The 144179-nt window shown below is 35.6% G+C and overlaps 1 pseudogene; it reads left to right on the forward strand.

The window, feature by feature from the left end:
- The first annotated feature begins 42455 nt into the window (after positions 1 to 42455).
- Positions 42456 to 121279, forward strand: LOC143669636 (isopentenyl-diphosphate Delta-isomerase 1 pseudogene; annotated as a pseudogene).
- The last annotated feature ends 22900 nt before the right edge of the window (positions 121280 to 144179 follow it).

Below are 144179 nucleotides of genomic sequence, written 5' to 3' on the forward strand. Positions count from 1 at the left end.
CACTCATGCACAGTATTTGAGAACAGAATAAAAAACAGATCCATGGCTATAAAATCTATTCTCAACATCATTGCTCAGCTAGGTAGTCAAAAAAATTTATATAATACTGAGATATATATTGAATACAAGACAAATCCATTGCCTTTAAAAAATTTCTAATGGAAGGCTTCTGGGTCACCTTCAGTGGAATTACAAAGAACATGAACCCCTTTTTTATGTTTTGCTTTACTGCAAGCTTATTTTGTGTTTCTATCCTCTCTGAATTTTTTGACACATAATCCTGGTTCATACTTGAGCACCTTGCTCCTTTTGGAATTTCCAGTTTTCATTTTTCAATGCTGTTTTTATTACGTTGTTGATATTTATATTTTCTTTCTTAACAATTCGTATGAATTTGACTTTTTTATTTGCCTTTATACCATTTTTCACTTAAAGAGTCCTTACTTTGTTAACTTGATGGGATCAGAAATTATTTAACATATGTCTATGGGGATTTGTTGGTTGCAATTTCAAATCCCACCATCAGATGTTTCAAATAAGAAAAGATCATTTTGGCAAGTGGTGATTATTGAAAGAATAGAGCTGTAAAAGAGCATTATATATCACAATCTAGACATGTTTAAATACAAGGCAGGAGTACAATTTCTATTAATGCATTTATTATAAAATATCACAGCACACATTCTAAAAATAACATGTATCATAATATTTAACATTTATTGAGCCAGGAAACTTTGTAAGAGCTGTATCTGTATCAAGGCATATAATTCCCAAAATAACCATATATCAGGTACTTTTATTAATCCCCAATTTACAAATGAGAAGACTGAGACAGTAGTTACACAACTAGGGAATGGCTGAGTCAGGGGTCCCCACCTTGTGTATGTGTGTGTGTGTGTGTGTGTGTGTGTGTGTGTGTATGCATGTGCATGCACACAGGTGGTTAAGGACATACTTAATAAATCCATTGGCAAACTTTAATGGAAGATTTTTTATTACTCAGATGACAAAAGCAAGGTTTATTCATCATTAAAGATATTGGTTCATTTTTCTTGTCTCCAGATAAAGTTTCCTCAATCTTTCATGGATGAGTAAAGATAAAGGCCCTTCTACCTTGCTCACTCTCTTTGGATAATGGTGATGACAAGGAGAATGGGCTGACTAGGCTCACTTTCCATGACCGAGATTTTCAGCTCCACCAGAAATTCATTCAGCTTTCCTTTGGCATGAAGTCATAAAAGACTTTCTTGAGACTAAAACTGATTCCAATTCTTTGGGCAGCATAGGTTCATAGTTAACTAAAATAGCAGTAAACATTATTGAAAGTGTGTGGTTTGGAGTTGGTGAATCTAGGATGGAAATTATAGCTCCACCAACAACTGGCAGACAGGCTTTGGACAAATCTATTCCTCTCTCTGATGTTCAGTTTCTTTGACTGTCGAGTTGGTATGTTTCAACATTTCGGAAAAGTTTTGAAATAGGACATGTAAACTGCCATGTACTTAATAGATTCTCAAAAAGTTTTACCTATAACGATATCCAAGATAAAACTATTCCCACAATATGAGATGGCATTGATTGTTATTTTATTCTAAGCAACACTTCTTCCCAACAGCAATAAAATACATGGAATACTTTTTTTTCCTGAGCTGACAGAACAATTGATATTTGGTGACTGATAATTTAATTGAATAGGATGGTCCAACTAATTTTGGGTGACAAAACCATTGTATTGGAACTCACCCATCATGATTGGTGTTAAAGAATAAAAAACCCAAAGCATATTCAAAGGCCTTGCTGTGATGAAGTGATTCCCACCCTGGAATTCCTCAACCCTAAGGGTCCAAGAAGGATAGTGTTCTAGTTTGCAACCTACAGGAAGGTGATATACCAGAACTGAAATGGGTTTTAAAAGGGGAATGTAATAAGTTACAAGTTTACAGTTCTAAGGAAGTAAAAGTGTCCAACTTAAGGCATCATCAGGAGGTTACCTTCCCTCAAAAAAGGCCAATGGACCAGGACAACCCTGTCAACTGGGAAGTCACATGCTGGCATCTGCTGGTCCCTTGCTCCTGGGCTCCATTGCCTTCAGCCTCTGTTTCTGTGATGTTTCCTCATTTTGCTTCTCCAGGGCTGGCTTTCATCTCTTGGCTTCCCTTGGCTCTCTCCAGGTTCTGGCTTGCTTAACATCTCATGGTGATGTCTGCTGGGCTCCAAGCATCTCCAAACATCTATCTCTGTTCTCTGAAGTTTCTGTTCTTCAAACATCTACATCTGCTCTCTCTGCTGGCTCTGAAGCTTCTGTTGTTTCTCTCTCCAAAATGTTTCTTCTTTTAAAGGATTCCAGCAAACTAATCAAGACCTACCTGGAAGGACTGGAGTTATAGCTCCATCTAATCAAAAGATCACATCCACAATTGGGTATGTCATATCTCTGGGAGATAATTTAATAAAAAAATTCTAACCTACAGTATTGAATCATGATTAAATGAAACAGCTCCCCACAAGATTGGCTCAGGATTAAAACATAGCTTTTCTGGGGTACATAATACTTTCAAACCAGCACAGATAGCAATGGGATTGAATGAACTCTTTTAAACATTCCCAAACAGGGAAATGGAATTCATAAATATAGCCTTTAAAAACCATCTCAGGCTAATAAAAACCACAAATTATTTGATTCTGGCTGCCATTTCATTGACTCTGTGCAGTAATTGGTAAATGTCTTACACTGATCATGCATTTTGATTGATATATCTGACTAATAAAACAAAAATACTACTTGACAAAATGCAGTTTAATAAACTATTTCAAAAATTGGTGTCATTGCTCCTGGAAGGAAATAATTTTGGTTCTATTTGATAAAAGAAATGGTAATGCTGATATAAAGGAAGGAAACCATGACATGTTTTATACATAGGGGCTGCTTGATATCCTGGCGGTATACCTTACTGGCAATACTTAAACAAATAATTTTTTTCCACCAAAAGATAAGGAATTTCTTACAGGCCCAACACATGACCTGTAGTTAATGGTTTAGGTGATCAGATAGTCATTGCATGACACTCCAAAATGTAGTTAACGTAAATAAATTTTTAGAGAATGGGTAGTTTCAAAACATCCAGCTGTAGTTTAGCTGTGGAGCTAGGCAATATAGAGAGAAGGGAAAATGTATACAGGGAATTAAAGTGTGACAAGACAGGAGCTGAGAGCAGCTAGGAGGCATGGTGGGCACAAAGTCAATAATCAGTAAATATTTTTGAACAAATGAGCAAGGACATGCAGAAGGAAGCAACAGTGATGACAGTATAGCAAGGTATACCAGCGGAGAACAATGAACAAAGTGGACATTTGCAAGGGAAAAGAGTTGAAAAAGAAAAAGTTCAGGAGAAAGGACAACTGACTGTCCGTATAATGTTTTGAAACCAGATAATCAAAGCCCCCATAATATAATATCTTACTGTCAAATAGATGCAAAGTCTCTAAATTCCCTGCTTTGTATGCAAGTTGAATAATATCCTCTCATGACAAGGCATTACAGAGGGTTGATTTAGTATTTCTCTTTCCTTTTGGAAAAGATCGAACTACCCATGAGAGAGGAGACTGTAACTTACTTCCAAAGATTTTTAGAAAAAAGATTTCTGCCACCATTCCCACACTCAATAACAGCTTTATTTGTTTATCCCTTACAGTTTACAAAGCGCTTTTCATACATTTTCTCATTTGGATCTTCACAACAACTGGGGAGGTAGGAAACACACACAGTTTATTACTGTTACAGATAAAGAAGGGAAGGCTAATCTGAACTTGAGACCAAGATCAAATTGCTAATGAGGGACAGAGTTGGCTCATTAACACAGGTCTTCCAATCCCTAGTTCTTTCTGCTAGATTTTGGTGAATCTAGGTAATGTTGTCAAAAGTATACTTTATCCATGAACTAGGTTCTTCATACAATAATCAAAACTCTATTTCCCTCCACCTGCAAAGTATGAAGATAGAGAATATTTCCAGCAGTCACCTAAAGGAATTATTAAGTCAACACATTCTTTTTAAAAAGATCAAAATTATCCAATGTTATTGGGTCAACGTTTCCACTTAGGTAATATTTACCAACTCCTTAGATTTTAGAAACCCATCTTAGATGGATCTCATTTTACCATCTGTGTCTGTTTCCTAATGCTGCTGGAATGCAATATACCAGAAACAGATTGGCTTTTACAAAGGGGATTTATTAGGTTTCAAATTTACAGTTCTAAGGCTATGAAAATGTCCAAATTTAGGCATGAACAAGAGGATACCTTCACTCAAGAAAGGCCAGTCACACCTGGGGTTTCTCTGTCACATGGAAATTGTCACATGTCACAAGGGAACATGCTATGACAATGTCTGCTGGTCCTTTGCTCCTGGGTTGCTTTCAAAATGGCCCTCTCAGTCTCTATGAATCATTCTGACTTCTCCTGGGGCATTGTCTCTCTGTAAGCATCTGTCAGTCCTCTTTTTAACTTCTCTGGGAGAAACTCTGGCTTTCATCTCTTAATTTTGCTTCCCCAGGGTATTTTCTGACTCAAAGCGTCTATCCTTTCTCTAAAATATTTCCCACTTAAAGGACTCCTGTAAGCAAATTAAGCCTCACCATGAATGGACGCCGGGTCATATCTCCATGAAACAACCTAATCAAATAACAAGTCTGCCCCCAAAAGACTGGATTAAAGGAACATGGCTTTTCTGAGGTACATGACAGTCTCAAACCAGCACACCATCTTTTGTTAAAGCTTGTGGTAAACATGAGACAGTCACTTCATAGTTCCTTGCAAAATGTCATCTTTCACAATGATAATTATAAGTGTTGAAAAAGTGAACAGTTAAGAACATAACAGCACCTATATTCTACAAATGAATGAATAAAAGAACTGCTGACAGTCAGAAAGATTATTTAAAATGTTATTTTGCAATACAGTGCTGTGAATTAGAAGACAGTAAAAATGAGTTTAAATATAACTTTGGCATGAGCATTTTTACAGTGTTATTGTTCCTATAATACTGTCGTTTAAATTGTAGTTCTTGTTTTCAAATGCTAAAATTGGAAAATTTACATCCTTGGACTTCACATATTTTATAATATTGTATGGTCAAATTAAGTTATATATATATTTAAGCATTTTAAAAATATAAAACACTGTGGAAATGAGAGGTGAGAACAATAATTGTAGAGTGAATGCTTTACATTTTACACAAAAGCCTTGCTTATATATTATTTGTTTTCTAATCCTATGAAGTAGGTACTATTTTCTATAATTCATATCCAGTAAACTGAAATTCTAAGAAGTTAGCAGACTTCTCCAAATGCCATACAGCTCTTTTGCTGAACTCAAGGAACAGACTCAATCTTCTCATTTCAAATTTGGAACTTGTTCCATTTTTTTCCACTTTACCCTTCCATTTATTGCATATGATTTATGCAGCAATTTTCTACCATCCATCTAGGCCCAAAATTTTAAAAGTCTTAGTCCCTTTTGTCTCCTCTGCACTGACAAAATGTATAGAATGTCTTTAATGAGAAGAAATTACATTTTCTACACATTTGGAATAGTAACACTTATAAGCCCTTCCTACATTTTCCCATCATCATCATCTTTTCTTCATCCCAAAAGAAATGTCGTTACTATCTATATCCAGCTCTGCAGGCATTTTGCCCAGGACATTGAATTCTTTTTGATAATACGTGCAGAAAGAAAGCTTCCTATGTCTGAAATTCAGATGGGATTCAAGTGAGCAATTCGCATCCCAGTTCGAGGAGCTACAGGAGTTTACAGGGCCACTTACTGTGTCCCGAAGGTCTTACCAGCTTTGTAAACTCTGAGCTACAGTAAATTATTTCATGAAGGCAGCAAGGGATGTTAGATGTAGCTTGGATTTTGAGATTAGTCAGGGACAGGTTTGATTCCCAGCTCTTCTCTTCCACTTGTTGTGCATAGATTGCTTAACACTTCAAAACTCAATATTCCTAGTTATAATATGGGGCTAATAATTGTTGAACAGAACTTGTGTGAAAATTAGAAAAAAAATATGGGAGCTATGTAGCACCATGCCTGGCACACGGTATAGATTTAATAAATGGTAGCTACTATTACTATTATTAATCTTTTAAGAATTTTATGCTAAGTTTCAGGTGGTAGAACATTTACTTCTTTGGGGAGCAGAACACATGCAATGTACATACATTAAAGAGCTCAAATGCATTTCTACCTTGTCTGAGTCTGCCAGGGCTGCTGCAACAAAGCACCACAGACTAGTTGACTTTAAACAAAAGCAATTTATTGTTTCACACTTTAGAAGTCCAGAAGTCCAAATTAAGGTGTTGGCAAGACCATGATTTCTCTAAAGTCTGTAGCATTCAGGAGACAATCCACAGTTCAATTGTTTCCATCAAGATGTGTCTCTCTCCTTGACTGTATCCTCCTGTTTCCTAGCACTGTGTCCAAATTTCCTCTGCTAGTAAGGACTCTGGTCATGTTGGGTTAAGGCTCATCCTGAGGCAGTTTGCCTCATCTTAATAGGATTTTTGAAAGTTCTATTTACAAATGAGTTGGTATCTACTGGATTGGAGATTAGAACTTGAACATGTCTTATGGAGGATATGGTTCAATCCATAACTTACCTCGATATGTAATCCACATCTCCAAACTGATAATGAGTCTACTTTCACATTTGTTTAGCTCTTTTAACAATTCAGACCATTTGAACTGATTCAGAGCCTGGACTTCTTAGATTAAAATCCTGGCTTAGATTAGATTTCTTGGCTCTGTGACTTTGGGTTAGTGACTTAACCTCACTGTGTTTCAGTTTCATCATCTTTATTTGAGGTACTTTTAGTTCCTACGTCACAGGGTTGTTGCAATAATTACATTAATTAGACATGTAAATTGTGTAGAACAGTGCCTAATATATAGCAAGTACTACACAATGGTCACTTTTTAATGTGACTAACATAAAGTGCTCTCCTAATTCTTCCTATTCTTTCCTTACAAGATCATCCTCATTTAATTCTCTACTGCTCTTCTTTACTCCACCCTACCCATCTTTTGTGTATTTACTGCATAGATCTTTTCTATGTAGAAAATAGCTCTTTTCCTTCTCAGCTGCTGACAATGGTCTAGTTGGTATATAAAGCTCACCATCTGTGTCTCCTCAAAAGTGTCACTCAAATGTAACTCCTCACTCTTGTTCCTGTCTTTGAATAATCCAGTACCTGTTTGTCAGCTGAGGCTTTGATCATCTGAAACTTTTACATTTCCAGGCTTTTTCAACAACTTAACTGAATGAATTAAAAAAAAAAAGAAAAAAGAAAGAAGCAAAACAAAACTAATTATTGCCTTCAAAGCAAGAATTTTATTTAAAGTTCCTATTTATTATAATTTTTCACTAGTAAAAGTTACACAAAGTTAACTAGGCTCTAAAACATGTAATTTTGCAATTTTAAAGTATTTTCCAAGTAAAATAATCTCAAATTAGTTTTAAATATCTTAATTCTAAAGAAATTTGTCTGAGTGCAAATAAATTGAGTCTTTCAGTAAAAAAAACAAAAAAATCAACATTATAGTTTGATAGGAAGTTAGCATGAATGGTTCTCCAGGAAAAAAAGAGCCAGAAACCCTGTGTTTTCTTCAACTCAGAGAGAATGGAGAGATGAGAAACGTTTGCCTTCAAGGAGCTTCAGGAACAAGGAGGTATACCCTAATAGCTCAATCCCCCCAGTCCTAGACCATATGCTGATATATTTGAGAAAAGATAGGTGTACATTTCTTTCTGCAAATATTCAATTGCAAATGAAACAGAGTTAAAAATCAGCTTTTCCTTTAGAGTGCTTGGTGTGACATGAGCTCCGTCTTCTCAGGCAATAAGGGAACACACCACTCTGTGCTGGATCAGCTTTACAGGGACTGATTAGGAGTCAGATATCATCATAGCCAGAGAAAAGAAGATGACACCAGTGTGCCTTCATTTACCCTTACTGCTCCAGAGGGTCCTGTTTTCTGTTTCAGGGCACAAGTAATGAAGACAACTTTCAAAATAGAAATATTTGGGTGGGCCGCGGTGGCTCAGCGGGCAAAGTGCTTGCCTGCTATGCCGGAGGACCTCGGTTCGATTCCCGGCCCCAGCCCATGTAACAAAAAAACGGAAAAACAAAATACAATAAAGCAAGAAAATGTTTGGAAATGTTTCCCTTTCTTCCTTCCTTCCTTCCTTCTATCCTTCCTTCCTTCTCTCTGTCTTTCCTTTAAAAAAAAAAAAAAAAAAAAAAATAGAAATATTAGCCAAGTATTCATAAAAGGCTTATTGGATCTTGTACATACAAAGAAATACAAGACACCCAGGGTCCCCCTCATAAAGGAGGACACCCCATAAGATTGTATATCAATTCATTATGCTGATGGAATGCAATATGCCAGAAATGGAACGGCTTTTAGAAGGGATATTTGATAAGTTGCAAGTTTACAGTTCTAAGCCTATAAAAATGTCCAAAGTAACTCATCCAGGGAAAGATACCTTAATTCAGGAAAGGCTGATGGGTCTGGAACACATCTGTCAGCTAGGAAGACACAGGGCTGGAATATGCTGGGGTCTTTGGCTTCTGGTTTCAAACAGCTTCTCCAGGGGCATTTTCTTTCTTCATCTCCAAAGGACCCTGGTTGTGTGGGCTTTGTCGCTTCTGCACTCCAAGCATCTGCACTGGCTCTGTTCTGAGTGCTCTCCAAAATGTCTCCTCTTTTAAAAGGCTCTAATAAATTAATCAAGACCTACCTGGAATGGGTACAGTCACATCTACACCTAATTGAAAGGTCACATCCACAACTGACACGCCACATCTCCATGGAACTAATCTAACCGAAAATTTCCATCTTACAACATTGGATCAAAATTAAAAGAAACAGCTGCCCCCCACAAGACTGGATCAGGATTAAAACATGGTTATTCTGGGGTACATAACAGATTCATACTGGCACAGATTGTAATTAACGATATGCTCACTCAGTTCCCCCAGTCTCACCAAATGGCACCATTGTGGATCCGTTTTCAATTCACAAAACAATTATCCATGAGTTCCCTCTCTTAAACCTCTGGGACTCTAATTGTTCATAAAGGGCTATTGATCCTCCTCCTAAATGTTTCTCAAATCTATCCACTTCTCTCCATCACAACTGTCACTGCTCAATTTGAACCACTATAAGTTTATACCTGGGTTTTGGGAACAGGTTCCTAATTTTTCTCAGTAAGCTCAGTCTTACCCTAGTCTAACCATTTCTGGTCCCAGAAACCGGAGTTCCACTTCTGAGATACAAACTTGACTGCTCTTTCTGCACCTAAACAAAGTTTCTATTTCAGCAAGTGCAGAGCTGCGGTGGAGTAACCACAACCCAGCCGCGTTGGGTCCATGGTTACACGGACAGTAGGCTCAGGGGAAGGCACAGCCCTTAAACAAGGAGCAGTCTGCACATTTCCATGAGGAAGCTGAAACAGTGGAATGTGAGTTGATCTCTCTCTGACCTTCATTGAGATTTTCTTAAAGGCCCCCAGACAAAACGGAAGGGATAGCCTTTGAGGTGGGGGTTGGCCAAGGCTCTACAGCTTGTTTGGTAAGGGAAAGGACAGTTGTTTGGGTACTGGTGTTAATATGTTTTTATTTGCACTGAATACATTCACACACATATATACAAGTATACAAACTACATTTATAACTATATCATACACAAATATATAATGTGCCATTCAGTACTTCTCCATGATTATTTCTTCTGCATGGAATACTCTGCTTTATCTTCCCCTTATCAAATTCCATAAAAGGTCACTTTCCCTGAGAAATCTTTCCTTATCCACCAGGTGGATGTAGGGACTCTTCTGTTCTCCCACAGTGCTCAGCTTCTATTGTTGTGGCAGGGTTATATTACAAATCTTTTTTTTTATTAATTGTTTCATTTTTTTTTTAAATACCAAAAAACACCAAACACAAACATTCGTAACTTTTGACCATTTCGTTCAACATATATAATCAGTAATTCACAATATCATCACATAGTTGCATATTCATCATCATAATCATTTCTTGGAACATTTGCATCTATTCAGAAAAAGAAATAAAAAGAAAACAGAAAAAAATTCATACATACCATTACCCCCACTCCTCCCCCTCACCGATCACCACCATTTCACTCTAAATTTATTTTAACATTTGTTCCCCCTATTATTCATCTTTATTCCAAATGTTTTACTTGTCTGTTGATAAGGTAGATAAAGGGAGCATCAGACACAAGGTTTTCACAATCACACAGTCACATTGTAAAAGCTATATCATACAATCATCTTCAAAAAACATGGCTACTGGAACACAGCTCTACATTTTCAGGCAGTTCTCTCCAGCCTCTCCGTTACATCTTGACTAGCAAGGTGATATCTATTTAATGCATCAGAATAACCTCCAGGATAACCTCTCGACTGTTTGGAATCTCTCAGCCATTGACACTTTATTTGTCTCATTTCACTCTTCCCCCTTTTGGTTAAGAAGGTTTTCTCAATCCCTTGATGCTGAGTCTCAGCTCATTCCAGGATTTCTGTCCCATGTTGCCAGGAACTTCCACATCCCTGGGAGTCATGTCCCATGTAGTCAGTAGGAAGGTGGTGAGTTTGCTTGTTGTGTTGGCTGGAGAGAGAGGCCACATCTGAGCAACAAAAGAGGTTCTCTTGGGGGTGACTCATAGGCCTAATTTTAAGTAGGCTTGACCTATCCTTTGTAAGTTTCATATGAGCAAACCATATGTAAGGGTTCATATGTAAGGGTTAAGTTTCATATGAGCAAACCCCAATATTGGTGGCTCAGCCTATAGTTTTGATTGTCCGCACTTCTTGTGAGATATATTACAAATCTTAAGGTTCTCTGTAGGTTTCCTACAACTGCTCCCTCACTGATACCCCAAGGCCACATTCCCACATGTAGCAGACACTTCCAAGCTAAAACAAAAACAAAGAGAGAGACAGGCCTAAGTGAGAAGGAGAAGGATTTGTGGGAAAACTTGCAGAATAAGCATTACCATGCCTCAAAACTTAAGTGCATGTTTATGGCAAAGGGTGCAAAGGAGGTAGACTTGGAGAGGAAGGAATTGGCTTCCCCAAGGGCTGGAAAGCAGAGGATGCTGCTCTCCACCAAGCCCTGCCCAGGCAGAACCTGACTAGGTTAAATTGTTTCACTGAACACACTTTACATATATGGTAATAGCTAAGCAATCATTTGCTAGCCCATTATTTCCAATATATTATGCTAGATGCTTTACAACTGCTGTTTCATTTAACTTAATTTTCACTAAAACTTTCATTTTATAGATAAAGATAAAGTCATTGAAGCCTGTGGAGGTTAAATAACTTACCCAAGTCATATAAATAAAAAAGTAGAAGATCTGGAGTTCAAAGAGCCCATCAAGTTCATACTCCATCATAATGGTCCTCTATCCCCTTGCTTTACCCTTTTCTATTGACGTATAATTTTAATTTTACCTATGCATCTGTATTTGGGATATTCCTGTGAGAAGCCATCATGACTGATTCACCTATATCCTGGAGATTAGCAAAGTGCATGGCATTTTGCTGGGGATAAATCATATGTGATGAATAAATGAATGGATGAAAGAACAATTTGGGAGAATAGGAGACCGATACGTCTCTGAGAGGTACTGATAGGGAATGAAGATGGAGATTTGCCTGGGCTTAGCCCAGCCCCTGGGATTCCAAGTAAGTGATATTATCTTAAATCAAATGGTTCTGGTTTTGTCCTATTTTAATTGCTCTATGTTTAATTACACCAAATACACATGAGCAAACATGGGTGTGTACCCCACCTGCCCCTCTCACCCTTAGGGCTGAACTGCATGCCCACTCAATGTCCTTCCCTGTTCATTAAATTTGGAATTTGGCTAAAATTCTGATGTTCAAAGGGCCATTTGTTCACTCTGTAGATTTTCTGTGAACATTAGTTGAATGCTATGACCTAGTTACAGGGATGATATACAACGCAAAGAGAAAGATGAATTGTTATCTCAACTCTCCGCTTGATGACAACTTTGCCGTAATTTTTTTTATCCTAGAGAGAAGATGGTGTCTATGGCCCACCTCCCATCCTTTCCGCTTATAACCCATTTCACTACTTGAAAAATTTTAAAACAGTAGCTTTTAGGTCAATCCTTCTACTTAAGTCAGGCCCTGGCGACTGCTACGGCTGCTACTGCTTTGCTCACTCCTACCAGGAACAGCCAAGTGGGCCATTCTCCCTCCTTGCTGATCTTCTCTGTCTTTGACTTTGGTTGATTCTTGTGAAAAGCAATTTTTCTTTTCTTTTCTGCAAAATTTTTAAAAATAAGGAAGATTCCTCAATTCATAACTCATTAGCATTGCTGGTCCTCACAGGCCTTTTCTTTTTTTCAGTTCCTTAGCTATTTCCTTCCCCAGTCTAGCCTTGAAAGAAGTTTAGCTTTAAAAGGAAGATTTTTCAAATTTAATGTACATATATAAACACATATTTGTATTCATCTATTTGTGAAAACTTAGAAATTCAAATAAGTAAAAAGGAAGCAAATGGAAAATATTTGCTATCCCTTTAATCTGAAATAAACATTCTTAACCTTTTGATGAACATACCTACTTATCATTTATGTATTTGCATGTATTTACTAGATGGGATTACACATAGAGGTTTTGTTTTTGTTTTGCATGGGCAGGCACTGGGAATCGAACCTGGGTCTCTACCATGGCAGGTAAGAACTCTGCCTGCTGAGCCACTGTGGCCCACCCCACACATAGAGTTTTAAAACCTATTTCTTCCAAGTAGCCTTTAATATATCATTCATTTTAAACATCATATAAAATGATTGGTTCACATTCTACTTTACAGATGTTCCATAATTTAACTAATCCCCTGCTGCTGGAGGTGTTTCCCAGTTTTTTTTTTCTTCTGCTATTATAATAAGCAACACTTGATGACCAACCTTATAACTAAATCTTTGCCTCCTCCCATGATAATTTTCTTTGCATTTGTTGAGTAGTCCTGTATTAAGACTTTTAAGGCTTTCAATTAGATTGTTCAAGAGTCGCCAAAAGGCTTCACCCATGTATATTATTATCAGCAGTGAATGAGGATGTGTATATACCCTCTCTACCTCTGATCCTACAGGTTGCAATTCTCAGGTTTGGATAAAATCAGGATTATTTCCTAGGAAAAGCTATGTGTGCCTTATGATCAATCACTAAATACGTATAAATCATGCATCCAATAAATTAATTTTTCTCCAGTATTTAGCAGTAGTCCTGTTCTCTGACGAACTTCATTCTTTTTTTTTAAATTTAAAGTATTTTTTCTCCATCTCCCATTTATCTTTTTTTCCCATTTATCTTTTTTATCTTAAAATTTTCTTGAAAAGGGACACAGGATCAAAGAAGACAACCACACCAGCCTTTGTTCTTATCTCATTTGGGAACTAAGTGAGAAATATGTATATATATATATATATATATTCTAAGACTGTAAAAAGCTCTGATGAATTGAAATTCTACATGGAAAAACATAATAATGAGCCAAGCATTATAAACAGAGTCCCTGGAAATGAATCAGGTAACTTGCATAGAGGGTGGATAATGACATATACAGATTCCAACTTCTGATGTTATTTTTAAGAGCCACTCAGAAAGGAACTGGATTCTAGATTCTGAATTAATTTACAGCATGGTAATGCACAAAAACCATAGAGACAATGTAAGGAACTAAAGAAAAATAACGTGATGTCCTGTATGTTTGTGCGTTAAGGGAAAGGGGAAATACAAAAGAATGCGAAATAATGATTGCTGAATCATTGGACTGATATTTCTTTTCAGTATCTTAGAGCAGCTAGAAGTAAAAACCTAAAATTATGAAATTGTAACCCATACCAAACTCTGAAATCTGTTCTACAACTAATTGTGCTGTGCTTTGAAATGTATTGCTTTTTGGGTATATACGTTATTTTTTACTAAAAAGAAATAAAAAGTTGATTGTGATGATAAAAAATATATATATTTCTTCCAGCATCCTATATTCTGGAGCAGTTAGAAGGAAAAATCTGAGAGGATGGTATGGTAGCCCACGACAAACTCTAGGATCTGTCCTGTAACTACTTGTTGGAGAGTGCTCTGAAAATTATTGCTTTTTTCTTTCTTTGCTTTGTATATATGCCATATTATACAATAAAAAAGTTTAAAGAAAGATAGTGAAACAACTTGAGCATTTATTTATTTAAAAACTGCATTTAGGGTGGACTACGGTGACTCAGCAGGCGGAGTTCTTGCTTGCCATGCCAGAGACCTGGGTTCGATTCCCAGTGCTTGCCCATGTAAAAAAAGAAATGTATTTAAAAAATTTCAGAATTCCGTCCTTTTTCTGAAAGGATCAGAACAATGAAAAGAAGTTCAAAAATATAAGTGATTCAGATAATTAAAGAATTGCTAGAACTCAGGTGAAGGATTCTGTTATAAACTGTACCTAATAGAAAAATGATGGTGAGGAGGACAGATGCATCACCATCCTTTGGCGGGAAGTAATCCCCTTGGGCTGTTCTCAGTAGAACTGACTAATATCTTCCACATAATGTAATCATATTTTAAATATCATAAATCCTTGAACTACAGTTTTTGTGACTACTAAGTGGTTTTCGTGTACAACTAGGCAATAGCAAAAATGGGTTCCCTGCAAAAGGTGCTTTCTACAAACTCCTGTGATTTTTTGTATTTATTTTGGTTTCCCCCTCTTAAATAGAGAAATGGTTGCAGAACAACCTATTATATAACTCCAGCATAGAATGACCATGCAGTTGATGACAAATAAGTGTGAATCCTCCTTCCCACAAGCATGTGAAGATATGCGAGAGGGGAATTGGGGCTACCACATGAATCAGGTGGGTTGCTAGTGGGAATAGGAGGATTATAGGACAGAAATGCTCAATATCCTGCCACTTGAAGGACAGATTGCAAAATAGAGTGGACTCCACCAAAATATCAAGAAGCATTCCGGGGATGAAAATTTGGAAAGAGAGGTCATTGACTCTGAAATTTAGACCTTGTGTAGATTTGAATTCTGGCCTCTATCATGCTGAATTATTCATGTCTAAGCTGTCAAAACATATAATGTCTTACTGTGTCTCTTTCTAGCTGTCTGAACCAACTTCGTCGCATTGTTTGTAGCAGGCTAAATTCTCCCTCTCACAAATTCAAGGCAGAAAAGCACCTTTACTTTATGAACTGAACCTGCCAATAATGAGCCTCCTTGCCCTTTTTTGGGTATATGCTTATTCTTTTCAAAATTCTAAAACCTAAATCCCCTTCCATCGCGATATCCCCTTTTCTCCATACTCCTCATGCCTTGGGTTGTCCTATCCGGAGTTGAAAATTAGAAGTTACTGGTGGTTTCAGTATCACACATCTTTAAACTTGAGACTCAAAAATAACTTCATTAAAATTCTGAAACTGTTCTTAGGAAGAATTTATATCTCATCTCAGAACATTTTAAATGTGATTAAAATGTGAAATTTAAGGAGAGAATTAAACTGACTCATGGAATGCCCCAAGAACTAGTACTACCCTCACAGATAGAAATGAGAAATTTATACAGCATGGTTAGTAAAATTCCAGAAGTAATCCACGTTTCTCATGAGGTTAAAGAAATGTCTTCTATAGCCTTGGAAGTATCATGCCTAAAATAAAAGGATCACTTTTATTATGGTTTATATGAAGTAAACATATCTTGAATGGATAAAATATGGTATTGTAGTGATAAGTGAACACAGAAAAGTTCCAGTTTTCATGCAGTCTTAGCAAAGAGAAGTTGATCAAATTCTAGACTAGAGAATTGCTTTGATTGGCCAATATGAACATTTGAGGTTATTGGTAAGTATACCATGATAAGTTGATGCTAATAAAGAAGTAACAGCTTATGGCTAGTAGACTTTATAAAAAGTATTATAACCTAATAATTAAAACGCAAGCAATATTTTAGACTATCAAATTGGCAAACAAAATGATTAATACCAAGTGTTGACCAACTTGAGGAAAGAACACTCTCATGTCTTAGGAGTATAAACTGATATATACTTTGACTCATAATTCTCCTTCCAGGAATTTTTCATACAGAAGGAACTAAGATTACAGGTTAACAAACTTGTGCAAAGATGTTCATTTCTGCAGAATGTTATTGTGAAAACACTGAAAATAGCATATGTCCAAAAATCAGGGATCAAACAATAGAGGCAACAATAAAAATAGCATTTATTAAACATTCAAAAAGAGCCAGGGACTGAGCTACATATTTTACAAAGACAATTTTATTTCTTAGAATAGCTACAAGTAGTAGATACTAAATTTACTCTAATTTTCTGGGAGGAAAACTGAGGTTTGGAGAAATTATTCAGTTTTACTAAGATCATATAAGAGTAAGTGAAGGCACTGAGCTTTACTTGGATACCCTAATTTGAATCCCATGGTTTTAACTTTAATTGAATTCTTCAATAAATTAGAGATGCTTATTAAATGGAATTTTCTTAACAAGGTTATTAGAAAGATATTCATAAATTGATAAGTGGAAAACTGTATGTCTTAGTTTCCAACTGTTAATACAGATACATACATTGAATTGCTTAAACAATGGAAATTTATTGGCCTATGGTTTTGAGGCTAGGAGAAGTAAAAACATTGAGGTATAGCAAGGCTATGCTTTCTTCCTGAAGATTTTGTGGTTTCCTGGAGCTGCCTGCTGGAGATTCTTGGACTCCCTTGGCTTTTCCATCAAGTGGCAATGTCCTATCTTTTTTCTTTCAGGCTCCTTTGTCTTCTGGTTTATAGTTTTTCCATGTGGCTTTCTTTTACTGGTACGGAAGGCCTCCAGTAATGCAGATTAAGACCCATCCTGTTTCAGTTGGTCATACCTTAACTACAATAACATCTTCCAAAACGTCCTGTTTAAAATGGGTTCACACCGACAGGAATGGATTAAGATTAATAACATCTCTCTCTGGAGTACATAATATAACAATTTATTACAAAGCAAAATGCCCCGTATGATTTAATTTTTCATTGAAATGCACGAATCCATATACAAGCTCATACACACGCACACACATTTATAAAAGAGCTTGGAGAAATATACAACAAAGTGTATACTGTACAGTTTCTGTGTTATGAGATTGGGTTTTGTGTCAGTGAAGAGTGCATTCAGCTGAAAATAAGAGGGAACCTCACTATATGGACTCACTGACAACATAAAACAAGTGGGAGTTCTAGGTAATTCAGTAGCTCAAGTGTGATTATGAACCCAGGCTCGTTTCTGCTCCACTGTATTTAGTATCTTTTATCCTTTTGTTCCTGACTTCATGTCTCAAAATGGATACTGAAATTCCTATTTCATATCCACATTCCAAGAAGAAATAAAGGGAAAGTGTAAGGAGCAAAGAGCTGTAAAGTCTTTATCCTAATAAAACTTTTTTTTTTTTTTTTGTAATTTTAATACTTTTTTTCTTCATCAGAGAAATTGGGGGTTTATAGAACAGTCATGCATAAAATATAGGACTCCCATACAACACCCCACTATCAACACCTTGCATTGGTGTGGAACATTTGTTACACTTGATGATAGCACATTTTTATAATTGTACTATCAGCTAAAATCCATGGTTTAACTTAGGGTCCACTGTTTGTGTAGTGCACTTCCATGGATTTTTTAAAACATTTTATTCTGTTACCATATATACAATCAAGCATTTCCCCTTTTAATCATATTCTGATATATAGTTCTAGGCTGTAAACTGCATTCACAATGTTGTGCTTCCATCACCTCCATCCATTGCCAGAACTTTGCATTTTTATTCAGAAAAGAATTTTCACCTCTATATTTTTAAACTGCACATATTGCTGCCTCAACCAAAATTGCATTCTCTTACTGATAAAGAAGAATGGAAATTGGTAGGGAAATAGCAATTTATACTATAACGTTTTGAACTTTGTTTTTTTTTTTTTCTGACATATATTTTCTAATTTTTCAGCAGTAAATGTATGTATTGTAAAATATCTTTTAAAATAACAAAATGAGTTATTGTCACATCTTATTTGGAAATGTCAGTTGACTGGGCATCAGGAGTCTATGGTTACAAACCAGACTCTGCTACTAACTTCTGTAACTGGATTAAATTAAATTGACTTGTCTTCTCCTACAGAGAACAAATAGCTAGTTGCTCAGAGAGTGTCTCAAAATTCTGGTGTCTTTGAAGTGGTCACTATAACACTAACTTTGAACATGTCCAAATTCAAAGTTTTCTGTGCATACTGAATTTATTATTTCTTCTGAGTACACTTGTGCAATCTAACACTGAACGGAGATTCATAAATCACAATGCAAGTTCATTGACTTACAATAAGAAATAAATCTTGCATGAACTGGAGTGGGTGAACTCATTCTCTTCCAATGTAAATTGTACATAGAAGGCTAAAATGTACAGGAAAAGATTGTTTGATAAGTATGAATCATGGAAAAAAATGTGCTTGCTTAATATTAATAGTGACTATTATAGCTCTACTAGCCTATGTGTCTGTTTCCACAAGGAAGATTTAATTGCTAAAGGAATTGATGAACAACATTTCCTTGTGCAGAACCAATATTATTCTAACACATCCTTCCCTTAAGCTGCCCATTTCTGCATTTTCAGCCAAATTTTATTGAATTTATTGAGCTCCTCACCATGCTAGATCCTACCCCAGTTTCAGGGCATCAATTATTTAACAAAGTATTTTTCCTGAAATCATATATTAAATCCTTTGGAGTCAGGATAGAGGGTATGGAGGAGGTACAGATAATTAACAGGCAATTCTAATACTTAATTATATCCCAAAATGTGTTCCATAAAGCATTAATCCTGATGGCTGCCTCTAACATAAGAGTCCTTGTTTAGAAATGTATCCAAAACATATTCCTCTCCATGAAATAAACAAAATATGGGAAGCTAGTGTCAGTCTTAAGAGTCTCTTCAAAACATGAGTCCCCAAAGTTTTCTTCTTCCTTATTGTTCAAATTTTCAACTGGCCCTAAAGGAGTACTTCTCTTTCTCTTTACATCTTAGGGGCTTCTATTTGTTTCACCTTATTGATATTGCCTGGGGACTTAGGAAATCTAGACACTATACTTCCCGTTGCCTAATAATCATTGCCATTTCTCATTAAGATGGAAGGACACGGGAGAGGTCATTCCAAAATGTGGAGCACTAGGGATCTCTGAAGTTTTGAGAAGGTCTCTATGTCTTTCTCTATGTGTGTGTGTTATACAGACAACATTTTTGAGCATCAGGATGAATTTTCCCCTGGAAGCCAGCCCTTCCTACAGATTCAACTTCTTGGTATTTTAGTATTTTTTTTAATTCAAGACATAAAGACTTTTGTTATAAAATACAGTGTGAGCTAAACCAGCTTTGTAGAGATATTTGATGAACATGGAATGGCAGTTAGAAAAGTTGAAGTTAAACAATTTCTAAGATCTTTTCTAATAGTAAACTGAGATTCTGACTTCAGTTGTAAATAGTTTGGAGTTTTGCAATCTGGTATCTTACCTCAGTTTTCCCTGCTCTACATCATCAGCAACAGCTTTGGAAAGAAAAGACTGTGTGAAATGTGAAATGTTGAAAAGTCTATATTCTGGTCTGATAAGCAGTTATGTGTACCCAATTGTTATTCAGGTTTCTGAAAATCTTAAATTCGATATCAGGAAACTTTTTCACCAGGGCCTATCTACTCTTAAGATTATTTTCAGATTCAAGTAAATTGTCTTAAAAAGCCAAGAGCCAATCCCAGGAGTAGGAAAATCCTACCAAGTCTACATAAGACAGCACTCTAGGATGCTCAGTGTGCTGGTTTGAATCTGTGGTGGATCCCAGAAAAGTCATGTCCTTTAATCCTCATTCAATATTGCTGGGTGGGAGCATTTTGATTGTTCCCATGGAGATGTGTCTCCACCCATTGAAGGTGGAGTTGCTTACTGGAATCCTTTAAAAGAGGAAACATTTGGAGAGCGTCCATTTTGGTAGAGCCACGAGAAAGCCAGCAGATGCCGCCATGTTCACCACGTGCCCTTCCAGCCGAGAGAGAAACATTGAAAGTCATTGGCCTTCTTGAACAAGGTATCTTTCCCCAGATGCCTTAAATTGGACATGTCTATAGACTTGTTTTAATTGGGACATTTTCTCGGCCTTAGAACTGTAAACTAGCAACTTATTAAATTCCCCTTTTTAAAAGCCATTCTGTTTCTGGTATATTGAATTCCAGCAGCTAGCAAACTAGAACACTCAGCTTGAGACATCCATGGGTCATGTCTACTGCATGTCTTAGATGCTCACCTCTGCCTATGGGGGCAGTTGCTTTTATTAAAAGTTTTGATTTTTCTTTTTTGGCACAAACACTCTTTATTTTAAACATATTTACATTCTCAAGAGAGAAATTTAAACTTTATTTATCATAATAAAATGAAGGTTTAATATACTTTCCTTGTCATTATCCTAGAATAGTACCAAAATTTAAAGCATTTGTCCACTAGAAGGAAAATACTAGATAATATTCTATGACCACCACCAAAAGTTTATCTCACAAAGATTGTTTCAGGATAAAGTGAAATTGAGAAATAAATAAGGCATTCTTCGTGGCCTTGTTTCCACTTAAAATAATTTAGCTTTAACACTCATCTACTAATGCTGAATTTTCCTGAACACCTCTGAGTGTTTGGCCAGAGATTCACTGAATGACACTGAGTTTCTCAATATCCCTATTTCAATGAATTCTAATATTTTTATATGATTAAATCTAGTTAATGTCATAAAAATATCAATGATTAAATCTAGTTAATGTCATAAAAATATCAGTAACCGGATCCTTTAAAAGAGCATCTGAGCTGTTCCATTGCCTTGGGGTTTTTCACCCTTTTCAGAATATCTTAAGAAATACATGGGGGTGTCAAATAATTCAAATGTGATATTAATCATGTTGAATACCTGTGCCATGGCCAAACATTCAGAGATGTTCAGGAAGATTCAGCATTAGTAGATGAGTATTAAAGCTAAATTATTATTTTTATTTTTTATTTTTTTAACTTTTTTTATTAATTAAAAAAAATTAACAAACAAAACATTTAGATATCATTCCATTCTACATATACAATCAGTAATTCTTAATATCACATAGTTGCATATTCATCATTTCTTAGTACATTTGCATCGAATTAGAAAAAGAAATAAAAAGACAACAGAAAAAGAAATAAAACAATAATAGAGAAAAAAAAACTATACGTAACATACCCCTTGCCCCTCGCTTTCATTTACCACTATTTCAAACTGAATTTATTTTAACATTTGTTCCCCCTATTATTTATTTTTATTCCATATGTTCTACTCTTCTGTTGATATAGTAGCTAAAAGGAGCATCAGACATAAGGTTTTCACATTCACAGAGTTTCATTGTGAAAGTTATATCATTGTTCAATCATCATCAAGAAACATGGCTACTGGAACACAGCTCTACATTTTCAGGCAATTCCCTCCAGCCTCTCCACTTCATCTTAAACAACAAGGTGATATCTACTTAATGTGTAAGAATAACCTCCAGGATAACCTCTCGACTCTGTTTGGAATCTCTCAGCCATTGACACTTGGTCTCATTTTACTCTTCCCCCTTTTGGTCGAGAAGGTTCTCTCAATTCCTTGATGTTAATTCTCAGCTCATTCTAGGGTTTTTCTCAGTCCTTTGATGCTGAGTCTCAGCTCATTCCAGGATCTGTGTCCCACGTTGCCAGGAAGGTCCACACCCCCGGGAGTCATGTCCCATGCAGAGAGGGGGAGGACAGTGAGACCGCTCATCATATTGGCTGGAGAGAGAGGCCACATCTGAGCAACAAAAGAGGCTCTCAGAGGATGCGGAGAAAGAGGCACACTTATCTACTGTTGGTGGGAATGTCAAATGGTGCAACCACTGTGGAAGGCAGTTTGGCGGTTCCTCAAAAAGCTGAATATAGAATTGCCATACGACCCAGCAATACCATTGCTAGGTATCTACTCAAAGGACTTAAGGGCAAAGACACAAATGGACATTTGCACACCAATGTTTATAGCAGCATTATTTACAATTGCAAAGAGATGGAAACAGCCAAAATGTCCATCAACAGAAGAATGGCTAAACAAACTGTGGTATATACATACGATGGAATATTATGCAGCTTTAAGACAAGATAAACTTATGAAGCATGTAATAACATGGATGGACCTAGAGAATATTATGCTGAGTCCAGCCAAAAACTAAAGGACAAATACTGTATGGTCCCACTGATGTGAACGGACATTCGAGAATAAACTTGAAATATGTCATTGGTAACAGAGTCCAGCAGGAGTTAGAAACAGGGTAAGATAATGGGTAATTGGAGCGGAGGGGATACAGACTGTGCAACAGGACTAGATACAAAAACTCAAAAATGGACAGCACAATAATACCTAATTGTAAAGTAATCATGTTAAAACACTGAATGAAGCTGCATCTGAGCTATAGGGTTTTTTTGTTTGTTTGTTTTTTTACTATTATTACTACTTTTATTTCTTTTCTCTATATTAACATTTTATATCTTTTTCTGTTGTGTTGCTAGTTCCTCTAAACCGATGCAAATGTACTAAGAAACGATGATCATGCATCTATGTGATGATGTTAAGAATTACTGAGTGCATATGTAGAATGGTATGATTTCTAAATGTTGTATTAATTTCTTCTTTTTTTTTTTCTTTCTTTCCGTTAATAAAAAAAAAAAGAGGCTCTCTTGGGGGTGACTCTTAGGCCTAAATTTTAAGTAGACTTGACCTATCCTTTGTGGGGTTGTTTCATATGAACAAACCCCAAAACTGGGGGCTCAGCCTATAGCTTTGGTTGTTCACACTGCTTGTGAGAATATCAAGAATTCAACTTGGGGAAGTTGAATTTCTCCCCACTCTCACCATTTCCCTAAGGGGGCTTGCAAATACTTTTCCAGTCACTGATCAAATCATTCTGGGATTCACTGGGGGGTCACTCTGGACAAACCAACAAAATCTCATGTGCTACCTGAGATTCCAAATACTTATGACAGTCAATCAAACTATCTACATGAGTTATATTAGGAAATGCTCTAGTCAAAATCTAAATTTTGTAACTAAAGCTAAATTATTTTAAGTGGAAACAAGGATACATAAATTCCTGATACCAAATTTGAGACTTTCAAAGACCAATATAACAATTTGGCACATATACCCGTTTATCAGATCAGAATGTAGTGTATATGCTAGAGACACTTAAACTGACATGAATTTATCATTTATCCATATTATCCTGTGTACATAGACTAAAACACCAAACCTATATTCCCTGGAAAGTTAAACGATTTTCCTAGCATGTCTGTGACTACGTCTTAGGGGCCTACATTCACTCACGGTAACTACTGGACTCAAATTCCTGCAGCTTGTTTGTTTTAGTTTATGAAGTATCAAATGCTGCCTCCTCAGACTTTCTCAACCATCTTGTATAAATTAGCCCTCCATCTTCCCATAACTCTCTCATTCCTTTTAGTTTTCATTACAGCATCCATCACTACCTGCTACTAAATTATATATGTTTTATTTACTTTCTTCCCCTTAGGATATAACCATGAAACAAGATTTTTTTTTCCCTTTTCACCAATGTATCCCAACCATAGAATATCTCAAATGTGCTAGCCCTCTTACACCCTGCGCCTAACCAGATGTGCAATGTAGTAGGTTTCAGTTTTCGTAGCTGGAGGAAGCAAAGGGTGTGGAGGAGAGTACGGCAAGGCTGTGTTCCTTTTTGGCAGAGAAGGTTTGAGAAATGAACCTAGGAACTTCCAGCGGCTGTGATTTTATGCCTTGTGGAGGAGGTTGGTGTGAACAAGTGCAGCCTGTCCTGGGATGAATAGATACATGTGATGTTGCCTGAATTAGTTAGGGTTCTCTAGGGAAACAGAATCAACAGGGAACACTTGCAAATATAAAATTTATAAAAGTGTCTCATGTGACCGCAAGAACGCAGAGTCCAAAATCCACAGGGCAGGCTGTGAAGCCGACGACTCCGATGGAGGGTCGGGATGAACTCCACAGGAGAGGTTCACCAGCCGAAGCAGGAATGGAACCTGTCTCCTCTGAGTCCTCTTTAAAAGGCTTCCCGTGATTAGATTAAGCATCACTCATTGTAAAAGACACTCCCCTTTGGCTGATTACAAATGGAATCAGCTGTGGATGCAGCTGATGTGATCATGATCTAATCCTATGAAATGTCCTCATTGCAACAGACAGGCCAGCACTTGCCCAATCAGATAAACCGGTACCACAACTTGGCCAAGTTGACACATTTCACTAACCATGACAGTGCCCTTTGAGCTCCTTCTACCAGCTGTCCCCGAGGCCGTGCCATGCTCCTGCCTTTCCAGCTCTTAGCTGCCTTATCCCAAAATGCCCCCCTTTTCACCTAAGCTAGTTAGAATTGCATCTCTGGTCAATGACACACACACACACACACACACAAACTGTATAATACAAAGGTACATCAACTTCATTCATTTCAGCCTCCTTATTTCTTCCAGTAGTCCCAAGTTTGTGAGGGAAAATAAATGATATTTTTGAAACATAAACATTTTTTGGGCTATAACTCTACCTTTCTGTATTAGCTTTCTTTTGTGGCATAACAAATGACCAGAAACTTAGCAGCTTAAAACAGCAAAAATTTATTATAATCTCACACTTACCATAGGTCAGAAGTGCAGGCAGGGTCAGCTGTGTCCTCTGCTCAGGTGTTCACAAAGCTAAGGTCAGGTTATCAGGGGATGCATATCTCACCTGAGACTCAGGGTCCTCTTCCAAGCTCACTGGTTATTGGCAGAACTCATTTTCTTGTGATTGCAGACTGAGATCCCAGTTTACCTACAAACTGTTGACCGGGATTAATCTCAATAAGTAGAGGACATTCATGTACCTTGCCATATGTCTACAATGTAGTTCACAGAGTGATGATTTGCTTTCTTCCAGTTCAGCAGAAGCTAAAGTCTTGCCTCTTCTTTTAAAGTCTCATATGATTACATTAGGCCCACCAAATAGTCATACTCTTGTTTAACTGAAGGTCAACTGTATGAAAACCTAATCATGTGAGTGATATTGCATCATATTCATAGGTTCTGTTGAAATAATGGCCTTAGTATGGGCACTCTCAAATACTCCTTCTATTTTCTAGAATTCACTCTACAACCTTCTTTTTTCTAGGTGGAAGAAAAATCAGTACACAATTCAAATTAGAGAAAAAATGAATATAATGCAATACATGTGTAAAATATCCAAAAAGAATAATAACCTTAATCCTTATATATATGAATATGCTGAAGGTAGAATTCATCCACAGAAGATAAAAGTGAACTTAGCCATTCCCCAAACTACTTTCAAAGAAGACACTGAAGGCGATACAATGGTGGCTCAGTGGCAGAATTCTCACCTGCCATGCTGAGAGCCGGGTTCAATTATCAGTGCCTGTCCATATGAAAAAATAAAGGAAGACACTAAGCAAAACTTCCCTTATGGTTAAAATCTAATATTTGGGAAGGATTGTGGGAAGTTGACAAGATAGGGAGCTCGAGGACACAGTCCTTCCATCAAAATAATTATTCAACATGCAGGAAGTGTCTGAAACAACTATTTTGGAACTCGAGCCAGCAGAACACTGTACAACAGCCAGGGAAGAGAAGGAGAGAAGAGGCTGGCACATCACTGTAAAGAATAATAAATTTCTCTATCTGCAGCAGCTACCAGTGTCAATCCCCAACTCTCACAGCTGGCCATCGCATGGCCCAGCCCTGACTAGTTGCTAGTGACAAAAAGAGATATAAAAATCTTTTCCCCCAAAATTAGGAGTAGGCAAAGCTGATCACTGGTCTGGCTTTTAATTAGTGAATTCAGATTGCTAGGAGCTGGCTCTAAGGGCAGCTATTGTTTCAACCCACCTGTGTTGTTTTGAAAGGATTATGCACCCTAGAAAAGACATGTATTAATCCTGATTCCATCATTTGAAGGCAACCTTTTCTTTTAATTCCTATCCAGGACTTTAGGTTGGAGGCTTAATTAGATTATCTCCATAGAGATGTGACTCACCCAATTGTGGGTATTAATTAGAAGGAGATGTGACTTCACCCATTCCAGGTGGGGCTTGATTGCTGGAATAGCTTAAAAGAGGAAGCATTTTAGAGAAAGCTTTAGGATGATGAGAGCCACGAGGAAAGTCCACGAGGTCAGAGACCTTTGGAGATGAAGAAGGAAAACACCCATGGGGGCGTTTCATGAAAGAAGAAGCCTGGAGAGAAAGTTAGCAGATGTCACTATGTTTACCATGTGCCCTTCCAGGTGAGAGAGAAATCCTGAACTTCATTGGCCTTTCTTGAGTGAAGGTCATCTCTTACTGGTGCCTTAATTTGGACATTTTTGTAGACCTGCTTAAATTGGGATATTTTCATGGCTTTAGAACTGTAAACTTACAACTTCTTAAATTGCCCTTTTTAAAAACCATTATGTTTCTTGTATATCACATTACAGCAGCTAGCAAACTAGAACACCACCTTAGATAGGATGAAGGTGACAAAACTCAAAGATGTTGCACTCCCTCAAGGGACCATTAGCTGATGGACTGCAATTGCTGGGCAGACCAGGAAAACACAGCTTTGTGGTGTTGTCAGGGAAGCTCTTGGTACCCTTCCTGACCCCCTCCCCAGGGTAATTTGGAGCCAGTCTATCCCCCTTTATCCATCCAAAGGAAGAGAATAAAAATCCTGAAAACACCAATGAAGAAGATGAGAATGTGGACACATTGAACAAAGCCTCTTAAAAATGAACTTAAAAATGCTCAGGGAAGGGCAGGCAACGGTGTCTTAGTGGCAGAGTTCTTGCCTGCCATGCCAAGTTCGATTCCCGGTGACTGCTTATGTTAAAAAAAAATAATAATGCTCAAGGAGATGAAGAAAAATAGAGAAAGAACTAAAGGATTTCAGAAATACAAATAATGAGTTATTTGAGAGTCTTAGTGAGGAGATAGAAACTTTAAAATGGAACCACACAGAACTGCTAGAATTGAAGATCACAATAACTGAGATAAAAATGCCCAGGAGAGTTTCATGAGTAGATTGGAGGTGGTGGAACTAAAAATCAACTGCAGCAATACTTTGCCATCAAACAGTTGGTTTAGCTATCCTCATTATCACACTTTCTGTGGTTCATTTTTGCTCATCAGTGACTATGTGTAATTCACAGAGGCCTGGTCACAAGTTGAACTATATGCTATGGCATATTCAGAACTGATTTTGAGGAAGGTTTGACCTTGTCCTTTGTAGGTTATCTGAATTTATCTCTGTGCCCAGGTCACATTTGTGGCCATGCAGGCTGAGACTGAACAATTCCACTGGGAATTTTTCACATTGATCTATGAAACCTGACTTCCTTATTTGTCCAGAGGCTTGAAGGGTCATCTATCCTTCCAGGTTTCTTGATTACTCTCATTGATTCTTAAAATAGAACATTTACAACATCCTTTATCTGGTTGATTTCTAAATCTATTTGGCAAAACAGATACCCATACTCCAGGAGCTGGCTGAGGACCTTGAACTATCCACTACTCCTTTTGATAAAATAGAGAGAAAAGTTCCAAAGAATAAACTGAATCTACCTATTCTAATAAAAATTGTCAAGAAAAGTAAGAACAAAAGTACATTATAGATTTGTTAAGAAGACAGTGCTAGTGATTTGAGAAAACACCTTCTATAACATGGAGAGAAGCTTACCCCAATTATAGAAGGATGAAGAGAGAATTGATGAGAGAAAGAATAGTTAACTCTTATTTAAGAGTTTAGTAGTAAAAGAAAATCTTCTTCAAAAGACTAAAACACATCGTAGGATCTTGGCGTGTTGTTGGAAATTGAATCATGTCCTCCACAAAAGACACATTCAAATTTCAATCTGCATTCCTGTGTATATGAACCCATTTGTAAAATAAAAACTTCGGAATATGCTTTTAATAATTAAGGTATGGCCAAATTGAGATAGGGTGGGTCTTAGTCCAAATTACTGAAAGCCACAAAGAGAGGAAATTCTGACACAGTCAGAGAAAGACACAAGAAGACACCATGTGACAGAGATAGAGATGCAAACCAAGGGATACCCAAGGATTGTACAAGCCAGCCTCAGAAGAATGCCAGTACTCTGAGTGAAAGCTATCGCCTTGATCTGGGACTTCTGACCTCTGAAAACATAAGCCAATAAACTCTTGTTGTTTAAGCCAATCTATCATGTGGTATTTGTCACAGCAGCCTTGACAGACCAAGATAGAGAGTGTTTTTTAAAGTAGGGGAGAGTTGTGGGGTGTTGTAATGCAGAAGGAAGAGAGAAAGAAAATTTGAAGATAATGAAAAGTAAAAGAAAATGTTGAATGAATGAATGGTGTTTTAGTTTGTTAATGCTGCTGGAATGCAATATACCAGAAATGGAATGGTTTTTATGAAGGGAATTTATTAAATTTCAAGTTTATGGTTCTAAGGCCATAAAAATGTCCAAACTGAGACATCTAAAGAAAGATACCTTTACTCAAGAAAGGCTGATCTGGAAAGGCATGTGGCTGGCGTCGGCTGGTCTTTTGACTTCTGTTTCAAACGGCGTCCCCCCAGGGGAATTTTCTTGCTGCATCTCCAAATGTCTCTGTCTGTGTTGGCTCTAAGCTTTTTCCAAAGTGGTTCCCTCCCAAAGGACTCCAATGAGCAATTAATGGTTGGAGATCATCTCCATGGAAACAATTTAATCAAAAGGCCCTACCCTTAACAATAGGTATGCCCTACAAGACTGGATTCGAAAAATAACGTGACTCTTTTGGGGGTACATACAAGTTTCAAACCAGCACAAATAGGTAGCAAAGTAGCAGGTATTGGAAGGGACTGGTATTCTGCGTCATCTAGAATGGTAAGCCCTGGAGAAGCTCTTACATCTCTTCTAAGTGATGCCAGTTTTTTGGGTAATGTTCAGATGTCTCTTAACTAGCTAAAAATCTGTTACTAGCAATAGTCAGGATCTTTCTAGGGTGTTGACAATCAGTGATGTTTTTCCTGATCCTTATGTGTTTGTTTGTTTGTTTGACAAGACAACAGGTATTTATTATCTTACAGTTTCAGAGGCTAGAAAGTTTCCTCCTTTCCAGGATTGGTAGCATTCAGGTACTCGGTACCTGCAATCCTTGGAGTTCCTTGGCTTTTATTTCTTTCCTCCCATCACATGGTGATGAGCTTTCCTTTCTCACTTCTGTATTTTCCTTGTTCTTTTCATTAAAAACTTTCAGTAAGCAGGATTAAGTATCAACCTCATTCAATCAGGCCACAAGGAAAGAAACTGCAGAGCTGCCAAATCTGTGTCCTGAGAGTTGAGCTTCATTTTGTTCTTGAGAAAAAGCCAGTTCTTTTTTCTTTAACTTTTTAAACTGTATAATATAAAATATATACAAAGCAAAGAAAGTAAAAAGCAATAGTTTCCAAAAGCACTCTTCAACAAGTAGTTACAGGATACATCCCAGAGTTTGTCATGGGCTATCATATCATCATCTCGGGTTTTTCCTTCTAGTTACTCCAGAACATTGGGAGCTAGAAGGAATATTTTTTTTTCCTAGTACCACAATTGACTTTTTAGAAAAAGTCAATTCTTAAGCTGTTTTACAACCTTCGAAAGAGATATTCCCAATGCACTTCAACAATGTATTAAAATTGTATCCTTTCTTTATGTTATGGTTACATTCCTTCAGGTGTAGTGTCTCCTTGCCTTCTCCTCTTCAAGCTTGTTTCAACAGTCCAGCTAGTCAGGGAGAAATGTCTCCTGGCTGATATGCCAAAATATGTTGCCAGATTCAGTTTCCAGGTCCTTGGCCATGCTGTGAGAAAGAATTCACAGGCACAACAGAGCACAGAGTAAGCAGGAAGAAAAATTTTTTAAGAATGCATGTGAAAGGAAAATGCAGGCACTCTTGCAAAGAAAGAGGTGAGAGGTGTGAGTGGTCCTTGTGTTTTAAGGGAACACACGGAGTATACCTAGCAACTGAGGTTAAGTAAATTAATCAAGTGGTGCTAAAATATAAAAGAGAGTCTAAAGCTCCCACAATCCATCCTAATTCTTCCATACCTTTCCTCTCACCGGCATTGGGATTATCTCTTTCTACTTTTATACACATCTCAGTCTACTGTCTAGTAACTTCTTTTCCCCTCCAGGACTGCCTTTATTGCTCACCATATTTATCCTGTTTTGTCTGTAGAGAAACATTTCTGGATCACGGTAAGAATCACACATTGAGATTTGCCTTAGGGCCTGCCAGGGCTGCTCCCAGCTATAGCTCGTAGATCACAAGGCAAGGAAAAGTAATGCTCACTTTCAAAGGATAAAAAGTCCCTGTTCTGAGTAAATTTTACACAACCAAATAAAGGCGAGAACACAATTTGTCTTGTTTGATTCATTTTCAGGCTTAACTCATTCTAAAATTTTTAGACCGTATATGAATCTTGTAAATTGATTTTTTTCAAATTACATTTGACAAGTGGCAAATGTGGGACAATGAGGTAAGGGACATCCTAGGTCAATCATTGCAAAATAAGAAAGTTTTTACCTGGTAAGCCACCTAATTGTAACTGCATGGAAGGACTGTCCTCTAAGGGGACAGTTTTCCTCTTTTGCATCTTATAGAAAACAAACTTAGTCTAAACTCTGAGTTTCACAAAGAACTATATTATAGTATATAAACCCAGAGGGATCTCTGTTTTGTCACCATCAACACAGCAGAAGCAAAGTTCAGTAGAAATAAAATATGTCTTGGCAGCATAGAACCATTGCTAAAACGTGAGAAATGTCTCTGTCTCCTAAACTATTCCTAAAAACTAGTGTACCCATGAAAATGAGTCAAAAAAGAACAATGGACAATGGAACACCCCAATCTAAAGATTCATCACATGAATTTTTGTTTTAGAGTTGTATTACTTGAGAGAGAAAAGAGAATAAATATTCAGTGGTTGTTATATGCACCTGCTTAACAAAGTGGTAGAAGTAAACCTGACATAATTTTGAAAGTAGCACCTGCTCTATTAGGATAATAATGGCCACCGCTGAATCTTTATGGTGGGCTAGATATTTTGCTATGCACTCAATTTCAATTATTTTTTTTTCTCCATTTCATTTATTTAAAAATATTTAATAAGCACCTATTTTGTTTTAGACATCTGCTTAGCTTTAAGTATGCAATGATGGGCAAAATAAGCATGGGCCTTGTTTTCATGGAACCTATTTGTCCAGTGGGGATAAGGATATCATAAAATCATAAAAATCCATTCAACAAGTTATAAATTGAGACTCTAATATGTTCCAGGCAATGTTCTAGGCATTTGAGATACATGATAGAAACGTAGATAGAGACCTGTCATCAGGTACGGTTTATATTCTAGTGTGAAGAATTTCAATTATTTTTAATTCTCACAATAACCTTACAAGGTAGAAATTATTGACCAAATTCATACACTAGGCAACAGGAGTGCAGAGAGAAACTAAGGGCAGATACTTTGCAAGTAAAAATGCCTGAACCCTAAAGACCACAATCTTTTCTCTGACTCTTAATATCTGGTTCTATGTTAGATACTGCTATATGATGAAAGGTTGAGGTAAAGTGTAATAAAATGCAAAACAAAGTAAGCCAATGAGTAGAAAATAATTATTTCCTACAATAATTAAATAAAACTTATAAACAAAATAACACACTTTGATATTAATTCAAACGCTCATAATAACAATTGATGGCTCCTCCAGGAAGCACTACACAGAGATGTGACTGGTCTGCTTTGAATAGGCAGAGATTACCAAGATTGAGTAACTTTGGATCCCTTTTTTTTTTTTTTATCTCCTCCTTATTTCAGTCTTAAGAAATATTTTCTGGCAAACTGCCTGGGTTATGTTGTGCCTAATCTTAAAGTGCATTAAATATTTTTTTTTCCCAAGCAGAGAATTCAAAAGATAAATCCCCACAGCCAGGAGACAGGAACACCAGAACATCCTACTGCCATTTCCACAGTCTTGCCCAGTCAAACAAGCTCCCCAAATTCCCTTTCCATTTGGTCCTCAAATGTAAACAAATAAGCTCCTCTCATGTTAAAGTGTTTGCTGCCAATAACTATGAAAAAAATAGTCATAAATTTGTCAAAATGTGGCAAATTCAGGGAAATTATAAAGGATCCAGAAACTTTTTTATTTTTTTATTTTTTTATCTTTTTATTTTTTTTACATGGGCAGGCACCGGGAATCGAACCCGGGTCCTCGGGCTTGGCAGGCAAGCATTCTTACCTGCTGAGCCACCGTGGCCCGACAAACTTTTTTTTTTTAACATAGTTTTTAAAATTCACATCCCTGGTTATAGTTCTTGAATACATTTCCTGAATACATTTCCTGAATACGTTTCCTGGATAACAGGCTGCAGTCTTTCTTAGGTCATCCTAGAAAATGCCTTCTCCCTTTGCTCCTGGCAAATTATAAGTCACTATGGGGAACCTGGATAAGTGGCTTCAGAGTCAGGAAAAGTTTGAGTGCCCATTAGATACCAACTCTTAGAATCAATGGAAAGGACAACCCAAAGAATCCATGAACTTTGAAACCAGGAAAAACAGGATGTTTGATTCAGGCTTTCCAAGAATCTGAAACAACGATGAAGGGCTCTGAGGAAATCTACTACTTTCTCAAGAGCACTAGGAAAATCAGGCTTTGCTGAAAGCAGTGACAAAAGTTAGCTCTTCCTATGGTCAGAGTTGGACTTAAATAATTAGGTAGTGGATATAATTAAAGAAAATTGAATAGGACAGAAAAAAATCTGAATTTTCCTTCTTTCATTCATTCTATAAACTATTAGCCACAAACTATGGGACAACATTATGCTACATACTAAGAATTCAATGGTAAGCAAAAAACAGAAATATTTCTCAAATTAATGTCACTTACCATTTAGAGGAGGAAATAAAAGCTAGTCAAATGACCACACAAAATAAGATTTACAAGTCAAGATTATAACTATAACCTTAAAATGACATGCGATAATTATAATAGATGCTAGGAAAGAAAGGCCATAAATAGAGCTGCTCCATGCTAAAACATTTGATACATCTAAAAAAGGCTGAAAAATAAATGAATGGTATAGACCTGTCAGAAGAGCCTGAAACTCAAAAAGACATAGGTATTTTTACCTCAATGTCACTTAATTATATTGCTATAATTAGAAAACGGTGGTCAGAAAGATCTCTATTGTTTATCTACCTCTCACAGGAAAGAGACTCAGCGAACAATATGCTCCCTGATCTGGGCTCTTCTTTACTCCGTTCCTATTTTGACAAACAAGAGTTGCTGCATTTATGCAGTTTATTTTTTCTGCCGTTTATGCAGCTTGTTCCTCCAGGAGGTATTGGATGAGAAGAGCCTACTTTATTTCTTCTGCGAGCACCCATAACTGAGTGTACAGCATAGTAGAGGGAAGTAATATTTCCAAAACTTACTCTTGATTCTTTTTCTCTCAAGGGTAAATCTTTGGGTAGTAATACAGAACTCATTTCTTAATCTTCCTCTGGCTAATCTTCCCAGTCTAATCTCTTCAAGGAGTAGTGTGCTTATGAAATATTTGAAATCCTTTAAAAATTAGTAAAGCCTATACAATTTGGTACTGATTCATCTAAAACATGAGCAAGGAGAGCTTCCCTTTCAACCTAATAAATGAGGCAGGTGTAGTTGGGACACATATGAGGCTGAGGAACCATTATTTTTTCTAACTCTCCCAGATTTCTTAACTTTGTCAATATTTCAAACATAAGTTTTAAAGCATTTTTATGCACGGTTTTATAATTATGAATTAGAATTCTAAGGTTCAGTTCTGTCTATAGCAACTTATCAATACACCTGATTAGGCCTAAATCCTTGTGGGAACCACCATATCTTATCAGCATCATCATATTAAAATGGTTTAATTTAAATATACATGAACTGTATTCAGATGGATGAGAGTAGCAAAGATAGCATGTGCACTAGTACAACCTGAAATCAGCATATTATAGTTAGTTAACTTGGAACTAGCCAACCCCAGCAAGGGAGTGAATAGAAACACCAATCACAAAAGCAGAGTCTTACTATAAGAATAAGGACCCTGTGCTTTCCTAGCTTGATGATGTTTGTTCCTACAGCAGGGGTGAAAACTGTCCTGGTCTCCCAAAGCTTGCAGGTACTATCTCTAGTCAGAAGCTCAAGATAGTCTAAATAAGATTCTTATGTTGTCCTTGGCAACCAACAGGGGGAGAGAATACATACTTACTACTGTACTGTAGGCCCCTATTTAAAGGTGAAGGTCCAAGGACTTTTTTTCTTCTCTAAAAAAATGTGTGAGTGTGTTGTGTGTACATGTGCATGTGTGTGTATCCATGTTTTAATAGTCTACAAAGTTTAACAAACTATGGCCCATAAGCTAAAGCCTGTCTGCCACTGTATGAGTTTGCTTAAGTTGCTAGAACACATTATACCAGAAATGGAATGGTCTTTTTTTTTTGCATGGGCGAGCTCCAGGAATTGAACCCAGATTTTTGGCATGGCAGGTAAGAATTCTGCCACTGAGCCACCATTGCACCACCGTGGAATGGCTTTTAAAAAACAAGAATTTATTAAGTTACAGCTTTACAGTTTTAAGGCCATTAAAAAGTCCAAACTAAGGCATCCAGAGAAAGATACCATGATTCAAGAAAGGCTGATGCCTGGAATGCTTCTGTTAACTGGGAAAACAAATGGTGATGTCTGCTATATTTCTCTCCAAGCTTTTTGTTTCAAAGAACTTCTCTGGAGGCATCTTCCTTCTGCCTCTCCAAAAGTCTCTGGCTGTGTGGCTCTGAAGCTTTTTCCAAAATGGTTCCCTCATATAGGACTCCAGTAAGAGACAAAACTTTGAATGGGTGGAGACACATCTTCAAGGAAACCACCTAATCAACAGCTCCCACCCATAATTGGAAAGAACTTAATAAAAAATTTGTTTCCAGCAATATTGAAACTGAATTTAAAAGCATGGCTTTTCTGGGGTATACAAACAGAACACTTATTTTTTTTAAATAAAGTTTTATTAAAACATAACCATAAAAAAACTTATAACCATGCCTATTCATTTATATACTGTCCACAGCTGCTTTCCCAAGACAATGGAAGGTTGGAATAGCTGTGATAGAGACTGTCTGTTTTGAAAAACTTAAAATATTTACTATCTGAAATTCTACAGATAAAGTTTGCCAATACCTACTTAGGGAGATTAGGTGATTTTTTTTATTGGATACTCCTTTTTTTATGTTGAATAATCTTAAAATAAATATAAACACTTTGGAAAGGCAGTTATTCTGGAATAACCACAACTATGGGACAAAGATATGAACAAAGTTATGAACAAAGTTATGTCTGGTACCTGTTTTTCATGGTGGAATCCCATTAAATGCCTTGGCTGGCTTTTTTTTTTTTTTCTTAACATAACAACATATAAACACGAACATTCTTACCATATGATCATTCCATTCTTGGTATATAATCAATAACTCACAATATCATCACATAGTTGCATATTCATCATCATGATAATTTCTTAGAACATGCGCAACAATTCAGAAAAAGAAATATAAAGAAAAAAATTCATACATACCATAGCCCTTACCCTCCCTTCATTGATCATTTCAATCTACTAATTTTATTTTAACATTTTTCCCCCTATTATTTATTTATTTTTAATCCATATGTTTTACTCATCTGTCCATAAGGTAGATAAAAGGAACATCTGACACAAGGTTTTCATAATCACACAGTCATATTGAGTAAGCTGTATCATTCATCTTCAAGAAACATGGCTACTGGAACACAGCTCTACATTTTCAGGCACTTCCCTCGAGCCTTTCCATTATAACTTAACTAAAAAGTTGATATTTATATAATGCATTAGAATAACTTCCAGGATAACCTCTTGACTTTGTTTGAAATCTCTCAGCCATTGACATTTTTGGCTGGCATTTTTGAAGGCAGATGTAGTTGTCTGCCAGTAAAAAATAAATGCTGATCAAGTTTCAAAGTTTTGAACTCTTATCCTTGTGCTCCAAACAAGAGATTACCTGATAAATTATTCCTTCCAGCATCAAGCTGGCAGGCCGACCTATATATTTTCTTCCTCAGAAAAACAGCAAGCAAAGACTAATTTGCTTCTTTCATTATTCATAAATGAAACCTCATCAAGTCCTTTATCAGACCCCTATGCTGAGAGTCCTAACACAAACCTAAAAACTAAGTTCAACATCAGGCAAATATGAGCACGTTTCAAATGCACATTCCAACGTCACTGTCCCTTTTAGGATTGCAGTTTAGACAGCCTCAAGGGATGTTATGGCTTCTCTTGAGAAAAGTCAGGCTTCACTCTAAGTGTGAATGATGTACAGAGAGGCATTAAAGAAGACTGATATTTGCTGTTGTAACTGAGCCTCCTCCAGCCCTCTCCATACAGCCCGCAATATTTTCCATCTTGTTTAATATTGTCAACAGGTCATTCCATGAAAAGTCACAAGTTGGAGTTATGATGCTGTTATCTTCAACTACTTGTTCAACTTGCTAAAATAGAAGAAAGTTTATTCACAGAGAAATAGACTTTCCTGGGCCCTAGCTAATGGGATGTGCCAGTGGCAGCATGATCAGGTAGAAAGGGCGTGGGCATTGGACCCATTTGATCTAGGTTTAAACTGCTATTTCCTCATCAGTGTGGCAAGAGGCACCTAAATACTCTGAGCACCAGGGCCCTCACTTGGAAAAATGAGGTGTTCTTTGCAAGGTGGGCTAGAGGATTAGCTAATGTAATATAAGTAATATAACTAGTTGTATACCTAACAGATATGCAAAAAGCATTATTATATTTCTTGCATCTAGAATTCTGAATCTTTTTCATGTTTTTGGATTTACAATATTACAACAGATCCCTAGAAGCACTATATTCTCAAAAGGCCAATAAAAGACAGCACACACCCAGCACTTACTTGATAATGTAAACATATCCTTGAGATAACTTAATGAGATAACACCCAGCCTGGCTCTTTCTAGTGTTGTGATTCGCCTCTCTGGTTTGTATTTCTCATCTACAAAGTGACAGGGTAGAAGTAAATGTTCATATTAGTCCATATCAAGTATAAATTTCTATGATATGCAGATCCTAATTCCTTTATGAAAGTATAGTGCTCATAGCAATTATCGATTCTCTTTATTTACATATTTGAAGTGGTCTATAGTACAAAATGCATTTATGGTTGACCTGGGAATATGGTTTTGTAATTTAATACATGTATGAGTACGGAATTTTAGAAATTTGCTTTAAACAAAATGATGGCATTCCACATCAGGCTCTCCCAACTTCCCTCTGCTCAAAGCTGTCCCTGACCTCCTACTCAAGGTCACATCTCTTCCTGATGTCAAGTACCAGATTAAGCCAGCCTTCTCTTCCGTGCATTCTCTTTTTCTTACTCTCTTGCTTCTCTGTCCTTGGTGCTTTTTCTCATGACTGCTTTCCTCTTTTGAGGGAGTTAATGAAGTCTTTTGGTTTTAAAAGCCTCTTAATGATTTGTAGACTGTGTGTGGAAATTAAGGCCAGATACTGAACAATATTAGCAATCAGCTTACTGCTAAATTATGTCAGTGTGAACCATGAAAGATAATTGCGAGTTGATCAAAATCTTTCCTAGAGTTTGGTTGTTATTTACACTCTGTTTTTGTCCTCTTAGGGCTGATTTCCTTTACAAAATTGAATTTGTGTCTCTGTTCTCCTGAGACCTCCATGGGACAGTATATTTCAGTTCAGTTCCCCTCCTTCTTTTCGTATTCCCCTGCAAGCTATTATTATGAGCTCACTAATAACAAATGAACAAAATAAATCCTTTTACTATAGTCAAATAATCTCTTCTCCAAGAGATAATTATTAGATCTCACGGGAATTTGTTTTTAAGCCCACTTCATAATGATGACTCTTCTCTCTGCAGATGCTTCATCACATTTAATAGAATGTAATCACAAACCATACTGGGATGTGTAGTGGTTGCTTAAAATCTCTCTCCTAAGAGGAAAGGAATAGGGAAAGTTAATTCTATCTAATGGCCCTTGATCTCCCAAGAGAAAAGCCTTTCTCACCCTGACTGAAAAAAGTGGTTTGAGAAACCAGGAACTCTGATAAGTAGCTTAACCATTATGTAAAAGGTTAGTTGTCCACTTGCACTATATGCCAAGGCTACTGTTTAAATAAGAAGCATTTAGACTTGCATATTCCTTTAAGAAAAACTGACAAGCAGAATAAGAGTCAGAGCTAATGCTATAAAAATGAAAAAGGAAGAAATCATTTTGAATCACAAATCATATAACAGACTGCTTTTTCATTTAATTATGGCAACTTTCCTGATGGTTTTACATATCGGCAAATATAGCAGATAATGAACTATTGATCAAAAAGAAGTTCAGGAAATGCAGAGCTTAACTAAATTGTCTATTTTCCCTTGCAAGGTACATTGATGTTGTAGGAGAAGGGGGGGCAATTTATTGATCCACTTAAAAAATCTCTCCCCCGCTATGACCCACACTGATAAAAGAAAGGGGGGAAAGCTGAGCACACTGTAAGACCAGATTGTAACTAAGAAATATTCCTGCAGAGAAAGAAGTACTTGGCCTTCTCAACTCTGATGTCATTGTCATGGTTTCTGCCTGGTGACCCATTTTGCACTTTATCAGTGCCACATGTAGAAAATAGCAGTCAAAGTTTTCACCTCAAAGCATTCACTTATCATATGGTGCTAAATGAAGTGCAGCAGATTTTATCTTGCCGATGAGACAGGAGCACGGCTAGCCTCTCTTAAGATGTTTTCCTTTCCATTCATTTCTGAAATAAAGCGGGTTGGGGTCAATTTGTAGAGAGGACTCTTGCCTCTGATGAGAGGTGAACTGGTTTACCTCTAATGCCCCATCTGATCCTAAAATTCTAAAATGGATCCCATCAGTATCAGCCACAAGTGAGAAGAGAACTGTTGTGAGCTGGGAAAGAGAAGATTATTATCTCCATAATTTAGATTTCATTTTAGTATTTTTATCCACTTACTCAATGAATGTCCTTGTGTGCCTACTACATGCCAGACACAGAGTCTGACAATGTAAGCTCTAAAGGTGAATTGGACATGAGTTAATAACCTGGTAGAAATAAACAAGTAAGCCACACCAACACCAAAATGTAACAAACTATACAATAAATGTACTCACACATTGCTATGGGAGAACTGATACAGGAGGGCCCGAAAATTTGAAATGCAAGTAGGATGCAAATTTTTAAGCCCCGCCCTCAACTGATCTGATTCAGGAAGTTGGAACTGGACTCAGATATCCGAATTTTTAATAAGGACCGCAGGTCGTTCTGAAGCAGACGATTCATCAGCCTCAACTTGAGAAACACTTAGAGAACGCTGAAGGCATTGTTGGGTGGTGGGGGGATGGGTACTTAAGGTGAGGAAAAGGCAAAAAAGAAAAATGAAGGCACAAAAACTAAAGTCTATCTTTACAGATGGTTCTATAGAGTCTAGATTGGGAAACATTAAAAAATGTAAATGAAAGACAGATAGAGGCCTGATCAAGAGAACTTCAGTGTTAATCTAAGGATTTGTTTACAATAGAAAACATCTACTTGGTACTTGACTGTTAAAGGTCAATAAATGGAATTGTGCATGATTGGAAAGATAACACACATCACACTGCCCCTATTGTCGGAAAATCTAAAAGTCCTTGTTGTAGCTATGCTGAGTTTGAGCTACCTAGAAAAAAGAAAAGAACAAGAGGATTGGTTTGAAATGATTTGGTTAAATCCATAAAGAACTTTACTGAGAATCTAAAAAGTAGAAAAGAAAGAAAAGCAAGAAGGCTTATGGCTGAATATTGTGATTTTGTAACTGTCACATTTACACCATCACTCATGCCTCCCCTAAAGTTTCATTCTGATGGACTACCCAGTGAAGTGGCAAACACACTGCACATCCCAGGCCATGCTGGACTCATCCAGCCTCAATCACTTAGAAGTTGCCACTTTCTTCTGAGATCCATCACTGAATGACCTGGAAGTCCTATTCTCACTCAACCACAGGGCCAGTGGTGCTGGACATACAAAGGTATAGGGAGAGCCGAGCAATTAATATATACTTATCTCTGTGTGTATGTCTACCTGAGTATCTATGTATCTACATATTTATCTATCTATCAGATGATCATAATGGCATAGAGAGAAATGATGTGGTATAAAGAAAAGGTGAAGTGCCTGTTTGGGGGTGAAGTTGCTTATACGTGGTGTTAGGGAAAACCTCAGTAATTAGGTGACATTTGAATATGGACCAGAAGGAAGAGTGAGGTGGCATTATCTAGGGGCTTGAAGGAAGAGAGTTGCAAATGATGACTTTTACTGTAACCTTCATTTGCAGGGTCCACTTTGTTGTGATGCAATATTGGATGGGTGTTTTCACAGATGTAGACCAGCATCCTATGGTGGTTATACAAATTTACCTAAAAAACATGAGATGTAATGTTCAGTAAAATCATAACACACTGGTCTTGCATAGACTATCCATCTTTCAAACCAACATATTTCCCAGAACAGCTTTAACCCACACATTGAATTCAGAAGGACTTTATTGATGTGGAACATACGAGCAGGACATTAAGACCCAAGGCAGCTGCTAACATTTAAATTCACCTACCAAGTAATATTTTATAAACCTAGATTTCCTCAAGTCCTCAACCATAAATAATGCAAGGTTAAACCAAATGTGGGGATCTCTGAGCAGGCATCAAGATAGTTGTTCCAAAGTTTCTTTATTCTTGCCAACTGAGCCATTTACATAACATGGTGGTTTGAGAAATGTAATGCTATCAATCACAGCCTCTGTCTTCAGGGAAAAAAAACAGAACAACAAATTTGTTTTCTCTTACAGAGATCTCTTTGGGTTCTGCATTTTGAACTATTTGTTCCCTGTAATCATAAGGAATTGATAAAATGTCGATAAATCTTCCTCATTCCAAGTTCAGGCCATGCTAGTCCAATGTTCTTTTTCTTGGCTTTTTCTAAGTGTCTTAAGTCCATTCTGATTCATTCTCTTTCAAATATACTGTTTTCTACTTGCCTGGGAATGCTTGCTGCAGGTCTCCTTTGTGTCTCAGTTGAGTTTCACAGCAAATTTTTCATCTCCTAAGACAGAGGTCTCTTTGGACATACATCTTGTCCTAAAAAAAACCTTCATTTTCTATCTTTTACCTCTTACATAATGTCAAGTTTCTTCTCAAATTCTCTAACACTGTTTAGTTTATACTCTCTTAAATTGGAAAATGGTTGTTGTCTCATAAAATTGTGTGCCTTCAGATTAGATAATGAACTTAGGCAATTAACCAAGAAGCCATCCTTGTGAACTCATTGCTAAGACAGTTTCTAATTCTGATAAAAATAAGTTCATGGACATTTTAACATATTGATTTCAAATAGTGTATTAATAAACAAGATAGATATACATCAGACTATTCAATTCTCTAAAGGTCAAGCGAAGAAATAATTACAATTCCAGAGCTGGAGCAGTAAACACCAAAATCCAATGTCAGCCTGTCATTTTAAGGATAACTGGGTCTCTGCTGTTCATTGTGAAATCCTTGAATATACTTAACAACCTGCTTGGAGTACATTGAGTTTATGGGAATGACCAAATGAGGTCTGAAAATTTATTGTAAGAAAATTGGGCAGATTATAGGATAGATATTCATTCTAATTTGGGGCTGGGCAGTAGCATGCAAAATATAGGGATCTGAATTGAATGACATTTAAATAGATACAATCCTGCATGTTATAGCTCTTAATCATTGTCAAGTGTCTCTCCTATTTAGTATATTTCTCTTAATTCTTGATGAGCAGCTGCCAGAACTCTCCCTAGAGCATGATGATACTAATATGATAATCTGTATAGCATTTTGCAGAGCATTTTTCACGTGTATCATCTTTTTAATGCTCTCAATAACCCCATGAAGTAACTGTTATTATAGATATTTCATGAACATGAGGAAAAGGAGACAATTAAATTGACCCAAGAAAACTTGTTGAGTAAAGATGGTCTTTTTCCTCCAAGAAAATGCGTATTTGTTGGTGTTTTGTTTCATTTGGCTGTGCATCATGCAATTCCTTTTCCTATTTTATGGAGTAAGTACAGGCATCACCAATGTATTGTGGTCCGATTGGCCAGCAGGACCTGCCTTCCATCATAGATGCTGTAAAAGGCCAGATCCTCCTCATTCAATATCTGGGAGCAAAGGTGAGTATGTGACTGAGGCCTGGTCAGTTTGATATTTAGGACTTTGAATCTTAAGGAAAAAATGCAAAGACAAAAGAATGATGAGAAATTGCCACAGATTTTTAGGTGTATCTAGCAATTGCCAAATTTGCAACACCCAGGCCAGCAATACATGGAGAGCCCTACATGCCACATAAATAATATTTAAAGTTCTAAAGCAATGTAACCAATGGTTAGATAATACAAATGACATACTTGCATTCTTCTACCTTGACAAAAGTACCTTCAGAAAAACTTCAATGGCCAGGTCCTAATTTAGAATTTTCAGATTCCTGGGAGTTGCAAGCTGGACGATGGTAATTGGGAGAAAGTGGACTCCTGGTGCTTGCCCCTAATCCACTGGCCCTGCTGGCTTCACTTCCATGTCCCATCTATGTCCAGTGCTATGAGGTGTTTTGTGCCTACACATGTGGGCATCCTAGCCCAGGAATCTAAGATCCATCCAAATCCCTCAATAAAAAGCTGCATATTGGCCATCCTTTAGGCCTATGAGCATGTTATCCTTTCCTGACTGAGAAGTCTTTAAAGAGGTACACTTGGGCCCTGGAAGTGAGTTCAGGATAATTTCTGTAGGGGATTCTGGGGATCTTATGTCTCCAGAGCCCGTAAAAGATAAGGTGTAGGCTCTACATTGGCATTTCCCCTAGGATTCATAGACTCCTTGCCATGGAGAAGGTCATAGACAAAAGAGGGCTAGGGTGGGTCTTTTAAAGCCTACAGCTCAGGGCAGGGGACATTCTAGCCTGGATGTAGGGGTAGTACAAAGGGTGGTGTTCCAGACAGGATTTTGTTGCTACTTGGCTTCTGGAGCACCTTTGGTTCCTGCTGGCTCTCCAAGCAGGTTCTCTTACCTCTAAGCCCTCTCTTTTGCTACTATCAGCAAATTCCTTTAAAAAGCAAGTTCATTTGTCATTGCTAGCAAATGCAGCCTTGTTTGATATATACAGTCTATCATTTTTCCATGGGGTGAGGTGGACAGAACATTGACAGTGACTGGATAGCGATGAATGAAAGCAGCTAATGATAGTCTGGGCGGTGTTAAGTACCATAGGTCCATGATTACTATCCCAATATTACTGTGGAAAAGCAAGGAGATGGGAGTGTCTCCCTGTCTGTATTAGCAAGTTTTCTCTAGAGAAACAGAATCAGCAAAAGATATCTGCAGATATAAAATTTATTAAAGTGTCTCATATAACCGTGGGAATGTAGAGTCCAAGGTCTGTAGGGCAGGCACAAGCTGGTAACTATAATGAGGTCCACCACAAACTCTCGGTAGAGGTTGGCTGGACAACCATTGGAATGGAAGAGTCCAAATCTGTAGGGCAGGCTGTGAAGCTGCAAAGGGTCTGAACAAACGCCACAGGTGATGCTCACTGACTGAAGAAGGAAGAGTGTCTCTTCTGAATCCTTCTTAAAAGCCTTCTGCTATTAGATTAAGCATCACTCATTGCAGAAGACACTCTCCCTTAACTGATTACAAATGCAATCAGCTGTGGATGCAGCTGAACTAATTACGATTTAAGTCAATGAAATGTCTTCTTAGCAACAGACAGGCCAGCGCTTGCCCAACCAGATGCCTGGGAACCACCACTGGCCAAGCTGACACATAAACCTGACCATGACACTGCCTTTCTATATATTCCATCAGTCTCACCGTTTCTTACCATCTTCCTCTCAGAGTAACTTGACCGAACCCTTCAAGTGACATGTTAGGGAAATGACACAGTACCTTGTGCTTGTTGCTGTAAACACTGAAATGCTATTTGGCTAACTTTTAGAAAATTAAAAATCTCTTACAGATCACAAAACTGGCAGATATTCATCATAGAAAGGACTCGTGAATATAAATAAGCAAAAAAGAAAGAGACACACACATTATCATATGATTTCACTGCCCAGAGATGACCACTCTTATCAACAGATCATTTTCTAGGCAGGTCTTTAAAAAAAGAAGGATCATGCTATTCATGCTCATTGAAAACCTGTTGTATTCACTAACCTACTATATCATCAGCGTTTTCATGCCAAGAGTTATTTTAAATGGTTCCATATTTTATCATCAAATGATATGAAATTGTCTAACCTAAACTTAATGTTGGACGTTCTGGTTTCCTAATATTTTGCTATTAGAAACAATGTTAATGAGTATCTTTGAAGTGAAATCTACATGTTTAATTCTTTCCATAAGGCATATTCCTATACATTCCTATATTCAAAGGCTTTTCATACTTACAGTATTTGAAGATAGTTTAAAATCATATAAAGTATGCAAAGAGGAATCATATATTTAATAAGTGTTCATTTAGCATTGATTATGAATTAATAAAGTACGATTAAAATTCACATTGCACGTATCCAACATATTCCATATGCTTCAGTAATATCTTTAAACAAACCTGGAGGGAAAAGAAGAATTTCACTTAATAGCGACTCAGTTTGAGGCTTTTCTTTCTTTTCTTGAACAGCTTTGTTGAGATATAATTCATATGCCTCAAAATTCATGCATTTAAAGTGTATAATTCAATGGCTCTTGGTATATTCACAGAGTTCTGAATCCATCACCACAGTCAATTTTAGAATATTTTCCTTACCTTGGAAGAAAAAACCTGTCCCCTTAACCAATCTCCTCATTCACCTTGAATCCCAGACAAGCATGACTCTATTTTCTATAGATTTGCCTCTTCTCAACATCCTTAAGATCTGCCTGTTCTCCACATTTCATATGCATGGAGTCATACATCATGTGATCTTTGTACTGGCATCTTCCCCTCAGCATAATATTTTTGAGGTTTATTTATGTTATGGCATGTATCGGCACTTACTGCCTTTTTATTGCCAAGTAATAGTCCATTAGTGGATATACCACATTTTATTTACCAATTCATCAGTTGATGACATTTGGACTATTTCCATTTTCTACCGCTATAAATCATGCTGCTATGAACATTCACATACAAGCTCTATGTGGTGATATATTTCATTTCTCTTTCTAAGAGGAGAATTGCTTCAACAGTGGTAACTCTGTTTAGCCATTTGAGGATTTAGCAGACTGTTTTCTAAATGCCTGCATCGTTTTGCATTCCCACCCATGTATGAGGGCCCCAATTTTTTCTACATCCTCACCAAAACTTGTTATTATCTATCTTTTTTGATTATAGCCATCCTAGCAGTTGTGAATTGGCATCTCATCAATTTTAATTTGCATTTTTTTCTGGTGACTGATGTGGTTTCTTTTTTAAAAAAAATATTATCTCTTCAAAATAAGTCTAGAAACGTTACAAGGGAGACATTAATTTCATTTGACAATGTCTTATATTAATATATCAATTGATTTAAATGCTCTTTAAAATATTAAAACCCTACTTTATCTATCTCTCTATAGTTGTAGATTTTTATAAATTATCTGTTTCTTATAGGTGCGTGATAATACTAAACAATTCTTCTGTTTTCTTATAAATGCAAACATTAATTGCTATCTGAGTTTTCCCTAAATTTATCGTTTATAATTTCATTATGCTTAATGACTATGCTATAGTAATGCTCTATTAATGGAGAGACACTGAACTGATAAATCCCAGAAAACTGATTTCTCTGATAGGGAAACTGATACATCTATAAAAAAACTATTTTAGCAGATCCAGAGCCCAGATTAATAAATTTTATGAATCTTTTGAACTTATAAATTCTTCTTCTCATGTACATTCTTAAAATTTTATTAAACGGGTGGATTTTTAATGTGAAAAGCTGACTCAGCTTAAAGAAGTTCATTTATTGTGAAATAATAGTGATATAATGTTAAATAAATACAGCATGGGAAACCATCTCCTTGAACATTGGGAATTAAATCCTACTGTACAAGAAATAACTCTGTGACAAATATATGTGAAAAATGTGTAGCTTTATTTTATGATATAAAAATGGTCTTCATCCCCTGAGGTAACAAGTTCAATACACAAGAGACTTAGAGGAAAGTCTGAAGGGCAGAATGGTGAATTTGCTTTTAATATGAAATCCACAAGTATATATTATAGGTCTCAGGTGGATTTGCAGAAAATCTTGTTCTCAAATGGATAAAAGTGTGCAAACCGCTTTGAATAAAAGAAAATTCAGAGAGTAGTATCTAAGGCATAAACCAAAGCAGGTATTTCATCAGCAAACTCAGAGGATGACTCACAGAGCTTCTGGAAGAATCAAGCTTTATAGTGATATACTTTCTAAAAAACAATTTCAGTTCCCTATTGTATCAAGGACAAGACTGACTGAAGATTTAGATCTAATCTAATGACATCTGGAGAAAAGACCGACCAGATGACATGGCAAGAGTGAAAGAAAGGCTATGAAGAAATGCTAACATAGATACAAGATTGTTTTTTTTTTTTAGCTTTGGCCTTTTCCTACCTCAGCTTGGCCACTCTATAGCTCTCTGAACTTGGTCAAATTGCTTCTGTTTCTCTGGTCCTCATTTATCTCATAAAAAAATTGGCAGCAGCCACATCCCAGGGTTACTGTGTGGATTAATTAGCATAACGCGTGTGCGAGTAGCCATCCAAGTTCAACCTTCTTAGTGTCTCTAACATAAAATAGATATTCAATAGTAATAATAAATTGAGTACCTTAAGCACTCTCTAAGTGCCTTACTTACATCTATTGACTCATGTAATCTTCACATTACCTCTAAAAGGAAACTGAGGCACAGAAACTGAAATACAGAAATGTTCTGTGACATGCTTATGGTAACATATCTATTAAGTGGTGGTGGGTCTAGACATGAACCCAGGTATGACATTTAAGCACAATACTATTACTGTCCAAATGTGCTCAAATGAATGTGGCATTAGAGTCATAACTCAAAATCTAGCTATTTTAATGTGTAATTGTGATTTCACACCAAAAATTAAAATTGCTTTCTCAAAATTTATTTGTAAATGATAATAATAAATCTAGGGAAAAGATATTTAGAAAAAATGTTGAGTACATGATTTTCAGTCCTCCTTGATACAATGACTTCATGAAATGACTCAGTTTGCTTTGTAACATATTTGCTGTCTCTTCCCATAGGTCACGTTACATGATTCTTGTAGCATTAGGGCCAATTAAGTTATCCTGGGATTAACTCTCAGGAATCTAAAGATGTATAAGTCTATGACTCTAACTAGTATGTCGTCTAAAAGCCAAGGAGAGTAAGTATCACACCTGTTGTGCTATAATTCAACATATTATGAAGCAATTGTATGATCTTCCTATCTCACTCCAAGCATCTCAATCATCTTGGCACCCCAAAGTCAAGCCCATGTCCCATAATTGGAGCCCTCAGAGTACATCTCAAGTCAAACTCTAGATTCACATCTAAAATGGGTGGATCTCCTGGTAAGAGAAGAGATTAATTGTTTTAAAGCAGGTTTTGACACTCTGGGAGAGTTTTAGGGCTCTTGCTAAGGCACTAAAAATGCGTTGTCCAATTGAGCACTGAAATGTGTCTAGTCAGAATTGAGATGTGTTATAAGAGTAAATAAAATGCACAACAGATGCAGAAACTAAGAACCAAAAGAAGAATGTAAAAAAAAATCATTAATAATTTTTTATATTTATGTACATGTTGAAATGATAATATTTTGTATATATTGGGTTAAATAAAATATATTATTAAGATTAATTTTACTCATTACTTTTTATTACTGTAGATACTAGAGAATTTTAAATTACTGATGTGACCTGTACTATATTTCTATTGGACAGCTCTGCTCTAAGAAAATTGATAGGGAAGTTCTTAAGTTTCTTCAGCATAAGAAGCTGTATTATCCAGATTAATTTTCTGGAGAGTCCGCTAATAGCTAGAGGAATGGAGATGACATTCAGAGTAAGTGGGAATCTTATAGAATATATCCATGGTGACAGTAGGAGCTTGGACTCTATGAAAGGAGAAAGATTACTACATGTGTATAATTAGGACATTCGGCTTCAATGGAGGGCATTTTAGTGTTTAGATTTTGTACATCTTAACTGCACAGTAGTGTAAAAGCCAAAGTTAATGTTGCAGATTGATTCTTTGGAAACAGACTCTATAGATGTAGAGATTAGCATTCTAGAAGTTTATTGGGGAATGCTCTTAAAATTAACATCTGTCAAGGAAGTAACAGGTTTGGCAGAGGAAGAAATACAGCTTCCCATGAGGAGCTCTGAAGCTGAGATTACCTTTCAGAATTGTTCCATGATAGAGCAAAATAGCTGGAACTTTTTACATCTACATTTACCAGTCTTTGGGCCCAGACTGCCTCTAAGATGTGATCTTGGGTAAGATGGGTCCCTTCAGCTGAGAGCAATCCTTGGAGAGGGCCAAGAGCTGAGTGCTGGGGAATAGGTCCTTGAGCCTTGAAGGAGAAACCATGGCTCAACAGCATCTGCTGCAGTTCATTCCTTGTTATACTTGCTCTACTTCTATTTTGGAGTTTCTATTTTGCAAAATATTCTTTAAAATTTCTTTTAAAATTCTGGTGGAAAAACTACATACACAACCACTGCAACTGGTCTCCAGTCCGCACATGATATTATCTCTCTTCTATCCATTCTAGATTCTTCTCACATTCAGATATTACTTCCCTCCTTTTAGATAGATCATCTAGTGATGAGAAGGAGATTCTCAATACTTTGAGTCTGAGGCCTTGGGGCAATGCTTTCTTTATGCTGCAGCTGTTGCACATATCCATTTAATAACAAAATTGGCCAAGGATATTCCAAGCATGGATTACCTGAGTGTCTGACATGCACCTCCCTGTAACAGCAACCTTACCTCCTCCTGATGAGGTAGGATGGTGACCCCTTTTCTTGTCTGCACGTCCTTTGGCATAGAAATTCAAAGTGTACAGCCTACTACAATGGTTAATTTCCAGTGTTCCTGATGATATCCCCATGGCAGAAAGAGTCTTCCTTGGGAAACAAAAGCTTTTAATCCGCAGATACCAGAGTTGCAAGAACACAAATCACAAATTCCTTGAGTGTGTTATTGGAAGTGCCGGTAGAAGAGGCCACTATTTGGTTCCTGGACTTATGTATTCTACTTACTAGGGACACATAACCATGTAGTGCTAACTGATTTAGAGTATATGCTGTGTTTAATGGATGTCCTCACAGAGAAGTAGCTCTGAGCTCATACTCTGTGCTTATAGTCCATCACTGTTTCATCACTCTCTCAGGCTGACATCTTCTAAGTGGTTTGGTATGTGATAGGATACATAATGGACTTGCTTTGTTTTAAAGTGAGTCCTTGTTCTGATTTGATGATAACTGGGATTCCTATTGTTGGACCTAACACACTAATTTCTCAGAATGTGGTGTCAACTGAAGCACTGAGGGCAGGAAAAGCAAATACATATTCAAGTACCATTGAAATGAATCACTGACCTTTCCAGAATGAAAGGAGTCCAAAGTGGTCAACTTGCTACAAAGTGGCTGGCAGGACTCCTCACAGAATGATGCAATAGGGGACTCAGTGTTAATCTGTTATTGGCAGGTTTAATAGTTGGAAGTTTCATGATCTGTACCAATTCTGATGAGTGGGAATCCATGCTCTCTAGCTCATACATAGCTTCCATCCATCACACCAAGCTACTTTATCCTTATGTCCATTACATGGCCAAAGACAAAAGTAACTGAGATTGACTGAGCTAGTCTGTCTACTTGGTTGTTTCGTGCCTCTTCCAGGGTAAATGCTTTTCATGGGTGTTAAAACTCAATTCAAAGATTTCCATGTTTTGTGCTCAATCCTGTAGTTCTGTCCATGTGTTACCACTCCAGATTTCCTCATCTGTAATCTAATCTCTCTCTTCCTAAAACCAGGCCATTCATCAGCACTCACAAATCTGCAGATATTCTGAGCTGAGGCTACTTCTCCTTTTTTTGTTTTGTTTTGTTTTTGCATAGGCAGGCACCAGGAACTGAACCTGGGTCTCTGGCATGGCAGGTGAGAACTCTGCCTGTTGAGCCACTGTGGCCCACCCGAGGCTACTTCTCTTTACAGAGACTAGATGACCAGATGTAGAGCCTGAAGCTCTTCCCATTGACATTTCCCCATCACAGCTGTCTTTGAAAGCTACAGGTGAGTGGAGAGAAAGGGCCAAGCCTCATCAATCACTCGTTGCATTCAGGCTGTCCCTAGGAAAGGATTATGGCATCAAGGGAGGCAGCTGTCTTCACCCACAGGCAATTCCAAGAGAGGACTGACAGTTGAGACTTGTCAGCTACAGCACTGCTAGCAGTTGAGGGAATAACGGCCCTCAGTACTGAAGGAGGAAATGGGCATCCACTATAGTTTATTTTTCCTCTGGATAATCTAAGGATATAAGTAATTTTATTGCATTATTTTCTTAAAATCTCAAGTTGAAGATGAATGTGGAAATCCATTGCTGTTGAAAATTGGAAAGCAGAAGAATATTTAGTAACATGTAAGTTAATTGCATCTCTGCTCATTTCTTCATCATTTGTCACTGACTGCATTTAAGTATATTTCTTGGCTCTCTCTGAACATGCCAGGTAGGAGGGACTTCTTGGCACAAAATTATTAGGAAAAGTATAAAGCCATATGACTAAGAGCAGGTTTGCTATAAGGTAGGCAGATCTAGTACCGCAGGTAGCAGAAAGGGGCTTTCATGGCATGATTTGAGACTACAGGCTAGATGGACCATGGCAACTAAATGATTATGCTAATGCAAAGACACAGTCACAGGTCTTTGGGCCATCTGTGTTTAGACCCCGTGATGATGCTAAAATTTCATGTACATCCATAATATTTCTCCAGCTCCTGACTTGGCCATTTAGTAAGTTCCTCCTGCAGTGAGCTAAAGAGCTCAGCAACAGCCTGAATGAGTTATTGCAGCTGCAGAAATACTGCTATTAACTCCCTGTGAGTAATTTATGTAGTGAATGAATCTAACCTGACTTTTATCAGAGTTACAATCAAAATAGGAATCACAACTCTTATTTTACAAACCAAGAGCTCCAGAGTTTGAAAAACCGACATAATTTTACACACTTCTCTACTAATTTTCTGAGTTTTACTCCTTGTTTTAAAGAAAATGATTTTTACTGAAACATCTTTCAGTGAAATAGCTTGGCAGACAAAGTTATTTAAGTTGAATATGATTTCAGTGACATTATTAAATTTCTTTGGAGGCTATAGTGAACTCAAAAGACAAGACTGTCCTTTCTGGGATCCTTGATCCAGTAGGCCATTTATATGAACTACACTAATGATTCCTCAAACCTCCTTTAGTTTGAACTATTCCATATCTGTTTAACTCTAAAACAAAAGTTTGGGTAAGCTAGGTAACAACCCCCTACTAATACATTCATAATGAAAGCATCAGGAGTGCTTTAATTAAAATATAAAGGAAAAAAATCTAAAGTAATACAATTGAGAATAGGATTCTCTCTCTCTCTCTCACTATGAGATCTACAAGAATTCTTTCAGTGGTCATTTTTAGAGCTAGCAACATGTTTTTAGAAAAGTATTGGTTTTCTTAAAAAGTTCTTTATATAAGGCTAAAAACCCCTGTCTTACAAATTCCAGGTTTGAAAACAGTTGAAGCTTAACATATTTTCTATTAAAAGTAGAAAAGGAAAGGCTGAGGTACCTTTTTTTTCTCTAATTAACCCAGCATCCCAGGTCATCATCTTATTGAATAAGAATGGATTTTCATTAACAAGACACTATCCTTTAGGAAATATCTGCAACTTAAATTGAACTATACAAAAAGACAAACAATGCCGTGGAACAACACATAACTCTTTCCTTCAGGTTTTTTGAAGTATCTTTTGTTCATAATAGTTAATTGTGTGGCCCTCCTGGGAAAAAATGCCGAGTTAGTCGAAAAGTATTGGATGAAGAAGATCCCAGAAAACATTCAAGTTAATCCTCCTGTGTAAAGCGTCCACATTCTTTAATATTTAGGAAAATTTTATATTTGAAACACACTTTCATAGTTAAAGAAAAAACAATGCAAAAAATACAAAAGGATTTTAAAATTCATCTTATCCAAGGGTGGTGAAAACTATACATAATTTTGAGCATATTAGTAAATACTGCTTTTATATGCTACATATTAAAGACACAAGCATACATTTAATAGATGAAATTATATATGCATTGTTTGGGAATGCTTTTTGACTATTATTGAGCATTAAAATATGTCCCACATCAGTAAATACATTTTTAAAATATTGTCTTTAATGCCTGTCTTATAGTTCATTACATAAATATAATCTAAGTTAATAAATCAGTCTCAATTTACTGATCATTTAAGACGGTCACCATTTTTCACCATTATAAAAATGCTATATAATTAAATCTTGATACTAATTCTGAACTATTTCAAGAGTATTACTTTCCAGAATTAGAATTGCTATATGCACATTTTAAGGCTTTTGGAGCTTTTGATGGTTTCTAAGGCTTCATTGTTTTTAAACACAGATCTAATAAATTTGGGTCTCACTCCTTGAACAAAAGCAGTGATTCTTTAGTTTGACACAATCTGGCCTCTCTGGGATTACATTGCTTCCTTTTAGAGTGTTCCTAACATTTCATGCACTGATGAAAAGTGTCCATTCGATTAGTCCATCAACTATATATTGAATGCCTATTGTGCACAAAGTACAGTGACAGGTACTGGGAATATGGCAGTAAATGAGATTTATAAACAGTGTGGTGGTTTGAAATTATTTGTAGTGCAGAAAAACATGTTCTTAAAGTTAATCTGTTCCTGTGAGTGTGAGCTCTTGTAGATTAGCTAAGATTCTCTAGAGAAACAGAATCAGCAGGAGATATCTGTAAATATAAATTTGTAACAGTGTTTCATGTAACTGTGGGGATGTAGAGTCCAAGGTCTGTAGGGCAAGCCATGAGCTGGCGGCTCCAATGAGGGTTCTCAACAAACTCTCAGGAGAGGCTGGCTGGCTGAAGCAGGAAGAGAGATTGTCTGTTCTGAATCCTCCTTAAAAGTCTTCTGGTGATTAGATTAAGTGTCCCTCATTGCAAAAGACACTCCCCTTATGTAGCCAGTGTCGTCATGATTTAAGTCCATGACATGTCTTCACAGCAACAGACAGGCCAGTGCTTGCCTGACCAGATAACCAGGCACTGGCACCTGGCCAAGTTGATACATGAACCTAAGCATGACACCTTGTAAGCAGGACTTTTTGATGAGACTATTTCAGTTAAGGTGTGATCCATCTCAAATAGGATGGGTCTTAATCCTTTTAATGGAGACTTTATAAAAGAATGAAATTCAGACATAGAGAAAGCCATGGAAGCAAGAAGCTGAAATCAATGACACCTGGAAGAGAAGAGAGACCAGCAGTTGAACTAATGATCACTGGTAGTCAGCCTTTGAGAAGAGAGCTTGGCCTTCACAATGCCTCAATTTTGACATTTTCCCAGCCTTAAAACCATTACTGAATGAATTCTTATTGCTTAACCCAACCCATTACATGATATTTTCTTTGAGTAGGGTAGGAAACTAAAACACAGTCACTGCCCTCATGCAGCTTACAATTTAATGTAGAATATGGAGACATAAACAAGAATTGCAATGAGTGGTGCTTTTTAAACTTGGAGACAGGGATCTTGCTCCAAAGGCCAGTTAAGAAACTCAGTGACAGTAATTTAATTAGTGAGATGAGGATCTGCAGATGAGACTACCCCAAATCTGGGTTCATTGCTCAATGTGGCTTAATGCACAGACACACTGAGCATGGCTATGGAGGAAAGGAGGTTTTATTTATGCCAACAGAGGACATGGGTAAATCCCTGAATCTGCCTCCACATATTGATCTTTCCTGTGGCTTTTATACATGCCAAAGACAAAGAAAGTCAATCATCTTGTGTAGCTCATAACATTTAGCAGGAGTCTGGTGAACTTCATTATTTTCTTATCTCAGCTATTTATTACTTCCTTTAGGATTATGTTCCTTAAGCTATATGGTGCATGCTGCCTCTAAGTATACAGCAGTAGATAAAAAGATCACAAACAGTAGTGATTAATGTATAGCTTAATTAATGCCTAGAGGCCACTAGGTGCACATCCTACATTTTACTTCTCTGTGAGACTGAAACTTAAGTATGTAGCATGTTTGCAGTTTCAGAGTTGCATTTAAAATTCTGACACTATAGATCTTCTAGGGGTAGCAAGAAAGAAAAAATGCTGTGAGAATCATTTAAATATAATGTAAAAGTTGCTGTGATAGAGAAATTAAGAAAGAACAAAGAAGGGGCTCTTATGAGGGCCTAAATAATGCATCTAAGAACTAATACCTAAAAAAACATATGAAGGAGAAGTAGGAATTAGTTGAAAGCAAGTGTCTCAGTTTGCTAGGACTACTATAACAAAAACCCCAGACTGGTTGCCTTACACAACAGGAATCTATTGTCTTGGTTTTGGACAGAGACAAGGTGTCAGCAAGATCATGCTTTCTACCATGTTTGTATCATTCGCATGGTGGTTTGTCAGCAATTTACACCACAATCTTTAACACCATCATATGGAGATCTGTCTCTTATTGTTCCTACTACTGTGTCCGAATTTTGTTTTTACTAAATACTCTGATTATATTGGATTAAGGCCCATTTTGATTTACACCACAATCTTTAACACCACAATCTTTAAATCTGCAAATTGCACACAAGCAATTTACACCACAATCTTTAACACCATCACATGGAGATCTGTCTCCTATTGTTCCTACTACTGTGTCCAAATTTTTTTTTTACTAAATACTCTGATTATATTGGATTAAGGCCCATCTTGATTCAGTTTGACTTCATCTTGTTAGGATCTTCAAAAGGAACACCCTTTAACTAATAACATTAAGAGCAATTTATGAACCATCTAAAATCTGTAACACCCATGGCCAAAAGGGGAACATATAACAAAGCAAGAAGCAGTTAATTGGGTTTGAATCAGTCACACAGATATTCAGTAAACCAGTTCCATGAGAACAAAAATAATCTGAGTCATAAACAGTGAGCAAAATCAGTGATCAACACTAAATCACCTTGACATATGCATGACTATGGATTTCAAGAAAAAACTTCCCTCGGCAAAGAATTATCTAGCTGAAAATGCTAATCATGTATAGATTGAGAAACCATGCTTTAAATCTATTAAATCAATTGCTGATGACTGATCATATGTTTTTTTTAACCATTCTGAAACCTCAGAAGATGAAAACCATGCATTAGCTAATACTAAAACTGTTCATTTCTAGGTTAGGGAGAAACTTCCAGGGCAACTGCTATTGTTTCTGTAATTTCACCTGCTCCTATCAATAGTATATCTGTTGCACTGCCTTCAAAAACAATATTAGAGGTAAACAATGTTAGAGAGTCAAAGAGTTTTCCCTTTTAGGCAAATATTTTCAGAGAACCAAATTCTCTGCCTTACTTCAATCTACGAATTATGTATTTTATGAAATAAGAAACTTCTTTCCATTTAATTTTTTTTCTGGTTATCATCTAAAGTCAATTTTTGCTGGTACTCTGCAGAGCTTTTATCTGTCTTTTCTATAAGATAACTTTTCTTAGATTTATAAATGGCCGTGAAATTGTTTTTGTGACCCTCTCTCATTTCCAGAGGAAATAAATCATGTCTGGACATACCTTCTCATTAGTCATTATTTTTATTCATCTCCTTTGTCTCTTATAATTCTTCATATTTCTTTTTTTCTTAATTTTTTCTAATAACATATATATGAGCTAAAATTTCCCCTTTAACAACATTCAGTCATATAGTTCAGTGCCAGTAGTTATAGCCAGTGTTATGCTACCATCATCACCATCCATTATCAAAACTTGTCCATTGTTTCAAATAGAAACGCTGTACATTTTAAACCTGGACTCTCTATTCCCTACTCCTACCCCATCTTCTGCTAACATATATTCTAGATTCTTACTCTTCGAATTTGTTTATTCTAATTATTTCATGTGAGTGTCATCATACAATATTGTTTCTTTTGTGCTCGGTTTATTTCACGCAACATGATGTTTTCAAGATTCATCCATGTTGTCTCATGTATCAGAAACTCATTCCTCTTTACAGCTGAATAATATTCCACTGAGCTTATATACCACATTTTGTTTATCCATTCATCTCTCAATGGATACCTGGGTCATTTCCATATTTTGGCAATTGTTAATGATGCCACAATGAACATTGGTATGAAAATATCTGTTGGGGTACCTGCTTTCAGATATTTTGCTTATATTCCTAGAAGTACATTCGCTGGGTCATATGGCAATTCTATACTTAACTTTCTGAGGAACTGCCATACTATCTTCCACTGTGATTGCACCATTTTACATTCCGACCAGCAATGAATGGCTATTCCTGTTTCTCAAAAGACTCTTCAATATTTATAATTTTTTTAAATAGTAGCCATTCTAGTGAATATGAAATAATATCTTCTTGTGGCTTTGATTTTCATACCCCAAGAGCTAATGACGTTGAGCACCTTTTCATGAGCTTCATCGTCATTCGTGCGTCTTCTTTGGAGAAACGACTATTCAAGTCTTTTGTTCATTTTTGAATTGGGTTATTTGTCTTGTTGTTGAGTTGAAGGATTTCTTTATATATTCTGGATGTTAAATCTTTTTTCGATAGATAGTTTCCAAATATTTTATCCCAATCAGGATAAAGTCCTAAGATGCACAAAAGTTTTTAATTATAATGAGGTTCTTTTTATCTATATTTTCTTTTGTTGCCTGTGCTTTGGGTGTAAAGTCTCAGAAACCATTGCTGAATGCAATGCCCTGTACATGCTTCCCTATGTTTTCTTCTGAGTTTTATAGTTTTGATTCTTCTATTTAGGTTTTTCACCCATTTTTTATTTAATTTTTGTATATGCTGTAAGGTAGGGGTACTTCTACATTCTTTTGCCTGTGGGTATATTGTTTTCCCAGCATCATTTGTTGAAGAGATTATAATTTTCCCCACAAAAATGGACTTGGCCCCCTCATCAAAAATCAATTAGCCATATATATGGAATTTTATTTTGGAACACTCAGTTCAACTTCATTGGACCATATATTTACCATTATGCCGATACCATTCTGTTCTGTACCTTTGCAATAAATATTAAGACTGGGTTGTGTGAGTCCACTAACTTCATTCTTCATTTTCAAGATGTTTTTGCCTATTCAGGGCCCTTTATAATTTTCCTTCATTCTATTAATGCTATTCATTATGTTAATTGATTATCTTATGTTGACTCACCCTACATACTTGAGATACATGATTAATAATTCTTTTAATGTGCTCATGGATTTGGTTTGCAAGTATTTTGCTAAGAATTTAGCATCTATATTCATAAGGGGTATTCACCTATAAATATATTTTCTTGTGGTATCTTTATCTGCTTTTGCAGTAAAGTGGTGTTGGCTTCATGCAATTAGTTTAGAAATGTTCCCTCTTCTTCACATTTTTTGGAAGATTTTAGGTAGAATTGGTATTAATTTTCCTTGGAATGTTTGGTAAAATTCATCAGTGAATGTGTCTGGTCCAGGTTCAGAGTTTTTCTCTGTTTTTCGATTATTGATTCAATCTCTTGTTATTGGACTGTTGAGATCTTCTATTTCTTCTAGAGTTGGTGTAGGTTGTTTGCATGTTTCTAGGAATTTGTGTATTTCATCTTGGTTATGTAATTTGTTGGCATATAGTTGTTCATAGTATCTTCTTCTATGAAAGAGGATAATGAAATGAAAATCCTTTTCATTTCTGTGGGATCAGCAGATGTGTCTGCCTTTCATTTCTGCTTGTAATTATTTTTTCTTCTCTGTTTTTTTTCTTCATTGGTCTAGATGAAGGTTTGTCAATTACTGTGATCTTTCAAAGAAGCAAGGTCTGGTCTCGTTTATTCTCTATTGTTCTTTTTAAAAAATTCCTGGTTCATTTATTTCCACTCTAGTCATTGTTATTTCTTTTCTTTTCTTTGTTTTTTGTTTAGTTTGCATTTCTTTATCTAGTTTTTTCAATTTTGGTGTTGGGTCTTTGATTTGAGATCTTTCTTCTTTTTAATATAAACATTTAGAGCTATAATGTAACCCATTTAGAGGGAACTCCCAACATTACCTTTGATGTAATTTTTGGAATGTTGTGTTTTTGTTTTCTTCACCTTAGAATATTTACTAATTTCCATGTTTGACCTATTGGTTGTTTAAGAATGTATTGTTGAATTTCCACATATTTGTGAAAGTTTCACTTTTCCCTCTTTTACTGATTTCTAATTTCATTCCATTGTGGTTAGAGAATTCACATTGTATGATTTCAATATTTTAAAATGTACTGATACCTTTTTGAAAATTTTTTTCTTTAACCTATCAGCTATCCTGGAGAATTACCCATGTACACTAGATAAAAAATGTGTATTATGTTGCAGTTTATGGAAATATTCTTTTATGTCTGTGTTCTAGTTTGCTAGCTGCCAGAATGCAATATACCAGAAATGGAATGGCTTTTAAAAAGGGGAATTTAATAAGTTGCCAGTTTATGGTTCTAAGGCCAAGAAAATGTCCCAATTAAAGCAAGTCTATAGAAATGTCCAATCTAAGGCATCCAGGGAAAGATACCTTGATTCAAGGCCAGTGAGGTTCGAAGTTCCTCTCTCATCTGGAAGGGCTCTCTCATCTAGAAAGGCACATGGTGAACACGGCATCATCTGCTGGCTTCTTCTCCTGGCTTTCTGTTTCATGAAGCTTCCCAGGAAGCATTTTCCTTCTTCATCTCCAAAGGTCGCTGGCAGTTGGACTCTGCTTCATGTGGCTATGTCATTCTGCTCTGCTCTCTCTGAATCTCCTTCATTCTCCAAAATGTTTCCTCTTTTATAAGACTCCAGAAACTTATCAAGACCCATGGGTGGAGACATGTCATCACCTAATCCAGTTTAACAGCAAATCTTGATTAAATCACATATGTAATTATAGTTTCAAATGTAATAGGAATTATTCTGAATGGGATTTAGATTAAAACATGGCTTTTCTAGGAGACATACATCCTTTCAAACCAGCACAGTCTGTTAGGTCTAGTTGGCTTATAACTTGTTCAAATGAACTATTTCCATATTGATCCTTTGTCTAAATGTTCTATCAATTTTTGAAAATGCTGTATTGATGTCTCCTACAATTAATATAGAACTGTCAATTTCTCCCTTCAAATCTGTCAACATTTGCTTCATATATTTAAGGTCCTTCCATTAGGTGTATATATATTCAGAATTGTTACACCCTTTTATTGTATTGACTCTTTTATCACTATATAGTGTTATTCTCTGTCCCACATAACAGTTTCTGATTTAAAGTCTATTTTATATGATGTTAATATAGCTATCCATCTCTCTTTCAATTAGTAATGGCATGGTATATTTTTTTCCATCCTCTCTTTTTCAGCATTTTTCTGTTTTGGAATTTGAATTTAGTCTCTTTTAAACAGCATATAGTTGGCTCATGCTTTTCTAAATCCATTCTACCAATTTATTTTGACTAGAGTGTTAAATATATTTACATTTAAAGTAAATGCTGCTAATGCAGGACTTTCTTCTGACATTTTGAAATTTGGTCTTTGTAACTGTTGTACTACTTCAATCTTCAATTCTGTCATTAATTCCTATGAATTATTATTATATATATATATATATGTTATATAAATTTGAGCCCCTACTCTTTTCTTTGTCTATATATTTTTAAGGTATTTCCTTTGTGATTACCATGGGGTTTAAATTTAACATACTAAGTCTATAAAAATCACATTTGATTTGGTAAGTACTTAACTTCAATAGCATACACATCACTGTCCTATATCCCTCCATCCCCCATCTTCTTTTGTACTTGTTACAGATTACATCTTTGTTCATTGTATGTCCCAAATCATCAATTTATCATACTTTTATGCATTTGCATTTAGTACCTGCAAGAAGTAGAGTTACAAAACAAGAAATAATTACTTATCTGGTTACCTTTAGCGGAGGACTTTATTACTTTATAATTCTTTGACCCACTGTCTCTTGTGCTTTCCTTTCAGCCTAAAGAACTCTATCATTGCTTACAGTATATATCCTGTGGTTACAAACTTCCTCAGCTTTTGTTTACCTGGGAATATCTTAATCTCTTCCTCTGTTTTAAAAGACAGTGTCACCATATATAAAATTCTTGGGTGGCAATTGTTTTCTTTCAGCACTTTAAATATTTCATTCCTCTGCTTTCTTGTCTACACACTTTCTGCTGAATAATTGGCATTTAATCTTATGTGGCTTTCTTGTACATAACACATTGCTTTTCTCTGGCAGCTTTCAAAATTCTGCCAAACTGCATTTGGCATCAGCAGTTGCACTAGTATGTGTCTGAGCATGGTTTTCTTTGAATTTATCCTGTTTGGGGTTGTTGGGCTTTTTGAATGTGCATATTCATGTCTTTTGTTAAATTTTTTCTGCATTATTTCTTTGAATATTTCTTCTATCATTTGCTTGTTTTTCTCCTTCTCAGAGTCTCATAATGTGGATATTGGCATGCTTGTTGAAACTCTCTAGGGTATTTTTCCTTCTGTTATTTTGTGGTCTTTAACTTCAGTATTTTTGTTTGGTTCCTTTCCAAATTCTTATCTCTTTACTGAGATTCTCATATTGTTCTTTCATTATTTTCATGATGTTTTTTAGCTCTTCTTCTGTATTTTCCTTTTTCTCCTTGACCATTTTGAAGATCATTACTTAAAACATCTGTTTTAAAGACATTCAAAGTTTGGCCTTCTTAGCTGATAATTTCTTTGTTTTTCTCTTATTCCTTTTGATGGGTCATAATTTCCTGTTTCTTTGATTGTCTTGAAATCTTTTGTTGCACACTGTAACAGAGTTAATGTGGTAACTGGTGTTAGTTCCCAAGTAGTCTGTGCCTTATGTTTGTATCCACTTAATGATTTAAATGACAGAGATTTCCTTAAGTGCCAGAAGCTCACAAAAACAATTGAAGTAATGTTAAAAGCAAACACTATTCACAGTCTTTGCAAATTGGCTCTACTTTGACTGATGCTCTTCTTCAGAGCTTAACCCTCCTATCCAAAAGATCAGCCCATGATGAATTTGAAGCTGGGCCCTCTCCAACTTTTCTGAGACTGTTTTGTCCTGGGCTTGTGCTGGTTCATGACCTTAGAAATTGCCCTTTCTATAGAAATTCAAAGCCCCCTCTGTCCCAGGGATGAATCCAGACTGGGTATGATGGGATCAACAATTACATCTGGCCACATAGGGGGAAAGAAGCATAATTAATAAAGTATCAGTGGCAGAGAGAGTTTAAATAGAGTTGAGAAGCTACTTTGGAGGTTGCTGTTATGCAAGCTTCAGGTAGACCTTGCTACCTATCATAACCTGCCAACCCCAACCAGGATAATTACAGCCAATCGTAAAGAACACCTAGGGCAATTTATAAGAAATCACAAGGGTTACAGGCACTAGAGTAACTTGCCAGAAACCTACAACCTCCAGATGGGTTCCGGTCCTGATAAGTTCTGACACCTAGCCCAGACTCTCCAAAACATCAGGTAGTTTCATCTCCCTACCCCATGTTAGTGACAAACCCTTCTAACATCAAAAATTTAGAATTGCCATAGTCCAAACAACCCCAATGATAGGTATGGAAAAAGCAAAGGTGATGGTGGAATTATACATAGAAGTTAGGACTTAACAAATGAATATGAATGCTGAACCATTAAATTGATATCCCTTTTAGTCTCTGGTATTTTAGAGTAGCTAGTAGTAGAAAATTTCATCTAAAATTGTGAAATTGTAACCCATGTCAAAGTCTGAAATATATTTGACATCTAATTTTGGTGCTGTGCTTGGAAATTTATAGCTTTTTTGTATATATGTTACTGTTCACAAAAAAAGAAGGGAAAAAAAAGTCGATTGTGAAGATAAAAAAAAGTATTTAAGCCCTCTAGCCTCCTATATTCTGGAGCAGCTAGAAGGAAAAATATGAGAGAATTATATGGTAGCCCAGGACAAACTCTGGGATCTATGCTGTAACCATGTTTTGAAGAGTGCTTTGAAACCTATTGCTTTTTTGCTTCTTTGCTTGGTATATATGTTATATTACTTAATAAAAAAAGTTTTAAAAAAAGAAAAAAATTCCCCCTCTAAACTCTATGAAATATACCTTCTTATGTGTTCTATTGTATGATTCAAAGTAGGTAACTGTTTGGCTCAGGCCACTTTGATTCAGTTGTTTCTTATGTTGTTTTACCTCTGCTTGTTGGGCTGATTTTGGAAAGAGAGTTAGAGATGAGTTTCCTAGTTCAGTGTTTCATGTCACCACCAGATAGACTAACATACATGCACCCCTCTACATGCATAGCCTTTATTCTGCTCCCTCCAGGACAGAGCCAGGGTTGCACCATGGGAGTGCAGGATGGCTTTACAATACACCATGCGATGGTGGATGGAGGGGCCAGCAAAGGTGCCATGAACTTCTCCTACTATTTTTAAAGCTGCATTTTCTTGACCCAGTACTCATCCATTCACAGCAACCATTTATTTATTTTCCAGAATTCTGAGGAATATGGCTTTAATAGTTTTAATGGTTGTTCAAACATTCTTTGGTGACATGGCACGGTGGAGTATCTTACTCTGCCATCTTGGCCAATCATAAGGCCTATTTACATATTTTTTATACCACAGGGTTTCTTACGTAGATTTTGAAATTTTACAAAGAATCCAATAGCTTTGTTATATATGCAAGGTGGATAGTCATTAACAGAATTAGACAGATGTGTTTCCACAAACAGAGCTATCTGCCTATGCTTAAATTCACCTTTGCTTAATGTAAGCCAGGCTTAGTATGTTCTGTTAGGGACTTTGCACTTGTTTTCCTCTCTTCCTACTGCATTTCATGTCTTTCAGGTCTCAGCTGAAATGTTCTCGGTTTGGGCACATCCAGTTTAAATGACTCTTCTTCCTTATTCACTGTCTTTCCCATAACACTGCTTTATTTTCTTTTTAGCACTTATGGAATGACCTTTTTTCAATTTGCATCTCAGTTTGCCTGAGCAACTATCACAAATACTACAAACTGATTTTGTCTTAAACAGAGGGCATTTATCAGCTCACAGTTTTGAAACTAGGAAAAGTCCACAATCAAGATATCAACAAGGTACTGCCTTCTTCCTGATATGTGTAACATCTCAGTGCTGGTTTCTTGCAATCCTTGGGGTTCCTTTGCTTGCATCTCTGCCTCCCATTGTATATTGCTCTCTTCTCCTTATCACTGCTTTGACTTCTGGTTTCTTTTTATAAGGCTTCCAGTAAAGCCACATAAAGACCCACCCTGGCTCAATTCACCACACCTTAACTAAAAATAATATCTTCAAAAGATCCTATTTACAATGGGTTCTCACCAAATAGGATGCAAAGTAAGATGAAGAACATGAATTTGTTGGGGTATGTAATTCTACTTGCCATAATTTGTTTACCCATTTTGTCTAACAATCTTTCATCAGTAGATTGGGAATGCTTGGAGGGTAATCACTTTGATTACCTTGTATATCACTGTAGTCCAAGCATTTAGAGCTTGATTGCATCAAATTTGTAACAAAATACTTAGTGAGTGACTAAATGAATGAATGAATAAGAAATAACAGATTGAAAAGGATCGCCATTAATTTTACAAAAAGATTCATTTTTTTAGATCGTCATCAACAAACATGAAGCGGCATCTTTGCAATGTTCATTGTGGCAGGGATTGATATGTAAATATGAGTAGGAAATGTCTCTCATCCTAGTAGCTGAGGCTTAGTCTACTGGGAGTGACCTTAACTTTGAATTAAGATTTGAAACATGAGTTTAACATGGGAAACAGCATTCAGGCAGAAGCAAAGGAGTATGTCAAACATGTAGTTTATGCATGAAGGGTCTCAGTTAGGGCCACTGTAGAGGAAAAAACTTTTAGCAAGAGGCAAGATAGGAATCCTGAGAGCCATGATTGGAGGCAGATGGTGAACGACTTTTTAATTATGTCCTACAGTAAAGGGAAAGCCATTGAAATATTTAACAAAGATGTGATATAGCCAATTCAACTATGATGACTTTCAAAGAGCGAAATGAGATTACGTGAAATTGCCTTGAAACAGGGAATGCTATAGAATACAAGCATACAGAAGCACTTCAACACTGTGCTGGTTTGAAAGGATGTATGTCCCCTAGAAAAGCCATGTTTTAATCTAAATCTCATTTGTAAAGGCAGAATAATTCCTATTCAATACTGTATGTTTGAAACTGTAATCAGATCATCTCCCTGGATGATGTGATTTAGTCAAGAGTGGTTGTTAAACTGGATTAGACGATGACATGTCTCCACCCATTTGGGTGGGTCTTCATAAGTTTCTGGAGTCCTATAAAAGAGAGAACATTTTGGAGAATGAGAGCAATTCAGAGAGAGCAGAGCTGAACAACATAGCCATGAGAAGCAGAGTCCACCAGCCAGCAGCCTTTGAATGAAGAAGGGAAATGCCTCCTGGGGAGCTTCATGAAACAGGAAGCCAGGAGAAGAAGCTAGGAGTTGTCGCTGTGTTCATCATGTGCCCTTCCAGATGAAAGAGGAATCCTGACTGTGTTTACCATGTGCCTTTCCAGATGAAAGAGAAACTCTGACTGTGTTCGCCATGTGCCCTTCCACTTGAAAGAGAAACTGTGAACTTCATTGACCTTCTTGAACCAAGGTATCTTTCCCTGGATGCCTTAGATTGGACATTTCTATAGACTTGTTTTAATTGGGACATTTTCTCAGCCTTAGAACTGTAAATTAGCAACTCATTAAATTCCCTCTTTTAAAAACCATTCCATTTCTGGTATATTGCATTCTGGCAGCTAGCAAACTAGGACAAACACCTACGAGATCCATAATGGTACTAAATTTTTCAGTTCCTAGTTACCTCACTTGTCCTGTCTCCATGACACTGCTTTGACTCAGTTTTAAGTGGTGTAGCATTGTTGTCATGTGGACATGAGGTAAAATATTTCCGCTGTCACCAAATTATTCATTTAATGCAGCTATAAATAGTAATAATAATACTGGCTACCTCATTGAAATGTTCTATAAATGACTTAACTTATGTAAACTTTGAAAACAATGTTTGGCATATGGTAGACAATATATAAATATAAGATGTTGTTATTATATGTTCTGACCATTTCCTTATATTTTTCTAGTTATAAGTGTACTATGCACCAGTTATAAATCTCTAGATACATTTTTAATCTTGTTTATGGTGTCCTTTATTATACTGAAGGTTCACTTCTCTCTGTCTTTTTAATTTTTAAAATGATATGTTTTGAGTCATAATTTACAAAATGTAAAGCTCATCTTTTAAGGCACACAATTCTATTACCTTTGACAAACATATAGTCAAACATACAATTATATCTACCAATCCCAAAAGTTTTCTACTGCCCAGTAGGTCAGTCTACTTCCATGTTCCCAGTGACTGGTAGACACCAATAGAATTTGTGTCCCTATTATTTTGCCTTCTCTAGATATGATGATATTGGATGGAGTCCTTTGTGTCTGACTTCTTCAAAATAGCAAAATGCTTTTGAAATTCATTAATATTAATGTAGGTGCCAATAGTTTGCTCCTTTTATTGCCAAATAGTATTGTATGATATGAAATTACCACAATTTATTTATTAATCACCATTTGATGAATATTTTAGTTGTTTCTAGATTTTGGTGATTATGAATAAAGGTGCTGCAAACCTTCACATAGAGGTCTTTGTGTGGATTCATGTTTTCATCTCCATTGGAAAAATGCCTAGGGATGAGATTTTGTGTCATATACTAGGTGTATGTTTACAGTACAAGAAATTGTCAAACTATTTCCCAAAATGGAATGAGAGTTCTTCTTTAGCACTTACAGTATCAGTTTTACTTCTTAGCAATTCTAATAGATGAGTGTGGGTAACTAGCTCTGGTTTATAATTTGCATTTCCTTAGTGATAATGAATGCCACATTTTTTTTCATGTACTTATATGCTGCCTCTGCTATCTGTATATCATCTTGTTGAAGGGTCTGTATAAATCATTTGCCCATATTTTAAATTGATTATTTGTTATCTTATCATGGAGTTTGGGATTTTTTAATATATTTTGAATATGACTTCTCTTTTACATGTCTGTTTTGTAAATATGTTTTCTCAGTGTGTGGCTTGCCACGTTTATGTTTTGACATATAGACTTTCAGTTGTCTCGGCACCATTTGTTGGAAAGACTACATTTCTGCACTGAATTACTTATCGTCTTTGTCAAAAAATCAAATGGCCATGTGGGCTTTGGTTTTATACAAAAAATATAGTATTTGGCACAAAAGCAGAGATATAGACCAATGAGGTTAAATTGAGAGTTCAAAGTGAATCCTCCCATCTATGGCCCATCAATTTTTGACTGAGTGTTAAGTCCACTCAATTGGAAACAAAAAGTGTCTTCAACAAATGGTGCTGGAAAACTGGATGAAAGTATCTCTCTACCTCACACCAACTCAAAGTGAATCAAAGACCTAAATATAAGAACCAGGACTATCAACCTCCTAGAAGAAGACAGAAGTAAGCATCTTCAAGACCTTGTGTTAAGCAATGGTTTCTCAGACTTAATACCAAAAGCATGAACAGTAAAAGAAAACCTGTAGTTGAATATTATGCCATTGTAAGTATATACCCCCTTGCGTTTATCCATTCATCTGCTGTTGGACATATTAATGGACTCCATCTTTTGACAATTGTGAATAATGCTGCTATGAATATCAGCAGTCATTAGTCACAGTTTATCAGAGGCCAGAGTGTGGGTAGGGAGTGTGGATTTTTGCTTAATAGTACAGAGTTTTATTTGGGGTGCTGGAAATATTTTGGTAATGGATGGTGAAGATTGTAGCACAACATTGTGCATGTAATTAAGAGCACTGATTTGCATATTTAATAGTGATTAGAGTGGGAAATTTTATTATACAAACACACCCATATATTTCCCTAATAAATGTTTTCTTAAAAAACATACAAGGTACAGCACAAGCATTTGTCTAATACAAAGAGTACTATTAATAATATAATTATAGTAATATTATTCCCTCCATTGTAACAAAATTATCACTCTAATGTAGTGTTAATCATAGAGAAAACAGGGTGTGTGAATGGGTTATATGGAATTCTATTTTTTCTGCAGGATTTTTTCTTCTAAATTTACAACTCCTCTAATAAAAAGAAATACTGCATCTTACTTATCCACACATTTGTCATTTCTGATGCATCTTTTCCCATTACATAGATCTATGTTTCTTACTAATTTTATTATCATTCAGCCTGAAAAAAATTTCTTTTCATATTTTCTGTAAGACTGACATGCTGTCAACAATTCATTAGTTTTAGTTATCTGAAAATGTCTCTATTTTACCTTCATTCTTTTAACTGAATATAGAGTTTTGGTGACAGTTACTTTTTTTCTTTTGCTGTTGTAAAGATGTTGTTTTATTGTCTTCTGCCCTCCATTTTTACCTGTGAGCAGTTTGAGGTCATTCAAATCATTTCCTTATATGAAATATTCTTTTGTTTATCTTTGGCTTTCATTACTATGTCTACTGATTTACCTAGGTTTCTGTGAGGTCTGTGTGTGTGTGTGTGTGTGTGTACTTGACTTTATTCTGCTGGATTCACTGAGCTTTTTGAATCTTCAGATTTATGCCTTTAGCTATAATTGGAAAGTTTTCAGCCATTTTGTCTTCAAAATGATTTCTTTCTGCTCCATAGCCTCTCTTTCATCTTTCTAGACTCCAGTATATGTGTGTGTGTTTATATATCTGTATATATGTTTATGTATATATATATATATATATGCATATATGTGTATACATATGTTTATGTATATGTAATAGAAATTTGAATATTGTCCCACAATTCCTTGTTATTCTTTATTTATTTATTGCTTTTTATATGTTGTTATTTATTTATTTAATTAAAATTTTTTTTTTGCATGAGCAGGCACCAGGAATCAAACCAGGGTCTCTGGCATGGCAGGTGAGAATTCTGCCACTGAACCACCATTGCACGGCTCTTATTTATTTTTAATTATTTTCTATAGGGTTGGATACTTTATATTTATCAGTATTCAAGTTCCTTAATTCTCTGTCATCTCCATTGTGGTGGAAAAATATGTTTTTACATGAAGGGGAACAAATGAATGTCAACATTGTAAGGTGTTGAAAATAGGATGGTCTATGGATAAATGCAATCAATGTAAATCAGTGTGTATAAATTATAGTAACATTGCAATATAAAATGCAAACTGGGGTCATAAGTTAACAAAAACATTGTAATTGGTTGCAATTAAATGTAACAAAGACAATATACCAAAACTAAATATCAATAAAAGGATGAGCATGTGAATCTTGGTGGTATTCTTTTTTTTTTATTTTATTTTTATTTTTCATTCTTTATTTTTTTTCCTCTTCTTCTTTTTTTGTGGAAGAAATGGAAATGTCCTCATATAGAATGCTGAGGTGAATGCATAAGTATGTGATTATACCAGGAACCATTTTTTGTTTAGGATGGATTTTTTGTGGTGTGAATAAAACTGTTTAAAAAATAAGCAGAAGGATGCAAGTGCTGGAGAAAATAGAGACAGAGAGAGGTGTACCTGTTCACTATTGGTAGTGAGATAGACTGGCACAGGGCCTCTGGAGGGCAGGGTGGTGGTCCCACAGAAGGCTAAGTATAGGGTTGCCATATAATCCAGCAATTCCATTTGTAGGAATGTACTTGGAAGAACTGAAAGTGGGGAAATGAATGGACATTTAGACACTTGTGTTTATGGCAGCAGTATTCACGATTTGCAGTGGAGGTGGTCTTAGGGTACATCAACTGATGAAGGGAAGAGAGAATTTTGGTGTGTACACATAATGGAATGTTGAGTGGCTATCAGAAGGAATGAAGTTGTGAGGCATGCAAAGTAGTGAATCAACCTTGAAGAGAGTATGTTGAGTGAAATGAGCCAGAAACAAAAAGACAAATGTTATCATGCCTCACTAATATGGGCTAACTATAGTGTACAAGCTCTGAGAATTGAATTTCAGAGCATAGCTTATCAGGGGAAGGCTTATGGTAAAGGTTCCTAGATTGTTAGCTTTTATAACAGTCACAACTACTCCAAAGTTGTAACTGTTATTTCTAAATTCTGAGATCCTGAGCTTTTTATGTTAACCTGGGACATTCCCTGGAATTTTGGATATCTAGGTGACACATGAGACTCAGAGCCATTATTACTTCACAGAGCAACTGTTTAAAAAGCTGAAAAAATATCAGATTTCAATTAAAGATATGAATGAAACTGAACTGATTAGTAGAACTAAAGTAAATCAGACTAAAGGGTAAAGAATGATACTGACAGTACTTTAAAACGTCAACTTCTGTGTGAGACCAAAGGGAGAGAGTTTATTTGTTGCAAAAATTATATTTTCTATAGCACACTGTCTAATTTAACCTGTTTTTGTCAGTTGACACAAATACCTTAATTAAATGGAAACTTGAATAGTGAGTGAGAGTGTATTGGTTTGTACAGGGTAGTGTGATACCCCAATACATCCCAGAGTAATCTGAGTAGAAAATAAAAAAGTACTAGCAAAGCACCCTTGAGGGACTAGAGGAAAATGTGTAAATATTAAACTTCCTTACCTAAGGAATTCCTGATATTCTCGTTAACAGTGGTGATACCAATTTAATAGGCTGAGAATTCAATCTTGGGGTTTGAAACTATTCCTGCAAAGGACAAGCTAAGCCTATTTATAATTATGCCTAAGAATCACCCCTAGAGAGTCTTTTGTTGCTCAGATGCAGCCTCTATCTCTAAGCCAACTCTGCAGGTGAACTCACTGCCCTCCCCGCTACGTGGGACATGACTCCTGGAAATGAGCTTGGCCCTGGAATCATAGGAATGAGATTGACATCTTTAAAAAAAGGGGGAAGAGAAACAAAACAAAATAAAGTTCCAGTGGTTGAAAGAGTTCAAATAGTTTCAAGAGGCCATTCTGGAGGTTATTCGTATGCATTATATAAAATCCCTTTTTAGTGTTTTCAAATAGCTAGAAGAAAACACCTGAAACTGTTTGAACTGTAATCCAGTAGCTTTTGTTCTTAAAGATGATTGTGCAACTATATAGGTTTTATGATGTCATCATGTGATTGTGAATACCTAGTGACTGACACTCCCTTTATCTGGTGTATGGACAGAAGAATCAGAAAAATAAGGACAAAATAAAGAAATAATTGGGGGAAATTAGGGGTATGGGATGTTTTGTGTGATCTGTTCTTATTTTTCTTTTTATTCTTTTTGGGTTTTTTTTGAGTAATGAAATGTTCAAAACTGTGCTTGTGCTGCTGAATATACAACTATAGGTGATACTATGAACCACTGATTGAATTCTTTGATTATATGGTATGTGAATATATTGCAATAAAATTGCATTAAAATATGCAAAAAAGTAAAAGGAAAGATTAACAATAAAAAAATGAGTAGGAGCTTGACAGCAGACTGTGGGAAAGTTGCTTTCCAAGTACACCCAACTAGTTAATATAAATAGCAGCTGTGAAATTGCTTTAGGAGTTGAAAGATTAGAGAACCAGAACTCTGGACAAAATGAATACTGGGAAGGACACAGAGTTGTGTTAAGGGACATAAAAGGAACAGTAAAATATTGTGATAGCTCTCCTCAACATGTATTTTTTTTTTTAATGCTAAACTATAAGATAAGTGGAAGGAAGATGAATAAAGTCCTGGTTTGTACCATGATAACTTCTTTGATGCTTTAATAGTTGTTTACTTTCAAAAGAAAGAAAAAAAAACATATGTTTGCTTATAATTGCCAATTTCTCTCAATCTTGAGCCAAAGTTTACCTGTTTTCCTTTTCTCGCTTTTGCTTTTGATATCTTAGCTGAGAAGTCAGTGCCAAATCCAAGATCATGAAAGTTTTACCTTACATTTTCTTCTGAGCCTTTCATGATTTAGCCCTTATGTTTGGTTCCTTAATCCAAACAGAGTTAGTTTTTTAATGTGGTGTGAAGTAGGAGTCTAACTTCATTCTCTTGCATGTGGATATTCAGTTTTGCCAGCATCATTTGTTGAAGACACTGTTCTTTTTTCCATTTCATATATTTAGCACCCTTGTTGAAAATCATGTGGCCATTGATGTGTGGGTTCACCAGTGAGGCCATTTAGTCTGGACATTTTTTTTCTGGGAGGTTTTTGAATACTGGTCCAATGTTCTAACTTGTTAGTGGTCTATTGAGCTCCTTGAACTTTTCTGGCCCATAAGAGTGTGGTATAAGAAACTCTAGAGAGCTATTCCTTGAAAGAAACTTTGAACAGTAGCAAAAACTAGCAGAACCATCTTCCACAAAACTCCCCAAAATAGCTAAAAGGTTGTAGCAAATAGGCAAGTGCCAAATCAAAAGAAAACAACTTGAAAAAATGGTAGGTAAAGCATATAGGGCTTTGGTTAGCCCCTTCCCTCCTCACTCCCACCCCTGGTCCATTGTGTTTCCCTGACCTTACTCTGGAGGGAGGAGAGTGACCCTTATCCACATAGTGGGATGCCTGTATGTCAGTGCCAATATATCAGGTTCAAGACATATCTAAGAAATTTGTCTTGGAACAATCCTCCCAGAATTGCTTGAACTTCAGGAAGAAGCAACTCTTGGACAGCTAAAGCAGCAAAAGAAATTAAGTCAAAGCAACGTGGGACAAAAGACTACCTTCACTGAGTCATACGATAGCATATCCAGGAGGAGGTAAAAGTCTATTACGTGGGAATTTTTTGTAAATAGGGGATACTCAAGGCCACCAACCAACACAAGCTGAGTAGAGAAGCAATCTGCATGGAGGCTCAGATAAGGCAAAAGTGAATGGGCACTTCATGTTTGCCTCAGGCTTACCTTCTTGATAGCAGGGTTAGTCAAAGCAGAGCCAATTTTCAAAGATAGTGAAAGGTGTTTTTTTTTGTATTGGTGTGTTTGTTTTTGTTAGCTTCTGGAACTCAAGGAAATCTCTTCCCTATCACTAGCTGAATACAAAATTAAGGAACAGAATGCTCAGAGACTAAATACCAGAGTTAGCATTTAAAATTTTATTGATTTGTTGACATCTTCCATTTTTTTTGTTTTTTTTTGAGCCAGTTTAGGTAAAGTGTGTGCTTCTCAAATTTCTTCATTTCATCTATGTTCTCTGATTTGTTAGCATACAGTTGTTCATAGTGTTTTCTCTTAATCCTTTAAAATTTTGCAAGATCAGTAGTAATGTTCCATTTTCTCTCTAATTTTAGGTTTTCTTTTGCTGCTTCTTTCATTTTTTCTCATTTTTAGTTAGTCTGGCTAAAGAGTTTTCAATTTCATTGATCTTTTCAAAGAACCAACCTTTGGTTTTGTTGATTCTCTGGATTGTTTTTCTATTCGCTATTTCATTTATCTCTGTTCTAATATTTATTATTTCTTTCATTCTCTTAAATTTAGATTTAATTTGCCCTTCTTTTTCTAGTTCTTCAAGATGTGAAGTTAGATTATTGATTTGAGATCTTTCTTCTTTTTTAACGTAGGCAACATACCTCTGAATTTTCCTTTTAATGCTGCTTTTGCTGCATCACTTATTTTATGTTGCTTTCATTTTCTAAGAATTATTTTATTTCCTCTGTGATTTCTTCTTTGAGCCATCTGTCATTTAAGAGTGCCTTTTATTTCCACGTATTTGTGAATTTTCCAGTTTTCCTTTTAATATTGATATCTAGCTTCCTTCCATTGTGGTTGGTGAAGATGCTTTGCATGATTTCAATATTTTGAAATTTATTGAGACTTATTTTGTAGCCTAATAAAATAAATTGTTAGGAGATATGATTCATGTGAAAAATTAGTTTTTGTTGTTGGGCGGAATATTCTTTATATATTTCCTGAGTCTACATGGTTCATGGTATTGTTCAAGTCCTTTATTTGATCTTCTGTCTAGATGTTCTATACGTTATTTAAGCAGTGCATTAAAAGTCCCCAATTATTATTGTAGAACTGTCTCTTTCTCCCTTCAATTGTTTCAAAGTTTGCTGCAAGCAGTTTGGGGCTCTGCTATTAGAGGCATAAATGTTATAATTATTATCTCTTTTTGATGGGTTGACTCTTTTATTAATATATAGTGGTTACCTTCTTTGTCTCTTATAACAGTTTTTGACATAAAATCTATTTTGCAGACAATTGTGATAGTTTGGAACTCTGCATCCCAGAAAAATCATTTCCTTAAAGCTAATCCTTTCCTGTGGGGGTAAACCTACTGTAAATAGGACTTTTTTTTAATGAGGTTTTACTTCAGTTACGGTGTGGCCCAGAGTGGGCCTTAATCTTTTTATTGAAGTCCTTTATAAGGACTTTATAAGAGAATGCAATTCAGGCAAAGAAAGAGAAAGTAAGAAGCTAAAATCAGTGAAACCCAAAAGAAAAGGGAGAGACCAGCAGATCCTGCGTATGTGGCAGAGGAACCAGGGATTGCTGGTAGCCAGTCTTCAGGAAAAAGAGAAAAATGCAATGCTTTGATGATGTATTGATTTGGACATTCTCATGGCCCCAATTTCATAAGCTCATAAATTTCCATTGTTTAAAGCTAACCCATCTCATAATACTTGCTTTAAGCAGCCTAGGAAAATAAACGTTAGTACAGTCAATTCATCTCCCTTTTGCTATTTACATGGAATATTTTTTTCTATCCTTTCACTTTTACTCTCTTTGTGACTTTGGGGTTTAAGGTGAGTCTCTTTTTAACCAGAATGTAATTGGATCAGGCTTATTAACCCAGATTCTAAATCTCTGTCTTTTGATTGGAGAGTTTAATCCATTTACATCCAAATTAAATACAGTTAAATCGAGATTTACTTCAGCCATTTGCTATTTATTTTTTACATATCACAACTTTTTGTCCCTCATTTCCTCTGTTGGTTCCATCTTTTGGTATGCAATGCTTTGCTTTTGGTGGCTGTGGTTTGCTCTTTTATCGTGCCACTGCTCTCCATCATTTTCTGTTCTGTGCAAATCCAGGTTAGATGATATGATGATTGCCTTGACCTGGTCTTTTAGGGGATTAGTTTGGGCAAATTATCAAGCAGACCAAACAGGACCCATGCTAAGAATATGGTGTGGCACAGAGGGAAAGCCACTTCACTGGAGCCGCGTCTCACTGTCACTCTCACTGCAAGTCAGGAAAGAGAGTGGTGCTATTGTGAGTGAGAGACTCTCACCACTTTCCTGACTTTTCTTTTTTTTTTAAATTTTCTTTTTCCTGGTTCTGCATTAATTTGACTTATGTTTGCCCTTGAGTTCCTTTCATAGTTCTGGAAAAGTTGACTTTTACAGATTCTGTTTGTTTTATTGACATTTTTGTGGGGGCATGTTTGTTCAGAGTGCCTTACTCCACGGTCTTCTGATGTCACTCCAGAGAAAATATATCTTGAACCACACGTAATATGGAAGGGAGGTGAAAATAATAAAAGAAGTCCTGGGTGGGGAAATTTAGAAGCTATGGCTTTATCTCATGCACATAATCAATTTATTTTGACATGAAAAATGTGCTATCAAGATCTTTTAGCAACCAATATACAAAATTACACCATTGTTATTGTGAGTATAGAAATTAAGAAACATTCATCACTACAAGGGATCCATGCTAGTTTCTTATACCATGTAAGAGCCATTATTGGAAACTGGCTTTAACCAGTACATAAGGACATCTCTAATAATGCTTTAATGACATCTTGTCATGACATAACATTTGATTTGTCTTTCTTTAAAATATGAAATATGGTAAATGATTTATCACAATAAAATCTGTAAAAAGATAAAAAAATAAAATATGGACAGTCACCATTTCACTAGGCATCTAAAAACTTAAACTTCAAAGAATAAACATTCTTTTGAAATACATTTAATTTTCCTTTTATCCTAGGGATGGAAGATGCTGTCAGATCAAAATAACTAATGTCATTCTATATGCTTTGAATAATTTCACTTGCAGGTATAAAAATTTTGAATAGTTTTTAAAGATCATGGTTGTCTTTAGAATTGCAAACTTACCATCAAGCCTATGAATCAAATCCTTATAATTGTTAGTTTCAATATCTCAGATTTCCTCTTTGTATAACCAGTTGATAATTCCAACATGAAGAGTCCATTCAATTCATTTGCATCATCCTTTACATATGGTATCTATATCATCTATCATTTTTGTCTTTTAAAAAGATATAAAATGAATAAAATGATTTTACAAAGTTAAGTAAATGGAGTTACATTATTGTATAAAACAAGGCTATAGGTATTAATTATTGATGACATTTAAACTGTGTAAAGGTTATTTTAAAAATGATGGTGAGCAATATTCTTCATCTTCAACAAACAATGAATAAAAAAGAATTTAAATAGAAGCTCACAAAATTTAAATAGTAAAAGAGGAAGAACTTCTGATCAAGCGATGTTTGACATTGAATTTCATTTGGGACTCATCACAAGTCCATTAATAGGTTAAGTATTTGCCTTTTTGAAATGAGTATTCCAATTTAAGATCATATGAGCAGAAGTAAGCACATTTAACTTTGAGTCACAATTTTATAAAAAATATATGTAAATATAAATATGAAGTTTTTTATTCAGTGTCCTCAAAATCTTTAAGTTAAAATTATTTTCAAATTTTAGAATTAAAATGGGCATCAGAATTTCTTTAGGCACTAAAATATAAAAAAATTTAGAACTCTTAAAAGTATCTAAGATATCACAAAACCTTTGGGTTTAAATAAGGAAACAGAAGTCCAGGGAGTCTACAAAACTTGTCCAAGATAATTTCTCTGGTTTGAAACAAAATTCTCAGTATATATTGTACACTGAAATTTTTGTAATTCTTCCAAGTGTACTGAGAAAGAAGGGTCCAAATAAATAAATCTATTAAGTATTTAAATAAATTTCTTAAGTATGCGCTCCTTCATTGGATTCTGAATGAGCAAAAACACTTCTATATATATATGCTGATTTCTTCTTCTATATTCTGGATTTTGGGAATCCAGAGGCCCACTGTCATCTCTGTCCTTTTAAAACAGTCAACTTGGTAGACAGATTTGAGATTTAGGATTGGGGGCCACTTTTGAAGATCAGTCTTGGTCTGAACTTAATATGAAGAATTTGACAGAATAAGCTATGGGAGACCTTGGATATTCAAATGCTAGCATTAGAAAACATTTCTGGTATCAGCTCGGAACTGTTAGGCAAACTGAAACCACCGGTTTTTCAGTGTTCTTTGCTTGGTTTGGTTTTACTTTATTTGCTTGTTTGTTTTTGAGCAGTTATTTACTAGTAAATAAATTCTTCTTCAAGAATGTCAGGATTTCAAACCTTATGGAAAAGCAATGATTGAGGAAGACAATTTCCTGAATCCTGAAGGAGATTGCAGGATGTGAATGGTGATGTTAATTACATTTAACACAAGTGATCCACTGGATTAAAGAGGAAGCTGATGATCCTTTTAGTTTCTATGTGAATCCTCTTATCAATAAAAAGCAAGTTGTTTGAGAAATCTGTGGTTCATAGCTTCACAGGCAAGAGAAGATGCAATTTGCTGGTCGTCATTTTTGAGATCAATAAGCAAATTATATAGTAGCCCATGCTCATTTGAAATAATGGAAGAATCACCAAACATGTTTATCTATTCCCTTTCTTTATTTCACAAAGGACCCTAAGAAAGCTGGATTTGAAAAATAAATAAATTGAAAACAAATTGGCCCTGTTAGTTTTTTATTTTAGTTGAAGCATTCTGTATATTTCTGGGGTTGTGTGAAAGAAAAGTACCTAATGAGAAGTTATTACTTTTCTGAGCTTAAAAACAATGCATCACTGATGGAAGCAATTGGGAAAGATATAAGATACGATAGTAAGTGTGTTTGTATGCGAGGTTGGGTGTTGGGATGGGAACAGACAGATGGAAAGAAGACAGATATTTTATTCAAATATGGCACAAAACAGAGGCTGAATTATTTTCCTTAAGTCCTCTCTTGCAAGGCAAGTCACCATATGCTGACTACATTCTGCTTTTTCTGCTTCATAAATTATGTAACAAAAAGGCTTTGCACATAAATCAAATTTTGTTACACTCAGCTCCAAAGGGGTCCATGCAACTTAAGTTTTAAGTCCATTATCAACTTTTGTTTTCTCAGAATGAATTCTATTTTTTTATCGCAGTCTATTTCTTCATGCATTAATTTAATTTTTGAAGTTACCAGCTACCTGATATGTTCGCATGAAAAATCCTTAAGGAATTTTAATTGAAGCTAGCTACCATCCAGACTTATTTTACAGTTAGGCATACTGAATAAGATAAATTTACGGTTAACTTTCTAATGTTTGTTTCCATGATACTGATTTAGCCTGAATAACTTTGATTAAAGAATACAAAGCATAACAAGAAACTGAGTCAGGGAAATTAGTAATGTGAGACGAATTTGGGCAAGACCAAGAATGGTTCCAAACTATTTTAAATTAGTAGAGGAATGGAGGCAAGTCTGTCTATTATATCATATTCCTCACAGGGATAATTATGTTATATTTAATATACTTTGGATGACAGCTATAAAGTGGAGACAACTATTAAATTTAAAAGGACAATGTGCCATCCTCCACTGAGGGGCAATGTAGTAGCATTTAATTGAAATAAAATAAAAGTGGTCTACAGAATTTGTGTTAACAAGAACACAGATGTGGTCTAAGGAAAAAGAATGAAGTTCAGACTATAGAGATGGCTTAGACTTCAAAATTCTATGTAGAGGATCTTAATAAAGAGAAGTAACCATGGAAAGATCATAATAGAAAAATACGTAGTCATCTAAATTGCCAAATAAATTAAGATTTCCAGGACACTTAGAACAAATTTACTGACCAATTGCCGCATAAATTTAGTCAAAACTGGCACTGTTATTATGAATTGCCACCATGATGTCTCCATATGTTAATTCTAAGTGTGAGAAAAACTGTTCTCAGAGGAAAGCTTGTAATACAGCTTCCTTATATTTCTGTTAGATTGTCCAAATTCACTTAAAACAATGGCATTTTCCCCTTACACTTGTTAATCACATCCTTCATGAATCAACAGCGATGATGATATTGAAAACGATAACAAAAATTGATTCTCATATCAGGGATCATTTCCTGCCAACCTTTACATACTTCTTGCTTATCCTGCATCCACTTATACAGCTGTTGGATTAATTTTATAGATTTATATAAAATAATATAGTCATAAAATATAACATAGTAGTCAGTATTTGTTTTGCACTAATGGGTCTAATTTCGCAGGTCCCCTAATTTTCCAATACTCCTAGAGATAAAATATTATAATTGTCCAATTGCAATGCTTTAAAAAATTAAAAATATGATTCTCATTCAAATATAAAATTTGAAGAAGAATGATGGAACTAATAAGAATATAGAAGTGTTTTTCCAAGAGCATTTGAAAGCAAGGTATTTATATATATTTTTAAAAAAAAGATTGTTGGAGTAAGGTTGCTAGGTTAGTACAAAACCAGTTAATGTTCTAACAAACAAAGAAACCATTAGCTTTGGAGACATCTTTTCTAAAGAACAGAAATCAGCCAGGTTAGCATGCAACGTCACAGAAATTGAGCCCTTAATTAAATATAAGTAGCAAAGTCAATACAGATATACTGCTCTTAAAAATTAAATAAACTTTGTATGATTCTGTTAAACAATGTCCCAGTATGACAATGAAGACATTACCCTTCTTTTCTTATTTTTTGCAAGTTTTAAATAATTTTTCTCAGCACCATTAAAACAATCTATTTATAATTTTTTAATTTTTCTCTTATTGTGGTTTAGTTCTGCTTTGCTGCCTTAACAAATTCACCACAAATTAACTGGTTTAAAATAATACAAATTTATTATCTCACAGTTTTGGAGATAAGTAATCTGGAATGGGTCTCACAAAATGAAAATTAAGTTATCAGAAGACTGTGTTCCTTTTTGGAGGCTCTAAAGGAGAAGTTCATCCCAAGATTCAACAGGCAGGATTGGATTTTTGTGGTTGTAGGACCAAGCTCTCTATTCTCTTGCTGGCTGTCAACTAATGGCCTCTGCCAACTTCTAGAGACCCTCACATTCTTTGGCCAGTAGCCCATTTCTTCCATTTTCAAAGCCAGAAATGGAAGGTCAAGTCTTCTTCAATTCACATCTTTCTGATTCACACTTCTGCCATTTTAAGGATGTGTGATTAGATTGGCCCACCCCTAAAATAATCTAGAATAAATCTCCATCTGAATGTCTTAATCACATCTGTAAAGTCCCTTTTGCTATGTAAGGTATCACATTCACAGATTTGGAGCATTAGGGGGTGGGGTATGTTTGGTGGGTCATTTTTCAAATTTATGAAGTTGTTCACTTATCATTATATACCAATTTTAGAATATATTTCATCAACCCCACAAAAAAAATGTCCTGTATAAAAGTTCGTAGGTAATACTTGCTCCTAATCCCGGGCATGGGTTTTTATTGATTTGCTCTTTACTAAACATCAATGCTTCACACATTTTCGTACGCCTTTGGTCAATTTTATGAATACTGAAATGAGTGTTTTTGATCAATTTTGTCTATTTTCTAGTTGCTTCTTTTGGAGGGGACTTGCCAGAGCCAAAAGACCTGCTTTCTTTTATAATTAGAAATCTAAATGCAATACTTTTAAAAAATCAAATAATTCACCATGACAGTAACTCCTTCACTAAATATTTATTAGCTGGAACAAAGGAGTGCAGAGAAATTTGGGTATTTAGGAACTAACCAGATAAGAATACTGCAACTTTATTTTCCAGGCTTTGAAAAAGGTCACTGAGATTGCAAAACTGCTGAGAGGCCGACTGTACATAACTACAGGTATGGATACTTCATTGAATTGATAGATTGGAACTGGAAACTAAGTAATTGGCAGCAAATTTTCCAAAGGACAATGTTTCTTCTAAATGTGAAATCTGCAGCCAAAGCACCTTTTCTGGTGGGAGATAAATAAGTCAGCCACTGATATTGAATTCTTCTTTAGTACCATGGTTACAAAGATGAATAAGAGCTGGTATGGTCTATTTATCTATCCTGTCATCATAACGAAATTTCCTCCAAGTTAATATTACCGCCACTCTCCTCTGACGTGCTACAAAAGAGCCAGGAAACCCCAAACAAATCTATGAGCTCTGAAAGGATACAGTGGGCTTGAAACCTGAAGTTGCTCTTATGTCACTCTATTTTTCCATTACTCTTTTGGTAAACCAGCTTTAAATCATTAGCTTGCTTGTGATTCTGCTGCAGCCAACAGCCCACTTATTTCCCTTGTAAAAATAAAATCATCTGCTTAAAATGGCCCCTTCTATTTTTCACATAGCAATCTTTTCCCTTGCCTTTCTCCATCCCATTTTCCTTAACCTACCCCTAAGACTCTAGAATATTCTAGAATATTACTGTAAGGAAGTAAACTTGGAACCCAAAATTCTCAGAACTGTATCTGATCTTATTTCATTGACTCAGGTTTCACTGAGGGTATATGAATCCAGACAGTCAGGAGAGACAGTGCCTGAGGCCGGGCGGGACGTGGAGTGTGAACACCCAAAGTGGCAGGTCCAGCAATTAAGACATCAATTTTCTAGCAGAGCATTACCACCAGTCTCCAAATTCATGCCTGCACAGCAACCTAGTTAAGAAATCTGGAAGAACAAAACCTCCTCAGCTGTAAATGTGACCTCATGAAGTCCTCTCACCAACTTATGCTCAGCTACATGTTGTTTAAATCCCACTACCTTAAAAAACAGTATTTGCTTTGGGTAGAGTTTTCCCCTTCCAATCTGTCTATGCTGATTCTCTTTTATTAATTAAGTTCTTATTAGCAATTTTATCGGCTCAGTTTCAAAGACGAAAACTGAGTATTTCTCCATGCTTCTTTTCTATTTTTGATTTTGCAACACTCTTTACTTAGAAATTTCTTTAAGTGAGCTCACAGGGAAAATGACTCCTCCAAGGACCCAATCAAATGTTCATGTCAATTAAGAAATTTAATATAAGCAGATATAATGTATTTCCCAATTATGAATACAAGCACTTTGTTAGAACAACTCCTTTATGCTTCCTTCAATACTTTAGAAATTCTTCCTTAGGGTTATAGAGTCCATAGAAAAATGGACGACTGAGTCAGCTCTGCCATACAGTAAAATGTTGGTGTCTTTTTTTTCACAAGCAAAACTAGCAATGTGAAGATAAGTACCTGGTCCTCCTGCCTCAAAATGTATGTACAAAATAGGTATTCATGGAAAGTTTTTTTATGTAAAACAAAAGAAAAGAATAATATTTTGATGGAATGTGAAAATATTTTATTTGCAAGAGTGACCTCAGAATATAGTGATCAGTAACTTTTCACATGTTCTAACCCCCACAAAAAAATAATCCCTGCTGAAATAAATACAGCTTTCTTGCTAGTCTTCCGTGGTAGATGGATTTATGGACTGCAACATATTCAAGTTCTTAGTCTTCATTCATGTGGGCATGAAGCGGTTGTAAATAAAACCTCTTGAAGACATTATTTTTAACCAGGTGTGACCCAACTGAGCCTGGGTGGCTCTTCGTGCTGATTCCTTGGAGGCCTCGTGACTGGAATGGGGAAGTCACAGAAGCAAAGTTGCCGGCAGCCGGTTCTAGAACACTACAGATTTCAGAGAGAAAGCAAGCCTTGCCCATGTCTTCATTTTGACTTCCAGCCTCAAAACCACGAGCCAACAAATTCCTATTGTTAAGCCCAAACCAGTTTGCGGTATTTGTGATAGCAGCTCTAGGGATTTGTGATATCTAGTATTCATTTTTTATACTTTTATATTTTTATAAATTTTGAAATTTAATATGATCATCCTTATGCACATGCTCTGGTAACTTTGGATAACTTTCTAAGAAAAGAATTTGAAAATTGAGGAGGGTAATTTTTTGTAATCGAATGTTCGGATAAAATATGAAATGTCAGAAAAAGAAATAAAATTCTCTAACAAGATAAGCGCTTCCAAGGACAATTCAGAAATCTTAAGTCTAGAAGACACAATCTTCATTGAATAGCTCTGAAAAGAGACAAATTATTTAAGATAAAATAACACATACGTATTTTAAAGAAGGATATTTATATTCACATATTCCTTTACAACAAGAATTTTCCTTCCCATGTTGTTTTCCAGATGAAATCTATTGCCTAGTCCCACTCATTCTTGTCTTTTTCCCATTACACTTGCTGGCATTTGCCACAAGGCTTTTTCTAGCCAAGAGGGAAGGTGAGCAGCTGCTCTTACAGCAGAATTCAGTGCTGCAGCCAACAGGAGAGTTAAAATGTAAGCAAGAACCCTTCTCCCACTCTTTCACTTGTCATTCCTACTTTCTTCTGTACCAGACGCTTCTTGCTGCCAGCTCAGAGTAAGCCAGACCAAGTGAAAATCCAGCCAACTTGCAACTCAACTTCTATCACTATACGTGGCATTGGCTATCTTAGATCATCAATTCGTCTGCTGTAATTAATCTGCCAACTGCTGACAGAACACTTTCCTTCATCTGAACTTGCTCTGAATCTTTATAAATATTTCATTTACTTTAAAGGATTCCAAGAGGTATTCATAATATCAAACTTTCACTTTTTTCCCTGTGAGCTCTTAGAGTAGAAATATTATGAAATTGAATTAGAGTTCCAAGAAAATGTGATTCAGGTTAATACAATACAGAAATCCAACTTTGCTGACAAGCTTTCTGGCTTTCCCAAATGACTTCCTTGGTGTTCTTGAGCAAGCTATTTGAACATTCTCCCTAAGATTCCTCAATTGAAAAAGTGGGGATCTAGGAGATGCGAGGGTCATTCAGTGGTAGAATTCTTGCCTGCTATGTGGGAGACCAAGGTTCGATTCCCGGCCCATGCACTTCCCCAAAACAAACAAAGAAATCAACAAAAACATAAAAAATTCAACAAATGGTGCTACAATAATGGGATACTCACATGGAGAAAGAATGAAATATGATCCTGCCATACAGCATACAAAAAAAAAGTGGGAATCTATAAAGTTTATGATGTAAAACATAGGACTGTTAGTACCTCCCCTACCCCATTTATATATATATATATAAATGACAGTTGAACACTTGTAATTATAACCAAAACTTTTCTTTAAGAACCTAAAATTCTTAACTCATAACCCTTGAAACATGTAACTAATGTTGGTGATTTCTGTCTTTTAATTTTAGAACTTCTATCCATTTTCCAAAATTACCTCATAAATTTCCTCTCAAAGTATAGGGAAGTCAATATTTGTTTAAACAATTTTATTTTCAGGTAAATTTTTGTCCAGTGGGAAAGAAAGAGAAGGCAAGCTCCTTCAGTAGGCAAGTTCAGTTAGTTCAGACATAGTATTTGTCATAAAACCAGGCCTCCGGGAGCCAGTATGCCTTTGCATCTTTAATTAAGTGACCCTACAGCAGCTGGGAGGTTTATTCTGTCACAGACCCATAACGAACACAGAAGTTACAGACAGACAAACATCTTGGATCTGTATTCGCGTAAAGAACTTTAGTGATTGATTAATTAAGTACCATTATTTCAAAGTGTTGGAGTGAGTTCATAAAACTGATTAACGGAAGAGCAAAAATTCCTGAATCATGGTTTATCTTTTATCAATTAACCATATCAGAGAAAGATAATGTCACCAGGCTAGAGTGCAGTCTCCCACTTTGAAGGAAAATTGTTCCGGGGACCCCCTGCGGAAGCTACCAGAGGAGAACTGGTGGCTTTTCTGTTCATATGTCAGGGGGGTGGGCAGGGGAGGGGGGTACTGTTTGTTCCAGAGATTGTGAGAAAGGAAGGGGATTCCTGAGGAACAGGTAGGTGATTGCTGAATCTCTGTGCTTAGAGACTAAATCAAAATTTACTTTGCTTTAAGCCAGCCTCACCCCAGTGAAAGGCTAAAAGTCAGTGGTTGGATGACAAAATTTTAAAGGATTATTGCCAAGTCTCTGAGCACCAATCAAACCTTGAATGTCTTCCGCCCAACTCCACCAAACCTAAACCTGGGGCTGCAATGTAAAGGCAGAGTCTATAAAACATAAAAAATTAAAACTCATGTTCATAATCAATATGAAGACAAAGGAAAACAGCACTTTAAACAAGGATATTTTTTTCCTTTAAATACTGATTTTTTTGGTGCAGTATTTCTACTGTCTTTATTTGTATTATTTAATTGGCCTATTTCTTTTTTTTTTTTTTTGAGTGCATGGTCCAGGGAATTGACCTCGGGCCTCCTGCATGAAAGGCAGGCATTCTAACCACTGAACCACCCGTGCACTCAGCCTATTTCTTTCATGGTGACAAAAAAACATGTTTTTTTTTTTTTTTTTTTTTTTTTTGCGTGGGCAGGCACCAGGAATCGAACCTGGGTCTCCTGCACGGCAGGCGAGAACTCTGCCTGCTGAGTCACCGTGGCTCACCAAAACACATGTTTTTTTCCAGGCATTTTCCTGGGTCACCTATTATCATTGGCTTACCTGCAGGGGAAAGTGTCTTGTGGCAGGACAAGTCCGCCATTTGAACAGCTCTGCCAACTGGCATTTATCTCCCAAATTGCAAGTCCAAGCCCAGTTAGCAGGACCCTGTGATCACGCGGCAGTCACAAACCTGGGAATTTCAAAACTGACCATTTCAGAGTGATTAGGACTTCAGGGATTTTGTAGTCATTGATTCAATTGACTGATTTTACTGTTTACTTTACAGAAGAAAAGAGAGAGTCTTACATTGGTAAGACACATTCTACACATGTATTACAGTAAATGCGCACCTCTTGCTGAGCTGTAATTAGAAGATCCTGTCCTTTCACTTAATGAAAAAAGTCTTATTTTCAGGGCATTAATCTCTATGCTATAAAAAGCCTTTAAAATACTTTGATCCTGGTGGTTAGTAATCTATAATTACAGAAAATAAAATGTGCTCAGATAGACATATTGGGTATACTAACATCTAGAATTATCCTCAAAAGAAACCTTAATTCAATTGACAGGTTCAGTTATTCATCTGAATCCCAGACTCAGCGAAAACATTGGAAAGAGGGATCCACGTCTTCACCAGGACAGAAATGAGCTGAGCGTCTTACGTTGCATTCTCAAGTCACTCAGAAATGATCTGGTTAGTAAGTTTCTAGAGAAAAATAGCAAATAACAGATTTGCTAAATAGACAGAAGTTCATAGGGAGAAATACTATAACAGTAGAAATTCTTAGTGCAACAGTAGTGACCAGCTGTATGTATTTTGGCCTTGGCTTACAAAACTGGTTCAATGGTTGACCATTAAAGAAGTAGCAACATTAATTCACATATTACTATTTCCCACTAAAAATATGCAAACCTTTTTTCAGATGATTTCACAGTCAGGTAGTAAAAACTGGTTTGGCGATAGGAGGGATGCTCATTGTTTTAATAATACAATTCTAGGAATTTTGCTTCTTGATTTTACTATAGATTATGTATCTGGTTTCCAAAGAAATGTCATCCTCAATCTGATTTGTGAAAGTGTTATGTCTTATCATTTTATTAAATCTGCTCCTATTAGCCAAATCTTTTATTTATTTTCTAAGTGCATAGTCTGGGAATAGAACCCTGATCTCCTGCATGGAAGGCGAGTGTTTTACCACTGAATCACCTGTGCACCCTCGCTATATCTTTTATTATGCCAAAAAAGGGCCCATTTCTTTATACTCAAGTTGCAAATGGCATAGACAGAACAGAGACTATACCCTTGTTTATTGCTTATTGACAACCAAATTGATAAGTTACGGCACTAATAAAATCCCTGGATTTTTATCTGGTTTTAAGATACAATTATGTTATTTATGATTCCAGGAGGGAAACTTTATCATGGACTAGAAAGAGTTTTCAATGTATTCTGTGGACTATGTGTCACTAAGGAGCAAAATTGGCACCTGGACACATTTGTGCATTGTAATTAATAAAATATCTGTGTGTTTGGCCACTCTCAGCTCTGATACTAAGAACTCAGAAAACATTGATTTCGCTATAGGTACACTGAAACATGAAAATTCCTGAGACTATGAAATTGGAGCAAGTGATAAAAGTTTTAATTACTATCATTTGCTTGTGAAATTAATATAGGCTAAATTATTTTCTCTAGATCAGGAATGCAAACTTTTTCAGAAATGGGCCAGATCACAATGACTCAACTCGGTCACAATGACTCTGCTTATACAGCCACGGCTCTAGATTTGTGTAAACAAATGGGTGTGCCTGGATTGGGCTTCTAGGTGTAGTTTGCCAACTCTTCCCTTAGAGTGTATGTGTGTGCATGTGTGCGCATTTGTATAATGCATATTTACACACACATACATACTCTTGATTTTCAAATATCTGGTATGTCATTAAAAATGCTAGATATGTGCATATGTCTTTGTGCACTTCTACTTGTGTGTGTGTGTGTTTGTAATGACCATTGAAAATATCACTAAAATAACCTGTTGATATTGCAAAACTGTGTTTTTCTGCTGATGGAGGTAATGTCACTACCTGCCAGATTCTTAATAACTTCTTGGAAGGGGGACAGTAAAGACGAGATGTTTATGAGTGTTTTGGAGGGACTGGTTTAAGAGTGGTCTTTCAGTTGGAGGATTTATTAGTATTGGGTAGAGCTCATGAGATAAGAGTTTAGGATCAGCAGACATAATAAGGTGAGGATTTCACAGGTCTAAGAAAAGAAACAGTCCTTTGATGCTCTTTATGGAAAGTTGAGTCATCTAATGTTCATTTAAATAGATTGGGGGCAAAATTCCCAAATGAACAGTAAAGTCATTTACAACTTTTATCTTTCTGGGAAAGGTCTTTTTGAAATCATAAAGTCATGTTGAGGATGACAGCTGAATAATAAAGTCATATTAATGCAGACAGTAACTTGTGTGATCCTGTTATATATGTGTAGCGTTATGGTATAAAAGGCATATTGTTTTTTAGGAAAATTACTGTCTTTATTTTTATTTTGAAAAATATTTCCAAAACAAAAATTATATTTTGACTAATAAGTTTGAATTGCTTATTTGACTTATTATACTTAAAAACATTGTTAAATGCTTTAAAGTATAGTAATAGTACTAATATAAAATCGTAATATAATTGGAGTGAATTATTTGGGTCAGTTGACAAAGTGATATTACAATATCCAAAAATAATATAAAACCTATTGAAGGGTAGTTCAGTTGTTTGTAGAATTAGTCAATTAAGTTGCGATTCCACAAATGAAAAGTGAATGAAGTCCAGGACATCAGAATTCAGAAAAGAACATAAAATTGTAGGGGAATATAGATTAATAAAATGAAGTAATAAGCCAAATTTCAAAACTCCTTTAATTTAGAAAGAAAGATATCAAAATATAGCTACAGTGTTTGTCATTTTTTGCTATACAAATAAATGGATATATTATAAGAAATATTTCAGAAGTCATGGAAAACTGATTGTGTCTCTTCTCACAAATTAAAATCCAGCAAGTTATTCTTTAGAAAATCAGACTGGTTGATTTGAATATCAGATGGCAGGAAATCTGGTTGTTTTTAAACACATAATTGGAAAATGACTAGCCATTATCGGCCTAGAGGGACAAAGTGATAGGAAACCTTACTATATATAATGCACAGCAAACAAAAAAGAAAGCACAGGTATTAAAAATATCTTGTATAGTAATGACTATTTGAAGAAATCAAATGTGATTTTCAAAATAGGAAATGAAAAATTTGAGAGTAAAAAAATAGCATATTAGGTAAAACTATTGCAATCTTGGAAAAGAGGAATTTGGTGTTGTTTTAGATTTTGGGGTAAAAATAATGATTATGCTTACAGTACTGGTTATTTCTCTTCTTTGAAAATGAAAAAAAAGACATAAAACTTTCTTTAATGATTGTGGGTACTTTTCTTTCTTGAAAGCAACACATCAGCCATTCTAATGCCTTTAACCAAAAACCTCAAATTGTACACTATTCAGGCCTACAAGTAGGACATGCATCGTACACATTGAAAATTAATCCCTGGGGAAGTTTTTAAAGGTCATAGGAAATAACTTAAAAATAACAGGTTCTGGGATTCCAAAGTAGAGAGAACTTACAATTCAGAACGAATAGTTATTATTATAAACTCTTTCATACTTTATGAATCACATCGGTGATTTCATTGCTAATGGCTATTGAAATCATTTCCTGTGGGAGTTCTGATACTACACCCTTCGACACACTTTGATCCCAAAATTGAAACCTTTTTTCTGTTACCCAAATAATAATGAACAAAACTGAGTGCTCTGATTTATTTTAGACCCCTAAGTTGAAATTTTTGATACCAAAGACTGACATTTCCTAGCTACCTGAAATAATACATTCATTTTTCAAATCTGTTTTATGCCCAAGCAAGGAAATTCATTCATATACTCAGTGTCATGCATACAAAGTGTTCAGCTCATGTGCCAACCAGCAAGTTATCGTTAAGTATATAACTATACCTCAAGGTACCAGCACTTTATGTAGAAGGTTACCAGAAATATAGAGCACATTGGGTCATTTGAAGAAAGGATTTGGGATCATTTAAAGTCAATGGTATACCCCAGAATTATGTGAATTCCTGTGGGAACCCAGTTTTCAGCAGCAGTTTGTGGTTTTTGCCAATTCTGGAAATAAACGGATGCTCTCTTTGGCATTTTCAGACATTCCCATCACATGAGGTAAGAAAAATTTGAATTTAGAGAATCTGACTTAATTGACAAGAAGAATCAAGGAAAAGCTAATGCTCCTTTTAACCAGAATTATCTAGGGAGACAAATTCTGTTCTGTCTTTGAACTCTCAACTTATTAAAATCATAAATCATCAGAGTAGCACCTAAATTGAAGAGTGGGCAAATTTCAAATAGTAGCTTTACCAAAATTGTTCTGAGCTAAGTGTTGCATCAGAAGCTTCAAAGTCTCCCTTTTCGTCCTCAAGTATTTTTGCAGTTTAGCTACAAACATACCAAAAGCCTTAGGCATGGTTTGCTGGCAAACATACTGATGGCAGCAAGGTGGTAATTTTGTGGAAGGAAATGCTTCCGTGACAGAAGAGCAGGCAAGTTGTTTCTCCCAAAGAATAACAATTAAGAGCAGGATGCCCCAGGTATGCAGTTCAGAATTAGCAGAGAGTCTAACTCTCAACAGCTGAGAGAGATAGGTAAAAAAGTGGAAACGGGCGAAGGAAGGAGAGGGCAACCTGCATGCATTGGCTTAAAGCTTGTTAAGAAGTGTTCAATGCTAGTGGATAGCATTTCACTCAAGTAGAAATCATATCCTCTCCTCCTTCACCTCCTTTGTCTGAAATCCCTGTTCTACAGAAGCAAATAGTGTTGTGATTCCACTGAAAAACTAGGGAACACTTTACAAGTTGCAAATTATTCTCGCTTTCTTTGGTGTTCTTTGTAATAGCCTTAATCACTATGAATTCTTTCAGCTTGACATTATTTCCTCTTCTTTGATCTCACAAGAAAAGCTCAAGCAATGTGTCATCTGCCAAACCAACTAGTGAAGAGAGCTGATTTATTGTTTCCTCTCTCTGATCGTGAGTGATTTTAAAATGAAGATCTACGGTGAAATCTAGGGAGAGAAAATTAGGTGAAGTCTATGAAGCCAAAACTGGATTGCACTGGCTTGAATGTAGATTCCTACCTAATATTAGCTAAATGTAACTTTTGTTGGCATTCGCATCCTAGTTCTGTCAAATAGGATAATTTGGAATACTCTAATTCAGAATTCCTTCTAGCTGACGTGAAATCTTTCCTGTGTTAAATAATTTTTAGAACTTCGCTTAAATAATCAGCTCATGATTTTCCATATTACATTTTCTATTAAGTTCAACAATTTTCTCCTCCTTCACTCCATATAATATTCTCATAATAACAGAATGTATAGTCAAGGCATTGAAACTAGCTTATGATGATGGATATCTTAAGGAATCCTAGTTTGAAAATGAAAGAACTAAATCTGAGCCCTTAACTGGTAGTTTCATGTCATGGTCCATTTATTTAAATTAGTTCAATTTTGTACAAAGAGCAATGTTGAGGTTTAAATTACCTTATTCTTTCAAAAGAAGACGAGCTTATCTTTCTTACACAGAAATCAGAAATATCATGAAAATTTTTTAATTAAGTTATTTTTCTCTTAGCATAGTTTTATTTATTACTTCTTGCCTTGGTGAATTGATTGCTATCAAGTACTTTAAAAGCAGAATTAAATGTTCTTGCAATGTTGATGAACTTACTTGTTTATCTTCATGATCTTCTCAGTTGATACTACCAGTCATTGTCAACAAGGATGTGTATATGGTCTGCCTTGATTTTTTTGTTGTTTACTTTTCCAATAGTAAATCATTGACCAGTAGACGGCTTGGGTAGCTCAGTTTACTATTCAAGTTTGGGCTACTTTTAATAAAATTGAGAGGGATTTTACCACATTACAATAAAATACTTAAATAATGACAGTATAAAATCTGGACCAATTTATTGTGCAATCATTAATTTTAATCACTAAACTTTTATGCATAAATATCCCTGGTATGAGTGTATACAGCCAAGAAGAAAGCAAAAATAAATAAATAAATAATCTTTGAGAGTTCTGGGTTCATTTGTTTATTCATTCAATAAAATTACTGACTATCTACTATGTTTTATTCTCAGTCTAGATCCTGGAAACAATTCTGGTACTTGAATTCATAGGGTTTAATTTATAGTCTACAGAAGTGATGATATTAAATAATCATATAGATAAATAACACAGATAAAATTTGGCATGTCTTGTGAAGGGAAAAAATAACTGTAGGGACCTATGGGAGTAAAACGGATTAGGTTGAAGGAAGCAAAGGTGGCCTCTTTGATAATGTGTGATTTAAGATGGGTATCCAAAGAATGATTAGAGGCAAGTCAGACTTAAAGCAAGAGTAGGAGAGCTCCAGGCAGAGAGAGCATATGTTCAAAAGTCCCAAGATGGGGAACAGATTGGAAGTTTGAGACATGGGAAGAACAGTACAGCTAGGACTCAGTGAAAAGGAGTAAGAATAGCAAAATAAGACTGTAGAGAAAGATAAAGAAAACCAAATAATACAGGACCATGGTGTAGGCATATTTAAATTCAGGGGACTGATTGAACACAGATATATATATGCATATATACATATATATATGTTCAGGTCTTGTATTTTACATGCCATTCCTTTATCAGCTATATGTTTTGCAAATGTTTTCTCCGAGTCCGTGGCTTGTCTTTTAATTTTCTTAATTGTCTTTTGTAGAGCAGAAGTTTCAAAATTCAGTAAAATCCCATTTATCAATTTTTTTCTTTCATGATTGTGTTTTTAGTGTTGTATCTAAAAATTCATTTCCAAACCCAAGGCCACATGGATTTCCTCCTCTTTTTTTTTTTTCTAGAAGTTTTATAGTATTGCGTTTTCCATTTACATCTATGATCTATTTGAATTAATTTTTGGAAAAATGTAAAATCTGTGTCTAGATTAATTTGGGGGGGCATACGACTGTCCAATTTTTTCCACACCATTTGTTGAAAAGACTTCTTTCTCCATTGAATTGTCTTTGCTCCCTGGTCAAAGATCAATTGACTTTATTGTTGAAGGAGGACTTATATATCAATAACAATATTGCTGGGTTATAATTTCATACCATAAAATTCATTGGGTGAGATGTACAATTCAATAACTTTTATACATGTATAGAGTTGTGTAGTTATCGAAACAATTCAGTTTTAGAGCATTTCAATCACTCCTCAATGATCTTTTTAAATATTTTTATATATGTTTTTCCTCAATAATCTTTTATCCCCTTTTTCATAGGCAACCACTAATCTGCTTTTGGATTTTATAGATTTGCCTTTTTGGAACATTTGATGTGAATGATATAAATGGAAGTATACAATACGTAGTTTTGCAAATGTTTAATTTCGTTTCATAATGATTTTGAGGTTCATCCATGCTGTGGCATGTATTTGTTTTTCGTTCCTTTTTATTGCAGAATAGTAATTTGTTTATCCAGTGACCAGTCAATGAACACTGGATTGTTTCCACTTTTGCTTATTATAAATAATTCTGGTATGAACATCTATGTTTAAGACTTTTTGTGGTTATTTCATTTTTCTTGGATAGATTCTTTTGAGTAGGATTGCTGGATTGTACGATATAGGTCATATTGCTATTTTCTTTCTTCATTGCCATTCTAATGAGTGAAAATTAGTATCTCATTGTGGTTTTAATTTGAAATTCCTTAATTGTCTAGTGACATTGATCATCATTTCATATAGTTATTAACTATTCATGTACTTTACTTGATGGTGGTCTATTTAAGTTTTGTGCCCACTTCTAATTAGATTGTTTGTCTTTTATAGTCTACTTGGAAAAATCTTTTATATACTCTGGATACAAGTCCTTTATCATTTGCATGATTTGCAAATATATATATATATATATATATATATATATATATATATATATATATATATATTTGGTCTGCTGCTTGTCCTTTCTTTTCCTGATGGTATCTTTTGAAATGCAAAAGTTTTTAATTTTGATGACACCCAATAGATCAATAATTTCTTTTATGGATTGTACACTTTTCTCAAATCAAGAACGGTTTACCCAACTCAAGATTACAAAAAATTTCTATTGTATTTTTAGACGTTTTATAATCTTAGATCTTACATTTAGGTCTATGATTCCTTTTGAGTTAGTTTTTCTGTATAGTGTGAGATGTGGTTAAATTCCTCTTTTTTTTTGGCATGCCATCTAATTTTTCCAATACAATTTGTTAAAAAGACTATCATTTTCACATTGAATTATCTTGGTACTACGTCAAAATGAATGAATCTTATATATAAGGGTTTATTTCTGGATTCTCAATTCCATTTCATTGATACATACCCATCCTTATGCCAGTTTCATACCTTCTTGATTTTCCTGTAGTTTTATAGTAAGTTTTGAAATTGAAGAGTATTAGACCTCCAAATTTGTTTTTCTTTTTCAAAATTGTGTTAGCTATTCAGAATCTTTTGCATTTTAATTTAAAATTTATTAGCTTGTAAATTTCTGGACAAATAAATCACTTGGAGTTTTGCTAGAGATTGTGTAGAATCTCAATAAATTTGGGGAGAATGACCATCTTAACAATATTAAGTCTTCCAATTCTTGGACATTGAATGTTGCTTCATTTATTTAGGTTTTTAATTTCTCTTGGCAATATTTTGTTGCTTTCGGTGTATATATCTTATACTTCTTTTGTTAAATCATTTCTTAAATGTTATTCTTCTTTATGCTATTTGTGAATGGAATTGTTTAAAAGTGATATTTTAAAGATATAAAGATAGTATAATAATAATATAGATGTTCTCTATGTCTCTCAAGTCCTGCCTGAATTCACTTTCCTCAATGCCCCCTTTCTCAATATGTGGCACTGCCATTCATGCAGATTTAGGATTACAAACCTTAGAGACATCTTTGTCTTTTTTTTCTCTCTCTAATGCCTTGTGTTTAGCCCAGCAGCAAATCTTCAGAGCTCAACATGGCAGATAATAAGAGCCATGAATGGAAAGAATGAATGATGGGAGATTAATGAAAAGTCTATTAAAATAGCTCCCACAAAAGAGGATGATGGCTGGCACAGGATGGTAGTAGCAGAGATGGAAAGAAATGAATAGATTTGAAATGCATTCTGCAGTTTAGAACTACCATGATTGGGGGTGGACTGAATATGGACAAATGGATCATGCAAGAGTCATTTACTGAGAAGGAGAAACTGAGTGAAAAGTGGGTTTGTGGGAAAGTGTTCAAGAGAAGGAAAAGTTATGTAACTAGGAACAAACTTTAATATTAAAACTTATGTGTGAACACAACTTTGATTCTGCAACTCAAAGCAGTGGTTATTTCATGGACCTTATCTTACTCAACCTCTCAGCAGGTTTTCCTTTTTAAAAACAGTTTCTTAGCACATCTTCGAGGCTACCACATTCTACTGATTCTTTTTCATTAGCTTCTTTCAGCCTTCTTTGCTACATTCTTCTTCCTAGGAATTCTCAATATTGGACTGTTCTGAGTTTTTTCCTTATACTTCATTTTTTTCTCTACCTTTACTTACTCATTAGTTGATATCACCCAGTTTCATTTATTTTAATTCTATCTCCAGTGAGATAAATCCCAAACTTATCTCATTGGATAAGCCAGAACTTTCACCTGAACTACAGAATCACACTGCCAGCTCCACTTGCCTTTCTGGTAAGCAGCTTAAATTTAACATGTCAAAATCTGAAGACTTGACTCCCTTGGTTGTTTCTCCTTATCGAAATTCACCTTCCTTACTACACTCTCCACCATGCCTCACAATAAGTGGTACCACCATTGATCTAGCTGCTCAGTCCAAAACTTCCTTTATTTCTCTCTTTCTCTCCTATCTCATGCCTCACCTAGCATTAAAGCTTGTGCATCTGTTTTCAAAATATATCTTATACTGTACCATTTCTCACTACAGCAGCCATGACTACCCTAGTTCAAGCCTCTATTATTCCGGTTTCACCAATAACACTTTTGTTCTTTTAAGGACTATTTACCACGGAACAATCTCAGTGATATTTAAACACCTAAGTCAGACTTACTACTTCCTTGCCTTAAACTACACAGTGGTTTCCCACCCCCCTCAAGAGGAAAACCCAAAAAGTCTTACATGCTCTACAATGTACCACATGATCTGGGTCTTTTTCATCTCTGGCCACACTCTACTAACCTGCTCTGCCTTCATTTTGCTCCAACTACTCAGATTCTCACGCACACTCTGTTCCAATTTCACAACTTTGTAGTGGCCTTGAGGCCATGGAAAATATTTGTTGGTGAATAAGTTAATGAATTTCTTAGTAAACAACCTATAAACAATATTAACTTATTTTTCACACCAAAGCATGCTGAAAGCCACAAAGTAGGAAGAGGGGAAGGAAGAAGAGACGACACCAGAGCTAGATATAGCAACAGTTATATCTAACTGTTATATAAGTTAAGCAAGTGGGCAAGAGGACAAAGGGAAGAGTAGAGAAATTTTGTAATGGTAACTCAAAGTCTTGTTGGCAATTTAATGCCCCTGCACAGCGTTACAAACACTGAGCCCTTCGTTGTGGAGTTGTTGAGAGTTGCAAGTATATTCCTGAATCACAAAGAAAGGGTCAAAAGACTAACCCCGTCAGGAAACAACAAAGGACCTAAAACAAATTTAGGAAAAAAAAAAAAAAGAAATTTTATAAGCTCGTTTAATTTTCCAAAAATTTTACAAAGTGACTTCCCTTACTTGGAGATTCAGTTAAGTAAAATAACCTATTTCTGGGGTTGCCAAGTGTCGGTCTGCCCAGGAACCCTTAAGATGCCTAATTGGAGAATTTTTAATTAATATGACATAAAGAGACTCAGGCTAAATAATAATTCTATATTTAGTATGAAGTTAATGTTTTCCTTTTTAAATATAGCAGGACCATACTATTTTTGCTTCTTGCAAAAGTTTTTCTTCAAAAACGTAATATAACTCACTTTCACCCTTTCTTAAAATAATTTATTGTGATTGTAAAAACATAGAAAGAATGGCAAAAATCATTCATTGTTCCACCGCCAAAGGACAAAGACCATTAAGATATACGTGTGTGTGTGTGTCATTTCAGGCCTTTTAAACATAGACATGTTCTTCTAAAAGTTCCTCAGATTACTTAATGTTTTTATTATTGATGTAAATTAAAGTTATTCGACTTGCATATCTAAACCTATGCAACATCTCAATAATGTACTTTAAAAAATTAAGTTGTATTAATATCCCATGAGATATGGTTAATTCCTTAATTATTCTATACGTATAATTCCTATCTATCTAAAAATGTCCATAAATGTTTTGTTTTAAATACTTTAATGAAAATATTCTCTCAATATTGAAAACAAATAAAACTAAGAGAACATAACATTTGAGCTACAGCATAAAATACTTAGATTGCAAAAAATATGAGTAAGTATGAAGTATAAGTAGCTATTGACAACAGTCACTTAACTAGAAAGCAAACTTAATCTCAATTTAAAATGTATTAAAGCTATATAGGTAAGTTAGGATCCCACATGAAATATAAAAGTATTATTTTAAAGTGTAGTAATTTAATTGCTCTGTATAATGCCAAAATTGCAGAAAGATCCACAGTTCATGACCAAAATGTGTTGCCATTCAAATTCAATATTTTGTTTCCTTTCTGAAGGGTGTTCTAATTTTACAGATACAACTAATATCTATCAACTTTTTTATTCACAAAAAATTTTAACCTTCTTTACATTTTTGTTTCACTCTCTCTACCTTGGAGATGCAAGACGGTTTCTTTTCCAAGCTTTTTTGAATAAGTTCCAATGCGTAAACTATAATAATAATCAGAATTTTAAGAAGTAATATGCTCTTACTAGATCTTTCAGATAATTTTACATTTAGAAGGCATCTTAGAGGTCATTCTGGCCCTTTAGATCCTCGCAGAAACCATATCTATGATTGTCCACTGCAGGGACTTGCCGCTCCACAAGCCACTCCAAATTACTTATTCATCCTTTCATTCTTCACACATTCAGCCACTATTTTTGAATATCTACTGTTTTCCTGCCACTATACTTGACATTGATCATACAAAGGTGAATAAACTTGTAGAAACATGAACCTTACTAAAATATTTGTTTCTTAAATTGAGCTTATATGTGTCTGTCTCCTTGCTACTTCTGCCCATTTGCCTTAATTGTAAAAATGGGGGCTGTGAAGAATCATCGCAACATATCTTTATTAATATCGAATTTTTAAAAAATGAGGTAAGGTAAAAAAAAAAAGTAAATATAAAGTAAATACATTTTCGAAGAGACAGTCGTGGATGCGCTACTTTTATTCTTCCTTCCAATCACAGTCGTAGTCACCCTGTCCACACAGCAGGCACACAAATACCAATGCAAACAGCTTACAGTTCTAGCTTAAAAACATTTGTAATGTTTTCATGTGACCCATTTTCTAATAGGGTTACCATATTTTAAAACTATCTTTTGTCTTATAATGTCTGTAATATGCTTTTCAATATGATAACCAGAAGTTAAAAGGTAGCTTTGCATTTCAAATATGATAGCCAGAGCTAAACATAGATTTCCATTGGTAGCCTAACCAATTGATTGACTCTAGATCCTTGAGCTGTGAACACTAATAGTTTAGCTCAAATTCCAGTAGCTCTTGGATGGCAGTAGGCAGGGCAGCCAATCCCATTACTGACTCGTCTTGAACTTGTTGTTGAGAAATAAAGTACTACGCATTATTCATATGGACTATTGATGAGTTTAGTTTTTGTTTTAACTGCAGAGTAAGATTTTAATTTATCCTTTCTACATTTTGTCCTGCTGTTTTAATATCATCTTTTTGGACTATTAATTTTTGGAATTGTGATTCTTTTTTCATGTACAGTTAACCATGTCTCTTTATTTTAAGTCATTTATAAATTTAATACTCTCTATATTATCAAGGCATTGGTTTAAAGAATTGTCAACTAGGTCAGGGCTTCAAATCTTCAAAAAAGCCCAGATACCTCTCTCAACTTGATAATGAACCAATAATTAATCTTTTTGATTCCACAAGCCACAGGAAGGCCTCACTGTTCACAATTTTCAAACTTATGAAAGATATCTTCAAATGTTGATAGTAACCTGAAGGCATGTAATATTTGCAGCATTTTCTAGATTGAGTAGTTAAATTATCTTAGAAAAGAAAATGATTGTAACTTTTCATGCAATCCATGCTAACACCCAGTTATCCTCAGTATTGTTGTTATTATTATCATTTTTATTTATCAGTATTAATGGACCATATTTTTGATGATCTCTTCTGGAATTTCATTAGCAATAGAGCTGTATTTGATTTTCTTCTTTATCATTTATTTTTAAATTGTTCTAACTTTATATGAAGCGAATTCTATAAGAGAGCCAGACTGTAGATATTATTTTCTTTTTTTTGAAAACTGGAAATTGAATTAGCTCTAATCCAATCTCATTTTTAAAATGAGCAAATTGAGGCAGAGAGAGATACATTTATGTCAGTATAAATCTAATTATGCATTTCATTTAGTGAGGTCCTTCACCATTTGCCAAGGACAACCCTAATTTACTCAAAGAAGTTAGCTTCCAAGTTGAAGATACCCTCGGAATTTCCAGATATGACTTTCCATCATTATGAAGTTGAGTATTTTTCATAAGTACAGTCAAGGGAGTTTATGAATGGCCTGGCTCCATCTATTCCACATAACTTACATTTATAAGAATTATCATTAGATGAGAGATGGATAAATTGGATACAGCCCTTACATTAAAGATAATACACCAAACTGTTGACCTTGCATCTATTACTGAAGGACAGACCAAAAAAAAGACTGAAGTTTCTGTAATGTGAGATGAAAGGCAGACCCAAAGTTACTGATGTTTCTGTGATAAAAACTTAATACAGAAAATTTAACAGTTTAAGTAGAAACAACTCGTAATTTGAATTTTTCAGAGCCCATTTTCTGGGGTTTCCAAGCAGCATTGACTGCATCATCTTTTGAGCAATGCAAAATTAAAAAGTTAAAGCCCTTTATTTTTGCCTGTTTTTCAAATAAATTACAATTCTGTCAGCAACACAGGCATAGCATGTGAGTGTGAGTCATTTATGGAAATTAAAATAAAACATGAATAATTAAAACAAAAAGATGCAATCCTTGAAATGCTAATTCTCTTCTTGTCCTTTCTGTCTACAAGTGCACTGCCCTTTGCAAATACCAGCTCTGGGTGTGTTGGTTAGGCCAGGTCTACTGAAGTAAAATACAGGGAAGAACTGCGGTTTTCTCTCATTTTTTAATTAACCAGATAGCTACTCTGGTGATGGGGAAACCATGCAAATTTCCACTTTGCCTTGATTATATGAAATTGGTTTGAAAGTTTTAGTTAAAAACTGCATTTAAAGTAGGAGCATCCCAGTTATCAGAAAAGTAGACTCTTGGTGCCCTGAGAGCAATTAGTATATATTTTCAAGATAATCATTGTACTGGTATCTACATTAACAGCAACTATTTCTTGAGCACTTCTGATAGGCCAGGTCATATTATTTTTATTGAAATGAAATATTTCACGATTCCTAGTATGCAAATGCATTCTCGTTGTAAATGATTCAGTCAATACACATAAAATAAAAGTGAACCACAATGACATTGGTACTCCAAGGGGAGAATTGACAGCTGTTTCTTCCTATGCATTTACACACACACACACACAGACACAGGTATGTGTTTACCTATGTTTCTATATACGGTTTTACATAAGTTCTGTAAATGTTTCATAGATTATAGAGTCCCTCCTCATTATTCCTGGCATTCATATGTTCGAATTCACCTACTCACTAAAATTTATTTGTAATCACCAAATCAAACACTTGTGGAGGGCGGGCCACAGTGGCTCAGCAGGTAGAGTTTTCACCTGCTGTGCTGGAGACCTGGGTTCGGTTCCCGGTGCCTGCCCATGCAAAAAAAAGAAAAAAAACACTTGTGGAGTTTTTGGGGCCATTCACTACAAATGCTGAGTGGCAAAAAATTTGACTCTCCCAACACACATGTTCCCAACTGTAAACTGAGGTTGAAGGAGGTGACATTCTGTCTTCTTTCAGCTTTCACACTGTAAACAAGTGTGCTTTTCACAGTATGTCTGAGGTCATCGTTTTCATATTTTTGTGCTATATGGTGGTGACTTTGCTGTTTAAAATAGCCTCCGAGCATAGCGATGTGCAGTACAATGCTCCTAAGCTAAAAAAGGCTGAGATGTGTCTTACAGAGAAGAAAGTGTGTTAGATGAGCAATATATAACAATATATATGATAATTTATATAGCACTGTATATTAATAAGGCATCTTTAAATAGAAACACACATATTAATCAGTCGATGAAAATACCGTAACCAAAGGCTCATAGGCACCTCACCCTGTATTTTCCATAGGAGCAATGGTTCAGTATTCGTTAGTTCAGTGCTTGTGGCAACATCACAGGACAGACCTACCACACATAATGAGAACTGATTGTGTATGTTTACAAATGTAAATCACAGAATTCATATTGTTTTGTATTGTGAGCTCTTAAAAAATGTACGCATTAACTTGCATTTCTTTGATTACTGCTATTAAGAATTTTTGCTTACATTTGCTTCTATGAATTGGCCTTTCATATTTCTTTTTCTAATCAATTACCTGTGTTTATCTTTTCTTCATTTGCAAATTGGATTGTTTATACTTCAAATATTAATTTTATTAGTTCTTTATATATTCAAATATCATAGATATTTTTTGTATAATAATAACAAAAACAATAACTACTGATGGTCAGTTTCTTAAGTACTTTGTATGTATTAACTCATTTAATCTTTGCCATACACTAAGTTAGGCACTATTGTCCCTTTTTTGCAAATGAGGAAACTGAGGCACGGAGCTTAAAGACCTTGCCCAAGGTCACCAAGTTAATAGGGTAGAACTTGGAGCCAACTCAGACAGCCAAGATCAGACCCTACTTTCCTAACCAAAGTACCATATTGCGTTTATCCACATTACATACAGTGAAAGAATTTTCTCCTCGATGGACACTTGTTTCTGTTTATGGCACTTCCTTTATTATAAAAAAGTTCATATTTTATAAGTATAAGTGTAGCCAAATTTGTTAGTCTTTTCCTTTTTTGTTTTATCTCCATTATTACTTATAAGTTGATGCCTTCCATAGTCTAAATATTTTGTCTATATTTTCTTCTAATAATATTATTGTTTCATTAATCTGGAATATATGACACATGATCTTTTTACCCCAACAGTTGATAGCCCATGCTTTCAAGCTGGATTTATTGTATCACATCAATAGTTTTCACTGAATTGATAGATTCCCTCTATCACCCTCTAAAATGGCATTCGTGCACATGGATCTTCTTCTGAGGTCTCTGTTTTGTTAGCTTGACTTGTTTTGATTTCTCTTGTACCAAAACCACATTCAAAACCATAATTAAATAGTATTAAAATCATTACTATAACTTTATAGTATGTTTTCATACCTTTAAGAATTAGTTCTTTGCCTCTACCCTTAGACTTACTCCTTTTAAAAAATTCCTTTGTCTATGTTTTCTAAATTCATTCTTCCAGATGAAGTTTAGACTCTATCAAGTTTCATTGAAATCCTGCTAAATTTTTATTTTAATTGCATTGATTTGATTAATTTGGGGGAGAAGAGTCGTCTTTATTATATTGAACTCTCCTGACCAGTCATAGGGTGTCCAACCATTTGCTCGCACCTTCCTTTATGTTCTCAAATGAAATTTTATGGTTTTCTTAATGTTAGTACTAACACGAGATATAAACATTTGTTGTTAGTTTATTCCTAATTTTTTAAAATATGTGTTGCTAATGTGATTAGACATTTTAAGTTATATTTTCAAATTGACCATATTTGTCAGCTTGCTGTCTTTCTTGTTTTATGTAAGTAGAATGTCTTTTCTTTCTTTCCAATAGCTATATTGCTAATGTGTTTATCTTGTATTTTATTTGAAAGACCTTTCAACACAGTATTGAATGGTGTCATGGTTAGGGACAGGTGTCAACTTGGCCAAGTTGTGGTACCTGTTCATCTGATTGGGCAAGCGCTGGCCTGTCTATTGCATTGAGGACATTTCATAGGATTAGGTCATGATCACGTTAGCTACATCCACAGCTGATTCCATTTGTAATCAGCCAAAGGGGAGTGTCTTCTGCAATTAGTGATGCTAAATCCAATCATGGGAAGCCTTTTAAGAGGACTCAGAGGAGACAGGTTGCATTCCTGCTTTGGCTGGTGAGCCTCTCCTGTGGAGTTCATCCAGGCCATCCATTGGAGTCATCGGCTTCGGAGCCTGCCCTGTGGATTTTGGACTCTGCGTTCCTACAGTCACGTGAGACACTTTCATAAATTTTATATTTGCAAGTGTTCCCTGTTGATTCTGTTTCTCTAGAGAACCCTAACTAATACAAATGGTATTGGTGGTATGGTTTGAAATTATATGTGCCCTCCAAAAGGTCATGTTCTTCAAGTTAACCCATTCCTGTAAGTGAACATTCACTGAAAGTATTATCTTTGGGTGAGTAGGATCTTAAGATGTGACCCGCTTCATTCAGGGTGGTTTTTAATCCTCTTATTGAAGTTCTTTATAAAGATGAAATCCAAAGAGAAACACAGAGAAGCTGAGAGGGAAAAGCCAGAGAAGCTGAGAGAAGGAGCAGCCAGAATCTGAAAGCATCAAATCCCAGGAGAGAAGGATTAGTAGATGCCACCATGTGTCTTTCCATGTGACAGAGGAGTCCCGGATTGCCAACAGCCTTTTCTCAGGGAGAAGTGATTGTCCTGTTGATGCCTTATAAACTTGTGAGTTCATAAATCCCCGTTGTAAAAGCCAACCCATTTCTGGTATATTGCATTTCATCAGCTTTAGCAAACCAAAAAACTGGTGACGGTTGGGGTTTGTCTTCTTGCTGGAATATTTAATGAGTGCTTCTGGGGTTTCACTGCCAAGAATGAAGATGGTTAACTCTTCCTGGTAGCAACTATTTGTCAAGAAATTATCATGTATTTTTTGTTTAGTTGCTTTATTTGTTTGCATTTAGGAAAGTGAGTGGGTTCTATCTAGAATCATTCTTATTTCTAAATCTCTGGAGGACCAGGTGATTCCAGAGTAGGGATGGGGGAAGCGAAGTTCAAAGACAGAAGGAAGAGGGCACAAGGAGTTTCAAGAATACTGGAGAAAAGAGAAGCTCTTAAGGACTAAATAAAATGATACTGATATTCCTTTCCCTGATATTCCCCAAGAAAAGTGGTGGAAGCCACTAAAAAGAAGAACTATTGTAAATTATACCAACCAAATTTTATTTCCAGCCAATCCAGCATCTGTCATATAGATATAACTACACTGTTTTTTTAGGTAGAAGCATGTAATCCAAGATTCAAATGTTTGGTAATTATCACTGATTTTGATAACGTATTTCATGCTTTATAATTTCTGTACACAACTAAATATATATTTTCTTTAGATATCATTGTGAAGTGTCTTTTTAACTATTTTTGTGTCTATTGCTATCAATGAATGCTTCAATTTTTACATTTTTCTGTGAGACTATCAATCCCATATTTTCAATCTCCATCTAAAATATGTGCCATATTTCATCATTTAAATATTTCCCTAAAAGTAATTTTTATTTAAATACAATATCTATTTTTTTTCTTTTAGGAAAAGTACAGAGTTATCTTCAATATTCAAAAGAAAAATTACCCTCAACTAAAAATTTCTAATAATTACAGAATTTTCTGATTCTGTTTAACTTGGTGCCCTTTTACAGTAAAATTTTACTTTAGTTGGGTAAGAAGCTATTCCGTTTCCTTCACAGACTATGAAAGGAAACCAATAATCCTGAGATTACTGAAATTTATTAGAAGTACTTTACAGGAAAGATGCAGAATTCTCTTGAGTTTTTTTTTCACCTTTGGCCTAAATCATGCCCATAAAATGCTACATAATCTTTCAAAAGAAAGGAAATTTACCTCTTTCCCAAAGAAGAAGTTCTTCCTAAGAATTCCATTGTCTTTCACTAAGAAAAAACAAAATAAAACAAAGCAAAAAGCAGCTAATACCCTGGAGAACAAAGAACTCACCTACACAGTGAAATTCCTGCAAAAATTTATTGCTATCTTTTCCCATACAATAATATATTTCTTCCTGCTGGTATAAATGTAGTTAGAAAGCCTGATATGATGATACATGCATGTCTTATTTTCAGAATGTGATGGCACAAATTGGTCCAAAATGTAAACTAGTCCATAAAGGAGAAACTATAAACGGTAAAGTATATATATATATGAGATAGTTTCATAGTAGTTCAAGATATTGAAATTAAAAAAAATAGAGCTTATATGTATTGATTTTTCAAATAAAGGAAAATCCCCAAATCTTGTAAGACAAAAATGGTCACATACCACTGATAATAACAAAAATGATTCAGTCTTTTTAGAAAGCAATTTGGTAATCCATATCAAAAACAAAAATGAGGTGTAAGCAGTGGCCCATAAATCCCACCCGTGGGTATTTATCCTAAATAATATTTCCAAAGAATGAAAAATCGTTATAAAAAATCACATTCAATTTAGTATCGTTGATCATGGTAAAAAAATGTAGAGAAATCCAGTGTCCCCAGGTTGGGATTGGTTAAGTAAATTATAGCACCTACATGAAATTTTCAGCAACCTTTCTTGTGTGGAATTCATCCAAAGGAGATACTCTAAAGAATGCAAAATCTAATGGCAAAATAATCTTTATTACAGTGTAACTGCTATATTGGAAAAGGAGGACTCGTGGGATACAGTAAAATAATAACATTATGTCTGTTTACTTCCTACTGAAATTATTCTATGGGATAATTCTTCCCACTTTTTTGGAGAACAGTGAGCTCAGGTCCTAATGATTCTCCCAGATAATGTAAAGACATCCGGACTTCCATTTTCTCATCTGACATGTAAAGTTTGAAAATTGTCACTGACCTTACAACAAGAGAAAGGCTGAAAAACTGAAATTCGACAACTGTGCTTTGATCCATCAGAGAACTGAAGTCACAGAAAAAACCACTGTCTTCTGGCCTCCTCTCTCCACTAAAACTGGAGAGATAGGGATATACAGAGAATCACAGTTTACAGGGAAAAGAAACAAATGTAGGGACCAGCATCTGGTGTGGATAATTAACAAATTACTGTATTCTGAGCAGGGGCTAACTTGAGAGAGAAAACTGCTGGCAGCCCAGACATAGGAGAGATCCCATACTTTTCTAAGTTTTACCTCTAGGAGACCCACCAAGTTCTCATTGTAAAAATCAGGGGAAAACACCCTCATGCAACTAGCATGAAATACCCCCAGAGCTTCCGTTGTCCTGTCCTATGATGGGAAGGGGTAAACATGGTAGTTTTTTCTCAGTTCTCCTATTTTGCACTTCTACCTTAGCTTCACACAATATCTTCCACTTAATAGGGTGTATGAAATGTTTTGCCTGATTGATATTATGAGAAGGCATAAGCACTCTTTGGACTTGGTAGATATTCAAACTGTCCCAGTCTACGCATAAGTGCTTACATGGATTCTTTGGAATCCTCTTATTTATAGTTCTCTTGATATTGGTAAAGTATCTTTTCTGATAAGTTATTGACAATTCCACCAACCTCTGAGGTGGCTGGAATTCTTTATTTTTTTTTGATATTCTCCAGACAGCATTTAAGATAATTCCCCTATATCCTTTCCCCAACAATGTAGTAACCATTCCATGCCAGCCAGTTTCTTGTGTTTTAGATTTCTCATGCGTGAACAGTACCAGGCTGCTATGTCCCACGTTCCAAGAAACTCATAGCAAGCAATCTGAAATCCCTTTCCTTGGTTTGAAGTTAGAAGAGACCCCATCCTCCTTGTAGGGGAGTGGACTAGATGTCATATCTCATGATAGCACTCTCTAAACATTCACTTCTCTCTTCACTCACTCTCCCAAACTCTTGAGGCCCTTTGTTTACAGGTAAGTCATGGTTTCTTGCATCTCACTTAGGATGACATCTATTGTCTAGGGACGTCAGTGAAATTGAATCTAAAATAGTCCCATTTTAAAATCCTATAGGAATTGCATTGTCTGATATAATCACAGAGCAGAAAAATTTAATATCCTACATTAAGGAAATGGTTAAGTAAATTATTACTTAAATTGACTGCAATGTGGTCATTAAAAAATGACAGTATGGGTGTGCAATGGTGACACGGTGGCTGAGCTCTCGCCTGCAGTGCAGGAGACCTGGGTTCGATTCCCAGCAACTGCCCATGTTAAAAAAAAAGAGAGAGAGACAGTATGTTATCACTTGTGCAATGTTTAGGATACGATGCTAGGTGTAAACCAAATGATACAAAAATTAGTCTGTAAAAGCAGTTATATTAAATATGTGCATTAAAATATTGGTAAACTTTTAAATAATACACTTGTAGAGCAGAAGAAAATTTTGTAAGTTAAAAATAGTTGTTTATTTTTTTAATTTTCATTGTGCAAGACTATTAACTCAAGGAAATTCTTGTGCCTACTATATAAATGGTATTTGTTGAAATTTGGGTTCAGGGAATATGGGTATTTTTTTTCATTTTCAAGTGTTTTCTAATTTTCTATGACTTTTGAAAGTAGCATTATAATATTGGAAGTAAGACTCTATAACAGTTTAGACACACTAGGAAAATATGTCAATGCTACAAAGTTCTACTTTATCATTCTAGAGTTGCACATTTTTTGATAGTAGGGATCGTATTTTATTTATTTTTGTATTCCAAGAACTGGTACAGTTATGGCACATAGAAGGGATTCAATAAATACGTATTAAAATTAGTAAATGCCTTAATTAATCAATTATACATTTATACAGGGTTCTATTGTTCTTATTCTATTATCTTTTCTGTGGCCTTAATTCAGGCTATGTGATCACGGCATGTATAAATAATTTATGGGGATAAAATACCTTATGTATATATACCCCAAAGTGTCCAGAATGTAGTATAATTCTTAACTAAACAATCACGATGACTTTGTTGTCTGTCTAGCTTAGTACCCAACCTTCTACTCTGGGGTTATTTATGCACAGTCCTTGACTAACGTCCAAAGAAGCTGTTTTTCCTGAAATGGTAGTAAATTTGTATTGGAAAATAAAATTTTTCCTCTAAGTTCAGTAAGAAAGTGAAATGTAATTATGAAATACCAATTATGCGGATTTCATGAGAAGCCAGCTTGCATAATTTAGATAAGGCAGCATCTTTATGGTTTTGAATGTCTCAAAATTCTGCTTTCAGGGTGGGCCATGGTGGCTCAGCAGGCAGGAATGCTTGCCTGCGATGCCAGAGGACCCGGGTTCGATTCCCAGTGCCTGCCCATGTGAAAAATTCTGCTTTCAGGTTTTGCTTCTTGATCCATTGCCTGTCAATTGTTTAATTCACGTTTTGCTCTTTGGTAACCATTGTAGCATGGTGTATTAGAAAGAAAATGATCACCTTGGGTGCCATTGCTTGGGAAAGCAGGAAGAAGTTTGGTTCAAGGAGCGGGCTAATTTTATAAAGTATCTACTACATATCAAATGTTTTCTATGCATTATCTTGCTTGCTGTTCACATCGTGATGGGTATGTATTACTGTCTCCATTTTAAAGATGAGGGAGCCAAGGTTAGGGAGGGTAGGTAATTTGCCCATGTTCACATGTTAAGTACAAAAGTCAAGATTTGAAACCATATCTTTCTATCCTTAGGAGTCAATAGAGCTGCTTTGTTCCCATGTTGCATAGAATTTGACTTAGGGTTTCACAAATGTTCACCCTCCTGGACAGTAGTGTCCTCAAGTGACCAGATTGTATGATCCCTCCACTTTCTTTCACTTCTAACATCCCACGATGGTAATGTCTGAGGATATCATTGATAAGATTTAGTCATTTTCAGATTCTGGAAAATATAGCTTTGTTTTTTAGAATCTTTAGACATCAGGAATTACAAGCAATTCATCAACCTCCAGAATGATCAATATATATTGTAGTACGTACAATTAAGGAAAACACACTACTGTGCAAAGAAACACACCCTTCCTGGAGTCTTAGTGAGCTCATGGTTAACTGTAGTAGCTGCACTATCTGGTGCCAAGACCAAGAATGTATTTGGCGATTGAGAAACATGGGTTTTTAGCCCTTTCTAAGACGTTTCTTTCAAGTACAGGGAAATGAACAAAGCAGATTAATCAAAGTGCTCTCCTTAAAACTCTTTGTAGTATGATTGCTGCAAACTGTTTTTGTGGGAATCAGATCCAGGTTTCTGCCATCTACATTTTATGATATTCATGGATTGAGACGTCTTTGTAATTCACATTTTTACATATATTGCAAGCAACTAGAGTGGGAGAGCCAATTACAATTTGAAAGGAGACCTTTAAAAGACTTTTTTTTTTTAACAATGCAAAGGCATTGCTGCATTAGGTACAGGGTTAACAGTATAATTAGAGTAAATCAAAAGGTTCTTGCATCAGTTTCGTTTTTAGGAAACGTTAATTGCTTGTTGCCGGTGTGCTCTGTCTGTATGATGGGCTTCCTTAATTAGACTATGAATTTTAGTTTGAAGGTCCAATCTTAAGACAATTAAAACACTAAGAATTAACCATATTTCCTAAAATTTATCCTCTGAAAATGTTTTTCTCCCCATGTCTTAACTCTTCTAATGAGCGTATCATTCTTAACTTTTTTCTTCCTTATGAACAGTGTGGGGATTGTTGGTGATAAATTGCTATTATACTAAAGTACAGATTTTAATTTGGACACACATACTCTTGGTGCATTCAATGAGCTACATCCATTAGAGAGTGTGGCTTGCAGTGGTCATTTTAAAACCCTGCCTCTGGGCAGGGCTTACACAATAGAGCCCTTATTTATGCCAGGAAGTAGCATGTAATGTAATTGTTGACATATTCCTAGTAAGTTTTTGGGAACTTGTAGATATCATAAAGTAATACCTGAGGCTTATGGTCAAATATAAGTTCATATGAATAGCAGTAAAGGCTTGGAAGAAAAAAAAGAGAATTAACATGAAGCAAATGATTATAAAATAAAAACCCACGATACCTAGATTCTAAGAGAAGAAGACAATGAAAGGAGTCAAATAAGATTATAGACACTTGTGAAATCAAATAAGAGGGAATGACTTGGAAGCACAGTTTAAGAAAAGGGGGATGGGACAGAAGTGACTTTTGTCTGGGACAGAAAATGATTCATCAAGAAAACCAATGACTTTCAGAAAATAGAGTCCTTCCATGCTTGACTGGAGGCTCCATGGAGTTCCGTCTTCACCTATTTGGTTGTAATCTCCCTGCAGGGTGACCCTCTTGGGACCCTGAATCTCCTGGTACCCATAGGCTTGCAAAGGCTGACCTCCTTTCCCCCAAGTGCAATCTCCTTCTTGAGGGGTGCTGGAGGGACCGGACACATCAACCACCACTTTGTCATTTACTCTGTTTCAGGACAAGTTAGCTTCCCCCATGGACTTGGTTTCCTCATTGATATAACAAGTGCACTTCTAACTAGTCTTCACTCTCCTCTACCCAATGCACCAGAACCATTTTGACATTAAACAGCACCCCTTCTATAACCTTGTTTCACTTCCCCCAAACCAGTGTAGCTTAGAGCAATGTGTCATAACTACCTGTGGCAAGAGGCCAGTCTTGCTTTTAATTTACAGTTCACACAAAATAACACTTTTGTAAAATACATTAAAATGAATTCCTATAAGAATGAATTAAAAGACGTATAAAATATAAGCCCCACTTTTTAAATTATGAGGTTCAACAGATATGAAATTACTCCGTTAATTTGATGCACATTTTTTTACACTCTCACTTTGTTTCTCATCATGATGGTAAGATTTTGAAGATGAGCACAGTCCACAGATTACACACTGAGTGGACCAATTTCATTCACTCGGACACTGACTCTATTCCATGCCTATAGAGCAGAATCACCAGAGAGTTTTTTAAAATGCAGATTCTATGCTCCGAAGATCTAATGAGTAGAATATCCGGCCATGTGCCAGGGCACAGATATATCGGAAAAAGCTGTAAAATTGATTCTGATAATAAGTCAGGAACCACTGTTTTATGGAGAAAAGTGCAAACTTTCAATTCTCTACAATCTGGCTCTGATCTATCTTTTAAATATTTTCTAAATCACTTCCTTCACATATTCCATATTCAGTAGACCAACACATCTGACCTTTCCAAAATAGGACTTGACCTTTCCCACCTCTGCTTTTCTGCCTGAAATGTCCTCTCCACCATCTCCATCTGCTGAAACTCAATCCATCTTTCAAGTGCCCACATGTTGGAATACCCCTCATCCATGAAAATCATTAGTAATCATCCTTGTAAGAATTCATTCTTCCCTCATTTACATTTCTTTACTTCATTGGTCCTTATCTTATGTTACTTCTCCTAGCTAATGTTGGATTCTGGACATGCTGAGGCATTATGGCATGGAGGAAAAATAATTTATATTCTGGAGAATTCTTTTGGAGTCCAGATTCCACCTCAATCTTACTGTGCGACCTTGGGGAAAGTCCAGTAACTTGCCCCCTATCAGTTTCTTCTACTGCATATTGGGAATCAAATCCCTACCCTTTATCACAGGAGGAATGTTATAAGTAAATGAGATAATATAGGTTAATGCAATATCAATACATTATTATTACCTCCTCTATTAAATTATGAGCATGTTTAGAATAAAAAGTAAGTAGTAGAAATCTCTATATTCCTGCAGAATATTTGACATAGCAAGAATTTAGAATGTGGTTTCTCACTGAGTGAATAAATGAATAAGTAGCTCTCTTACATAGTAATATTTTTAGAATGGTTCCCATTAAGCCATTCTTTCCCAAATTATTTCCCAGAAACTGACTTGAATCTGATGCCTGAAATTCCAGTATTAGAGATTTGCTCCTTTGGATTAGTATTGATTATACTGTAAAAGATAATTCATTAAATCATTGAGAAAATTTGAATAAGGTTAAATAAAATGACCTTAGATTTATTCAACTTGTAGGTAATAAGGGACAATTTGAACCCAGATTTCACACTAGATCGCAAGTTCTTAATCATGAAACTCACCTGCACTTTAGAGCAGACTTCCAGTGTGAATCTCCTTAAACAATTACTGCCTTTCAATAATCACCCAGTGACTATTTGGGGCTAAGGCTGGGTATAAAAAGTATAAGACATACAGTCCCTGATCTCAAAAATCCTACTTTCTAGTAGCAGAAAAAGACAAGTAAAAACTACTTTAAGAAATTTAAATGTAGAGTATGACGGCATCATGTAGGGGAACCTAACCATAGAACCTATTGGGGAAGGAAGCAGGAAGGCTTCTCAGAAGTGACAGCATCTGAAAGTATCAAAAAGCATCTTCAGCATGATCAGAGAATTGACAGAAAGAGGGAATAAGGTTTAGAAGAACAGAGTATTCTATGCTTAGGGAGGATCAGCAAAAGGCTTGAAGTGAAGGAGAGTATTGATTGTTTAGGGAGATATATTCAGGGAATCGTAGCTGGGGATCTAGTCAGAGGATGAAGGTAGTGAGAGATGAGAATGGAGATATAAATGGGGGCCAGCAAAGTTTCAAAACCTCTAAACGTTATTTTAGGGTTTACTTACCCTGTGGTGTAGGAAAAGAGAAGAGAGATGCTGATGCTATTTGATCTTGAATTAGAATTTCTGGACAGAGTGAATATATACTTAGTTCATACTTGAAAAAACAGTGTGATCTGGGTCTTTCTCGTGTCTTTCTGTGCCTTGATTTCTGCCATTGATTTCAACAAGAGCCATATAGTAAAAAATCATGTTATAGCGTGTTCTAGTTTGCTAGCTGCTGGAACGCAACATGCCGGAGACGGATTGGCTTTTAAATAAAAGGGGATTTATTTTATTAGTTCTTCAGAGGAAAGGCAGCTAACTTTCAACTGAGGTTCTTTCTTACGTGGAAAGGCACAGGGTGATCTCTGCTGGCCTTCTCTCCAAGCCCCTGGGTTCCAACAACTTTCCCCGGGTGACTTCTTTCTGCATCTCCAAAGGCCTGGGCTGAGTTGCGAGTGCCGAGATGAGGTATGCTGAGCTGCTTGGGCTGTACTATGTTACACTCTCTCTTTTAAGCACCAGCCAATTAAGTCAAACGTCATTCATCAGCAGGCACGCCTACTAGCCAACTGCAGATGTAATCAGCAACAGATGAGGTTCATGTACCATTGGCTCATATCCACAGCAATAGAACTAGGTGCCTTCACCTGGCCAAGTTGATGACTGAATCTAACTACCACACAACTTAACAAAATTAGATATTTGGAAGCCTAGAAAAGTTTCATGATTTAGATTCCTGATATACCTATGAAACGTGCTCTAGTGAAATTCAATCTGCACCAGAATAAGCAGTGAATATTGAAATCAAGAAGATCCTAGGAATATGGCAGTCTGGACACATTCCACTTGCCTTCTCCCTTAACGCCAATCAACTCCAATTAATCTGTCCTGGGCCAGGCATTTGGAACTGCTGGGGATACTGGTGTCTTCCCCCAAAACCAATTTTGGGAGAATTGTAGCTGAAAGAAAGCTATCAGGAACATGAAGGAACAAAGGAAAGAAGTAGGGGAAGGAAAGAGAGAAAGAAGGAAAGAAGGAAGGAGGAAAGGAAAGAAGAAAGGAAGAAGGAAGGAAGGAGAGGAAAAAGAAAGAAAAATTGTGAAAGCCTGGAGAGACTGAAGGCTATCTTGAATTGATAGGTATGGGTAAAGCGAGTAGTTGAATCCTGGGGTGGAAGATCACTGGAAATTTTGGAAGTTTTAGCAAGAAAACAAAATAATTAGCTGGAAGAAAGTTTTCCCAGTTAAAAAAAAAAAAATTCCCCAGAGTGGGGGAAGTAAGCAACAGTGCAGATTCTGATAGAGGTGTCCTGAAGTTATGACACAGAAGATCAAAAGTCATGCTGGGGTGGGGGGTTTTTGAAAAGGGTTTGGATTTCATAGCATTCCTAAGACATTCACTCCTCTGCTCTCTTGCTCATTATGATAAAAGCTGGTAGATATCAGGGAGACTTCCTTCTCCCAGTGATGCTTTCTCCTAAGTCTATGGAACTGGGTCCTCCGTTCCTAGGCTTGTCCTCTCCTTTCTTCTGGAACTCACCCAAGAGCTCCTCTGCCTATGACAATTATGTGCTTTGCTTTGCCTATAAAATAGCTCTATCTGTACTTTAAATGACAAGCAGATTATGATATCAATCTAAAGTCAATCATAATAAGGGCTATTTAGGTAGTCCTAAATATTTGCATTTTCATTATTTTATATGGATATGTCTCTAACGATAACAAGTTATATTACAAGTCAGCCAAAACCAAAATAAAACATAAAAAAATACTGGATTCAGTAGTTTCCTCGCTTGGGATAGAGGCAGGACAGGAATACAGACCTTTACTGAGAATAACCTCATAAAGTTCCTAAGTAGATGCATTGTATGATAAGACATTGTTTTTATCAGAACTGATTCTGGCCTCAGTTTTCTATGGCACCTGTAACTACAGTTCAGAGCAGAGAAAATTTATAAACTTTTTTTAAGAGATAGAACACAGGAAAACTCTACAAAAGTTTTCTTCCAAGAAAAGGATTTTATAGAACACGGATGAACTTTTCTCATGAGAAGTTTTCATTTGAAAAATGGCTGAAGGTAGAAGCTCATTCTAAAATGAAAGTTGAAAGGTTAGTTCAAGGAAATCTACCCACATAGAGCTAGAAATAGCATTCTTATCATTTTTGTTATTGTTTCAACATTAATTTTTAATAAATATTTGATTTGGTATGAGAGAAGATGGAAATATCTATCTCATATCTTTCTGCAGCCAACATCAAGGAAAAAATAAAATGAAACATCCTACCTTGAACTGCCTATGCTTCATCATTGTCTATAAAAATTTAATTTTCCTCTGTAGAGAGACCATGAATGTTTTCAAAGTAGCAATTTTGGAATCATTATTGATATTACTGGGAATTATTAATACTCAGTTTACAGCATAACATTGCATTTGAGAATTGAGTTGTTCATTTAAAGTGAAACCTGGAAGTAAATTTAATTTCAAATGGTTTTAATTTTTTCATGGGGAGATGCTTCAGAAGGATGTCTTAGGCACAGAGGTAGATATTTAATGTGATATTTAATAAAGAAAAATGGACGCAGAGAAGGAGTTTGTCAGTAATGCTTTGTTGGGCTCTGCCCTTTTAAAAATGAGTTAGTGACTTTTGCTTCACGACCCATTTCTAATGGTAGCATGGTCTTTTCAAAGAGGACGCTGCTGTCAAAAGTCAGTGGTATTAGCGGTCACACCACTGTGGCACATTAAAAGCAAGTGGGTAAGACTTAAATGTTAAACACCTCACAGAATAAAAGTTAGATAATGAAATTATTTGCAGACCATGGATTATAAAGATGGTACTTGGTAGAAAAATGTCTTGGTCAAATTCTGTTTAAAAGCATTATAGTTGCAATATATCATAAAAGTAGAACCTTACAAAGTATATGCATTTCTAATTCAAGTACAATATCATTGAAGATTCAATGTTTTAATATGGATGGTATTTTATTTACAGAAAGACAGCACATTTAGCTTCAGCTAATTTTGCCTCACTTGAGTGTTGGTTTTGAAACTTCAGGGAAGTACTGTGATTGATTATTCCCTCATTTGTGATTATAAAATATTCCTTGTGATCCAGGCTGTAAATCAAGTCAAACTGATGACAATCATTGATCTCCCTTTACAGATTTATATTTTGTATCTGGTAGACAAAGCATCAATCTAAGAATCAAAATCCTATGTTGTCTAGTTCCATCATTGAAATGGACTTGGAAATTATTTAATATTTCCAATCAAGGAATTGTTCATAAAAATATTATATTTTAACTTCCCATCTATTACAAGACAGTAATTCATTTAGACACATTTATTTATTGTTTTATATAATGTACTTTGCATTGTGTGTCATTTTGGAGGTAGGTGTAATAGATGAGATTAACACGTGAACACACTAATAAGCAATTCAAGGCAATAACTAAGGAAATAAATGATTAACTAGTCACAGGGAATCTTAGCCAGGGATGACCTTTATGCAGGGCATTTTTGGGGACTTGGATATATATTTACCTCTCAGAACTACACTAATTCTCAGTGGCTGGTTGTTCACAGACATTGTTGAGGTCCTTAAAGAGAATTTCAGATATGATGCAATATATAAAGGTGCAATGACATACAGGCCAGCAATATCTCCAACATAACCTATTTACAGGGACCATATCCATCATGTCTTGCTCTGAGTCCATTTGTTCTTGCATCTCTCTCATCTGTCATTTGAGCTTAGGATATTGCTTCTTTTAAGTAGACGTGTTCCTTGTTTTCCTGGCTATTTCAAAGTCTCTAAGATTTCTTTCTAGCTCTGGATCAAGGCAGAATGATTAGAAACTTGACTCATACTTATTTTCTATAACCAAGCTTGTACTTTTATTTTGGTGACAGCAAGTAGAAAACAATAGAAGACGGAGAGGACTAGAGGTAGGAAGAACAGTTTTGAGTTTATTACAAAACCTTAGAAGAGAGATTAAGAGGACTCGAATTTAGACACAGGGAGTGAAGAGGAGATAAACCCAATAAATATTTATGGAGAGGACTGCCCAACCTTGGGGAACAATTAGAGGTGAAGGGAGAACATTTGTCTATCAAATGCTCCAGTGCAAGTATGGGAGCGCCACAATCATCAGTGACTTTAACTCTTGTTACTTCATGACTCTTGACCTACAGCCTCTGCCTTGAAATACAAGGAAGCTACTTTATCTCTGTCATCACATATGCATTCCTGACAGAGGAGAGAAAAGAGAAAGAGAAGAGTATGTTCCCTTCTTAAGAAGACAGGTTCTGGAAGTTACATTTCAAGGGAAGAAAGTATGTATAATCTTTATTCTAAGTGGCCACAAACCCATCCGAAATACAAAATTTTATTAATAAGGAAGAAGTAGAGGACATCTATTGGGGATAATTCCCTGTTATAAAAAGAAAGAGATTTCTCCCACCCCAGCACCCATTAGAGTTAAAGAATAAAAGAAAATCTGGAACTCTTTTCTTGGCACAGTGGTAGACACGTTCTGTGTGTGTGTATGTGTGGGTGTGTATGTGTGGTTGTGTACTTGAAGAGCAGTAATGTTTGGCCAAACCACCCTATACCCTAACCACATATTGACTTAAATCATTCTTTTACACGATGCTAAAAAAGGAATAAAACACATAGCCTGGTTTAGTAAAGATGCCTCCATTAGATAACTCACAGCCATCCTGGAGGTGCTTAATTAAGATAAATATTATTTATTATTCATGTGAAGTCTCTGTAATTTAACAGGTGTATTGAATAAAGAGAGGATTTTTTAATCCTTCAAAAAAAAAAAAAAGACTTAGGTCAAAGTATACGGAATAGGCAAGAAAGGTGTTACTCAAACCAAAGGGCATCTAAGTTCTCTAAGTTTTAAGATATAAAATTGTCTTAGTTCACCAGGACTGCTATGACAAACACCACAGATGGTTGGCTTAAGGGACAGGAATTTTGTATCTTACAATTTTGGAAGTTAGAAGTCCAACATCAAGCTTGTTTTTTCACAGAGTCTAGTATTCGGGCAATCCTTCAAAACATGGCGATCTCTCTCTCTCCTTGGGTCCACTCCTCTGGTTTCTGCTTACTTCCAGCTTCTACTTCTGTGTCCAATTTCTTTTGTTTTTGAGGACTTCAGACACATTGAATTAAGGCCCACCCTCACTCAGCGTGGTCATGCTTTAACTAATAACATCTTCAAAGGTCCTACTTACAAATAGGTTCATATCCATAGGGATGTTTTTTTAAACTCAAAATGTGTCTATTGTGGAGTATATGATTCAATCCCCAGCAAAAGTTATTTCCTTTAAGTTGGGGTAGCTATGGAGGGTTTGGGGAGTGAGAATAGAGCTGCCTTACAATAAACATGAAGTACTATTAAAGCATATCATTATAAGTAATATTATTTCCATAATTAATTTTTTATTAAAGATAAGGAAATTTTGTTTCCAGATATATCTTAAAGTGTATTGTTCTACTCCTTTTTTATTATCATGCAGTTTATATGGCACTCGTTACTATCATCTGAGATTTCTGTCACTGAGCCACCATAGCACCGTTCATTACTATCATTTGAAAATGCAGTGATTGAATTTTCAAATCCATAATTAGCATACCAAATGCTCCATAAATAAAATGTTAGTCTACTAATTTTCTCTTTGCAAAGTTCAATTTAATATATTTCAAAACAATAGAATAAACCAGGACCTCTTTACTATAGCTATATCTTATTATATATCTTAAGATTGAGTATTACTGTCCAAGAATTTTGTGGCTTGGTTTTGTTGGTTTTTGTAAAATACAATTACTGCTTTTGTCCATTTCCTGCTCAAGGAATCATGAAGTGTGAAAAAGAAAGAGATCAGTGGATCTCTAATGGTAGAGCCCAGCACACTCGAAGAAGTAGCCATGGCACATAAACTGCAGATATTTCATGGTGTATGTGTTTGAAAAAGATAGCCAAGCTCTAGTTTCTAGTTGGCAGAGATGATAACCAGACAGGTCTCTTAAAACATTTTTTTGTAGGGTGATAAGAATGCTAATGAGGTCACAGAGCAGTTCAATAATGGTATAATAAATCACACAAATATTGCATTGATGAAAAGGAGCTTAAGGAAGGAAATAAGATTTTAACTTTTTGTTTAAATGAACTTCACCATTACTCTCTCTGGAATGACTCCTCTTTTGTTTGTTTGTTTTTAGTATTTTTATTGACAAGTCTTCACACACATACAGTCCATACATGGTGTATAATCAGTAGCTTACAATATCATCACATGGTTGTGTATTTATGACCATGATCATTTTTAGAATATTTGCATCTCTCCAGAAAAAAGAAATTAAAAGAAAAACCTCATAAATTCCATACCCTTTACCCCTCCCTCTCTTTGACCACCAGAATTTCAATCTACCCAGTTTATTTTACCCCTTATCCCCCTATTATTTATTTTTTTATCCCTAGTTTTTACTCATCTGTCCATACACTGGATAAAAGCTTCAGATACAAGGTTTTCACAATCACACAGTCCCATTGTAACAGCTATATTATTATACACAATTGTCTTCAAGAATCAAGGCTAGTGGCACACAGCTCGACAGTTTCAGGTACTTCCCTCCAGCCATGCCAATGCAGGGGTTACTCATTTTTGACCAAGTAGCAGTTCCAACAGTGTTTGATTCCGCTATTTACATTCCACCATCACTGAATAAACTTCCTAGAAATTGCATATCAATGCTCTGGGCCACTGTGGAACAAAAGGTCTTAGAAAACTTACAACATGTTATATAGGAAAAAGGGGAGAAGACATGTTTGGCTTATGGCATACACATTCTAACTGCTTTAAGGCAGAACCACTTTATCCCCACAGACAATCTTCCTCATTGCCATCGAGACTGTCATGGCTTTTTGCAACTGTTGTTTTTATGGGCTGGAGGAATAGCAAGTCACAACATTTGGAATTTACCAGTCAGTGAGGCTGAGTAGTCACTTGTCATTATTAAAGGCTATTTTAAGTATTATTTGAGCATATGTCTAATCTTCAAACTATCTGAATACTTTTTGTTAGACATCTTATGCTTTAATGATCTCACGCTCCCATTTACGCCTACATTTTGTGTGAGGGTTACGAGTTCATGCATATGAAAGCATTTTACAAACCATTAAGTATTATCTGAAAGTGAATTACTATCATTTTAGAGTGAATAGTAAAGGAAGTCAGCATTGTGCAACAGGAAAACATAGTCTGAGCCTGTGTCCAGGTAAAATTGTAACACTGGACTGTCAAATTATCTAGACTTCCCTTTTTTCGTGAGTAAAATAATGTTTTTGGACTCAGTGCTCATCAAGGTCTCTGTTCATCTTAAATTTTCAGATGATTAGAAAAGCTAAGTCCAGTCTGAAAGTCAAGTAGTGGTGATATAAAATGTTTAAAAAGCATATAAAAAGCATTATTTGGCAACAGAGAGAAGTGAAGTATTAATACATGTTACAGCACAAATGAACCTCATAAACATTATGCTAAATGAAAGAAGCTACATTCAAAACGCTCTGCATAGTGTGAATCCATTTACAGGGCATATCCAGAATACATCACTCTGCAGGTACAAAAAATAGACGAGTGGCTACCTAGGGCAAGGGGTAGGAATGGAGGAGCTGGAAGGATTCTTTTTAGAATAATGAAAATGTTCTAAAATTGACTGTAGTGATGAATTATGCAAATATACTGAGAGTCATAGAATAGTGCACCTTTAATGCAGGGTTGTATGGCATGTAAATTATAGCTTGAGAAAGCTGTGAAAAAAAATGTATCTTTGGTGGTGCTAAGGATAGGCATAATGATTCTCTCTCTTTTTTTTTCAATCTACTCTATTTTTAACATTTATTCCCCCTATTATTTATTTTTAATCCCCGTGTTTTACTCATCAGTCCATAATGTAGATAAAAGGGGCACCAGACACAAGTTTTTCACAATCACACAGTCACATTGTGAAAGCTTTATCATTATATAATCATCTTCAAGAAACATAGCTACTGGAACACAGCCCTACATTTTCAGGCAGTTCCCTCCAGCCTCTCCACTACGTCTTGACTAACAAGGTGATACCTATTTAATGCATAAGAATAACCTCCAGGCTAACCTCTCGACTCTGTTTGGAATCTCTCAGCCACTGACACTTTATTTTGTCTCATTTTGCTCTTCCCCCTTTTGATGGAGAAGGTTTTCTCAATCCCTTGATGCTGAGTTCCAGCTCATTCTAGGATTTCTTTCCCACATTGCCAGGAAGATCCACACCCCTGGGAGTCATGTCCCACGTAAGCAGGGAATAATGGTTCTCTTTTGATGCTTGTGTCCAGTTAAAAATAAATCCCAATGGAGTTGTGAGCGGGGGCCCCCAGCGTCAGCATGTGTTCTCATTGCCCGGCTCAGAGACCCGGCTGCCTCCTGCAATTTGTATTTTAGGACACGGGTATTTTAGGGCAGATCGGATGTATTGAAACAGTGCATGAAATAAACACCGACAATCTCGATAGCAACAAGTTCCATTTCTGGCAGAGATGTGTATTATTATTGATGAAAATGACAATAAAATTGGAGCTGAGACCAAAAAGAATTGTCACCTGAATGAAAACATTGGACAGAGGATTATTGCATCAAGCTTTTAGTGTCTTCTTATTCGACCCTGAAAATAAGCTCCTACGGCAGCAGGGATCAGATGCTAAAATTACCTTTCCAGGTTGTTTTACCAATACTTTTGGCAGACATCCATTAAGTAATTTGGGAGAACTTGAAGAAAATAATGCAATTGGAGTAAGACAAGCCGCACAGAGACGTTTTAAAAGCTGAATTAGGAATTCCCATGGAAAAAATGACCCTCCAAAAGAAATTAATTAGGTCACACGAATTCACTACAAGGCTCAGTTTGATAGTATTTGGGGTGAACATGAAATGGATTACATTTTGTTTGTGAGCAAGAATGTAACTTTGAATCCAGATCCAATGAGGTTAAAAGCTATTGTTATGTGTCAAAAGAACTAGAAAAACTTCTGAATAAAGGTGGTGAAATTAAAATAACTCCATGGTTTAAAATTATTGCAGAGACTTTCCTCTTTAAATGATGGGATAATTTAAATCATTTAAATCAGTTTGTTGAACATGAGAACATGCACAGAATGTGACAGTGGAGATGGACAATAATCAAGTACTGAGAATTTCTGTTCAGTAAATTTAGAATGCATATATTTTTAAATTTGGTTCTCTATTTGGAATACTCATTGGATGCATCAATATTTTCACAACTAGAATTTGGGTAGAAGAGACTACTGATTTTTTACTTTTGTTTGACATACCCCATTAATACGTACTGTTTTTTTAAGAAAAAGAAAAAGACATTTAAGAGACACTACTATAAAATAGGTTACAAATAAACTTAACCTGTTGAAAAACATGCTCATAATAAATTTGAACAAGTAAGTGGAGGGCTTCATTTCTAGTATTGTTGCAATAAAGATTTTCAAAATACTTCTATAGCACTTAGATATTTGTAGGATGCCTTATGTATCACTGATTTCGTTCTTAAAATCATGGTACTAGAAAATGTGCAAAGAAGCTGTTTGTGTGGATGCCTCAAAATAGCTGATTAACTTTAATTATTAAGAGAGTAAATGAATGGGGCAGGGGGAATTAGATGATCTCTATCTTAATCCCTATTCTTGTATGTTGATTTTGTGGTTTAATCATTCTGGAATATCATTTGAAATTTAAAATAAACCCTTGCTTTTGGCAGTGAGCAGTCATTTATATTGATTAAGGTAAATCTTTTAGTAATCTTGGCAATTAGTAAAGTATGTTTTCAGAATGACAATGGACAGAAGGGCTATTCATAAAATGGGAATTGGGTCATAGTCTGTAACAGGGTCTAACCTAGGCACTGTTAACATTTGGGGCCAGTTAATTCTTTGTTTTGGGGACTGCCCTATGCATTGTAGGACGTTTAGCGGCCTCTACCCATTAGAAACCACAGTCACCCTTCTCTCCCAATTGTGACAACCAGCCTGATGCCAAATATTGCCAAATGTCCCCTGGGTGTCAAAGTTGCCATTCAGTCAAGAGCATCTGCTACACAAAATCAGGACATATTATAGGAGAAATATTCAAGTTAATATTCAAGTTAATATTCAATAATAATAATATTCAAATAATATTCAATAAATATTCAGGTTAGGGAATATGTGTCTATTAATATTTAAAAGTGTACCTTAACTAATGCAGCTTTTTAAACTCTTATCATTGATTTCCTTCTGTTTTATCATAGATTTCTTAGATTTGAAATCTTATGACATCTTTATAAATGCTCCCTAATAATGAAAAAAATTACTTCTTACAAAGCTAAATGGTACATACATTCAATAGAAAAATTCATCCTTCACCCCTGAACAGTGTATTTTATAATTTTAGGCAAAGACTGCTTTATGTAACAAGTATTTATTTTATTGATAAGTAAGAGCAATACAAACTTACCACATTTAAGAAAAAAATACTTGACTGTCCTCACTAATTAAGATGGCCGTTAGTATGTGAAATACAAGATACAGATGATATAAATTGATCTCCATTTCTCCCTTATTGTCTCCTAACCAAGGCCTGTTGGCAGCGCCTTTACCTGCTGTTGGGGTTATTGCTTTCATAAGTTCTCATTTGACAATGAAGTCTTGCTGCTGTGCCTCTTACATCCCAGCCTATGCTTCAGTCTGTAGCCACTGCCACCTATCAAAACCATGAAACTAGATTCTACTTTCTCAGTGAATATCCCTGCCAAAAAAGCTTATCTGAAGAAAGGTTAATTAACAGCTAAGCAATAGTAGCATGTGTATTTACGTAGCGTATACTTCATCGAATTTTACTCGTAAAATTCTGAGAAATGATTTGGTGAGGTATTATTTATAGAAGAAGAAATCAAGGACCAGGGATGTTAATTTTTTCCAAAATCAATCAGCTACGAAGTCATAAATCCTGTATCAGAATCTTGTATCCTATTGTGCTGACTCTTTACCAGAAGGAAAAACATTACCCTTTTAGAATATCTGTACTTTTAAAATAGAGTTGTTATATAAAACCTCCAAGTATTAGAGATAGCCCAGAAAGTTTGACAGTATGCTAAAACTTGAAAACCTACATAACAAAGAAGATAATTAAAAGATTTTTTAAATTTACAGAAAGCTGCCATACAAAATGTCTTTAGAAAGAAGTTCTCATATGCATTTAAAATAAGATTTAAATTACAGAAACCAGAGCAGCTGCTATCCTGAAATTTGAATAAGAAAATTTGAAGTTAAGGTCTAGCTCTTCCATTAACTAGTTGTGGGCTCCAAAATAAGTTGTAAGGCCTCCAGGAGGCTTTCTTCAATAATAAAATAAAAGCTTAGGAATTATTATTTTTTAATTCATTGTAAATGTGCCCAGGTGTTTTCCTAGATTATATTAATTCCACAGAATATAATACAGAATAAACTCTGATGTGCAGACAATCTGCTGATTTGCTTTCAGCTCAATTCCCAGCCTTCTCCTGAGCTGCTGTGTGCAGCAGAAATTGACATTTCCGAAAGCTCTTTTGTCCTCTGACTTCTGGGTAATTTCAGCCTGTAAGAGGTACTAGCAGAAAATTATGGAGTGGGATGTGTGGGAAAACCAAAATATATCTTCCACAGCCACTGTCCTTTAGTAGCCCCTGCTTCTTCCAAGAAACTCCATAACGGCTCTACTTTCTGGAAATACTAACTCCTTCTATTGTCTCTGCAGCCACAAGATTAGTAACTGCTTCACACTATTGCTAATATCTACATACCTCACTAACGACTTTTCTGATGAAAAATATAAACCTATGGATCCAAGAATCCCTACAAATCCCAAACAAAACGAATGCAAATAAAAACACACCAAGACACGTTATAATCAAATTATTGAAAGCCAATTATAAAGAGGAACTTGGAAGCAGACAGAGATTAAAGGAAAACAAAGATGAGAAATGTTGCTAAGTTTTGATCAGAAACAACAAATAATGAGACAACAAAGCCTCTTAAGATGCTGAAAAACAACATCAACAAAAGTCTTTCTCAACCTACAATTATATATCTAGTAAAAATAACTTTCAATTTTGAAAGTGGAATAAAAAAGTTTTTAAGCAAGAGCTGGGGGAATTGGTTACCAGCTGAACTACTCTACAAGATATGTCAAAGGAAGTTCTTCACATTGAAGGAAAATTATTCTAAATGGACACTTGAATCTATATAAAGGAATAAAGAACAACAGAAATTAATTGTGTGGGTAAATACAAAACTCTTTTTTCATTTTAAAAATTTCATTGAAAATAATTTATTTGTAAAGCAAAAAAATGATAGCAACATATTATGGACTTTATAACATATATAGAAAATAGTGTAAAAGGTATGTCAGCAATAGCCTAAATGATGGGGGAGGAGAAGTTTGAAGCATAATGTTGCAAGGTTTTTACATAGTTTGAAATGGTATAGTATTATTTGAAGTTAGGTTGTATAAGTTGAAAGGCATGTGGTAAACTTAGATCAACAATTAAAATAAAAAACAAAGGAATATAGGTGATAAACCAAAACAAAACTATTCAAAAATACTTTATATTCTATAAGAAATAGCTTAGCAATAAATCTTTTTTATTTCATAAAATACATCTGCTTAGGCTTTATCCAAAAATTTGACTTTCACAATTCAAGTGTAAAATTGTAAGAATACGCACGTTTTAAATTTCAGTTGAGGTAGAAAAAATGAAAGAAGCATACTGGTAGAAATGAGGGCAATTGCCAAACCCTTCACTCTCATCCCCTTAAAGTTTCTGTTCATTCACGCTTCAGCTTTCTTTCTGGAGGTGCTTCTTCCCTTACACTGTAACCTTGGGATTTCCTCAGTTCCTGTGTTATACTAAGCTGACAGTACTAGCTCTGTTAGCTTTTTGAAGGTTGTTGGTGCTTGCATGGCTGTGTAGGTATAACATCTGGGTGCCTTTTGGTTGGCTAAGTTTCATTTTATTCAGGCTAAGTTCTGATTAATTTTAAGTTTCTGTATTCAATGTATAGTGCACAATTCTATTTTGCCTCCCAGCCAGCACATATTGTTTGAACATGTCTATGTTTTTGAGAAGAATCTAGACCAGAAACATAAAAGATGTATTCTTAAAGCCCTGACAGAGCACCAGATAAATATATCAAAGGTACAAGTTGTTTGGGAAAATTTTAAAGAAAAATGGAAATTTTTATTATATTTCTGATGAAACTCTTATGTTACTGTTATAAAGTTGAGAACATATATCTATACATTGAGATTCCTTTGTGAAAGAAAATAATACCTCTATTCATCTTGACACATTTCATTCTGAAATTTCATTAAGACTTAAAAAATGCAGGCTGCAGTTTTAAATGTAAAGAGAGCATAACACCTCAACAAGTTTGGCAGTAACACAATGATTCTTTCAATATGCATTGTAGGTCAACTAACATACCAAGACAACATTTATTCATAAAACAGTGTTTATTATAAACTTTTACACATGATAAGTGCTGTAGAGGATATCTTCATGCCCTCAAGTCTCATATTTATGTGCATATATTAGAGTTTATAGCCTAATTATTTGAGAGAGAATATTCAAGGTCTAAAAAGATGGGGCAAGATGGGAGATGAGATGGAGAGAAAGAGAGGGGAGGGAGAGAGAATATAGAGGAAGGAAATGAAGAAGGAAAGAGGGGGAGAGACAAGAAAGATAGAGAGATCAAGTGCAAAGTGATTACCAAAGAGAATGTAAAATAAGCTCTCTTTCAACTTTCTGATTTGAGGTTTAAATCATTAGACCAGAAGAAACATGGATCAGGTGGTTGAAACAAAGTTAGATTACCTTCTTTGTAAGTCCTCTGAGGGCTAAAGTTTCACTGACATCTTCAAAAATTTTGAGTGCTGCTTTCCAGTATTAGCTCATAAATTTGGTTAAAGAGATCCTGGGCTGAGAAGAAAGGAGAGGACATTAAAAGAGTCAAGGATAAAAGAGAAAATTATAACTTGTTCTTTCCTTTTCATCTACTCATGATAAAAAGACAAATTTACATTGGATTTTCTTAAGGAAAAATGAATCAGTGGATAGTCTTAAAGCTCTTGATAATTTTCAAATGATTGCAGTTGATGTTTCAAATATGAAATAAAGGTTGTATGTTTGTTCAAATGCATATGCATGTGCTGAAGATACTGAATAGAGAAACTTATTTGATTCCAAATATATTTTCTTAAGGAAAATAACTCAAAGAGTAAAATAAATGTATGTAAATGTTATCATTTGAAAAATCATTTAACTTGTTAGAGAATAAGGAAATTGGAGAGCTTCAAATATTTTTATTAGTGTGAAATGGGGCATCACAATTTTTCCTATTCAGCATTTAATTCATCAATTATTCAGTTACACATTTATCTTGTAATTGAGCATGAGTCACATACCTGGTAACAAAAATTTAGCATGTAATCCAGACATGTAAAAAGCATGCATTTTTCTAAACAGGCACTACAAACAAGAAAGGTCACAAATTTGAGATTAACTACTGTTATAGGTTGAACTGTATTTCCCCAAAAGATAAGTTAATCCTCAATACCACAGAATTTGACCTTATTTGGAAATAGGCTTGTTACAGATAGCATTAGGCAAGTTAAAGTGAAGCCATACTGGAGTAGAGTGGGCCTTTAATCCAATGTGACTGCTGCCATGATAAGAAGGGGAGAATTGGACACAGAGAGATAGACACAGTGGGGCAAGTGCCATCTGATGACTAACGCACAGGTTATAATCTAAGGATTGCTGGCAAATTAGCAGAAGTTACAAAGAGGAAGGAAGGATTCTCCCTACAGATTTAGGACTTTTAACAGCCAGAACTGTGAGATAAAAATTTCTATTGTTTTAGTGCAATTCAGTTTGAGGTTTTTTGTAAACCTGCCTTGGCAAACCAAGAAAGCTACTTCAATCAGTTACCTATTGTCACACCTAAACTCAATGTTTTAAAAAAAATAATTTATTATTTCTTACAAGTTTGTGGGGTTTATAGGTCTCAGCAAAATGTGCATGGAATGTCCTGCTAGTCTTAGTTGGATCAACTCACATACATGCGTCTAGCCTAGGGCTGACTGTCAGTGTTGGGTTGGAGTGCCCAGATGTTGTCTGTTCCAAGAAAGCTTCCTCCTGGAAATCAATGGCTGGCTGGGGTACAGACACCAAAAGACAAGCAGAAACATGCAGGATCTCTTCACATCTAGGCACACTGTCAATTCCGTCCCATTCTGTTGGCCAAAACAAATCACATAGCTGAACTAAGAACAGGAAAAATTGCAATGCCACATGGCAGGGAAGAGTTAGTAATTGGGAGCCATTCATGAATCTAATATATGCTACAAATGGAAAGAGCTTTCAGACACATTTGAGAGTGTCAGCCATAAATAGTCCATTGCACTAACTTCATTACTATAATACTTTAAGCCTTTCTTTCTACCAATTCTGTTGTAAACAGAAAATATGAAGAAATCTGTTCTAAAGTTTCTTCCTTGACCATTTCCTCCTTTCTCCTCCAATTCTTCTTGGAAGCAATATCAATGAAAAAAATCAATATGTTGGGATTAAAAGGCAATAGACAATTTTTTTTTCTTAATAGGGTCTATGAAATGGAAGATTAGCGGCATGGCAAAGGAAGGAAAGTTCAGACAATTTGAAGGTGTATTTTCATGTATGTTTTACTTCCTTTCCCATATTTAGCTAGTACCAAATGCAATTTAAAAGCGTTTGTTTTACAACGTTATGTTTAAATTTGTTACTTTATATGCTCTTAGAATAAATAGTGCTTGTTAAAAAAAAAGTCTAACAGCAAAAGCATCAAGTGTACTATAGTTCTCATTCATAAATGCTCTGTGCTATTTGTGCCAGAAATGTAACATATACCCTCTTATAAGATATATTCCCTGTTTTACTGTACATTTTATTTTTCATGTGTTTTTCAGCAAATATCTGAAACTGTGTATCACAGCAAAGAAAATAAAATATTTTGAGCTGACTACTGCTTTCTAGACTCTAAAATTTAAAAATCTATGCTGCAATAATGTTCAGTAGTTGAAAATACTTTCTCTTATGACAGCTAAACAGGATTTATTTAATTAGCTTTCAAGCAGCCAACATGAATGTTAAAAGTTGTTCTTTTTTCTTTCTTCTCAATGAAAAAAAAGAGGTGGTAACATGATCCATTTAGCAGTGGTTACCTTTTTTCTTTTCTCTTGAATCATACATCTCAAAAATATTGGATAATATATAGTACTGGAACATGTAAATTAAAATGTTTCATTAAAATGTCAAGAAAATGTTAGTCTCAAAGTTATGGTTCTATGCTTGCAATTCATTGAAAAAGTTGTTCTTTTCTGCTTAAAGCTGCAGGAGGCCTACTCTAAATAGCAACAAACATTTAAGTAGACTCTTAGAGTTTACAAAGCTCTTCTAACTACATTTCTCTATGCTTTGAAGAGGTGACTCGTTCAAAGTTTAACAAATAAAATGGAAAACTTACACCCTTCTGATTTTAAACCTCGTATTTTTTTCAAAACAATCACTAAAATCTTGCTGAAACTCTCCACTCCTTATTTTCTTTCAAAATTGTATGAAGTCAGTGTAGACAACGTACATTGTGATGGTCCTCAATTGCTACCTAGATGATATGTTTTGTCATTACAGCTAAATTGAGAATGTCATAGCAAGTAGGGATCGCTAATGTACTCCCAACTCTTAACCTTTCCAGACTGAGCACATGCATATAACATTTGGTGACTTACTGCAAAGAAATATTTAGTCATTAGGGTAATTGATTACATTTCATAATATTTCCTACCTCAAACTAGTTTGAAGTTTCTTTGATTTCCTATGCAGGACTTAACTTGCATGATGTGTGTCCCTAAACCAAGGGCTCTATAGCAGTAAATGGCATTGAACTTCGAGAAGATATGGAGAGAGTCTGACATAAGCAGAGTTTGGTGAGGCTTATCTTTCCAGAGACTTAGATTAATTCTCTTACTTCTCGGTCGGTAAAGTTCCTAAATCTCCTTCTTATAAAATGAATTTCTGTTTCTCTGCTCTGAATGTTGAAAGGTTTCCAAAAGGCCCTGAAAGCATAGTATTTCATCTCCTGGAGTTTCAATGAACTTTCTTTTTTTTCTTAATAGCTCAGTGAAACTGGAGAATAATTACTTTTTCAGTTAATATTAAACTGATGGCATTTTAAAACAAAAAGCTGGCAGCAAATATTATGTCCATCTGTAGTACACTGAAGAGTGGTTTGGCCACTTTGCAAGTCACCTTTGAAACATCAGATTTCCTTTGTCGAGCCAAGTACAGCATTAAGAAATAACACAATAGAGATGAGGGGGACCTTGGGATATTTTCTCTAGGCCCGGAGTTCCTGTGTCTCCACAAACCACTATAGGACTGACTTTCAATTCATTTTATAAACAGACAGTCCTTTAGCAAAGACCTCAAGTTCCACTTCCTCACAGTCAGAGAACTGCATAGCTGTAAGTAGGTGAACATTAATAAGCCACTTAAAGTGTTCAATTTTCCTCCGGTTTGTTTAAAACTTGGGACTGATTTAGACTCTGTGCCAAACCGTTTTAAAATGCCTAAAGAAGACAGGAAGGTAACATTTTCTGCACAGCAACTCAGGCATCTGTGCATACTATTAGATGACTAAAATGAACTATAACACTGTCAAATGTTCCTATTACAAGTGAAAAATTCAGACATGAAAATTCTGTTTATGCAAAGCTCAAATCTAGAAGGAACACATTTCTTTTTTTGCAGACATCTGATCTATAAAGTCTGAAGTTTATTGCTCAAACCCCAGTTCAAATTTGAGATAGACCAGGCTATTGTTTAAGAGGTTATGCTTTGGTGGGAACTGATGGGATCTGGGTTTCACTCAATGCTGTACTCCATAAAACAAAGGGAATCTAGTAAATCCATACTCGGAAATGATAATAGAATTTATTATTATCATGTATGGAAGATGCTTATACATCACATGATCAATAATCAATAAATGTTACTTATAACCAAAGAAGGTAAAATTAAAGATTTACTTTTTACCTAAAGTTTTATTATTAATTTCATTTTTATTTATTCTTTTCTTGATATAAACAACCATACAAAAACTGGAAAACAGAAAAGAGAAGCATCCTTAATCCCAGGACCCTAAAAACTTCTGTTAGTATTTTGGTACTTTTCCAGCATTTTTCCTCTATTTAAAAAAAAAACCCCACCTTGAATCAAAATGTAGTACTGTGTATCAATTTCAAGCCCAACTTTATCATGAGCATTTTCCTGTGTGCTATGTATTTGCAGTTACCACCGTTATCGTTGGCTGTTACATTCTCTTAAATGGGTTATTTACTATATATCTAGTCATTTCTTTATTGCTGTCCAATTCAATTGTTTCCAATGCCTGAAACTAAAAAAAAAAAGAGGATATGATTAATATTTATGTGTTGATGGCTTTTTCCCTGGTATTTTCATATTTTTTATATTTACCTGTATTTCTTTAGGTTAAATTTCAGAAAAAGCAGTTAACTTTTTCAGCTGACATGAACGTTTTTAAGGTTGTTGACATTTATTGCTAACTTGTTTCCCAAGCAAGTGTTCAAGCAGTGTCTGGAAACATCAGTCCTGAGTTGTCCTTCCAGCATTGAATCTTTCCTAGCTTTAATCAATAAGTAAGTCAATGTCATAATCAATCAACATTTTTGCCTTAATTTTTCACCTGCCATTGTTTATCTGTCTTCTTTCAAAGTCAATTAGAGAAAAAAAAAAAAACAACAAATTATTGGCGGTGCAAAGTTAGCTCAGTGTTAGAATCCTCGTCCGTCATGATGGCAACCCAAGTTTGATTCCCAGAGCCATACCCAAATAAAACAAAACAAAAAAAACAATTTATTAAGCATTTACTAAGCTAAATCTCCTTAGTATAAAGCTTAAGAATTAGAGAGGGTATTAGGATCTCAGTCTCAATCTTAACCAGCATAAAAGATGACAACCTAATCTACATACTGTTTTGTTTCATTTACTACAATGCACACAGGTGGTGATATATCTTCCACCCCTGATCCCCTCATGAACAGAAGTTTGCAGTACCCCAAGGTCCACATTACTGGACCATTGTTTTAGCTTAGATTTTTCAGTGAGACCAAATATAGGTGACTGTATCCAATAAAAGTATCCCTAAAGATTTACTCTGGACTTAAGAGGAAACTTGGTAATGGCTAATTTAAAGTAGAGTAATTGTAAAAGTAATTTAAAGTAGAGGAAACTTGGTAATGGCTAATTTAAAGATGAGACCACCTTGCCAGATTGCTTTAGCCATCAAGAAATATCAATCCTATGAATTGGATACCCATGGTCATTGCTTCTACTTGATAGGTATTCACTATGATCAAACTCTAATACCACTGAAAATACCTCTGGAAAGTGTATATTCCTTCGTTGGTCCCAAATGTATATGGAGCTCCTACTACATTCTAGTCACCAAGAATACAACAATGAACAGGACTCCCCTGAAAGAACTTGTCTACTTTCTCTGCAGAGCAGTTTATGCTAAGCTTGACTTATAATCAACTTGGAGCAGTGCCAATTGCGAGATACTTCTCTGGTACCAGTTTGACTCCTCATCTTCTAAACGGCACCATGTTTCTTGCACAAATAGGCTACAAAAGAAAGAAATGCGTCTCTTCACCCATCTTATTAAATTCATCAGTACATGGCTTTACAGTCGTTCATAAATTACCCAGTCACCTAATATCAAGAAATATTGATACTCCCTTGTTCTCTATTCAACCACAAGGGTTTTTTCCCCTCAATTTATTAGGCGTGCTTATTAAATATCAGTCTACTAATGGATGAAACAATATGAAACGATGAGTCTAGTGAAAGTATCTAACATGTAATAACATTGTAATTTACCACATGAAATTTTAGTGAGAATTGAGTAGTAAGAGGATTTTATGTGTGTGTGTATATGTGTGTGTGTGTTTCCTCTATGACCAGGATTATGCTAAATATTATATATAGTGCTAATACTATGCTCATGCTAAGCTATGCCAAAAACATTGTACTAATGTGCATGCTAATACTATATGTTTGTATATACAGAGCATTTAGCATGATGCTGGCCCATAGGAAAGAAAAAACCATCAAGTTAAATTAGTAGTAGCAGACGTTGTCTTTACCATCAGCTTCAAGATAACAAGCCCACTGCAAACACTCTGGAAAATAGTTTAGCAGTTTCTTTAAAAGCTAACTGTAAAACCAGCATATGGCCCAGCAATTCCACTCCTAACTCTCTACCCAGGAGAAATAAAAATATATATTGGCACAAAGATTGGGACACAAATGTTCATAGCAGCATGACAAATGACAGTCAAAAAATTGCAAGCGCCCTAAATCTTCACTATTTGGTGAATGGATGAACAAAATGAAGTATATCTACACAATGGAGCACTATTGGGCAATAAAATAAACAACAAAACTAAGGAACATGCACACCATGGATCACCCTCAAAAACAGTGAAAGAAACCAGACACAGGAGACCATGTATTGAGTGGCTCCATTTGTAACAAATTTCCAGAAAAGTCAGCTCCATAGAGGCAGAAAGTAGATTAATGGTTATCTGGGGGGTAGGAAATGGGAGGTTTAACATAAATTGGAACGAGGGGGCCTCCTTGGGGGTACATAAAATTGTCCTAAAACTGATTTATGACACTGATTGTACCATTAAGCAAAGTTAGTAAAAATCATTGAATTCTATACTTGAAATGGGTGAACTTTATGATATGTAAAATATACCTCAATAAAGTTGTTTTTAAAGAACAGGATCTAGGCCAAAGTATACAAATTTTCTGGTTGCCTCTTTTATATATTTAGAGAACTTCGGTCCAGTAAAATTACATTTCTCCACGTAAAGGTGGAATTAAAAATGGTATCCAGTTGTTTGCTTCAACAACAATGACTATTACGGATAATTTAAGATTTAAAGTGATTTGTAGATCCTGAATCACAGATATTCATTTGTAACTGATTTCCGGATCCCATGCAACCTTATTTCACGCATAAACATAGTGTTAATCAGACTGTAGCACAGACAATTTAGTTCTCATGCATGCGTGAACACATACACACAAATGAAACCTCCAGTGTGCCAGCAGAATTGGGTATATCCTTTCATATCTCAAATAGCTTCTCTCCCTGTGATCCTCTTGCCCTCTAAATGAGCCAACCCAAAGCAAGCACCATAAGTCCAGTGCTCCAAAGAAACTGCTACATTCTCATTCTGATCTTCGGAATTCCCACGCTGTGACCTCAGCCTAGATTCCTGATCCTGGACTCGTGGTTTAGAACTGATCTCTCTCAGTTTGCACTTTGTCTCCTGTGAGTTTGCTGCAGAAAGAAATCCATAGCTCTGGTCATACCACAGTCAATCCTGACCAGTTCCTCTGACTCAACTGTTCTCATTCATCACCCCCCTTTCCCCCTGGAAAAAGAAGATTACCTTGTCTCCCTCTCCCATATAAAATGTATCTGCACATCTACTATTGCACTTCATGCTTTCTACCATATATTAAATATAAGGTTTGTTATTAAATAGTTTGTTATTTATGTAGTTGTCCTTTATCGAATCCAGCACAGAGCTTTACCCATAAAAAGGTATATTTTCAGATGTATACTGATTGACTGATATATCTATTAAGTTATTATGAATAGATTAGCTCTGAAATAGTTCATTTCAGTTATCTGTATAGTATGCACAGATGCCTGAGTTGTCAAGGAGGAAAAGTTACTATTTCTATAGAAGAAAAATAAGCAGATTAGTGGGATCAGAACTCAGGGTAAGCAAACGTTTTTGGCAAGTTTTCTCGTGACTAGTTCTAATTTTCTACTCCACCCCACTTAAACATTGATCGCTTTCTTTTCCTTCTTTAGATCTGTTGGTTTGGTTTCTTGGGGATAGAATTCACTGACCATTTTTGGTATTCATAGACAACTTTCCAGCTTCCAAATAAGAGAGTTTTTGAAAACATGCACCGTCTGTACACAAGGAAACCGGGTATTATTTCCTCCCCAGTGAGTTGTAAATGCAAAGCACTACCATGGCTCTGACCCTAATCCAATGTCAGAGAGCCAGGTTTTAGATGGTGTTTGGAATGGGACTTTCAAGGAGCGGGTAGGTGGTGTTTCTTTTCTCTTTCATTAGGATCATCTGGCCTCCTCTGTCTGATCTGCAGAAGCCATTCTCTAAGAACAGCTCTGAATGGGAATTATAGTAACAGGTCTGTCTGACAGCAAAGAGGAACAGAGATTTCTCCAAGCCAATGAGTCTGCTCTGGAGATGAGCCCAAAGCGGTTTTACACTAGAGCAGTTGCTTTTCTCTCAAAAAAATATTTGTTTGTACTGACTATTTGGAATTTCAGTGGGAAGTGGGAAGATCCAGGCTGGCGCTGTGAATGTGTGACAGTGTTTATCTGAATTAGATGGGTAAACAGGAAGCATACATTCTGAGAAAGAAAATCTTTCATTTGGAAAGGTCCACATAGCTCTCCCAGTCTCTCCTTTAGAATGGATTTGAGACTTTTCTCTTGGTTGCAAAAACAGAACAAAATAAGACAAAAGCCAAGAGAAGAATCTAATACAATGTTGCCAGCTATTTTCCTATTAAGTCTTGGGATGGATAAGAATGGCTTAGGAAATTAAGGAAAGAATGACACAGTGTTCATGCCAGTTAGAACATTTCATCGTGGAGCCCAAAGGCTGTGTTCAGACCTGTCTAATATAGAAAAATGATAGACTGAGTAGATGTGGATGGAATAACGTCCAGAACCAGTACCATCAAATCACAGTAAAGACCTGTATGGTGAGTGAAAATACAACCTTTCTTTCTTACATGTCCCACACTCAGTCCTCTCCTTGAATTTCCATCTAGTAGAGTAGTTTTGGCCTCAACCTCCAAATACATATATTCCCTCCTCCTTCTGCTTCAAAGAATAGCAATTTGTAACCATTTACCCACTAATTTATAGATGATCCTATTATGATGAACAAAGGGCCTTTAATCACAGAGTTTTTGTTGTATCTTAATGGACATTGATTACCATCATGATTCTAAAGATTGTAATCTGTTCCAATATTTTTTAAATAAACACTGCTGGAACCTGCAGGCAGCCAGAGGAAGATTTGAAATCAGTTCAGCAACAAAAGTTTTCCTTCTAACCTCCCACGTTCTCAACTACCATTTGTTTTGAAAGGGAGCTTAAATGAACATTAAGCATTTCACAAAACTTGCTTTTTGTGCTCAATAATTTATTTCTTGATAGAACAGTCTTTCAGGCTAATTAAGATGAATTGTTTGTAATTAACGGAAACCTGGCATTCGTAGATTGGCTTGAAGTCTGAATTCTAAATGACTAAAAGAATAGGAACCTTGAAATTATAAAATGATTGCTTATTTTGCAATTTGCTGGCCAAAGAGAGTGCATATTCTTGATTCAGATTACCACACATATTTAGGTTCTGTTTCTGAAAGCAATATCAATATTTAAGCCAAAACTTGCTTGCTAATTAAGGGCAAAACAAAAGTCTTTAAAGGGATCAGAGGTTCAATCTGAGTACGTCTTGAAAGTTTAGAACTTTGTCTTGAAATATGTTAGTTGATTTCCTTCAGAAATTTGTTTCTTTCCTTTCACTTTCTCCATTCAAATTCTTTTCACTGCTTCAATTCTTAGTCTGAATGAAGTCTTGTAAGGGAAAGCATGCTTAACTGACTGAATTCAGTAACTTCACTTAAATAGCATATTTTTTTTTTTCTCTTTTAAGAAGCAATAAGGTTGAGGGTAGGCCACGATGGCTCAATAGGCAGAATTTTCGCCTGCCATGCCAGAGGACCCAGGTTCGATTCCTGGTGCCTGCCCATATAAAAAGAAAGTGGTTAAGAAACAAAAAGAAGCAATAAGGTTGAATTAGATGATCTCTGAGACCCTCTTCGGCTCTCAAATTCCGTAATTCTAGTTTCTCCTTCCCCATGTATTCTCACGGTACTCTGAAAAACTTGTGTCCGTATTTGCTGCCTATGAAGATCCAGCCCAATGGTTTTTTTATTGCATCATGAGCAAGAAGTTCTGGGTGGGGGAAAGGGTGTTGACTTTTAGATTCCTTAGCCCTGTCCCCACTCTCAGGTTTACAGAACCAGAGTGGGTTTAGGAAACTGTACGTTATGAGAGCACCTGCTCTGATTCTGTGGTGGGCATGCTGTGCAGCTCTCTCCATGGACCAACTGGCTCGGGTCCTTGTTTACCCATTTTATTTAATAACACTCTATTAAACTGCAAATTGCACAAAACCCAGCTGGCCTGTGCTGGTCACCATCTATCATATGCAAATAAATTTTAGTTACCATCCAATAAGTCAATTTTTTCTGTCCCTCGGAAAGTTGAAAATAGAATTGCCTTATGACCTAGCAATCCCACTTCTCAGTATAAATTCGAAAGAATTGAAGAAAGGGACTCAAGCAGATACCTGTATATCAGTGTTTAGAACAGCATTATTCACAATAGCTAAAAGGTGGAAGCAACCCAAATGTCCATCAGCAGATGAACAGATAAACAACATATGCTATATACATACAATGAAGTATTATTCAGCTATAAAAAGGAATGAAATTCTGATGCATGCCACAACATGGATGAATCTTGAAGCCAGCATATTAAGTGAAATAAATCAGACACAAAAGAACAAATACTGTATGATCTCACTTATATGAAATACCTGAAAGAAGCAAATTTCTAGAGTTAGACAGTAGATTACAGGTTCACCAGGGGTCAAGGATAAAGGAGGAAGAGGGAGTTATTATTTAATGGGTATGGAGTTTCTGTTAGAGGTGATAAAAATTGGGGGTAATGGATATTGGTGATGGTTGTACAACACTGTGAATGTAATTAACACAACTGCATTGTACAGTTGAAAGTGTTTAAAATGTGAAATTTTGAGTTGAATATATTTTACAATAATAACAAGTTAAAAATTAAAAGGAAGCCAAATTTTAAAGAATTCTGCTTGAGATGCCTAGTTTTCTTGAAAGAGCTTTTTATCAAGGGGTATAAAAGGAAGAAGATATTGAGAAAAGAAATAAGAGCTTGGTTCTAACTACCAGACAATTATGTATCAGTCTCTGGTGAGAAATATGGTTCAAGTTCTAAGATTCTGTGTGTCTAGACAGATAAAATTAAGAAAGCTGCTGACCAGAATGTCTTGGTAATTCTTTTAAGCCATTAAAAATGAACTGGATCATTTTGTTTATATCTTAGTGCATTATGCTCTAAAGGAGTTCAAGATATTTGTGGAGCTGAGCTCCCTGGGCTGACAACATATCAGCAGAAGGCTGACCCAGGAAAGCTGAGTGACATGTACAACCAAAGACAGTAGTTAATGTAAATTAGCAAGAATTTATTGCTCTCATAAAGATACCCTTTCATTAAATACCTGTTATCTACCAGGAAATTATGTTGGTTGTTTTCCAATATTATTAATCATTTCACAATAATTCTGCAAGATAGGTGTGGTACCATTTTACAGATTAAGAGACTAAGACTCAAGGAATTTAAGAAATTTGTTGATGTCACAGCTCCTAAGTAGCTGAACTGTGATTTGAACCCAAGTCTATCCAGTGTTTACATAATGGTGATGATGCTGTTGAGATTAATTTCCATAGTTTTAGACAAGAACAAATTTTTTCACAAAATATTGATCATAACACCTACCGGTTACTGGTTAAGAGCCCAAGCTCTGGAGGTAGACTGCCAGGATTGGAGTCTGGATTCCACTTTCCATGCTGTGTGATCTTGGGTAAGCTACTTAACTTTTCTGTGCCTCCATTTCCCTGTCTTAAGATGGGGGGATATAATATACTTTTACCGTAGAATTGCTATGAGAATAAATGAATAAATATATGTAGACATATTGTTTAGAACAGTATTTGACACAGAGTCAGTCTTCAATGCTATTAATATTGTTATTATTAAATGTAAAAGTAAACACTTTAGGAGACATTCTTATAACACTATTACCGTGAGGGTTTACAAGTCTTCGGTGCCCATGAGCACTGCTTGAGATTCTGATTACTCAATATTCTCCATTCAGCATAGAGCTCACTGGAAATGACAAGGTCCCTGCCCTTAACTGGTGTGATTGGATTTCATCGCCAAACATGTCATTCACATCTCCACGTGGCTGGCCAGCCACCATCTCACTGATTGTCGAATTGACACACATTTGGAAGAGCCTTGAAATGAAGGCTGTGGAGCCCAAAATTTCTATTTCTGAAAATCTCATGAAGCATTTCAAGCTGCATAATGTGCTTTTATTGCAGGGAATATGAGATTAGTCTTATATGCTTATTTATAATATCGGTACCTGGCATGACTTAGTGTCAGTGTTGATAAGGACTCAAGGTATTATAAAGGTGGTTTAGAAATGTGTTTGTGAGTACTGATATTCTGTAAGAAAAATGTTTTACATTTTTGCTCTGTGTTGGGTTATGTGGTTTGAAATTACCTTAGTGGCAAAAACATCAGCTTTGCTGACATCAGATACATTTTTCTTTGAAAGGAAGATTGAAAACATCATTACGAGACAGTTCACCAGAGCAAAATGGGGTATAGATACAGTCTGATGCTCATCTGCTATGACTAATCTGATTACATTCAGTATCTCATACAGAACCTCGATAACTTATCTGTGGCAGTCACTTTCCTCCACTGATACATTAACATCAAAATTTAAATCTCTAAGACCAGGTCTTCCAACCATGATTTTTCAGCCTGGGTTCCTATTACTCTCTGATCTTAAAAGAGTCTTTTTGCTTTTCCAACAGTGGCATGAAAACACACAACTACAGCTGAGTTCCAACTCTATTCAAAGACAATAGATCTTACATAGGCTAATGTCTAATGCTATTAAAGTGAATAGCTTCATGTGAACTGTATTTTATTGTCTGTTGAGTCATTAGTAGCAACATGCATGAGAGAACTTAGGATCTTAGAAGCTACAAACTAGAACACTGTCTTATAATTCACTTATAATTTATTTTTTTAAATAGAAATGTATAAGTAATTTGGAGAGAATAGCTCACTAAGTACATTGCAGATATTAGGCAAACAGTTGCCTTAAAGTCGTCATTGTTATTTTATCTCCTATGTATGGCACAAAACAAGTATGTCATGTGACATATGTTTAATGGTGGAAACAATAAAAGGAGATAATCCTTAAACTGAAAACCACGCTACAAGAACCTGTCAGGTGAAGTTCATCAAAGTGCAGACAAAATGCTTCGCATTCTGCTCCCAGACTCCCTGAGGCGAGGCTTACATCAGAAAAGGAATGTGCATCTCATTAAAAATTGTAGTCTTGAATATGTCGTAAATCTTTCATCTCCTCTTTTAGAGAGACATTTCCCACTCAAGAATGTAGCCCTCCAGCCTGACAGAGACAGAAAGAGGAAGCAAGGTTATTTCCCTTCTTTTTCTTAAGTTATTTAAGAGTCTGCTGTATCTTTATAGTGTTTTTGTTCTTACAAAGAAAGAAAATGATGGAAAGTTTGTTTAAAAATGTAATAGAAAAGAAAAATAAATAAATAAATAATAAAAATAAATGTAATAGATGCGTCGTCAAAAAATTGACATAACGCATTTAGGAATAGCATTACTGCAAAATGAAAATTTTAAATATAGAGTCTTTTAAATTCAAATAGCCAGATGGGCATGGTTAGAAAATGTGAATTTAAATAAATATTCAGTAGTACCTGCAGCATTTGTGGAATCTTCTGAATACAGTAACTGCGTAATTTAGATAGAATATGAACCATTATTTCTGTTCTATTGGACAATGAGATGGATAACTGTGAAAAAGAAAATCATGATAATATAATACTAAATAGAGTAATATTAGTAGATACAAGTCATCAGCAATAGATGCATTTTACAACAATAAAATACTACAAGATAATTAGTGTAAAAGCATTGAGTAATTAATTCAGGAAATTGTGGTTTGTCTTTATAAAAACAGAGTTGATGGGACGACGCCCCATCATACTTATGCTCATGCTATTGTGTCACCAAATGAACAAATTCACAAAGAAGCACCTGGAATGAGCAATCTGTTGAATTACCTACTTTTCCCTCACTCCCTCTAGAATACCTGTGAAAGTCTTGCCAATTAGGCTTGCACAGAAAATAAGCACATGTGGTCCAATTGGAGGACTCTGAAAGCACTCTTGACATAGAAACACATATTCTGAACTTTGCCAATGCCCTTTCTGTTAGTAATTACAATCCATTTAGTAGTTTTTTTTTTAATACAGAATAGTTATTGAGTGAACTATTTAGCACTAGTCCATAAACTCTTTATTATTGTTTTGTGATTCGATAAATATAGAAACTGAAAGTAAGCGCTTAGAGGCTTTTATAGCAATTTTAACAGGATTATGATGAACTTATTGATTCCGATAAAAATAATTGAAGCATGTGTTATGTATGCCTTTGTTTTTTCATTTCATTTTGCTAGTAATTCATTTTTCATTTTATTTTAAAAGTAGTGATTACGAACAAATTGGAAAAAACAATGGTCCTTTGCCATAGATAGTTGAGAAACATTCATTTAAATGCTAGTTAAATGGTTGCAGATTGGTTAAAGTAGGGGTCAGCAAACCACAACCCATGAGCCACATCCAGGCTACATCTCGTCATTTATGGCACATCATCTAATCTGTCTTTAAAGATGAATATTTGCAATGAATTCGACAATAGAAAAATCTAAGTTTCTGCCCCAATTAAGCAAAATATTATCTCCCTCTACAAAGTATATTCTGGTCTCATTAGTAGCCCTGCATTACCAAAGAAGTATATTCAATTGTTATTATTGTATTTGGAATAAAATCTGTGGGAATTTGTTCTATTGTTATATACATATGAATATAATACCTTCAATTTTTTTCTCTTGAGACAGAGACTAAATTATTTATTATCTGGCCCTTTACAGAAAAAGTTCATATGTCCTTGAGATACAGAAGTGTTTTCCTATCCATGAGAGTTCCTACAAGTGCAAAAATAGGTATGTGCTCAAAGTTCATACACAATAGATGTTATATATATATATATATATAAATTCAAATAATGGTACTATTTTGAGAAAGACTATCGAAATTAAATAAAAGTCTTATAAATATGTAGGTTTTTAACTAGGCATTTTGTTTTCATGTAGCTATATGCACACTTTTATATCAAGTAATACATGAAAATTGTTTTTAAAAAGTTAGAGAACATTATCAAATGAAAGCTAAAAAGACATCCTTCAATTGCTTTCCAAACCCAATCTCACTCTCTGGAGATAAACTTTAACCATTTCTTCTTTTAATACTGCCCTTGCTTACTTCCATAATTCTTAACAAGATGCTTCTTTTTAAAAAAAATATTTTATTGACAAATCTTCACACACATACAGTCCATACATGGTGTACAATCAGTGGTTCACAATATCATCACATAGTTGTGTGTTCATCACCATGATCTTTTTTCAGAACATTTCCATCACTCCAGAAAAAGAAATAAAAAGAAAAAAACCCATACATGCTACACTCCTTACCCCTCCCTCTCATAGACGGTTAGCATTTTCATCTACCCAATTTATTTTATCCTTTATACCACTATTATTTATTTATTTATTGTCCATATTTTTCTACTCAACTGTCCATACTCTGGATAAAAGGAGCATCAGACACAAGGTTTTCACAATCACACAGTCATATTGTAAAAGCTCTATCATTATACAATTGTCCTTAAGAATCAAAGCTACCTGAACACAGCTCAGCAGTTTCAGGGACTTCCCTCTAGCCACTCCAATACATTATAAACTAAAAAGGGATATATATAAAATGCATAAGAATAATCTCCAGGATCACCTCTCAACTCTGAAGTCTCTCAGCCACTGAAACTTTATGTTATTTCATTACTCTCTTCCAACTTCTGCTCAAGAACGCTTTCTCAATCCCATGATGCCAGGTCCTGGCTCATCCTGGGAGTCCTGTCCCATGTTGCCAGGGAGATTTACACCCCTGGGAGTCACAAACACATAGAAGGGAGGCCAACTTCCAAGTTGGCTTGGAGAGAGAGGCCACATCTGAACAACAATAGAGGTTCTCAGGGTTTTTTTTTGTTTGTTTGTTTGTTTTTTTCTGTACTAACTGCTTGTGAGAATATCAGAAATTCTCTGGGGAAGTTGAATATTTCCTCCATTTTCCCCATTCCCCCATTCATCATTCACTGCCCAAATTACTCTAGGATGTATCAGGGTATCACAATAACCTGGACAAACCAACAAAATCTCATACCCTATATGGTGTTCAACTAAACTGACCATACAAGTTAAATTAGGTAATATGCTACCCAAAGTATAAATTTTGCACCAAATAAACATTTCTCCCTTTGGTCTCATACAGAAAAGAAATTGAAGTTTTAAAATATGGATGACATCATTCTTTACCCTGTGTTCTGATCTACATTAGTCCTATCCAGATCAGCTTCATTCATATCTCTAGTTTAGGTCTGATCACTTTTTTCGCTTTTTAGATAGTTCCTTTATGGGGTACTGCTGGCTTTCCATAGCTTCAGCGCTCTAACTCTGAGTCTCAGATATTACATAAATACCCAAAGTTTCTGGGAATGACCCAGTTATATACAAACAGCTCAGTATCTCAGAATTTTTAGAATTAACTTTTACACCTCTTAAATATATGTGGCAGCTGTAAGAGCTGACAATCTAGGACCCTGTACAATAGACCCCAGTCTGATAACCCATGCTCTTGACTTTAGTTCAATCAATTTTTATATTATATTAGTCCATATGAGTTGGGCAATTGATATGCTTCTTCACAGTTTATTGATTTTAGAAACTGTTTTAATTTCCTGGCTGCTAAAGCAAATTCGTGCAATTGGTGGACTTTAAAAATGGGTATTTATTGGCTCACAATTTTGAGATTGGAGAAGCCTAAAATTGAGACTCTGGTAAGATTATGCTTTCTCTCAGAAGACTGCAGCATGCTGGAGCTGGCTATTGGTGATCCTTGGTCCTTCACTATTCTGTCACGTGGCAATCCACATGGAAATGTCTTCTCCTTTTTCTTCTGGGTTCCATTGACTTCCAGCTTCTGTAGCTTCTATCTCTGTCTGACTTTTTCTGTCTACAAAGGACTCTAAGAATCTGAATTAAAGCCCAACTTAATTCTGTGAGGCCATACCTTAACTGAGGTAACATCTAGAAGAGATTTATTTCTGACGGGTCCACATCTACAAAAACAGGCACCAAGACTAAGAACATGTTCAAACTGGGGTACACAACTCAATCCTCCAGAAATACTCTTAATCCTTTGCTATATGAGAGGAGAGATTTAGCTTACTTATCCCCTTCCCCTTCTCTGTTCTTACTTGATTCAAAGTTATTCCTCTAGTTCTTCTATTAGTATTATTGTATCTCAGAATGATGTACATAAATGGTTAGTTCTTTTACCCCTACAAATTTAAGCATCTCTTGATGGCCCAACTTGTGAATACACCTATACTTTTATCTTTTGTCAGCTGTAATTTTGCATTTACTTAGGCAATATTAGTAACATTTGCATCTATAAATGTATTAAATCCTTGTGTCTTTAAGCTAATTTTAGTGTTTGAAAATGAATATACAACTTTTACTTTTTCAGATAGTATTTTCTTCAGTGGTAGCCCCAAACCTCGTTAGTCCAGTAAGATTCAACCTCTGAACTTTTATTTTAGTTATTAGGAAAGAAAGAGTTGTCCATTTTTACAGCTATCTCCCTCAAAAATTGCTGTTAGAAATTTGCTAGATCATCCAGGCATGACCTCTATTTCTCTTACCTTTTCTCTCATGTCATGTCCTCAACTTTTT

This window comes from Tamandua tetradactyla, chromosome 26 (assembly GCF_023851605.1).
Source record: "Tamandua tetradactyla isolate mTamTet1 chromosome 26, mTamTet1.pri, whole genome shotgun sequence".
In the NCBI taxonomy this organism is placed as follows: Eukaryota; Metazoa; Chordata; class Mammalia; order Pilosa; family Myrmecophagidae; genus Tamandua; species Tamandua tetradactyla.